The sequence below is a fragment of the Dermochelys coriacea genome, chromosome 3 (assembly GCF_009764565.3).
Source record: "Dermochelys coriacea isolate rDerCor1 chromosome 3, rDerCor1.pri.v4, whole genome shotgun sequence".
NCBI lineage: Eukaryota > Metazoa > Chordata > Testudines > Dermochelyidae > Dermochelys > Dermochelys coriacea.
Window position 1 is genome coordinate 116,212,147 of NC_050070.1, and position 144,179 is coordinate 116,356,325.

At 42.5% G+C, this 144,179-nt stretch overlaps 1 protein-coding gene and 1 long non-coding RNA gene across 4 annotated transcripts; one reads left to right on the forward strand and one right to left on the reverse strand.

The window, feature by feature from the left end:
• The first annotated feature begins 21,127 nt into the window (after positions 1-21,127).
• On the forward strand, positions 21,128-100,433 carry CCDC170 (coiled-coil domain containing 170). 3 transcript variants are annotated; one of them, XM_043511210.1, is made up of 13 exons: positions 21,128-21,264; positions 25,232-25,308; positions 32,472-32,499; positions 38,626-38,754; positions 41,607-41,863; positions 48,768-48,912; positions 51,009-51,194; positions 56,485-56,802; positions 66,971-67,171; positions 74,602-74,775; positions 75,628-75,870; positions 79,677-79,913; positions 92,851-100,433. In XM_043511210.1, the coding sequence occupies exons 1-13, from the start codon at positions 21,247-21,249 to the stop codon at positions 93,049-93,051; spliced, it is 2,214 nt and encodes a 737-aa protein (XP_043367145.1). In that variant the 5' UTR covers positions 21,128-21,246; the 3' UTR covers positions 93,052-100,433. The 3 variants fall into 3 exon arrangements, with proteins under 3 accessions (XP_043367145.1, XP_038253157.2, XP_043367144.1); XM_038397229.2 differs by having other exon boundaries at positions 21,174-21,461; XM_043511209.1 differs by having other exon boundaries at positions 21,174-21,461; positions 48,771-48,912.
• On the reverse strand, positions 41,860-50,119 carry LOC119853775. The gene is made up of 3 exons (XR_005292212.2): positions 49,950-50,119; positions 44,398-44,484; positions 41,860-42,767 (listed from the first exon to the last, which is right to left on the reverse strand). It is a non-coding gene; the product is annotated as an uncharacterized LOC119853775 (long non-coding RNA).
• Positions 100,434-144,179: the final 43,746 nt, after the last annotated feature.

Here is a 144,179-nt window from a genome sequence, read left to right on the forward strand (position 1 = left end):
TCCAAAGAAAATCTTGGCTGCTTCAGGAAGTCATTCAAGACTAAACAACTAACAGCCTGGGATTACGGAGCACTGTGTTTTTGGTGTTAATGTCGCTTGGAAGAGATGCACACAAGAACTCTTAACCAAGTGATTCATGGCCAAGTGATTTTATATTGGCACTTTTCACAAAGGTGAAGTCCAGAGGTCCTAGCCAAATTCAAAATTGCATCACGAGATTCTGTAGCCTAAATTCACTCTGCAGTTCCTGTAAGAGAAATTATACTTAACTTTCCTTGCTAAAATTGCCTACTGTGGCTGATGTAAGGCATCTATCATGTTTCACCCCAGATATTGCTGAATTTTGGTGTGGTGAAACTTATGTATGTATAGATTTAGCCAATTACTTTAGAATTTTTGAGGGTAAAAAGCACCTTAAAAAGTTGTCCTCTGCATGGTAGTGTCTGTTATTAATATTAACCTTGCTGGCTGTCAAGACAAGCTAATAGAGGTAATGATTTTTATCTTACTAGACCAGCAAAAGAGTTCCTGACTCTTAAACTAATCTTAAATATTTTGACTCTGTATGTGTCACCTTTTTTAATATACCATCATATGAAAACCTTAAGGTTTGAGTCTAAAAAAATGAACTCAACACCAAAGAGGCTTTATCCATGAATTAAGATAAGTTTAGAAGAAGTTCTTATCAATTCCAATAAATAATATAGTCTCATTCATGTGTGAAATTTTCTGGGGTCTTTTCTTTCATCACAGCACTTGTGATTGATAAGGATGGAATCATTGTCTTTCTCTGCCACAACATAAACATGAGAGGATGGAAATAAGGCTCCTTTTTGAGGATATGTTTTATACTGTATAGTAAAACGAGGCTTTGACTCATGTTTAAGCCCACCCACACACAAAATCCTCTGATACATGCGAGAACTCTCTCAGAATGCATGCCCGCTGACTTGCCCAGGTTTATGGGTATGAGCCTGCATCCCACTTCAGTGCGTGTCCAACTCTCAGGAATCAGAAGCAAACTTGTGGTTCAAACACAGCTGCTCAGTTTTTAACCCTTTTTGTGTGGACTGTACAATTTGTTAGCACTTTTAAGCGTAGCTTGTTGAAAACCTGAGAAGATGCCCACCCCCCTGTGCGCTGGTAACTGGCCAGAAGAACACACCAAGATTCTGGTCAATATATAGTTTGAGAAGAGCAAAATAGGCCCTGCCTTTAGCAAGAGTATAAGAAACAGGCATATTTACACAGATACATCAAAGAGGTTGGCAGAGCTGCAGATCCACTGGAGCAGCAATGAATGCTGGGAGCAAGTCAAGCACCTCAGAACCATCTACCTCAAAGTGAAGGATGTGAACCGTACTTCAGGATGCTCCATAGCCCCCTGCTATGAGGAATTTGACTGGATGCTGGAAACAATGCCAAGCACAGCGCCCACAATGCTGCATGACAATGTCCTGAGCAGGGACAGCATGAAGCTAACCGTGGAGGCTGAGGCAGCACTGGAAGCAAGCTTGCGGCTGCCGAAGGACACCCCTGAATGGACTGTGTGGCTGTTGCCAGGCCCAGATCAGGCTATGCGGACAGACCAACTATAGGACATCCTGAGCCCTTATTTGGAGGAGCTGTTTGGGGGTGGCCCCCAAATGGCCCACAGATGAAGCAGTAGCACAGCAAGCCCTGGAGCTGGAGCCTGGTAAGTTGCGACTTCCTTTTTTAAAATGTTACTGTTAGTAAGAATGGCATGGGCTAGGCCTCCCCAAACCTCATGCCACCAGTGGGAGGAGTGGGCAGTGCCTGATTACCCCAAGGGGCCCTGCCAATTTGGGGCACTTGGAAAAATCTCCCCCACCACAGCCCTGGGGATGGAGAAGCTCTCACTCCCTGCTGCGGGCCCCCAGGCCGCAGTGGGAGACAGAAGTTTTCCAGTCTCAAGACCACACCGGGGGGTTGCGTAATGGGAAAGGGGCTCTGGGTGGGATCTGATATGGGTTTGAGAACATGGAAAAAAATTAAATTTTTACTGGATACATGCTGATTGTTTGAAAGAGGGATTGGGGTATTAGCCTTAGTTAGCTTTGATTCATATTTCTACATGTATGGCTTTGTTTATGATTCAGCTGTGCCAGAACACCCTCCCTGTATAGCTGAAGTGTCCAAAGATGCCTTGATTATCAGTCTGAATGACAGTGGTGGATCCTGGGCCCTTTCTCATCTGTGCAGGAATGCAAGGTGGTTATGAAGGGATTATAATACATCTCCATCCTACATCAGCATCTGATTGATTTTGCCACAAATTTTCATCCATTCCTGGCAGCTGATGCATGCAGACTTCTCATGGAGTAGAAACAATTAAATTCTGGGACAGGGCATACTTATTATGGCCGCCTCTGACACTCATGACTCCCCTCCATTCTGAGATGTGCTGGCCAGTCACCAGATGCCAAAACAACTTCTTTGTGTAGATGGATGGCACTTCTTCACTGGCCTGGAATAGGAGTTCTCACCTCCAGCCAGGCTCCACTAGCAGATTAATGTCTTCCAAAGCTTGTCTTGCCTGTAAGGATGGTAAAACCAAACCTAGGGTCCTTCATAGGAACAACCATCCTCCCCATGGGAAACAAATTTAATGAGATATACATGATATTATTATGCTAAATTTTCCATAACATGTCTGGGTTTGGACCATGGCTTGACGGAGCTTTTGAACAGGCTGATGAATAAAATAAAACTATATTATAAAAAGTATCAATCTGTGACTTTGCAGTAATGCTGTCCCGCAAAAAGGGTAGAATTCCCCCACCCCCTCAGGGTCAGCCCGTAATGTGCTCTCTCATTTTCATTGGCAGGCCCTTCCACCTCTACGAAGCAGAAGCAAGGAAGCAGGAACCCTGGAGAAGCAGATAACCTGAACCTACATGGAAGAAGAAAGAGAATCCATGATGAAATGCTGCAAGACATTTTGACCAAGGCAGACAAACAGATGGAGTTCCTGAGAGAGAGGGAGGAGACGAGATTGCAGAGGGAGAATGAAGCAACCCATCATGAGGAGAGAATGGCCATGCAGTTCCTGGAGCTTAACCAGAGTTTGAGGGAGGAGGACAGAGTGCAGCAGAAGGAACTTTTTGAGAGGTTGCTTACTCTCTTGGTCACCAGGCATCAGGCCCCACTATCAGCTCCACTGCCAGCTGCAGCCACTGTCCAAGATCCACGCGTTGAGTCCCTTCCATGCTACTACGTCTTGCAGGCTATATAGCCAATGGATAATTCTGAAGTTGGCTGGCTCATAACCCAAGCAATGAACAGCTCATGGAACAATTAAATGTACCCTGTGCAACTGTCCACCACTGTGCAACCAAGACCTACACTGCAAAATGCTCCAGAAGGAAAACAAACACATAGGGGACATACAGTTCCCCCTGCAGTGAGACTGTAATAGTGGCACCATATATAGTTTGGCATTTTTGTTGCTTTGGTTGTTTATTCTGCAGTTTTTTTAGTTTTACTGTCTTTTGCCACTTGCTGTAGGCAGTCTGCCTATAAGATTTTTTAGTTATTATTTAAATGCAAACCAAACACTTTATTTGAAATGTGTAAACAAGAACAAGTCTCAAGGTTACTTGAACAAGTCTATTAAATTCAAAATATCAAACTCCATGTGAGCAGTACATAAGGTTTATATGGAGCTCATGAATGGGTTTTATTAAATTCATAAGCTGCATTGGCCCCAAAATCATGGGATATGTGTGGGATGATTTAAGTGTGGGATAACTATACTACTTCATTCTTCCTCATCCATAGCATCCTGCAGACCCATTATGTGGGTGCACAAGACAGCCCTGGTTTCCCTTGCACATGGGGACTCGAGCCTCATAACGATAGGTGCACTCTCTGGTTGCATGTACCATGGCCTCAATTCACCGGTGTCTTGAATCCACATCTGGCAAAATTATTTTCCTTTCTTCTTGCAGACATTTTGCAATGCATTGGAGGCTATGATAATGAAGACAGCATTGGCAACACTGGCATCCAAAGAGTTCTGAAGGCAGCTCCATCATGACTTCAACCTGCCGAAAGCTCATTCTGCCACTGTCCTACAGCTATTGAGTGCAACTGAACTTTCTTTTATCTCTGAAGACAGGGTATGATTTCATGAGCCATAGCAGAAGGGGATATGTGAGTCCCCTCAGTAACAGTGGAGACAGAGACTCCATTTACAACAATCTCAGTTGGAGGGAATAAGGTTCTTGCTTGTCCATGAAGGTAAAGTCCTGAACTCCAAAAAACCCTGGCATCATGCATCCTGCCAGCTGGTGTCCATGAAACAACCTCTGTGGTCAACCAGGGCCTGCATAGTAGTAGTACCCTTTGTAGATACTGCCACTGATATGTCCACCAGCATCTCATAGAATCTCTGCCTGAATTGGGATATAGGATGAAACGGGGAGTAGGAAATTGTTTTCCATCAGTGCTGGATTCATGGCCTGACTCTGGTGACAATGCGCGTGCAGATCTGAAATGACTTAGCTGGATGTGTTGACTGGCAAAGGCCACTTCTGGTCAAGTGCTGTGGGATGGAGAGACTGGTTCTCCCACAATATACCATGAAGCAAGCCCTAGAGCAGCTACAGCTAGAAAGGGTGCTAAGAACCTTGGGATACGACCCCAGAAGCCATAGTGTCTGACACGTGTGCATACTACAGTATGAATGTGCTGGCACAGGTATCTGGAATGTATAGCACTGTAGTGTGGATGCTCAAAGGTGAGCTTGGAAAGAATGGGTTTGAAAGTGTGGGTCATGTGGTCCTGGGTTTATGTGCAGTGTAGACATACCGTGAAAGTCTTGCAGCTTTAGAATGCTCTCCCCCAAGAGATAGATCACATCAGTGGCCTCTTTCCAGGGAAAACTAAAGCTTTTTCATTTTTTTGAATGTGTATGGATTTGTAGTAACTACTATTGAAGAGGGCACAGGTATTACTGGTAGATTTATTTATTTTTTTCAATTGCTGTTTCAGGTATCTGTTTTGTCTTGGGATGATGGATCCCATTTGACATTGACTTCAGTTGTATATTTACTAAGTGCTTAGAAGTCTTCAGGTTTAAATGCTAGTCAAAAAACATTTTATTCTGAGAATGTCAGCCAAGGGTATGTCTACACTACAAGCGCGACAGTGGTACAGATGCAGCTTTGCAGCTACATCCTATAGAATAGTGTGACAAAGCTCTGTCCTTGCCTCCGTGGGTCCCATGTTTCCTGGTGGATTTCGCTAGCCTCAGAGGCTCACTGTGACCCTCTACGTAACCCTTCTTTCTCTAGAGACAAGGGTCACAGTCTACTGAGCCATTTTCATCATAAGTCAGCGAGGGAGGTGAGGAGAAGTTATCCTTCCTTGCACAGTCTCTGTTGTCTCCCAGTCTCAGTGATTAATCAGGGAGCAAAGGTGGGGTGGGGGGAACCCCGGCCCACCCTCTACTCCGGGCTCCAGCCCAGGGACCCTATTAGTATCAGCTATGGTAGCTGACCTTTTAGAAACATGACATGTACAATTCCCTGGGCTACTTCCCCCACAGCAGCCCTCACTTCCTCAAGCTCCACTTCACCCGTACCTCAGGGCCTCCTTCCTTGTGCCTGATATGGTGTGTACTACTCTCCAACCGCACAACTTCCTCCCACAGCTCCTGACATGCACTCCCATCTGACTAACTGGGAGGCCTTTGACTAGTTTCAGCCAGCCCCTGATTGGCTTCAGGTATCCCAATCAACCTAGCCTTCTCCCTGCTTTCTGGAAAGTTCTTAATTGGCTCCAGGTGTCTTAATTGACCTGGAGCAGCTTCCATTTCACTTATCCTGGTACCAGGGATTTGTTTAGCCTGAAGTTAATATATCTATCTCCCACTATTTTTCTATAGCCATCTGGTCTTGCCCCGTCACAATAGACACTACAGCAACAGAAGGGGGTTTTCTATTGCTGTAGTAAATCCAGTCCCTCAAGTAAATCCATGTCTAAAAGAGGCTGTAGCTTTCTTCCGTCAATCTAGCAATGTCTACACTGGTGCTCAGGTCAGCTTAATAAAGTCTCTGAGTGTGATTTTTTTTTCACACCTCTGAGCAACATATCTCTGGTCTACACTATGGGGTTGGTCGAATTTAGCTGTGTTAGGTCGATTTAAAAATGATTGTGTCCACACAACCAACCCCGTTCCGTTGACCTAAAGGGCTCTTAAAATCGACTTCTGTACTCCTCCCCGACGAGGGGAGTAGCGCTAAGATCGACCTTGCTGGGTTGAATTTAGGGTAGTGCGGACGCAAATCGACAGTATTGGCCTCCAGGAGCTATCCCAGAGTGCTCCATTGTGACTGCTCTGGACAGCACTTTGAACTCCGATGCACTAACCAGCTACACAGGAAAAGCCCTGGGAACTTTTGAATTTCATTTCCTGTTTGGTCAGCGTGGTGAACTCAGCAGCACTCAGCAGCACAGGTGACCATGCAGTCCCTCCAGAATCGCAAATGAGCTCCAGCATGGACCAAAAGGGAGACACTGGATCTGATTGTTGTATGGGGAGAAGCATCTGTGCAGGCCGATCAAAAAGAAGAAATGCAAATATATATGCCAAAATCTCACAGAGCATGTTGGAGAGAGGCTACAACAGGGACACACAGCAGTGCCGCGTGAAAGTTAAGGAGCTCAGGCAAGCCTACCAAAAGACAAGGGAGGCAAACAGTTTCTCCAGGTCAGAGCCCCATACATGCCGCTTCTATGATGAGCTGCATGACATTCTGGGAGGGACCCTATCACTATCCCACCACTGTCCATGGACACCTGCAAGGGGGGATTCTCACACAACAGGGAGGAGGATTTTGTGGATGAGGAAGAGGAGGAGGAGGAGAATACGCAGCAGGCAAGCGGTGAATCCATTCTCCCCAGGAGCCAGGACCTTTATATCACCATGGAGCCAATACCCTCCCAAGGCGGGATCCCTGACCCTGAAGCTGGAGTAGGCACCTCTGGTGAGTGCACATTTGTAACTACAGTACAGAGTTTAAAAACAATAGTGTTTAATGTTTAATTTGCCCTGAAGAATTGGGATGCATTTGCGGTCAGTACAGCTACCAGAAAAGTCTGTTCACATGGCTGGGGATGGAGTGGGAATCTGCCAGGGACATCTCCAGGAAGCTCTCCTGGAGGTACTCTGAAAGCCTTTGCAGAGGGTTTCTGAGGAGGGCTGCCTTATTTCTTCCTCCACAGTAGGACACTTTACCACTCCAAGCCAATAGCAAGTATTCTGGAATCATTACAGCACAAAGCATGGCAGCGAATGGTCCTGGGTTATGGTCGCATTCAAGCAACATTCGGTCTATATCTTTCTGTGTTAGCCTCAGTAGAGTGATATCATTCATTGTCACCTGGTTAAAATAGGGGAATTTTTGTAAGGGAACAGTAAAAGGACCCCATTCATGCTGGGCTGTTTGCACTTGGTTAAAAGGAATCATCTGAGAGAATAGCCACACAGCGGGGTGCGGAGGGGTGAAAGTATCATCCCGGAGAATAGCCACGTGGCAGGGGGAAGGGAGAAGGGATCATCCCAGAGAATAGCCACTCGGAGGGTGGGGGGAAGTGTGTGCTACACATCTACCCGAAAACCACATCCCCGCCTTTTAAATGTAAAACCCAACCCATTGCTTGCTTTGGGAAAGGAGGGTGCTGCAGTTTGAAAACATTCCCACATTTTGTGACGGCATAAGAAGCCAACCCCATGTACCAAAAGGCTTACCATGGCTGCCTGGAAACCGAATTCTGTTGCCCAGCTGTGTGTGTGTAATGTGTCACCATACCGGCAGATGCTCAATATAAAAGGCAAAATGCTACCTTGTACCTAAAGCACATGTGCTATCTGCTGTGAAATGCTTGATTCACTGTGAAAGAGTCTACCTTTTGTTCTCAGAAATGTATCATCTTAAATTTTACTCTCCCTTTTTATCTCCCCCAGGTGCAAATGTTTCTACACTTCCCCCTATCATCTCCGTCCCTGAGGTTATCGCAGATTAGAAGGCGAAAAAAACGCACTTGCGATGACATGTTTGCCAAGCTCATGCAGTCCTCCTGCACTGATAGGGCACAGCTTAATGCATGGAGGCATTCAGTGGCAGAGGCCAGGAAAGAATTAAGTGAGCGCGAAGAGCGGAGGCAGGACGCAATGCTGAGGCTGATGGGGGAGCAAATGGACATAATGAAGTGTCTGTTGCGGGAGCAAACGGAGATGATGAAGCATCTGTTGGAGCTGCAGGAAAGCCAACAAGAGCACAGACCCCCACTGCATCTACTGTATAACCACATGCCCTCCTCCCGAAGTTCCATATCCGCCTCATCCAAATGCCCAAGAACACGTGGGGGGAGGCTACGGATACCCAGCCACTCCACTCCAGAGGATGGCCCAAACAACAGAAGGCTGTCTTTCAAACAGTTTGATTGTTAGTGTGGCTACAATAAATGTGGCCTTGTCCTTCCCTCCTCCCCTACCCCACCCAGGCTACCTTGTTCGTTATCTCATTTTTTTAATTAATAAAGAAAGAATGCATGGTTTCAAAACAATATTTACTTTATTTCAAAGGGGAGAGGGTGGTTGGCTTACAGGGAATTAAAATCAACAAAGGGGGTGGGTTTGCATCAAGGAGAAACACACACACAACTGTCACACTGTAGCCTGGCCAGTCATGAAACTGGTTTTCAAAGCCTCTCTGATGCGCAGCACGCCTAGCTGTGCTCTTCTAATTGCCCTGGTGTCTGGCTGCTCAAAATTGGATGCTAAGCAATTTGCCTCAACTTCCCACCCCACCATAAATGTCTTCCCCCTTACTCTCACAGATATTATGGAGCACCCAGCAAGCAGCAATAACAATGGGAATGTTGATTGCGCTGAGGTCTGACCAGCAAACAGTGCCAGTGAGCTTTTAAACGTCCAAAGGCACATTCTACCACCATTCTGCACTTGCTCAGCCTGTAGCTGAACTGCTCCTTACTACTGTTCAGGCTGCCTGTGTAAGGCTTCATGAGCCATGGGAGCAAGGGGTAGGCTGGGTCCCCAAGGATAACTATTGGTATTTCAACATCCCCAACGGTAATTTTCTGGTCTGGGAATAAGTCCCTTCTTGCAGCAGCTCGAACAGCCTGGAGTTCCTAAATATGCGAGCATCATGAATCTTTCCCGGCTATCCCTCATTGATGTTGGTGAAATGTCCCTTGTGATCCACCAGTGCTTGTAGCACCATTGAGAAGTACCTCTTGCGGTTTATGTACTGGTTGGCAAGGTGGTCTGGTGCTAAGATGGGGATATACGTTCCGTCTATCACCCCACCACAGTTAAGGAACCCCATTGCAGCAAAGCCCTCCACTATGACCTGCACATTTCCCAGAGTCACTACCCTTGAAACAGAACATTAATGATTGCGTTGGCTACTTGGATCACAGCAAACCCCACAGTAAATTTGCCCACTCCAAATTGATTCCCGACTGACTGGTAGCAGTCAGGCATTGCAAGCTTCCACAGGGCTATCTCCACTCGCTTCTCAACTGTCAGGGCAGCTCTCATCTTGGTATTCCTGTGCTTCAGGGTGGAGGAAAGCAACTCACAGAGTTCCAGGAAAGTGGCCTTATGCATGCAAAAGTTTTGCAGCCACCGTGAATCATCCGATACCTGCAACACTATGCGGTCCCATCAGTCTGTGCTTGTTTGCCTGGCCCAGAATCAGTGTTCCACTGTATCAACCAGCCCCACTGCCACCATGATGTCTCAATTGCCACAGCCCGTGCTTTCAGGAACGTCTGTGTCCATGTCCTCATCAAAATCCTCCTCGTGCTGGCGTCTCTTAGCCCGATTCTGCGTATAATCCAGGATAATGCGCGAGGTGTTTACAATGCTCACAACAGCAGCAGTGACGGTGAGCTGAGTGGGCTCCAAGCTTGCCATGGTATGGTGTCTGCACGGGTAACCCAGGAAAAAAGGCTCGAAACGATTGTCCACCGTTGCTTTTATGAAGGGAGGGGCAACTGACAACATGTACCCGAAACCACCCGTGACAATGTTTTTGCCCCATCAGTCATTGGGCGCTTAACCCAGAATTCCAATGGGCAGTGGAGACTGCGGGAACTGTGGGATAGCTACCCACAGTATACCGCTCTGTAAGTCGATGCTAGCCATGGTAGTGAGGACGCACTCTGCCGACTTAATGCGCTTAGTGGGGACATTATGCAATCGACTGTATAAAATTGATTTCTAAAAATTGACTTCTATAAAATTGACCTAATTTCATAGTGTAGACATACCCTTAATAAGTTGATCTAAGTTTTAGGTGTAGAGCAGGCCTCAGCTAGCAGCTTAGTGACCATATTGAAAAGCAAACCAAGTCATCTGGTGAATTTGCTGTGGCCCCTTCTGTTCAAGGGAAGTGTGACCAAACTCAATTAATTGCCAGAGTCAGCCTGTAAATAATGGCATGTTATAGTTGAGGCCAAAAATGTGATAATCTGAAAGATAAAATCTAATGAGATGAATACATTTTTATTGTGTTTCTGGGAAAAATAAATAAGATTTCCATAAACAAGTCTCCATATACATTGCTGGTAGAACTCCAATTTGTAATAAATCCACACTGTCTGAATTTTTAGTAGTCAGCAAAAACTTTTCTAATCTGTTTGTAACATCCTGTCAAAACTTCTGGCAATCAACTTAAAGAAGCAAAAGTGGTACATCGGAGGAACAAAGGTTTTGGACTCTCTCTTTTTATTAGTAAGAATTATAGTTCCCTTTTAGAAGGAAGTTGGCATGCTTTTCAAAGAAGTCCAAATCATGTCTAAAAGAGGTCATGCAAATCCCACACTCCCCCCACCATTATGTAATAATTAAAAAAAAATAATAAAAACAAAAGCCAAACTAATTGCTCATCCAATGGGAGCTGGGACCTTGTCCAAATAGAAAGCTTTCTACATTTCAGAAAAGGGATTATAGGGTTTATTTTAGACTTCAGCAAAGTGTTCTTGATTTGAGAAAGGCTTACCAATCGACTTTTATGAGCTGAAAGTCAATTTCTGGTGAAAATGACCTAGAAGTCTAATTGTCTCAGATGATCTTAGTTAAACCTAATTTTTTCCTCTTGTAGCTTAAGATAGAAGTTGGATTCTTCTCCAATGAGTTCCCTAATATCCTTCATCCATTGCTCCTCTTTTTAAATCCATGGGTTATTTTTTAAAACGGCTAAATAAGGAAAGGGGCTTTCTTTTAAAACATGTTTCTCTGAACTGTTTCATTTGTTCTAAATTTGTTTGAGGTCACAGATATCAGTTTGCTTTGCCTCTAGATGGTATAGACTTCTGAAACAACTGCACAAGTCTGAAAAGAGGTTTTTGTGGGAGATAAATAATAAACATGTACGTGAAATATTTTGAATAAATACATATTTGTTTTCCCTCTTTTGGCTTAGCCAGATAGGACTAACACACTGGTGCCTAATCATACTGAATTTGGTTTTGTTCCTTTATCTAAGAAAGAAAATTGCTGTAGTAGAGGAAAGGGAAGCGAAGCTCTATCAGTTAGAGTTGGTCAGATACACTTTGCAAAAAAAAAAAAGCCTTTATAACTGCATGGACTTTGTCATGGGAGAATTTCCATTTTCTTTTAAGTTTTGTGAGTATTCAATGACTATCTGTAAACCAAACATTTTTCCCAGTTGTTGACAACCACCACTGAAACTATGATGTTTTCCCCTAAAACATAAAAAAATCATGGAAAATTTGACAAAGTTTTCATTTTCCTTGAATTTTTTGCAAGGAATAAAACACGAGCTCTAGTATCAATTTTGTATATATATACATCTTCAATTTAGATTTTGTACCAGTTCAGTGTTTTTAGTATACTTTTATAAGTGAAGACAGGTTTGGCATATATGCTTTCTCTGCTGATAATGGGGTTATCTAGACTATTTTATCACTGTCAAATGAAATATGCTTAAACTCACAAACAACATACATTAGTCCTTTAATGTTACAGAGTGAGTGATCCCAAAAAAAATTTTATTCCAACATAGAGTACAAAAATAAACACCAGCAGAATGCTGGCCCGACTGAGCTTTATGTTTTTAGTCCCTTTAAGCTGTAAGTGTTTTTACTTTCAAAACTTGTATTACTTTCGGGACTCAAATTTTCTGATGGCTGTTCTCACACTCCTCTGTAGTAATAATTATTAACACTCATAACCTGCAGATCTTCTAGCACTTCACGCAGGTGAATCAGTATAACTGTCTGTTTTACAGAAGAGGAAGTTGGGGCACAGAAAGTAAAGTGACCTGAATAATAAATGAATGACTGAGTGTAACATGCCCCACGGTACAATCTGGACTGTTGAACAGCTGTGTCCCTTTAACTTTCTAGCTTGGGGTGCCTTTTCACTGCTTTGCTGTCAGAACAGCCACTCCTGGCCAGCTCATGCACAGTCCCTAGCATGTAAAATCACTCCCAGCTAAATTACATGAATGCTCTGACCAGTCAATCATGAATTACATAAATGATGACACCCACAAATTCCTAGTCCCAGCTTTGGCCCCCCCAGAGATGACCATTTTGTATTGCTCAGTACCCTCATAAACAGTACAAGCTCATAGAAAGTCCATCATTTCATCAAAGGAAAATAATATGCGCAGGCCTTGTTATCCCAAATGGAGTTTCCCACATACTTTAATTCAAACACATTGGTTAAGATAAAACAATAAGATAAGTTTATTAACTACAGAAAGCTAGATTTTTAAGTGATTACAAGTAATGATGCATAAAAGTCAGACTTGATTACAAAGCAAATAAAAAGGAAAAAAGCACAAGCTAATATGTAATTTAACAAGATAAATAAACTGAAAAGCAAAAAGATTTTGTTTCACCATATGCTTACAGCTGTCTGTACTGGCTGAAAAGCCTTCCCACCTGGACCACCCCTCTGACAGTTCAGTGGGGCTTTCTTTGTCTTTTGAGAATTGTAGCTGCCATGAGTAAAGATGTGGGGGGGGGGGGAGGGATGAAGGAGAGAGAGAGGTGATTTGGAGGCGCCTCACTTTCATTCTTATACCCCTCTTCCCAGTTTGAGGATTACCCCCAGCTGGAGTGCAGGTGACAAGCAGTCTCTTGTGAATATGAGGTTTGAACTATCCCTGTGATGAAATGTAAATTTCTTATTTATGCCTTCCCCTGGGGAGAGTGGCTGCTTACATGGATGATAGTCTTTTAACACCAGGCTGGGTGTTGGTCTGTCCTTTGTTTCTGATAAATTAGTTTGGGCTGTCTTTTCTTAAACTTGGATCATGTAACAGCAATGTGATACAGTAGAATCTTATAAATTTACCTATAATGTTGATAACACATATTTTACCAGGACAATAATGTTCAGCAGATTATGAGTTTTCAAATGATATCTCACAAGGCACTCTTTTCACAAAATTGATCATAGTCTTGTAAAAGGAGTGAACATAGTGGCACAGACTGTCACACTGAGCCAGGCTAGAACTCATGTCTTCTGACTCCCAGGCCAGGGCTCTGTCCACTGAACCATACAGTCTCACTGGAATTGTTGGAGAAACTCTGATATGTCTATGATCATTTATGTAGTCTCTTATTTTAGAAAGTACAAATATAAACAGATTTTGAAGGCAGATGCAGTTATCTTCACATCCCCATGCATGAGATTTTGGTTTTTAATATTTTTAATTTCTGATATCCTGTAACTAGTTTTATCTTTTCCCCCACCTTCACCCTCCCAAGTCTATTTTCCTTTGGATAATATTTCATATTTTGATTTTTTGTAATAGAGTACAAAAAATAGTGTAATCCTATTAGAAAAGGAGGACTTGTGGCACCTTAGAGACTAACAAATTTATTTGAGCATAAGCTTTCGTGAGCTACAGCTCACTTCATCGGATGCATTCAACGGAAAATACAGTGGGGAGATTTATATACACACACAGAGAACATGAAACAATGGGTATTACCATACACTCTGTAAGGAGAGTGATCACTTAAGATGAGCTATTACCAGCAGGTAGGGAAGGTGGGGGGGAAGGAAGAAAACCTTTTGTGGTGATAGTCAAGATGGGCCATTTCCAGCAGTTGACAAGAACGTCTGAGGAACAGTGGGGGGGGATGGGGGAAATAACATGGGGAAATAGTTTTACTTTGTGTAATGACCCCTCCACTCCCAGTCTCTATTCAAGCCTAAGTTAATTGTATCCAGTTTGCAAATTAATTCCAATTCAGCAGTCTCTCGTTGGAGTCTGTTTTTGAAATATTTTTATTGAAGAATAGCCACTCTCAGATCTGTAATTGAGTGACCAGAGAGACTGAAGTGTTCCCTGACTGGTTTTTGAATGTTATAATTCTTGATGTCTGATTTGTGTCCATTTATTCTTTTATGTAGAGACTGTCCGGTTTGGCCAATGTACATGGCAGAGGGGCATTGCTGGCACATGATGGCATATATCACATTGGTAGATGTGCAGGTGAACGAGCCTCTGATAGTGTGGCTGATGTGATTAGGCCCTATGATGGTGTCCCTGAATAGATATGTGGACACAATTGGCAATGGGCTTTGTTGCAAGGATAGGTTCCTGGGTTAGTGTTTTTGTTGTGTGGTGCGTGGTTGCTGGTGAGTATTTGCTTCAGGTTGGGGGTTTGTTCAGTGAGTTTATGATTCCAGTTCATATGGTCCAATGGAAAAAGTCTCTCAGTCCCTTTCTTGTAGTTGATGCATGATGTCGTTGCAGCTTACGCCTCCTGGTACTGTCGGTGGCCGGTGATGTGTTCGATGTAGATGTCCCTGGACCATCGGATGGTGTCTGAGACCATGAGGCGCCGCATGAGCCATGCATAGCGTCGACTGATCCCACAGGTCCGCAGCACATGGTTGTTGCAGGGGCCCCAGGCGCCCAGTTCTCTGACGATCAGGGCATCCATCTGTACCTTGTAGTCCTTCGCTCTCAGGGTGTTGGCCATGGGTGCGTACTTTTCCAGCTTATGAGCTTGGGCTTCGGGAAAGGCCGGGGTCCAGTTCTCAAAGGAGACTGTGACGTTGACGAGGTTCATCTTTTTCTGGGCCTCGTCAGTGACGACCATGTCAGGTCGAAGCTGGCTGTCGGTACCGGGGATGGTGCAGTTCATGGTGACCTCCCCCAAGTGCAGTGCGTTGGCTTTCACCAGGCAGTTCTGGATGGCGTTGTGGTGCAGCTGCCAGGCTCTGGAGTGGGGCTTGCAGCTGCATAGGACATGGGGCAGGGTCTCGTTGGAGTAGCCACACTTCCTGCAATGCTTGTCTCGGTTCCCGTGGCAGACGGCTCCATTGAGCGGGACACAAGTGAGCCGGGCACAGTGGATGAACCGCCAGTTGGTGAAACGGGTGAAGCCCCCCCGGCGAGGAAGTGGTTGCTGGCATCCCACTTGTTCGTCAGCTCGAAGGCTTTACCCTGGTTCGGTTTATGCTTCAGGGTTCCCACGTACAGTGAGTGGATGGCTGCCTTCAGGGTCCGCTCCAGCATGCCCCTGGTGCTCGGGGTGATGATGGTGTTGTCGTCTGATCTGATCTGCAGCACCAGATCCTCCTGGCATTCCTCGCACCACTCCCAGTGGCAGCCGATGCGCTTCCCCAGCTGATGCATGGCGTTGCAAGCGTGGGACCACAGTAAAGCGATGTCGTGCCCGTCCTGTCCGAATTTGCCATCCAGGGAGCTGCTCAGGAAGGTGGCGATGTCTTGGTTGGAGGGGGCTCTGTCGATCTGCTTCTTTGTCGCGTCACAGACGGTGTTCGCCACTATGTTCCTTACCGTGGCGTAAATACCAAGGGCGTCAGGTGGGATTGTACTCAGGCAAATAGACTGAGGAGCCGGCTGTGCGTCTGTGGACTCCTGCTATTTTTAGGCACAAGCTTGAGCATAGCTAGCATAGGTAGGTCTATGAAAGCTGGGATGAATCACGCATCCCATCTGAAATGTAGACACACCCTAAGAAGGCTGGAAGGGTAGAGTAGCTGGCAGTCTGCTCCAGAGGAGTGTCTGAAACCTGGGGGACAATGGCTTTTCTGAAACCCTGGGAAGGTGGAGAACTGTGCTAGCGCTAGACCATGGGATGGAGTGAGATAGAGGAGCCTGATAGGGTTGCCAATTTTTGTTGGACGTATTCCTGGAGATTTCATCGCATGACAATCTTTAATTAAAGATTAATTCCTGGAGACTCAAGGATAATCCTTCAGGGCTGGCAACCCTGAGCCTGAGTACCTATGCAAGGATAAAGAAAAGGAGTACTTGTGGCACCTTAGAGACTAACAAATTTATTAGAGCATAAGCTTTCGTGAGCTACAGCTCACTTCATCGGATGCATTTGGTGGAAAAAACAGAGGAGAGATTTATATACACACACAGAGAACATGAAACAATGGGTTTATCATACACACTGTAAGGAGAGTGATCACTTAAGATAAGCCATCACCAGCAGCAGGGGGGGGAAAGGAGGAAAACCTTTCATGGTGACAAGCAAGGTAGGCTAATTCCAGCAGTTAACAAGAATATCAGAGGAACAGTGGGGGGTGGGGTGGGGGGGAGAAATACCATGGGGAAATAGTTTTACTTTGTGTAATGACTCATCCATTCCCAGTCTCTATTCAAGCCTAAGTTAATTGTATCCAGTTTGCAAATTAATTCCAATTCAGCAGTCTCTCGTTGGAGTCTGTTTTTGAAGCTTTTTTGTTGAAGGATAGCCACTCTTAGGTCTGTAATCGAGTGACCAGAGAGATTGAAGTGTTCTCCAACTGGTTTGGTTATATCTACCAATGTGATATATGCCATCATGTGCCAGCAATGCCCCTCTGCCATGTATATTGGTCAAACTGGACAGTCTCTACATAAAAGAATGAATGGACACAAATCAGACGTCAAGAATTATAACATTCAAAAACCAGTTGGAGAACACTTCAATCTCTCTGGTCACTCGATTACAGACCTAAGAGAGGGGTGACCAACTGGACTTTGTTGGGGTTGAAGACTTAGTTGTCTTTATATTTATGTTGGATGTGTTAAGGGACTCTGTGACCCAGAAAGGGGCAGACTCTTGAATTGTCTTGACTGCAGGGTCAGGCCACTTCTACAGTTGAAATAGTCTGAAGAACACAAGAAGGAAACTGACACAGCTGCAACAAAGCCACATCCCGCATGAGGGGGCATGCCGTAGGGAACGCCACTTTGCTATAAAACCACTGTTGGTTTTATTAAGGGCCTTTCATTTTTCTTTTACTTTTTAAGCCCAGGATCTGTCAGGGCTTGTGGTTAAAAAAGGAGAAAGCTTTGGTATTCCCGGTTGCAGTCTAGTGATGCTACCTAGGACTTACCTTCAGGAGTGCTGGCATCATATTATCCAGAAGAAGGGATACCTTCAGTAACTCTTGTTTCCAACTGTATTGCCCGCACAGAGCCATGCTGACGGAGTCCTATTCCTTGATACACAATCAAAGAACCATTTTAAAGATGAAATAGTTTCCTCAGTTCCAACGTTATTGAGATGGAGAGCATAATCAATCCCACACGCACTAACAGTCCCTCAATTTTTTTCTACCTTCAGGAACTCTGTTTCCAGCTGGACTCCAATGCGGAGAATCAGTTGCATAGGGGGCAATGTAGTTGGAGAACAGGAGTTACTTAAGGTCAGGGGTGGGCAAACTTTTTGGCCTGAGGGCCACATCTAGGTATGGAAATTGTATGCCGGGCCATGAATGCTCACAAAATTGGAGGTTGGAGCATGGGCGGTGGGAGTGGGGGGGTTGAGGGCTGGGAATAAGGGGATGGAGGTGCAAGAGGGTGCTCTGGGCTGGGACCGAGAGGTTCAGGGGGTGGGAGAGGGATCAGGGCTGGGGCAGGGGGTTGGTACATGGAAAGGGATCACCGGTGCAGACTCCTGGTGGCGTTTACCTCAAGGAGCTCTTGGAAGCAGCGGCATGTCCCCCATCCGGCTCCTATGCAGAGGTGCGGCCAGACAGCTCTGTGCCCTGCCCCATCTGCAGGTGCTGCCCCTGCAGCTCCCATTGGTCATGGTTCCCAGCCAATAGGAGTTGCAGGGGTGGCGCTTGGGGTGGGGGCAGCGAGCGGAGCCCCTTGACTGCCTCTGCGCATAGGAGCCAGAGTGGGGACATGCCGTTGCTTCCAGGAGCCACACAGAGCGGCGCAAGCCCCAGACCCTGGCAGGAACTTGAGGACCGGATTGAAATGTAGTTTGCCCACCCCTGCTATAGGTAAATAACCACCTTTTCTCCATCCTGACGTTACCTCCACAGTGCCCTACTACAGGACACTAGCTTGTGGTGACTTCACTGAGGAGCCCTGCTTGCTGAACAATAATTGAAGCACTGCTCTCCCAAACTCATGGGTTAATTTTAAGAAAAGACTAGGATGGCACTCTTGCATGGTAACTTTTTTCATGTTGTAGGAGTCACTGCTGCAATATAAAAGTGATAAATGATGGGGACCATAAATTTCACAATGCACTTGCCAATAGGGAAGAAAGTATGTCTGTAGAGGAGCATAATCTTTTTTAAATTTTACCTTAACTGTTGGCATCTATCCTGAATTTTCTGTGCAGCCCTAATTTTATCAGGAGTGTCATATGTCCTGCAAGTCTAACTTAACTTTAAACAACCCCAAATTTTACTTAGGATTAGGAAACCTTGTCTGCATTTATCACAATATACTAAATGTTAAATTCCACAGGGCAAATCTCTGAAATCTGAATCCAATTCCTGTTAAAGTAAATGATTGTCTTTTCTTTCATTTAAATGGGAGTTGATCTGATCCCTAAACAAGGGATGTGGAACCATAGACCACATTAGTGGTCTAATTTACTTGTGCAGCAAAAGGATTTATAGTCTACATCCAGTCAATGTAGATACTGCTAGCAAAACACTACTGTTTACTTTTTCCATGTTCATTGAATGTTCAGATTATATAGGCCTAAAGTATAAATATAATTTGAGTGGCTTCTCAATAGGAATATAAATTGCTATTTTTGTTATGAATCATCTCCTACACACATATTGTTTTAACTTGCTAACCTCAGGAGCTGTCAGGTTCCCTGGTAAAAATAGAGCTTTGCTATTGCTGGCTCTATAGCACTCCAATGTCAGTTCTGTAGCCAGCCAAAACCATGATAAAAAGCAGTTCTTGCCACAGTATAACCTAATTTTCCCTGTTCCACTGTAGACAGAGATGAACTATACAACCATACTATAAACCACTTTTTCCACTTGAGACCCAAAAGACACCCAAACAAAGGAGTGTATGATTTGGATAATGTCAAGACACCAGAGATGGTGGTGGTTGATAGCGCTCAGTTTGAATCACAGGTCAGAGTGGAGTTTAATGCTTGCATCTGGGTATGGTCTTCTCTTCCCTGAGCTATAAACATCCTTTTTCATGTATTTAAATGAAAGCTGGGATTTTCATGAGAGACAAGATGGGTGAGGTAATATCTTTCATTGGGTCAACTTCTTTTGGTAAGAGAGACGAGCTCTCTCACTTACACAGAACTCTTTTTTAGGCTACGAACCTAAAGCTGGGCCTTGTGAATCACCACCATTGCACAGCTCCCAGTACAGAGGAGCTGGCAACACAGTCCTCTTGTATGAGCTGAGACAAGAGGGTTAGCTCAGTGGTTTGAGCATTGGCTTGCTAAACCCAAGGTTGTGAGTTCAATCCTTGAGGGGGCCATTTAGGGATGGGGGAAAAATTGGAGATTGGTCCTGCTTTGAGCAGGGGGTTGGACTAGATGACCTCCTGAGGTCCCTTCCAACCCTGATATGCTATGATTCTATGAAAGCTGTGTTTATGGATCAAGGGCACCTGAGGCCAAAAAAGCAACCATCAGATTGTCCAGTCCTGTGTTTCTCAAATGTGGCCACGAGGGGGCTTTTCTTGGGACCACAGAGGTGATGGGGGGAGGGGACAAGCAGTCATCCCGTCCCCTGGGGCTGCCAGCAGTAGTTGGGTCCTGGCCTCCTCTGGAGATAGAAAAGCTGGAGGAGCAGCCAGCACTGTCTGTTCCCCACCTTCCCAGGGATGGTGGGATTGGACTTCAACGCTGGGGTGCTGCGCGGCAGGCTACACCCACAGGGCTTTGGGCTCCATTCCCTGGCTGTTAGCTGGTGGGCTGTGGCTTTGCCACAATTGCCCCTGGCCCCTGCTGCCTCCCCTAATCCCCTGCTGCTTCTGTAACCACTTCTCCATCCAGGGCTTAATTTGTCCTGGGGCTTGCCAGGACTGAGCAAGTCTGCCGTGAAAAGTGATATTTGTATGCTTGTTAATATCACTTTTCACAGTAGATTTACTAGTTAGCAAGTCTTAAAAAAAACAAACCCAACCCAAACAAAGCAAAACAAACAATAAGAAAAAAGACAAGAACGTACAAAGCACCTTCTCAAAAAGAAAAGGAGGACTTGCGGCACCTTAGAGACTAACACATTTATTTGAGCATAAGATTTCCTGAGCTACAGCTCACTTCATGGGATGCATTACGAAGGAATTAGTAGGAATGCATCCGATGCAGTGAGCTGTAGCTCACGAAAGCTTATGCTCAAATAAATGTGTTAGTCTCTGAGGTGCCACAAGTCCTCCTTTTCTGTTTGCGAATACAGACTAGCACGGCTGCTACTCTGAAAGCACCTTCTGTTTCTATTCTGTTTAGGCCAGTAAAGACTAGAGACAGCTGTGCATTGCTTTTATTCCTGAGTGCAAAGACAGGAACACACTACAATGATCTGACATGTGTACGGGCACATTAATTTGTTTTTCCTAAAGTTAATTAAGTCTTCCAGGAAAACGTGTCAGAGTGGCCACCAAAACACTGGCTGCGAAAACGCCTGGTCCAGCCTGCCCCGCTTCGCATCGCCGGCCAGTGCCCCCCGGCCACAGGGGGGGGGCGCGGCGGAGCTAGGTGGGGCAGGAGCACCCGGCGACCGGCGCCCCCTCGGGCGGCTGCGGTGCGCAGAGCAGCTGGGTGGCGCCTGCTGGGGGAGCTGCAGCGGCCCCGGTGCCCGCCGCCGAGCCCAGCGCGCGGCCAGCACCCGCCTGAGGCCGCGCGGCCCGGGGGCAGCCCCGCCTCGGCCACGCCGACAGGGCAGCGCGATGTGGACACTTCTCGCGGCAGCGGCGGAAGCTCTGCCTCCTCAGTGTACGCGTCGCCATGGCGACCGCGGCCTGGGTAACGTTCGGCGCTGCTGGCCGGGGGCGCGAGGAGGGAGCGGCGGGGCGGGTTCCAATGGAACGGGCCGGAGCAGATCCCCGGGGAACATGAGCCGCGGCAGCTCCAGCAGCGGCGACGGCAGGTCGCGCGCAGGGGCCGCCAGCTCCCGGCTCATTGACGTGACCGGCAACGCGGCGCTGCTGCCCGCCGCGGAGGTACGGAGCCGCGTCCCTGCCCGATTTGCGCTGGCTGCGGGGCAGAGCCGGGCTTGGACGCAGCGTCCCGCCGCCTCCTGTTCCTATCAAGCTGCGCTGCCTGGGGCCAACTCCCTGCTCTTCTCTGCGCTCAGCGTCCCCTTTCTCCGGGATCTCGCTGCTCCGTGGGGTCCTAAGGCTGGCCAGGGGGGCGCTTCCTAGGCAGGCTGCATGTGGGGGGGTCGGGATGGACTGAGCAGCGGAGCTCCCATCTAGTTCCCTGGCCCTAGCCCGCTGCAGAGCCGCGTTGGCAGGCACCCCTCTCGGGAGCTTGGCCGCCTAGTTCCAGGGTGTCCCCCTCCTTGTGCCAGAACGAGGAGTTTATGCACAGTTGTAGAGTCACACTGTGAGTCGGAAGAAACATTCCTAAAGAGCAACAGGAGTGCAGAGAACAAGAGGGGGGAAAGGGCTTTAGGGAGCCATCTCTGGGGCTAGGGAGCTGGGCTTTGACTGCAGGGGCCTGGGGACCTGGAGGTAGCCAAGTGCCCTGCTGCTGATCAGTGCACTCTAGTACCCCAGGCTTGCTCCCAATTGCTGTCTCTCTCCCCCCCTCCCAGGTGTTAGGTGGTGCGGTCCTACCTACAAAAAGAAAAGGAGTACTTGTGGCACCTTAGAGACTAACAAATTTGTTAGTCTCTAAGATGCCACAAGTACTCCTTTTCTTTTTGCGAATACAGACTAACACGGCTGCTACTCTGTTCCTACCTACAGTGACAGAAAAGCTGTGCCTCTGCTACAGGACTGTGCCCATAGCTATGCCAGTAGCGTCTCCATAGTGTAAATGTAATCTGAATCACAGGTGGTGCACCAGAAGAAGCAGCTGCTTCTCATTGGAGGGAGGCACAAATATGGGCTGGGGAGCAGAACCAAAGGCTAGAGCTGAGCAGCAGAACTCCTGGCTGACTCTGGCCTTTGCTGCAGGTCCTCAGCCTCACCGTAGGGTCCCAATGAGCATCCCAACCTCCTCATCCCCATTTTAACTGATCCTTTACTAATCAAGCACCTTTTGTCACAAGATATTTACTTAAAATTTTTAAATAACCCCACAACCCTCCCCAAATTAAAAAAGGCATCAACCTGCATTTCTTTGTAATTTTATGTTCCTTTCAAATATGTTTCTGTACTAGCTGTATGCAGCTGTGACACCTAGGTTTTAACCCTTACTCTAGTAAGGATGAGTATACTCTCTCTCAGTTGAAGACTTGCTACCCCTTTATTGCCTGTGCCATTTCTGAAAACCATTCTCCATCCTGACTCTTATGATGTGTGCTGCCACCTATGCCACATATTTCAAGGAGTGGCTTTTTTTAGTCTCTGGAAGATCTGTGGGTTTAAGAGGTGTAACAGCAAATGCATGCCTAGATGATTTCCTACAGAAAGGAGGTGAGATAGATTGAAGATCTTCTGTACACACTACTAACACTGTACTCCTTGCAGATGATTGACCTTGCCTAGTTTATCTCATGGTAAAACTACAATGTCCTCTCTTCTCTGGGATTTTACAGTGGGGTTGCTAATGCGTATTAATTATCATGTGGCAAAACACACCCTTGTTTAGCAATGAAGACAAAGCCTTAGACAAGAACATGCAATCCAGCTCACCTAAGAGCTGATAGAAACGCTACCTGTTCTAGTGGCTCCCTGATGTAGTGGTTCTCAGACCGTGGTTCCATCGCATAAGAGGATCTGCAAAGACTTTCTACAGATCCTTGGCAGTTCCAAGGTTCATATTTTTGTGTGTAGAATTTCTTTGCCTCTTTTCGAATCCATCCCTGTTTCTAGATACTGCTAAACCAGCATTTCTAGACTGAGTTCACTTTCATCTCCAGTTTTAAAATATACTTTTGAAGAATTATTTCATTTTTTCCCCATTGAAAGCCTCCAGATTGATACACACATCAGGAATAAAAAAAATAAATAAAAAAATCTTGGATGAAGATGCTCCTGAAGTCAGTGACAGAGGATTTACAAACTTGGGAAAAAAGCTAATCCTTGATTTTAACACCAGCAAAATTAGAAGTGAGGAGGGTCTGTGCAGTTTTAATTGCAATTAATGTGTTTGAGATGGGGCATGAATTTTGGAAAAGTTTGGGCATAGTTTCTTCAAGTTCAAGAAATTCTAGTCTAGTGCCTTCATCCTGATGTTTCCAAGACGGAATGGTTAATTTCTAAGTGCCTCAAAGCTGTCCTATTGATCTGTTAGTCAGTTTTCAGACATTTCAGAGGGGAAAAAAGATAGCTTTTTATTTAATTACTTGTTTCTGTGGAGGATTAGTGACATTAATTTTAATACTGCAAAATGCAACTACAAGTTCCCTTTTTGTTTCAGTTTTTAGTTTCACCTCATCATTTTGTCAATTTTAACAGCTGCATTACTTCATATACTACAAAGCAGTAGAGATATTTGGTTCAATGATTTAAATAAAGTCTGACTGATCATTAAAACTTATCTTTACAAATTCAAGGACAAAAATTTTTCTTATTAAATGTTGCAAAAGGGAGTATCTTCAGTGTGCTAGGAATTTACTTGCGTTATCCAAGGCTTTTCTTCATTGCGTTTCTTTATCATTCTTCCAACTCATTCCTTTGAAACTGTGGTATGATGGCTTTGATGTGAAGTTAAAGGTGAGGCTCAAGGATATTACTTGGAAATGAAACCAATTGCCTGCTAAAGGAATAGCAAAAAGTGTAGTTAATATAAAAGTCCATCATTTTAACAATACTTTGTTCAGTAGGAAAAACAGCCATTAATAGGTGATACTCAGCTATTCACTTTGATTTTTGTTAACAGTGGGATGTGATTTTTGTATTGCACTAAATTGTTTTGTTGCTCTGCTTAGAATTTTTGTTTTTTCAACATTCTGAAGTCTGTTGCCATTTTAGTAAATACAGCTTTCAACCTGTTAGAAAACTGTTTTCAGTAGCATGAATTTTTAATATTTTAGAATTGATAGTAAAAAAAATAAATATAAAAAATGATCTTTAATTAGGTGACTTCTAAATGAAGAACATACTTTAAATTACTTTTACAGGTATTGCAAAAGTATATGTAATAATTGTGACTGATCAGAGCTGGTGGAGTAGAGAGAGATGTGGGATTGGACCCTTAAAATTTATACTGTGCGCAAGCCAACTAGATATTCATAAGTATATATCTGTTCAGTGTAATGCAAGACATAGAAGGCATGAGACAAAGAGGATATTAGAATAGAATATTGACATTGTTAGAATGTCCATCACCTTTGCGGTCTTTCCTCCATTTACAAATCTCTCATTAATATTAATTTATTCTACAAAGCCTTATACTGTTGTCCACAACCAATAGATAAAGCAAACAAGTGAAACTGCATGTGAGCAAGCAGTGATTTTCTGCACAGTAATTTGCTTTTGCTTCATTTCATTCCTCTGACTCTTTGTCTGCTGGCAGCAAGATCTGAACTCTGTTTCCATATTTGTTTTTTAAAGCATATAAAACATGTTGATCTCAAAGTAATTACAACTAATAAATTTTTCAGCTTTTCTACAGCATTTATTTTACAAAACTGTTGAAACAAAGCAGCAGGGGGACCCATTTCACCAATTTTTTTCTTTTTACTTCATCCCTTAATTAATCAAGTCTTTACCAGAAGATGTAAGAAGTTGTTATAAAAGCTGAAATACCAATATTTTTATAATTGTCTTGAGATAACTGCTGTTCTTAACAATGGTAAACAGTTATTTATCACATTTAGGTTCAAGATCAACTCACCATAATGAAGAGACAAGTGGAAGAGAGAGTGAATTTAAATGCTATCTGTAGTGTTGGAAGGTAAAAATAACATTTTGGTTGCCATGTGACTTTGTTTTGAGCATATTAAACAACTTTGAATTAGGCTTGTTATTAAATAAACAATGGTGGAGAATGATGTCTAACAACATCTTATAATGACTACAGCAGATTGGGCAGGATTTATCTTCAGAATAGAAACACTGAAAATGCCAGAAGTAATTGATTTTATTCACCTGGACTATTGTTTTTAGGTTATGCTTGTTTCAGAAAAGATACCGTAATGTTAGAAAAAGTCCAGAGAAGCACATGAAAAATAATCAGAGGATTGTCAGGAATTACAAACTAAAAGTTAGGTCTGTTTGGAAAGGAGAAGACTAACTGGGCAGGTGGACTTGATTGTGATGATGAAGGATATAGTGAAAAGTGATCATAGAATATCAGGGTTGAAAGGGACCTCAGGAGGTCATCTAGTCCAAACCCCGCTCAAAGCAGGACCCAATCCCCAACTAAATCATCCCAGCCAGGGCTTTGTCAAGACTGACCTTAAAAACTTCTAAGGAAGGAGATTCCACCACCTCCCTAGGTAACGCATTCCAGTGTTTCACCACCCTCCTAGTGAAAAAGTTTTTCCTAATATCCAACCTAAACCTCCCCCACTGCAACTTGAGACCATTACTCCTTGTTCTGTCATCTGCTACCACTGAGAACAATCTAGATTCATTGTCTTTGGAACCCCCTTTCAGGTAGTTGAAAGCAGCTATTAAATCCCCCCTCATTCTTTTCTTCTGCAGACTAATCAATCCCAGTTCCCTCAGCCTCTCCTTGTAAGTCATGTGTTCCAGTCCCCAATCATTTTTGTTGCCGTCCGCTGGACTCTTTCCAATTTTTCCACATCCTTCTTTTAGTGTGGGGCCCAAAACTGGACACAGTACTCCAGACGAGGCCTCACCAATGTTGAATAGAGGGGAACGATCATGTCCCTCGATCTGCTGGCAATGTCCCTACTTATACAGCCCAAAATGCCATTGGCCTTCTTGGCAACAATGGCACACTAAAGAAAAGGAGTACTTGTGGCACCTTAGAGACTAACAAATTTATTTGAGCATAAGCTTTCGTGAGCTACAGCTCACTTCATTGGATGCACACTGTTGACTCAAAACCAGCTTCTCGTCCACTGCAATCCCTAGGTCCTTTTCTGCAGAACTGCTGCCTAACCAATCAGTCCCTAGTTTGTAGTGGTGCATGGGATTCTTCGGTCCTAAGTGCAGAACTCTTCCCTTGTCCTTGTTGAACCTCATCAGATTTCTTTTGGCCCAATCCTCTAATTTGTCTAGGTCCGTCTGTATCCTATCCCTACCCTCCAGCATATCTACCTCTCCTCCCAGTTTAGGGTAATCTGAAAACTTGCTGATGGTGCAATCCACACCATTCTCCAGATCATTAATGAAGATATTGAACGAAACCGGCCACATGACCGACCCTTGGGGCACTCCACTTGATACCGGCTGCCAACAAGACATGGAGCCATTGATCACTACCCACTGAGCCCGACAATCTAGCCAGCTTTCTATCCACCTTATCATCCATTCATCCAGCCCATACTTCTTTAACTTACTGGCAAGGATACTGTGGGAGACCGTGTCAAAGACTTTGCTAAAGTCAAGGAACAACATGTCCACTGCTTTCCCCTCATCTGCAGAGCCAGTTATCTCGTCATAGAAGGCAATTAGCTTAGTCAGGCATGACTTGCCCTTGGTGAATCCATGCTGACTGTTCCTGATCACTTTCCTCTCCTCTAAGTGCTTCAGAATTGATCCCTTGAGGACCTGCTCCATGATTTTTCCAGGGACTGAGGTGAGGCTGACTGGCCTGTAGTTCCCAGGATCCTCCTCCTTCCCTATTTTAAAGATGGGCACTTACATTAGCCTTTTTCCAGTCATCCAGAACCTCCCCCGATTGCCATGAGTTTTCAAAGATAATGGCCAATGGCTTTGCAATCACATCCACCAACTCCTTTAGCACTCTCGGATGCAGCGCATCTGGCCCATGGACTTGTGCTCGTCCAGCTTTTGTAAATAGTCCTGAACCACTTCTTTCTTCACAGAGGACTGGTCATCTCCTCTCCATGCTGTGCTGCCCAGTGCAGCAGTCTGGGAGCCGAACTTGTTCGTGAAGACAGAGGCAAAAAAAGCATTGAGTACATTAGCTTTTTCCACATCCTCTGCCACTAGGTTGCCTCCCTCATTCAGTAAGAGGCCCACACTTCCCTTGACTTTCTTCTTGTTGCTAACATACCTGAAGAAACCCTTCTTGTTACTCTTAACATCTCTTGCTAACTGCAACTCCAAGTGTGATTTGGCCTTCCTGATTTCACTCCTGCATGCCCGAGCAATATTTTTATACTCCTCCCTGGTTATTTGTCCAATCTTCCACTTCTTGTAAGCTTCTTTTTTGTGTTTAAGATCAGCAAGGATTTCACTGTTAAGGCAAGCTGGTCGCCTGCCATATTTACTATTCTTTCTACACATCGGGATGGTTTGTCCCTGTAACCTCAATAAGGATTCTTTAAAATACAGCCAGCTCTCCTGGACTCCTTTCCCCCTCATGTTATTCTCCCAGAGGATCCTGCCCATCAGTTCTCTGAGGGAGTCAAAATCTGCTTTTCTGAAGTCCAGGGTCCGTATTCTGCTACTCTCCTTTCTTCCCTATGTCAGTATCTTGAACTCGACCATCTCATGGTCACTTCCAGGTTCCCATCCACTTTTGCTTCCCCTACTAATTCTTCCCGGTTTGTGAGCAGCAGGTCAAGAAGAGCTCTGCCTCTAGTTGGTTCCTCCAGCACTTGCACCAGGAAATTGTCCCCTATACTTTCCAATAACTTCCTGGATTGTCTGTGCACCGCTGTATTGCTCTCCCAGCAGATAGCAGGGTGACTGAAGTCTCCCATGAGAACCAGGGCCTGCGATCTAGTAACTTCCGTTAGTTGCTGGAAGAAAGCCTCGTCCACCTCATCTCCCTGATCTGGTGGTCTATAGCAGACTCCCACCACGACATCATCCTTGTTGCTCACGCTTCTAAACTTAATCCAGAGACACTCAGGTTTTTCTGCAGTTTCATACCGGAGCTCTGAGCAGTCATACTACTCTCTTACATACAATGCAACTCCCCCACCTTTTCTGCCCTGCCTGTCCTTCCTGAACAATTTATATCCATCCATGACAGAACTCCAGTCATGTGAGTTATCCCACCAAGTCTCTGTTATTCTAATCACATCATTACTCCTTGACTGTGCCAGGACTTCCAGTTCTCCCTGCTTGTTTCCCAGGCTTCTTGCGTTTGTGTATAGGCACTTAAGAAACAGGCACTTGTTTGTCCTGCTTTCTTAGTATGAGGCAGGAGCCCTCCCCTTTCGTGTTCTCCTGCTTGTGCTTCCTCCCAGTATCCCACGTCCTCACTTACCTCAGGGCTTTGGTCTCCTTCCCCCGGTGAACCTAATTTAAAGCCCTCCTCACTAGGTTAGCCAGTCTGCTTGCGAAGATGCTCTTCCCTGTCTTCGTTAGGTGGAGCCCGTCTCTGCCTAGCACTCCTCCTTCTTGGAACACCATCCCATGGTCAAAGAATCCAAAGCCTTCTCTACGACACCACCTGCGTAACCATTCGTTGACTTCCATGATTTGACAGTCTCTACCCAGGCCTTTTCCTTCTACGGGGAGGATGGACAAAAACACCACTTGCACCTCAGACTCCTTTATCCTTCTTCCTAGAGCCACATAGTCTGCAGTGATCTGCTCAAGGTCATTCTTGGCAGTATCATTGGTGCCCACGTGGAGAAGCAGGAAGGGGTAGCGATCCAAGGGCTTGATGAGTCTCTGCAGTTTCTCCATCACATCGTGAATCCTAGCTCCTGGCAAGCAGCAGACTTCTCGGTTTTCCCGGTCGTTGCACCAGATAGATGACTCAGTCCCCCTGAGGAGAGAGTCTTCAACCACCACCACCCACCTCCTTCTCTTGGGAGGGGTGGTCGTGGAACCCCCAACCCTAGGACAGTGCATCTCATGCCTTCCAATCGGCGGAGTCTCCTTCTGTTCCCTTCCCTCAGATGTTTCATCTAGTCCACTCTCCGCATTAGTACTTATGGGGAGAACATGAAAACGGTTGCTTACCTTTATCTGCGCTGCTGATACATGGACACTCCCCTTTCTTCTTCTGAGGTCATATGCTGCCAAATTTCTTCACCGTCCTCCTGTCCTCACTGCGCAGCCTGCTCTGAATCTTCAGAACGTTGTACCCGTAGAAGGATATCCTGACGTCTGTCCAGGAAATCTTCAGTTTCTCTTATGCAACACAGGGTCGATACTTGTTTTTCCAGACCTTGAACCTTCTCTTCCAATGTGGAGACCAGCTTGCACTTTGTACAGACAAAGTCGCTTCTGTCCTGTGGAAGAAAGACAAACATGGCACATCCAGTGCAGGTCACAACAGCTGAACGCTCCCCATCCATATTACCTTCCTTCTACGAGCTTCCTCAGGAGTTGTAGTAACTACTCAGAGAAGCCGGCAAGATGTAAGCCTCAGTGGGCTCTCCCCGGGCAAACTCCCTCTGTTAGCCTCTCTGCCGTTTGCCACTCAGCTGGTTTGCAGCTGACTGACTTTTTATAACAGTCAGGCCCACTCAAGGCTCCCCTGAAACAAAGCACTCCCAATTCACACTTTTCAAACAAACAACCAATCAAGCACACAGTCAAACTGTCCCCACAACAGACACTCAGATACTCACCAACATAGCCTCCCTAATGCAGCCCTTATCGTACCTCCTCTCAACAGATCCCAGGCAAACGCTCTCTGTTAGCCTCTCTGCTGTTCGCCGAAATCAGACATTGTTTTCACCCTTTTCCATAATATGAAAATAAAGAGGATAAAACTGAAATGCAGTAATTGCAAAATAAACAGAAAATATTTATGTAAACGACATATGGCATATTGCCAACTCCTGCAATTTTATCACTAGTCTTACAATATTTGTCTTTTTTTTCATAGAACCCTAACTTCTGAAGTCAAGTGGTTATATGAAAATCTCAGCTTTATTTTTATAAGTTAAGTTTCTAGACTTAATGGTTGCAGAGAAAAGTTTCAAAATGTGAACCCCTCCCTATACCTGAAAGGCTCAGAAATCAGAAGGCAAAATAACCCCAAATTTATTGGTTTAAAATCATTTATTTGGGATATTTGGGAAAATATTTTATAATTTTTTGAGGCTCATGATTTTTGGATGCCTGGGGTTGTCAAGTCTGTAATGAGTTTATGGAATTGACTATGTAAGAGGAGTTGTTGTAGCTGTGTTGGTCCCAGGATATTAGAAAGACAAGGTGAGAGAGGTAATAATCTTTTATTTGACCAACTGTTGTTGGTGAGAGAGACAAGCATGAAAGATATTGCCTCACCCACCTTGGAATTCCTTCTTCCTCCACCTTAACAAAAGAGGTGCATTCAGCAGTGCAGAAATTGTCAAGAACAGGATTTCTCAAAAGGCAGTATATGCAACCACAGATGACATACCTGCTGCAGTCATGTGATACATGGATTGGTTTATCAGAGTAGAATCCATTATAACTACACTGACTAATATTATAAGGGTGTTACACTAAGTATTTTTGAGTTTTAGATCTCATATGCTAGATTTTAAAGTTTGAGAACTGTGGGTCTAGGTGTAATATTATTTTGCTTTAATATCCAACATTTCTGGGCCCTTTACTCCAGGTAAAATGACCAAAGTTGTGTGAAAGGGCCCTAAAAGGTATGGATTTGGCTCTGGGAGAATTCTGGCACAGGCACTGAGGAAGACAGCTAGTGCAATTAGGGAAGACAGCCATAGGCTGTCCTCTGGGGTACCCTTGCAAGACCTGGTGTACGTGTGTGTGTGTCGGGAGGAGGGGGAGTACTGTGACCCATAGGTTGTCAGGGACAGGCTGCCATGATTTCGACAGATCCTTTTCCCAAAGCAGTCTAGAATCAGGACTGTGCAAGAAGGCTTAAAGCTACATTAACCTCCACTTTCTCTATCTACACTGCAAAAAAGGTGTGTTCTTAACTCAGGTTAGCTAATCAACATTAACCAGCTCTTGTTAAAATATCAGTGAAGACATGGCAATTTAGCTTTTAACTTGAGTTAAGAGCTCAAGATCAACCCCTAACTGTTCTACAGGCTAACTCAAGTTGAAAGCCAAATTGCCATATCTTGGCTGCTATTTTAATCAGTGTTAGCTAATGCAGGGTAGATAGCCATATTAAGAACACACTTTTTTTTTTTTGCAGTGTAGACATACCATCAGAGGTGCAGCCCAGAATCTCACCCCTTCTATTGCCCTAACTTTTCAGAATGAGCCCCTTTTTAATGCACGTGTGTCCATGAATATGAATGTAATTAAAAATAGAAACACTGTCTGCACAACTCTTCTTTATTTTGTTAAATATGAATCTGGTATGACATAGAAGGTGAACCTTTGGGTTTAGCAATACTAGTCAGCTTATCCCCTTTTTATTTGTTTATTTAATTGTGGTAAGACCCAATAGTTCCAATCAGTCTTGAGACCCAGTGTACTAGACATTGTACAAATACATAGGCAGAACCAGTCCCTGCCCCAAGAACTTGCAATCTAAAAAGCCTAAAAACTGATAAATGGTGGCAGAAAGGGATGCAACATACAAATTACAGCTTATGGTTAAGGTTGACCCATGTCATGTTTATTGCATGGATTTTATTTTTTGTTTTGTTTTTATTTATGCCGGAGGGTTTAAGTGGGAAATTGGGTAAAAAAGAAGAGGGGCGAAATTGATGGGGTGGAAAGAGGAATGAAAGAGTAAAGATCAGAGGGGAGAGAGGAAAGGAGATGACTGGTCAAAAGTGGTCATGTAACTGGAGCAGAGATCATTGGCCATGTGAAGAGGTCTATCATGACAGTTGGTAGACAAGGATCTGAAGGCTGCTCTGGCTGCTGTTGGTGGGCTTCTGGTGGCTAGGGCCTTTGATGGACTGCTACAGAAGCTCTCCCTACACCTGCTGTCTCCTGCTTTTATACCCTTATTTTGTTGATGGAAGAACAGGAAATAGGTCAGTAGAACAGATTTATGAGAATTCTCAGATTTGCTGTATTTTGATATCAAGCTTTTTTTTTCAATTCTTTTTCTCCCATTTGTTTTATTAGAAACAAAGGAAGAACAGAGGCACAAAAGGTTAGTGAGTCATTTTTTATTTCTGTTGTACTAGCAACTGAAATGTGCTATTTGCTTTTCAAATACAGAGGAAGATGCCATCCCTGTTCTGAACAGCATGCGGTCAAAACAGACAAAGCATTGCGGAAAGGGATACAATGTACCCACTGGTCAATTAGGATGATGGGTGACACTTGGCTTATGGAGGTTGTTTTTTATTGTTTTGATGTATATTTCTTTATATATTTGTTTCACTAATATTAGGGATTTTGGGAGGGCAGTTGTTGGGGTTGAAGTGAGAGTGAAGAGTGGTGGGGAAGAGGTTGTGGGAATTAAAGAAAGATGGCAAAAACATAATGGGAAGAGACTGATGGAGGGCAGCTAAAGTATTGCAGTGATATAAAAAAAGAAAAGGAGTACTTGTGGCACCTTAGAGACTAACAAATTTATTTGAGCATAAGCTTTCGTGAGCTGTAGCTCACGAAAGCTTATGCTCAAATAAATTTGTTAGTCTCTAAGGTGCCACAAGTATTCCTTTTCTTTTTGCGAATACAGACTAACATGGCTGCTACTCTGAAACCAGTGATATCAAAGGGGAGGGGAGTGTAATAAGGTGATATGGTTCTTCTGGTGATCCACCTTCTTCAGGAGGTGGTGGAGCCCTGCATAAAACTACTGAAGTTCTGCTGACTCACTGTGGCAGGTGCAGCTTGGAGACTCAACCCTTTATATAAGGAAGATGAGAATGGCTCTTCGTAACAGGAAACTGGGGCCTAGGTCAGATAGGTCTCTACAGGGAAACCATAGGAACACCCATAGGCTGAGGTTTACGTTTTTGTTGTGTGATCGGCCAGTAAAGCCAAAACTCCCAAGAAAAGGGGTATGTTCAGATTAAAAAGAGTTTGTAGATTCTGTTCTGGGCATGATGTGTTGTGAGGGGGTGTCCACCTGCTTGCACTTGGGATGAAGCAGTGAAAGGTATTATAGCAAATTAAATAAATATACATCAAGAGTCCAAGTTACAGAGTTGAACGAATGATGATATGTGAAGGCTTCTCCTGGCAGCTACTGCTGCCCATGTAAAGGAGTTGTAGGAGAGGTTTCTGGATCCAATATAATGGGCTTGTTCCCCTGGAACTGGCAGGCAGGGGGAGGTTGGAAGGCGCTGACTTTACCCCTTACCTCTTTGGCTGTAGCTGGTCTTGGAATTTCCATAGTCCACTTGAAATTGCTGCTGCTGCTGTTTCCCATGCGGAAGGGACAGGAGAGGCATCTGTTAAGTGTGTTTTATATGGTTTGGATTGTTTTCATTTAGTTTTAATGACTTGAATTTTATTGATCTGCATTTGAGACACTTCATCTGAACTGAATTATACCATGCAAATCTTGGATGAGTGACCTGTTTATAAAACTCGCTTGTAGTTATTATTTAAAAATGTTATTTCATTTTGTTTGCATCAGCCTGTGGAGAACAGAATGAATGGTAGAGATTAGGCATTATGCAAGTGAGCTTTTCTGTTCTTGTTTGAGGGAGTGCCAGATCTGCTTAATATACTTTTAAAATCTCTCAGTCACTCATGATTAGCTAACTGCTTGGCAGTGGTATGGATCACCAGTCAGGTTTGTGCATACTGAGTAGCAAAATGTAGAAATTAATGTGTTTACTTAATGTGTACACAAATATACATATTCACCCCCCCAAAACCCACATGAATATATATAGAAAATCCATCTGGACATTAATATAGTAGTTCCAACTTTTCCAATCTCTGGTGCCACAGTGATCATTAGGAACAGATTGAGAAAAGTATTTAGGTGGCTAAAGATGCTGACAGATATTTAGGGCTTGGCTACACTTGCGAGTTACAGTGCAATAAAGGTGCCCGGGGCACACTAGCTCACTACCCGTCCACACTGGCAAGGCACATAGAGCGCTCTGTCTCCGCGGCTACAGCGCTGCTGATACTCCACTCGGCGAGTGGAATAACGTTTGCTGCGCCCTTGCTGGAGTGCCATGGCGCCAGTGTGATTGAGGTATTGCTTTACTGCGCTCTGATCAGCCTCCGGAAACATCCCATAATCCCCTTAAATCAGGTGGCCACTCTTGTCATTGTTTAGAATCGGCTGTAGGAATGCGGCAATGCCCTTTGACAACTCTGTTTCTGACAGTCAGCTGCCTATCTGCTCCGAGACAAAGCAACCATTAGTGTGGAGTGCTGTATGTGAGAGAGAGCGGTGTGGGGGGGAAGGAGGGGCCTGCTGCTGTCTGAATTTACAAGACAGCATGCTGACATGCTCTCAGCTCCCCCAAAAACTCACTTTCTCTCCCCCCACATACACACAACACACTCCCTGTCACACCCCATCCCACCCCTATTTGAAAAGCACGTTGCAGCCACTTTCATGATGGGATAGCTGCCCATAATGCACCGCTCCCAATGCTGTTGCAAGTGCTGCAAATGTGGCCACGCCAATGCGCTTGAAGCTGTCAGTGTGGACAGACGGCAGTGCTTTCCCTACTGCGATCTACGAAGGCTGGGTTAACTCAAAGCACTCTACATCTGCAAGTGTAGCCATGCCTTTAGAGGGATTTTCAAAAGTGCCTGAGTTAGGAGCTATCTTCCATTAACTTTAATCTGAGTTAGGTGCCGAACCTACTGAGAGAGTGTTGTAGATCCCTCAGGTGTCCGTCTGCATCTTAGCCACCTAAATACCTTTGTCAATCTGTCCCTAAATGAACAGTGCAGGTTTTAGATCCTCAGGCAGTAAGGCATTTTTGTATTCCTTAGGATCAGAGATCTTCCTCTAGAACAATACTCCCTTATTTTGTGCTGTATTAATCAGTTTGATGAGACCCCTATGTAATGATGTTAGAGAATAAGAGATGGTGATTAAATTTATTCATTTTATGTTTGTTTAGAGGAGAGAAGAGAAATTCACAGTAATATGAAATTCAGCCAGAAGAGATGGTGATATTACTATTTCATTTGTTGGTATGGTGGTAGTGCCTAGAAGCCCAAATCATGGACTAGGGCTCTGTTATACTGACTGTTGTATGCATATGGAAAAAAAAATTAAACCCCCGTCCTAAAAATCTGAACACATGGTGTCAGACAACCCATGGAGTAAAACAGGAGAGAGGATGGTAGCAGATAAGTGATTATACTAAGTAGCAGGCATAGTATGGTAGTAAGTACAGGATTTTGGGAAAACCACTGCCCTATGGAGGTGTAATTTCTAAAGCACACTAATGTGTTGCTGGGTAGGCCTGCTGGCATGCACTAAAGGTTCCCTCTTGTACTTTAACTTAGTGCTCTTTGAACCAGTATGTTAAAGGGCTTAGGGAACATTACAAAGAGATTACTCATTACCAAACTACTGTAATGAGTAATGTAAAATAATATACATTATTCATTCTAGTATATACAGAGAGAGCAAGCCCTGAAAACACCCATTTTTTGGACATTACGTCAAACAAAAATTGCAAAAAGTAAACCTCAAAATACGAAATTAATAAACCAAAAAAACCAGTCAACACAGAAGTCCTGATTATAAGCTATAATGTCAGTATTTACTCTTTCAACACCAGAGTATGTAGTTTTCACTTGTGTATGTGCTTTGATCGTCGAACAAAACTAGTTACTAAGTATATTAGCAGGGTGTTTTTATTCTTTGTATTCACTACAACATCAAAGCAATGAAAACTCTTTACGTTGTCCTTGGAAAGATACAGTGTTGTTATCAGTCTTGTGCTTTTTATAGTTTCCCCAAAACTGTGCCAGGCAGTTGAGTGACAAGAACAAGCCCTTTGTGTGTTAAAAGACTGACATTTGACCAACGAACAAATGTGGCATTATTTCATCTAGATAATTTATTTTGTGACTTTTCCCAAGATACTAATCTTAGCAGGCTGATGTTTTTCTAAACTACTAATTAAAATATGCATAGGAGAAGAACGTGTGTGAATCCATGTGGTGATGACAGTCATGACAAATTCCAGAGCCATGTAATAAATCACATTTATCTTTTACTTTTGGCTGCCTCATGTGTACCTAAATACGTTTGCCTGCATTCTACCCACTACTCTGTCACCCCTAGGGCTGCTAACATTCCTCAACTCTCATCAACTCCAAAGTTTTCTTAAAACAACCACAGACATGGTTCGACCTTTCCCCCTTAAATATGAAATTCACTGTTACTCCCAAAATAATGACTCTCCTCAGAAGTAGGAGGGATAATATTCAGTCTTGCACCAGTGACGGATTTCACTGATCTCTTGTGACCCATTGAGGAAACAAGAGCTTTATATAATTGAAAAGCTCTGCATTCCCTCTTTCTAGTGAGATACATAGCACTTGTTTCTTGCCTTAGTTTAGTGACCTATTATTTGCAATATTATTACCTATAGAAAACCTTTGTAGTAGTTTTTAGAGATTTTTTTAAAATATATTAGTTATAATTTTCCTTTCCCTCTTGGGCTTGTACATTTGGATTTAAATGATAAGGGAGTCAGACTTTACAAGCAGAAGGATACAAAAATCATATCAAAAGAAAATTTAAATATCTCAAAACAGTTGCTTAGGATGTCCTGCATAAATTTAATATCTTCACCACTTGTGACTGATGTGCATAATCCAAAAATCAGGCTCAGAAAATACTCCACTGCATGTATTTTCTCTATTATAGCTGAATTGCAGTGCCAGCTGTCAGGTTTCCTGTGTGTTTCTATTGTGAACTCCCTTTTTCATTTACTCATCACTCTTTCAAGTTAGGAGAGAGACATATGGACACAAAATTCAAGGGTACAATTTGGCATGCAGTGGGTTTGTTGTGGTGCACTGCCTCAATGGGAGCTCCTAGAGGTATAGACATGAGGACTTGTCTGCAGGTGGACTTCTTCAGACATAGTTATTCTGGAATAACTATTCTTGAAGAACAATATGCATGGACATTCTTATTCTGGAATAAAAGTGTCCACATGTTGAGTTAATCAGGAATGACTCTGTGGGTAGACAAGCCCAGAGACACCCTTGAAGAGGAGGGAGTGTGCCCTTTCCAGAGTGAGACCAGCTCTGCAGGCCAGTGTGGATTGTGTCCTATCTCTGTCCCCTCTGGGGTGTCTAGCTCTAACAGCATTGCTGGATGGGAGTCTGTCTTTCTTTTATAATAGTGCAAGGACCACAGTTGTGTTTCATTTTTGCATGGGAGTAGGTGGAGGTAGAGATAGGGGTTTTTTGTATGTCCTCTCCCTACTCCTTTGCATTCCCTGCATGTACTAAACACAGTTCTGCTCTAAGAATGTCAGATTTAATATTGTTTTAATCTATAATAACTACAAAATATGTCCTATCTAATGGGGCTATTGCCCAGACCCTGGATTAGACATAAATTGGAAGGCATGGCTTTGATTTCTCTCTTTTCTAAATTAAATGGACTTGTTTTACTTAAGCTAATTGGGATTCCTGTGATACGTGCTGCAAGGTGTTCTTGGACTCAGAGAATGAAAACAAAACTCAGGATTCAGAGCATCCAGAGTAGAGCATCCAAAAGCTGAACACATGTATACATTGTCAAAATGTGAGATCTGGTCTGCCGCGGAATGGGAAAAGTCTAAAAGCCAAGAGGAACAGCAACCAAAAGAAGGTTGTTGGGAGGTGAATAGTTACATGACTATGTATTGTGTTTTGATGCTTTTTAATCCCTCATACTACTCCCCCTCACTCGCCCCATATAGATATTTTATTTTCTGCAAAACTGTAAATAAGTGTGCAGTGCAGGAACAGAGTTGAAATACTGAAATAGTAGGGACACACAACCTCCCTCTGGCCAAGGACAGTCTGTAAAGCTTTCTTTGTCTTTAATGTTTAATAACTACATAAGTAACTTTGCTGCTGTACTCTAGAATTTTAACAATTTAACACACCGAGGGCCAAATTCACCGCCAGTGTGAGTAGAGGGACTCCATTGATTTGAGTACAATTATGTCTGTTTACACCTTTGGTGGGTATGGCATACCCAATGTTAGTGCACAGCATTTTCAGTGTGTTTTCTTTGAGTTACTGAATGAGAGGACAAATCTGAAGAAAAGTTGTTCAGAAACGTGGTGTCTGATGGTTCTCATTTTGCTTAACTATGATGTCTTCCCAGGGAGCTTATGATCACATTCTTTTGGATATACCCGTCACTCGAGAACAGACAAATCATCGGGCTGTGGCTGAAACTGCCCATAGTGAACTTGCAGCACTTCTGGTAAAGTATGAATGTGCCCAGTCAGAGGTAAGTCTTAAAGAATCACCCTCCCTGCCTTCCCCCCAAAAGAACCCCCTAAAAGTTCTTTTCCTGTTAATATGAGCTGTGCACACATTGCGGAGAAAGTAGATCCACTAATTCTCCTTACGGGGAATGTAAAATGTATCTTTGTTTTATTAATTGTGGGATTTTGTTTTTGTTTTCAGATTACATTTGTTCAGATTTGCCACATGAGTTTTTTTCCTGCTTATATCAGTTGCCAGTCTTTGCGCCATTATCTTGTTCATTAATTGAAGTTGGCACCAGGATGATTTTCATATTGTATTTGTTTGGATGTAAAATACAGTATTTCACAATTCTAACCAAAGTTAATATTTTAACACTGCGTTTATCTCAGTGATTATAACATTTGTTCATTCCAGGATTCCCATATTTTCCCACTTGTTAACATGCTCATTTTTTATTTCCATTACTGAATGACATTTAGTTGATCCAGTCGTGCAGTACAGGTGGTTTTTCTGTGCCAATAGAATTGAATGATAGCATCCTATACTGATAGCACTCTTCATCCAGGTGGCATCTAAAGCATTTAATAAATGTTACAAGAGCATGTTCTCTTTCTCCCCTTCTCTCTCTGTGTAAAATGCTTAGGATCTACCTGTATGATGCATCAAAATCAAAATTCACTATGCCCATGAATGAAATATAGCTAAATTCGTTGTAAAATCAAACAACTTTTAAATAGTTCACAGCAATGATAAGCAACAGTTTAGAACAATAAATTATTAATACTATATCCAAGTGAAACAGGAGTGAATGTAGATCAGTAGAATGTAATTATCTGAGCTGGACTTTGGCCAGTTAACAAAAAGTGCCTACCGATCTTTAATTAATGTATGTGATCAGTAGCTTTGCTTTACATTTCATCAGAAAGAATTAAAGAAGATGAGATTCTTGTTGATCCTTTACTTGACTCCAACTCTTAAATGAAGGGAGTAAATACTTTAATAATCTCTTTACTTACTGTCATGATGACAGACCACTTTATAGAATTTTTTTCACTGCTGTTTTTGGAAAAGGTAGAAAGGGAGTAAAGAAAGCCACCGTCACTTTCATCCAAAATACTCAAATTCTTGTTAAATTCATGTGTTGTTTGTAACATCTACATGTCCCAACTGAGTTCAGAGCCCCCTTGTTCTTGGTGCTGTACAGAGTCATAATAAGAGATACTGAATGGCATACAGTCTAAACTGACAAGAGAGAAAAAGGAAGTGTTGTTGTGCCATTTCTACATGGGGAATTAAAGCACAGAGAGATTAGGTAGCTTGCCTGTGGTCACACAGGATATCTTTGGCAGAGCCAGGAATTAAACTCTGATTTCCTGAGTTCCAGTCCAGTGCCTTAATCACAAGTGCATCCTTCTTGCATTAAAAGAGCACTCACATACCTTGTTTACCTTAGTTTTAGTTTTCATGTGGTGAGAGCTAACTGCCACATTTTGCGTATTTTTCATTATAATGGAGCTGGAAGCAACACCTAAGTGTTGCTTAGCACTTTCTATTGTAAATCCCTGTTTTTAGTTGTTTATAACTTTGACCATTGAGGCTGAAATTTTACTTGTCAGGTCTGCCTCAGGCTGAATGTTTCTGGGAAATTTTCAGCAAAAATGGATCAATTGTTTGTGAGAATGGGGCTAGGGAAAATACATTCTTTTGCCAGTGTTTAAAAAAAAAAGTTAGAACTGTTTGTCGAGAAGCTCTAGCACTTTCATACTTTGGAACAGGGACTTGAAATTAGGCAAGAGATGCCACCAGGGGAGGTGCCTTTTGCTGTTCCTATGGAAATCTACCTAATCTACTTGACTGAATTATAAGCCTCTGAAAATCACTGTTTGCACATGCTCTGTAGAGGTTTGTTAGCAAAATTCTCCAAACATTCTATCTTCACTGAACATTCTGCAGCTCTTTAGAGCTCTGTACCAGCCACAGTGAGCAAGCTTCATTCCCATAGAGCAGGGGTAGTCAATTATTTTTTGTCAAGGTCCAGACTTTGGAGGAAATAATTTTTTTTTAAAAGTATGATAATAAGTAAATAAAAAGATGTTGGGGTCTGTTCAAAAGCATCAGGCAGTCCGGATTTGGCCTGCGGTCCGCCTGTTGATTACCCCTGCCATAGAGCTTATTGAGTACACTCCAGCCCAGGACTGAGCAGGACTTTTCTTGCAATTACTCTTACTATTAGCAAGAGGCCACCGTGACACCAGACACCAGAAGTGAGAGCAGGGAGGCAGAGGTAGTTATGTGATTATATAATTAAAGACGGTATCATTAAGGTTTCACAGGAAACCCTAATTCTGGCATTTCCTAACTTTTGTATGTGTGATTTTTACAACCTTAATGTTGTTTCAACCTAATATAAAACTCCATTTAAAATAATTTAAAAAACAGTGGTTCTTTTTGTTTCCGCTCTGTTTTTTTAAATACCTTTATAGATATTTAAAAATAACATTTTTCTTCTTACTAACTTTGCCCATTTTATTCAGCTAATGCATATTTTTGCTATTGTTTCAAATGGCACTGAAAGTAATGTGGCTATTTTTGTTTACTTCATACTGAAGCTGGAGTTTACTTACTGCTTTCTGTGAGTACTGAAAAAATGGTAGCTATTGTCACTTTTTTTTTTTCACTGAATCCATTGGTAATAGAGTAGAAGAATAAGATACTTTGATTCCAAAAAGTATTTCCTGCCAGATTTTAAAAAAAACAAACAATTTAATAATAATTAAATTAAATAATAATTTGACAGTTCAAATATGTAGTCTGTATTGAATTCTTCTTACAGTTATTTGTTTTTTCTCTCTTCCTCTCCTCTGTCTATAGCTTCTAGATCTCAGATCCAAAATGGTCTCTAAAGAAGTCTCATTGCAAGAGCTGAAGGCTGAAGTGGAAAGCTATAAGGAAAACAATGCTAGACAATCCTCTCTACTCCTCTCTTTGCAAAATCGAGTTCAGGAGATGGAGGAGGAATCGGGTGTGCTTGTCACTTCCAAAAAACAGACAGACCTAACAGCACAGGTTTTGCTCCAGGAGAATTGGGAGCTGAAGGAGAAGATCCATGACCAAGAAGCCAAACTGAAGTAAGAGATTCATTCAAGCTGTGGCATAATTTTGGGTTGAGATGTCACTGTACTATAGTTGCCAACATAAAAAACTACCTTTGTAGGCAAATTTCAGTGCAGAAACAGATTTACAGCTTTGTATTGAGCTGTATAGTATTGCCCCTTTGGCCTGGGCAGTTAGCCAATATTCAAGGCCTTGCAGAGTTGTGCCCTTTAGGAAGAGAACTTGATATGAGTCAGGTATATTTTTTGGTGTAATCTTGTTTACTTACAAATAATGTACACAAAGCCCAGTTTCCCTGAACATAGTAGAAACAAATAGCAGACACAATTTCTTAGCTCAGATGCCCCCAAGTGTACCACTCCAGCGAGCTCTGTGCCTGACAATGTCTTTTTCTGCTTCCTATTAGGGTCACATTCACCATGCTTTCTAAGGCTCTCTCTGCTTCTACCACACACAGGCTGAAAAAACAATCTCTTCGTCCCTGTGTTTTCAATCAGGGAAACCCCTGACCTGCCATGTAGTCTGGGCCATCCTCCATTTTTTATAGCTGTTTGTATTAAATAAAGAGGCTAAATTATTTATTCCATTGAGTCTGAAAGAATGATTGACCCACCTATTGACTGTAACTGGGTCTGTGATTGTTGGAACCAAAGACTTGTCTGATGCCAGCCAGGAGCACCTGTCAGAAAAACAATATGTTTTTACAGAGGTTATAAATAAACTCTGTAGGAGGGATTGTTTACTCCAGTGAAGCATTTAGTCACTTGCAGCTGCAAATCTGTAGGACTTTCCTGTAAATTTCACCAGTGGTCATTGAGTCTATAATCTCCCCAGTCTGAATTTCTAAGGGTTTAGAAGATCCATGAGCTTGCCCAGTGGAGTTTGTGAGTTCTTCCTGCTTAATAGCTTTGATTTTCCCTGAAAGAAAAAGCAGGGAAGTGAAAAAACAAAAATTTGTGTTTAAGATTGAGATTACATATTTAAATGCTCAATAGTCATGAAACCAGAAAGGTAAAGTTTTCATAATATGGAAAATTCAGTTATGCTATATATGCATTGTAATTTCAATTTGTGTATTTGTTTTTAAATACATATATGAATATATTACTTTTTATGTTGAGAATACACTAGAAAATATGCAATTTGTACAACGTGGCTCAACTTACTATGAACATTTTTAAATTTTTCCTTTCCATGTATTTGGGCTTTCATATTTGTAACTAGTAATGTCACATTAATATAACCTTTTGTATTTTTCTGTATTGCATATGCCACTCTGGATAATGCAATATCAAGATACTCAAATACTGTGGTATGTTTGTAGGTATAGTTATGCCAAGAAAGAGGAAGAGAACCATTGCTGGTGATAGCTGTTAGGTTAGGAAGAAAGCTTAAATACAGTATCTACCAGCATATGCAGGTCTGATGTGCCTTTTGTTAGATATTCCAATCCATTGATTTTATTCCCTCCTACTATTCATTGGGCGATGGCTTTTGCCATATACAACTTTACATTGTAAAAGATGCAATGTCCTGTGCTGACTTTATCAATTTAACAATCTTCAGGACCATGTGCATGCCAAACAAAAGTGTATACACTGTTAGATCAGAATACACACACAGGTTAGTTTTGCTAGGCCAGTCTTGTGGCTTCAAACACATCAGAGGTGCAAGTATTTCAGCAGAAATCCACTTGATCAAATGTACTTAAAAAAAAGTAGGTTAATGCTATGTGCTGTTGCTGTAACTTAAAGAAATCTATACTTTCAAGATAATTCCTGGTTGGCGTATCTTCAACTGAGACAGTTGTCATAGAGAACATACTGTACACACATGCTGTACATGGGGCTAACTCACTGTCCTATTGGGGGGGAAAAACTGATGAACAAGACAGGATAAATTTGATGGTATGTCACATAACCAGTCATTTTGGACATGTGTTTTTAGAGAAGTCTCTGAAATAGTTAATGTTGAAGATGTGATGGCATTCCTTCCCATGAGGTTCCCTTGGCTATTTCACCAACGAGCCATAGACACAATAAGACATGGATACTCCATCTGGTTTTCAGCAATGTCTACACTCAACCCCCCTTTCCCAGGATTCTTCTCACAAGGATCTATTATATCAAGAGGTCCTCATGCTCCTTTCTCTCATTGTGATGGAAGAGGTCCTGCCTCAGTACAGGGGAAAAGGTTTTTAGAGCAGCTATTTTCTTATCCTGAAGAAAAAGGGAGGCTGGCAACCCATCCTGGACTTGCAGAACTTCACATTCATTCACAAGTTGAAGTTCAGGATAGTACCCCTCACATTGATAATCCCAAATCTAAAGTCTGGAGACAAGTTCAGATCTCTTATGCTGCAGGATGCATACTTCCACATCTCCATCATTTTGCCTATAAGAAGTACCTAAGATTTACGGTTGGCCAGGACCACTATCAATATTGAATCCTGCCTTTTGAACTCTCCACAGCATTGAAGAGATTTAGCGAGGTGCTTTCAGTAGTGGCAGTTTACTTGAGAAGATGCAACATCAATAAATAATCTTACCTGGATGATTGGTTTATATGGGGGAGCGCTCCTCAACAGGTCTCTGAAGCCATCCAAAATGCACTCAACCTCTTTCAGAGGTCAGGCCTGAAAGTCAACAAATGGAAATAGACAGAAATCCCAGATCAGAGGATTGAATTCATTGGTCTGATCTGATCCACATCCGGGGCCTACATGCCTCAAGACAGATTTGAGAACCTGTCCATTCTAACTCTCAGTTGGAGGGAAATCCATGTACTAAGGGATGGTTGTGCCTTGCCCTTCTAGATCAGATGGCCTCTTGCACCTTTGTGACACTTCATGCCAGACTTCACCTCCACTACTTGCAGGATTAGTAGAAGCTGTTTTACACACTCTCCAGACATTGCCTGGATGCATCTCATTAACTCACCCATGGTCCTGTCTTCACTGAAATGGTGGGGGGGAAAAAAAAAAGAGTGCGTGCAGAGGGGTCTCCTTCTGGATACTCCTGCCATCGAAGACCATAGTCACAGACACATCGTTGCTACAATAGGGTGCCCACATGGACACATTAAAGACACAGGGTTTATGGTCCCCACGGGACAAGAGAATGTACATCGATCTCCTAAAACTCAAAACCATACAAGAGGTCTGTGAGTTCTTTCTCCACCTAATAGAAGAACAGTCCATATAAATCATGACCAACAACACGACCACCATGTTTTATATCAACAAGGTAGAGACAGTCCTTCCCCGCTCTCCCAGGAAGCCATCACGCTCTGGAATTGGTGCATCAAACATACAGTTATTGCTGGTGAAGTACATTTACTTGGACTGCAGAACATGCCTGTGGACAATCTCAGCAGATACTTCCTCCCAGATGGTGAATGGGAGATTCTGGTGGACATCTTCATGGACTGGGGCAATCCCAAAATGGACCTTTTTGCCCCTCAATGGAACAAGTCCCTGAGATTCTGCTCAATGGATAGAATGAGACTGGAATCCATCGCAGATGCCTTTGTGTTACTGGGGTAAGGAGACCTGATATATACTTCCCCCTAGCCCCTCTTATTGTCAGAGTACTTTGCAAACTGAAACTGGTCTCAGCCAAGCTAATTCTTATAGCTCCAGTGTGGCCCTGACAATTCTAGTTCACAGACCTACTGAGCCTTTCTTCTGCTTCCAGACCTGCTGTCTCAGAACAAGTGATAGACCCAACATCTGAATCTTGCATCCTTGCAGCTCACAGCAAGGGTGGCTGCTGTCAATAGAGCAGGCCTGCTCCTCTCTAGTTAGAGAAGTTCTAATAAGCAGCAGAAAAGAATCAACAAGAAAAACCTACCTGCCAAAATGGATGGTGCTTTTCACTGGTGCAACCAAAAATCTGTGGTACCACATCATTCCTTGATTCCACAAATCCTCAACTATTTACCTAAACTAAAATGCAAGAACCTGTCCCTCAGTTCAGTCAGCCATCACCTACTGGCCATCTCAGCTCATCTTCCACCAGTGGAGTACCATACTGTTAGTAATTAGGTTCCTGAAGGCCCTAATTAAGATATTCCCACCAATGAAGGAACCTGGATCCTCATGGAACTTAAAAGTGATACTCTCAGCCTTCAGGGACCTACTCTTCAAACCTATGGCCTCTTCTTTCCTTTTGTACCTTTCTATGAAAATTGAATTTTTAATCACTATAACTTCTGCCAGATCAGCACAGGAGATTCAGGTACTGATGGCTGACCCACCCTATATAGTGCTTCACCCAGACAAGGTGGAGCATACACCTTAAATTTCTTTCCAGAGTATTGACAGATTTCCACTAGAACCAAAAAATACACTTACTGGTATTTTTCCCAAAATTTCATGCATCTAAATCTGGGGTAATGTTGCACATTCTAGACCAGGTTCTTAGCCTTTTTGGGTTCAGCCCCCGTTTGTAAACTTTGAATGCTTGTTGTGACCAGTAAATAGCTTTAGTGCAAAAAAAAAAATCTGGCTTACTATATATAATGTGGGTAAGAAATACAATATACATATTAATGCAGTAAATACTAAATAATTACACCCTCCATTCCATAGTGGCAACTCGTGTGGCTCCTATCCCATGGGACTGGGCGAGCTCAGCTCTTCACTCCAGGCAGTGTGACCTTTGAGGATTTAGCTTGTGGGCTTGCTGGGCCAAATTTGGGAGAATGATGTAGTGACTTTGTGCAGAAGGTCACAGAACCACTCACTCATATTTGGCCTGGAGGAGCAGCTGGGCCAACCCCATGCACCAGGTAGCAACTCCTGGAGCAGGGAGTTGAGCGCAACCAGCCTCGCAGGACCTCTGCAGCGTGAATGCAGGATGGGCTTTGCAACTCCCCCGTCCGTGGCCTTCCATCCGCTGGGGGCAGGACCTGACACTCTCCTCTCTGGGCTTCCTATGTGAACCTGTGCCACATTCTGGCACCCTAGTTTTGGGTCACAACCCATGGGTTGAAAAACCCTGCTCTTCATGTCAGGAGAGTGCTGGCCTACTATTTAAACAGAGCAGAAGTACTTAGAAAATCACTAAGACTTTATGTTAATCTCCATCACAGAGACGTCAAAAGGTTCTGCAAGTTCATCCCAGATACTATAAAACTGAATTTCTGATGGTATTAAAACATGCCACAAAGTGGCCATGGTAGATCCACCAGACATCAGGGCTCACTCCGTGAGAGTGCAAGTTGTACCAGCAGCATCATTGTGAAGTCTACCATTATCAAACACGGTAGAACCTCAGTGTTATGAACATCAGAGTTATGGACTGACTAGTAAACCACACCCCTCATTTGGAACTGGAAGTATACAGGCAGCAGCAGCAGCCACAAATTAAAAAAGCAAATACAGTACAGCTGAGTTAAATGTAAACTACTTAAAAAAAGGGGAGGGGGGGGTTTAAAAAAAACTTGACAAGGTAAGGAACCTGTTTCTGTTCTTGTTTTCATTTGAATTAAGATGGTTAAAGGTAGCATTTTTCTTCTGCATAGTAAAGTTTCAAAGCTATATTAAGTCAATGTAAACTCGAAAGAACGACCAAAATGTGTTTTTCAGAGTTATGAACAACCTCCATTCCCGAGGTGTTCGTAACTCTGAGGTTCTACTTAGCGTGACCAGATAGTAAGTGTGAAAAATTGGGACGGGGTGGGGAGTAATAGGTGCCTATATAAGACAAAGTTCAGAATATTGGGACTGTCCCTATAAAATCAGGACATCTGGTCACCCTAGTTCTACTGCATTTGTAAAGCAGCCACTTAGGCATCAATGTGCATATTCCCAAGACACTACATCCTGACTGAGGCCTCCAGGCCCAAAGAGTAAAGCAGTTCTTCACTCTGTTTAAATAATTACACTTAGTTCCCACCTCCTTAACACAGTCACTACTTGGGAGTTACCAGCTGTGGTATATGGATATGGACAGTCACCTGAAGGAGAATGAGATGTGTTGTCCATATGCACATTCCCACCATTCCATCCCCTCTACCATGAAGTCTCTATTTGGGGGTTCTGCGGTGAAAAGGAACCAAATGGTAGCTGGTGCATGAGGGCTCAGGAGCATGAAGGCTGCAGGGTGCATGTGAGTTGTACGAGTAGTGCTGGCCCAAAAGACTCCAGTCTCAGGTTCATGAGTTATATGTGCACCATCAGTGGAATGTGTTTATGGACCACACATCTTGAAGAAGTCCAGTTTCTGTACCTGAAAAGTAACTTCCCCTTCTGTGCAGAATTCAAAGCGAAAGTCTCTGGCTTTATGTGAATTTTCTGTTCTCTTGGGGCTTTGAGTAAAGGCTGTCCATCAGAAATTTAAAAAAAAAAAAAAAAAAAATCAACCAAAGAGTTAAGTGTCCTCTTAAATATGCATAATTGGTGATGTGGAACCAGTAGTTCATCCAGTGTGTTTAAAAATATAGTAATTGTTTTATTAATTTCAATTTCAAAATGTATGCTATTTATTAAAATACAGAACATGATTTTAATACATGGTATTTTTCCAAGGGTGTATGGTGGGGAATGCTTCTGGAGTTTCCTTCCTTTCCAGCCCATGCTTTACTCCTCAATAGGACAACTACCAAACAAACCACATCATAGTTTCATCTTGCTGCCGTGGACTGAAGAGAGATCTTCAGAGCCAGTCATCAGAGGGGCATCATTTGATAAGGCTGTGAGGTGCTTGCTTTCTTAGGGGCCGAATGTACTGCATCTAACAGCACTCCCTGCCCCTGTTGGCCCATAGTATATATATTAAACAACATTTAACTTTGGTGAAGGTTGTGCTAGAGTAGGTAGCCCCAAGCAATGAGCTTGGGATAATTTTGCCTTTTGCTTGAGAAAATACTGTTTCTAAATATTCGTCCTGATGTGTATTTGTTTTGGCTGATTAGCAAATATTTGAATGAGTGTGAAGAAAGCAAGAATCAAGCTTCTAAGATCAGTTGGAGGCATGGTGAATTCTTAGCACAGCTTTCTGGATTCCTGGACGTCGACATCAGAGGAAAAGAGGAACCACACAAACATTTCATTTCAAAGGTGTTTATGTGCAGTTATTTTTTCCTACATACTGTAGAGACTTGTTAAATATTTAGCTGCATTGTATTGCTCTAATAGATATTAATATAGAAGGGTGCACTGTCTTTGAAATATTTGGTTTGATGTAGAAAATTTAATACAGCAATTTTCTTTTATAATAGAAAAAAACTTGTTTAAACAACTTAAATGTTAAAGATCAGAATTTTGTTGTCAAATAAGGATATACCGAGCATATTGCCGTATAAAATAGTGTTTACAAATATTGGCCTGATTTTCAGAGGTGCTGATTTCCCACAGCTCTCATTGAACTCAGAGAGGCCTTACATATGTTCCTATAATATTAACTTACAATTATGATTGCAAAGTACAACTCAAGAAAATACATACAATTGAATGCTTGTCTAAAAATATTAAAAACGATAAAATTCCAATATGACAGTTCTGGCACCACTCTTAACACTCATTTAATGCAGTCATGCCATTAAACAGAAACATTCTCAGTGACGCACACTAAAACAAACTTAATACTGAACCTGTACGAAAACACTCACAATTACTACAAGGTACAATTGAATCTTATTCATTCATTACACACAGTTCTGAGAGAATGCTATACAAAATCTTTAATACCTTTCTCCTCCATGATTTCCCAAAATGTTGAAAGCTGAGCTCCCATTCAGGAAAATGAAATCAATGGCACCCTCTACCCACCTTTAATACATCTTTTGCACTCTCTGGCTAGTCTTTCACCTCTACTTCTCTTCTAAGGGCACACTGAAAGCAGTGTTTATTAGAACAGAGTATTTGTTCTGGATTCCCCCCACCCCTTATCTATGTCTCTTTTCTCTCAGCAATGACTAGAGTTAAAGACAGAATAGGAGCACCTTCACCTTTAGTCATCATTCAGGTAGGATTCAAGGGGACGTATAATCCTGTATTTTTCTGCTCGTTTTGAAGTGTCATGAGATATTCCCCACCCCAGATTTGTAGGATCCCAGCAAGGGTGGTCAGGGCCAAGGGACAGAGCAGTGACAAACCTGAGGCTGGGAGGAGCAGAGAAGTTTGTAGTCTGGTCTAGGCCAGTGTCCATATCAAGGGTCAGAGTCTAAGTCAGGTTTCAAGGTTCAAGTCAGGTGGCAAAGTTCAAATCAAGCTGAGATCAAGCAGGAAAGATCATGTCAGCTATAGAGGAGCCAGTTGCCTGGATGCTTCCTGGAATGCTCCTTGGGCTTATATAAGGCAGTGAGCCAATCAGGAGCTATGGGGCTGCTGTCTGTCAGACTCTTGAGGTGGAACTTCCCATGGTCTGTGTCCACAGTGGGTCATGGGAAATGGAGTTCAAGTTGGTTATAGCTGCTGCTGTAACCTGGTAGTTTTGCAGGCTTGGGTTCTAGACCTGTGGGGCTTTATACTCCTTGGAGTTGCTGCAGCATTACCTCAACTGATCAAGAACATGCTTGGAGCTTGTCTTCCCCTGAATTCTGGCTGCTGCTCAAAAGAGCTCCCCAGATTCTTTTTGTTAGGAGATAGCCTTTCCCTCTCATAAGGTCAAGAGGAGTCTGTTGCCAAATCACATGGCTCCCTATGACTCAGAATATTTCAAATGTAAAATCACTTCTCAATGTCCTGTGCTGGTTTCCCATTCCAAAGGCTTGCTAGCTATAAATCTTATGGAAAAGCTGTCTGCTTCCCACATGTAGATAGTTGTATAATCTATTTTTATTTTCTGCCCTGCCTTATCACCAGTGTGGACATGCAGAAATGACAACAGCCCTCCAGATGATAATGTTTTATCTAGTGCTGAGAATTTGTATGTGGATAACTAAACCAAATTAACATTTGCTGTGCTAAGGCATACTTTTCTCATGGTATATTATGGCCTCCAGTTTCCTCTTCTCTTTCTACTTTGTTTATAAGGAAACACTGGAAATGAATAGCAGAACGTAGTCATAGATCTGACCCTAAAGGTTTTACAAACAACATTTTTTATGGTGATGAGGAACAGAAAATGCATTTAAATGAGTGAAGATAATTGTTAACAGGAAACAGTGTAAGAATTTTACTAATATGTACTATTGAATTTTATGTTTGTCTAGGTCAATCAGATGCATAAAGAAAATACAATGCTAAAAGGGCAGATTGCCACTCTTGCAGAGGCTATCAATGTTCATGAGATAGAATCAAAGGCTAGCAGAGAAACCATCATGAGGCTTGTTTCAGAAGTCAGCAAAGAGCAGAAAAGGGCCGTAGCCGACTCCCAAGACATGGACAAGCTTAACAAGGTAAATTATTTTCTAGTGTGCATGTCTGTGTGGTTTAGAGATCTATTTCTAGGAATGAAAAATGCATTTTTCAGTAGAACAACATGGTGTGAAATGTAAATGATGGTAAGATTTCAACACATGCTATTACCAACAAAAGTTAGTTTGGAAAACTCTTATCAGGTAGGGTGTTGGTTGGAGATTTTTTTTTTAATGCTTAGTTTTAAAAAAGTATTTTTCTGTTATCACCTTCAAGTTCATGAAGTCTCAAGAATATTAGGAGATTAAAATGCTTTTGTTAGAGAGCTCTGCTTTAGTGTTGATGTTTTGTCTCTCATTCAACAACTGTACCCCTGGTTATTGCCTTCTCAAAGTGGTAGATGGGCAGAAGTTGTGTAAGTCAGCATGAAGATACAGAACTATTGATTTTACTCTGAGGTAGGAGACTGATAGATGAGTTGAAATGTATGCTAAGAAATCCATATTTTATTCCTTGAAGTAAGCTTGAGGGAGTTTTACAAGTATTCTTCCATAGAGAATCAGGAGTAGCTGGAGATGCAATTGGAGCCAGATTTTTTTTTTAGAATTGCTGTAAAATTTGTTCTTCAGAAATAGAGAGAAATTCATTGAATAGTATTTAGCAAAATGTTATCCTAAAGATTCCTTTTAAAGAACTGGTAGTAAAGTATCTTGTCTGTCAGACACCAGATTATTTGTATGGTATAATAAACTCATACTTCGTAATCATAAATAGTCATTTGACTTGCACACTGAGAAATCCTGGCTAGCAGCATAACTCCACAATCCATGACTCAAAATCCACTGAAGGCAGTTGGAGTTTTTCATTTAATTCAGTGGGCTTTGGATCCGTTGAATATGTACAATGTTTTATGAATACACAGAATTTCTGAGAGATTGGCATTTTCTTATCTGCAGTTCTAACATTTGCTATGATTGGCAAGACCATCCTAAATATTATAATTAAAAATATGTTAAATACATATGTTGACCTGATAAACTATATCTATGAAGCTGTTCAGCATTTAATTTTAACATAGAATTTTACTAAACTTTTCAACTTGCATTTGTTTATTTTTTAAGATTTATGCATCAGCTGACTTGTAAATATGATTCTTAAAAAGAAAGTTTTTAAAAAAAATAAATGGTTTGCTATAACCCATGACACTTAAAATGAGAAAGAGGCATAATAATTGTGTTCCCTTTGAATTATTTTATCCAATTTGTCATTTCAGTACCATGGCCTTTTGAAGCAACTGTATTTGTTTGCAAATTTTAAAAAAATAAACTGAGATCATAACTGGTTATTGCTCACGCTTATGTTGACTAGCTACTATTGTGCCACACCTGTGAAGGAAATCTACAGACTGATGAAGTAATATAATTGGAATAGACCTCCCTTCATTCTTTGCTATAATAGCCATAATTTGATTCTTGGCATTGGCATAATTTCTCTGTTAAGAGGACCTCTTTAGAGTTGAAGAAGGGAAATAAAATGGAACCATGCCAAGATTTGGTTGGCAGTTAGTTCTAAAATTAGTTTAGTAAGGAGTAATGACAGTATTTACCTAATTAATATGGTTTTGTTTCTTTGTTTATTCTTAAATGTATTTAATATAGAGATTATCACATTGCAACAAATCTGACCAATTAAGTCTGGTATCCTGCTTCCCACAGCATTTGAAACCTGATGCTTCTGGAGAAGGCAAATGATTCCCTGTAAATGTACCAACCTGGTCGTGTAAAGTTGTACCTTGTGGGAAGGGAAATTCCTTCCCATTCTTAGTTGTTAATCAAACAGTGCCCTGAAGTGTGAAGGATTAAATTCCTTGCTACATTGTGATCCCTGCTAGTTTGACTGCAGAGCTTATTCTTATTCACATAAATCTCTAATCCTTTTAAAAATCTTATTAAACTGTTTGTCTCATTAGTATCCTGGGGCAAAGAGTTTCACAGGCTGATTAAATGAAGCAGAACCATGTTTTTGGTTTTGTCTGTTTTAAAATATTTTCTCTTCCATTGAATGGCTTCTTGTTCTTATTTCACAGCACAGGATATGCAGCATTATTCATTCATTATTTTATATACCCCTGACATATCTACCGCCTCTATCTCTTTCTCAAACTGATGACTGGATCATCACAGAGAAGAGGAAATTTACTTGGCAAGTACTGTGAGTTTACACAAGAGGAGGCAAAGGTCATGGCTCTACAACAGTGAGATCCAATGAGATGCATGAGAATATTCCCAGGATCTTGGGGTATTCACAGAGTAGCAGCCCCTATGCATTATTTCCCAGGCTCCAGTATCTCATGGCAACATAGCCCCTTTGGGACCTTTGTTATCATTGTCTGTGTATTCCTGCTGTGTACCCACCCTTTAAGTGACATAGAAGGACTATTCAAGAATTAACTTCCTCAGGAATTTCTAAAGATGTTTCTACAGGGATGCTAGATAGGGCTGCTGTCCTGCCTCACCTACCCTGCCATGTCCCCTAAACTTGCAGAGTCCAGACTCATTGGCATATGTGCAGTATGCCCAGCCATTTAATGGTGTCCTTATCAGCCAGGTGGAGAGCTGGTAGCCTGTTGTCGAAATAAGTCAGTGGGCTCTCGACAATATGTGACATAGTCTGAAATTGACCATAGCTGCATCACTGGAAAAACCACATTTAAAGAGATTGGCCTCACAGTGTCCTGTCCTGTTTGAAACCAGGTCAGAGATGAACACAGGCACATCGGCAGATCAAAACTGATGAGAGAGTGACTAATGACTGTCGTCACTGACCACTCGTTGCGCCAAGCAGATTCCGCTGTCCTGTCCTGTGGTGCTATAAATGAGCATAAAGAGCATTGTGACAGGCTGGACTAGGCCTAGAGGCCCCCAGTTGGATGCCTCAGAATCCTTCCGCACCTCATCCCAGAGAGGAACAGAAGAGAGGTTCTTCAAGTGGCCTAGAGTGTCTGTAGGGGAAACAACCAATCAGAGGGCCTGCAGGACCAGCCAATCAGGTGCCAGGAGGGCCATATAAAAAGGAGCAGCAGAGACAGTTGTTTGTCAGTTGCTGCCTGGAGCTGGAAGAGAGAGAACTGTGTTCCTAGCTGGCTGGCTGAAAGATGTGGGACCATGGAAATCTCAGTGCGGGCAGGGACCTGGGGAGCTAAGAAGGAGCTCCTGGCTGGCTGAGGTGACTGAGCAAGAACTCAGCCCAGGGAGGGCTTCAGGAAGACAATGTCTTAAGGGAGGAAGCCCTGGAGGTATGGCTCCATGCCAGGCCTGGGAGAAGGTAAAGACTGTGTATATCAGAAGGGGTTTGTTCTGGTCCACCTACAGACAGTGTGTGAGATTTGGCTGGATGGCTGAGTCACTGAAGACTTGCAGAAGAAACTGTTTACTATGGTGGGTCTCATGAAAGGTGGGTGCTGACCCCATTGCAGGTGTCTAGAAGACAGGTGAGCTGGTGGGTGGTCAAAGAGGTCTGAGTACAATGGCAGGTCGCTTTTCTCATGGATCCTAGCCAGCAGCCTGACAGAGACCTTTTCATGGCAAATATGGGGTGGTGCTATCTTAAGTATTGGTAGCCATGGCAACAGAGTCCTGCTAACAATATGCATAGCTTTGTTAAGCTCTACATCGATCAACCTCATGTGAGATGAGCGACACCAGACAGGAGCACAGTACTCTGCTGTTGAATAGCAGAGGGAAAGGGCTGATCTATGTTTCTGGGCGCTTGCATTCCAAGTTGAACTGGCCAATTTTCTGAGCAGGTTGTTCTGACTGCTGACTTTGACTGCCATCTTCCTCAATGATTGTGGTACATTAATGATCTATCCAATGTCACACTGAGGTAAACTGGTTTTGGATCATGCCGCAGGCATTGGCCACTGAGGAAAATGTTTAACTCCTGGCTTGCATTTGCATTATTCAAATGGAATACACTAGAAACAGTCTTAGAAATGCTCGGCAGTAGGTGCCATTGACTACAGTACTCTGCCATGAGCTTCACATCTTAATTCAAGACCTTCTCAATTTCTGAGAAGGACAGGTTGGTAGCTACAGCAGATGATGTCGGCATAGATGAACTTTTGCGAGAGCATAGCTAGCAGGTCATTGATGTACACATTGAACAGTATTGGTGAAAGAACTGAGCCTTGAGGGAGGTCATTGATTTGACGCTTCCTGTGTTGGAGAAAGGGAGCTCTATTACTTCAAACACCCAGTGCAGGCAACTTGAGAGAGTTTAAACAAAAGGCCTCTGTGCCAAATTGTGTCATAGGTGGCAGTCAAATCCAAGAAGATGGCTCCTGTCTTTAGATTTTGTTGAAAACCGTTTTTGATAAAGGTGGTCAAGGCCAGGACTTGATTACAGGTGCTGTGTCCTTTCCCAGACTGAGCAATATTCACACACCTGGGGCAGCTGTAGGCTCAAGGGGACAGGTGGCTAGTTTGATATTGACATTCCTCACCTCCTTTTGACAACTTTGGCCCCATGGTGGTAGGAATTTTGCTACTTTCACCAGGGCATGATGTGGCCCTTCATAGTTCCAGTTTTTAAATTTCTCCTTCTTTGAAAGTCTCCCCATCATGCTTCTAATGTGATTTAGTCTTAATCTCTCCACCTCCCTCTTTCATCTACACCCTCTTTGAGATGAGGCAGCCAATCAATATTTGAATATTTGCACTTTCCTTATACTATTATAACTTTTTCTCATTTAGCCACTCCCCTGTTTTGTGTGGAAATAATCCTGGTACGCTTGTCACTTTTTTTTTAAACTCCCGTGGGCCTATTATTCAGATATCTTCATGCAGTGTGCTGAGATGTTGCCTTGATTTTTTCCTGTATCACTAATTTAGACCCCATCAGTATATGCAAGTAGTTTTAAATTTTTACACCATTTTCTTCTAGTATGTATTACCAGCACTTGTCTATGTTAAATTTCATCCACCACTGAGTCTCTCAGTCACCTTTTTTTCTTAATGAAAGTCATCACAATCTAGCAATGTATTTATAGATCTAAGTAATTTTGTGTAATCTTCAAATCTTACTTCCCCATTCACTACACCATGAAGATAATTGATACTAAATGCATGTGGGAGTCCTGTTTACCTCAATAGAGATTCTGTCTGTGAAGGACTTGCAAGATTGGGCCCATAATGAACAACTTTGGTCCTAATGCTACTCATTCCTGCACCTCTCTGCTAGTCATCTCTCCATGCTGAAAATTAGCCATTTAGTCCCCATTCCTTATTTTTGACCTGTATTAAGCCTTGTTTTATGTTTTTTGAATTTTAGGATCTGGACAGTGCTCTAACAGCCAAACAGAGTCTAGAGAAGGAGATCAGAAGCCTCCAAGATAGGCTGGCTGCTAGCCAGAGAGCTTGGGAAGCCTCAAAGCAGGAACTGCACCACCTGAAGAGATGTTCCAATGAGATGGATGGGAGTCTGAAAAGCAGCATTGATGAGGCCAGGACTGCTCAAAGCCTGCTGAGTGCTTTTAAAGAGCAAGTTGCTACCCTTCTCAGCAACAGTTCTGTAACAGTTAAACCTTCTGAGGAGGCCATAATGGAAAGAATTCGAGAACTGGGCCACAGGGAAGAGAGCAAAAAGATAGTAAGTGGATTGCTTCTGTGTCAGTTCAATCTGCTTGATTTTTGTATGGCTCCTTTTCCATATTAGCTATAATTCCATACTCTGCATGTATGTGTTGCATTTATGATAGAATCTAAAATAATGTGGTCCGATAATATTTTTTCCACAGGACTCCTGCCTCATTCAGTATGCACATTGGACAGGCCTGAGCTCAGAACAACTTTGGATCATTCACTGAAGTTGTAGAGTTTGTTATGAAGCTGATGTAGTCAGGAAGTAAGACAGGCATCCTCAGGGAGGGGAAAGGATGCTCTTGTCTTTAAGACACTGAACTGGGTCTCACTTTGATGTGACTTTGGGTAAATTACTTGATCACTCTGTTCCTCAGTTCCCCCATTTGTAAAATGGAGTGCTCACAGGGTTATTCTGAAAGTAAATTCAGTAACGTTAGGTGATCAGATGTGCCTGTGCACAGCATCATAGGAAAGTCAATGAATGAAGGAAAAATTCCTCTCTGAGCAGAGTTTTGATGTTGTGCAGTGTATGAGGCACAGGACCATACACTAAACAATGAAGAAAAAAAACTGCCTCCTTCACTGATCAGTCCATTGTGCACAGTGAATAAGTCATGGGTTCTGTGAGAGGAAAAAATAAGAAGTGATCATATAAGTAAAGACTGAAGTCCAGATCATAGCCCCCTTGTGGCACTTGTACACCACTCTGACAGCCCTTGCAACACCCTGGTGAGGGGGTGGCTGTTATGGTCATCATGACAGCTGTTTTGAACCAAGAAACACTTCATTGGGAGCTATGGGGAGGCTGTTGTGAGAGCAGTCTTAAGGTCGGCACCAGCTCCTGGAGCGGGCAGAATTGAGGAGGCACCAAGGTAGCTTTAGAGCTCCTCCTCCAGGAATGCTCCTGAGAGGTGCAGTAAAAAATCTAGTCCTAATAATAGCCCTAATTTTGGCATTTCCTAACATTTGATTGCTTCACTTTGTAGCCTTAATATTCATTTAATGCAGCTGTTTTGTATAGAACTTCCTAGCTTTTTTCAAAAAAAGGAAGAAGGAATTGACAGAAATGAATTCAATCATAGAATATCAGGGTTGGAAGGGACCTCAGGAGGTCATCTAGTCCAACCCCCTGCTCAAAGCAGGACCAATCCCCAACTAAATCATCTCAGCCAGGGCTTTGTCAAGCCTGACCTTAAAAACCTCAAAGGAAGGAGATTCCACCACCTCCCTAGGTAATGCATTCCAGTGCTTCACCACCCTCCTAGTGAAAAGATTTTTCCTAATATCCAACCTAAACCTCCCCCAATGCAACTTAATACCATTACTCCTCGTTCTGTCATTGGCTACCACTGAGAACAGTCTAGAGCCATCTTCTTTGGAACCCCCTTTCAGGTAGTTGAAAGCACCTATCAAATCCCCCCTCATTCTTCTCTTCCGCAGACTAAACAATCCCAGTTCCCTCAGCCTCTCCTCATAAGTCATGCGTTCTAGTCCCCTAATCATTGTTGTTGCCCTCCGCTGGACACTTTCCAATTTTTTCACATCCTTGTAGTGTGGGGCCCAAAACTGGACACAGTACTCCAGATGAGGCCTCACCAATGTCAAATAGAGGGGAACAATCACATCCCTCGATCTGCTGGCAATGCCCCTACTTATACAGCCCAAAATGCCATTAGCCTTCTTGGCAACAAGAGCGCACTATTGAGTCGTATCCAGCTTCTCGTCCACTGTAACCCCTGCGTTCTTTCCTGCAGAACTGCTGCCTAGCCATTCGGTCCCTACTCTGTAGCAGTGCATGGGATTCTTCCATCCTAAGTGCAGGACTCTGCACTTGTCTTTGTTGAACCTCATCAAATTTTTTTTGGCCCAACCCTCTAATTTGTCTAGCTGTTTCTGTATCCTATCCCTATCCTCCAGTGTATCTACTTCTCCTCCCAGTTTAGTGTCATCTGCAAACTTGCTGAGGGTGCAGTCCACGCCATCCTCCAGATCATTAATGAAAATATTTGCTGTATTCTAGTAGAACATTGTGGACTGCACAACATGTGCAAGGAATGAGACAGCAACCTTTGTGTTCTTACTTATGCATCGTAATCTATCATTTGGAAGAGGCTCTAGCCTTCTTCAGAATCCTGTCTTCTCTTCTATCTGCATCTTTATTATTTGAGCCCTAATTCTTTATGCAATACCATATGCCACAAAGCATCTATATATTTAAAACTGAAATCCCACTCAGTTTTCTAACACATGCATATACACAGATCAGGTGGAATAATCTATTCCATGGAAATTATTAATCCATTGATGTGGACGTTGTGCTATAACCATCTCTCAGCAGAGACTGGTGCCACACTGGAGCTATGAGAATTAGCTTGGCCGAGACCTGTTTCAGTATGCAATATGTCCACATCTTTCCTGAAATGTGGCGCCGAGAACTGGACACAATACTCCAGTTGAGGCCTAATCAGCGCGGAGTAGAGAGGAAGAATTACTACTTGTGTGTTGCTTACAATACTCGTGCTAAGACATTCCAGAATGTTTTTTCTTTTTTCGCAACAGCGTTACACTGTTGACTCATATTTAGCTTGTGATCCATTATGACCCCCAGATCCCTTTCCGCAGTCGTCCTTCATAGGCAGTCATTTCCCATTTTGTACGTGTGCAATGATAAAAAGATTTAGAAAAGCTGACCTGTGAGGAAGGGTTAAAAAATTGGGCATGGTTTAATTAGTGAGAAAAGACTGAAGGGGGACCTGATAAGCCTTCAAACATGTGAAGGGCTGTTGTAAAGAGGAGTGTGATCAATTGTTCTCCATGTCCACTGAAGCTAGGACAAGAAGTAATGGGCTTAATCTGCAGCAAGGGAGAGTTCGGTTAGTTATTAAGAAAAACTTTCTAACTGTAAGGGTTGTTAAGGTTTGTGTGGGGCGCAGGGGCTCCCTGGATCCCACCTCCCCCCGTCAGGTCCCACTCTCACATTTACTCTCTCTTCCCCCAGTTGGCAGCACTTGGGGGAGCTCTTGGAGGGAAACAAACACCGGCAAAAGATTCTCATCCTCCTCTCCTCTCCCCGCAAGAGAAGAGGATCTGGCTGAAAAGATAGCCGACTCTCAGGCAATCTCTTGGGATTTAGCCCTATGGGCCTCGTCTGTCAGAGTCTATTGCCCCTTCGTGGGGTTTACCTTTTGCCTCTCCTCCTGGGGCATACTGCTTTGCTGCCAGACAGGCCAGCTTCATGAGCGGTATGTCCTGTGGCTGTCCCCTCCTTGGCTGGACCACCTATCTTACCAGCAGTCTCTGGGACAGAGCAGCCTTCTTCCTATTCACTGTCCCTTCCTGCTGTAAGTTTTCTTCCCCCTCCAGGCTGAACAGACCTTGCAAGTGTGCCTTGTTAGCTCTAAAGAGGCCAGGAAGAGTCTGTTTAGTCTCCTCTGTACCAGAATGAGGGTGTGTCCCGTCACACTCTGGAATAAGCTTAATGACCATGACTGGAGATTTTAAAGAACAAGTTGGACAAACCCCTGTCAGGGATGGTCTAGGTTTACTTAGTTCTGCCTCAGCGCAGGGGGCTGGACATGATGACTTCTTGAGACCCCTTCCAGCCCTATATTTCTAGGATTCTGTGTTCAGAAATCGGCACCTTAAAGTAAAGGTTCTTGCTCTTTAGAAGTGCTGAGCACTCAGCAACTCCTGTTGAAAATCAGGCCAGAATTTAATAGGAATTCTTGGGTGTGCATACCTCTAAAAATTAGGCCTCTTATTAGGCCATTTATTTAGATCCAGGAGCCTTAATTTATGCTATGATTTTTAAAAAATCTTGTCTGTATATTTAATCTTGCTAGCATCCATTTAACCACACCCATACCAGTAAAATATGTATTGTGCTTTCTGGTTTGAACAGCTGATGGTTGTAACAGAGCAGTTAATGTGCAAATGCTTGCTTTTACTGACTTGCTTGTATAATCAGATTGTGCATCAAATGGGAGTAATTTCAAATCTAACAAAAGATAATATAATCTTCCAGTAGAAAATTATTTAATGTGAGGCTAAATCCCTTTGATGCAAAAGCTTCCATAGAGAAGAAGGAAAACTTTCCTTCAGAAATTCATGACCTGGGTCCTATGTGTGCTATGTCAGCTCCTCTCTGAGAAGCTTGACATAGCACAAAAAATGCAGAGAGCAGTGTTTGCATTGTCTGTGTAGATGTGGACTAGAGATCCACAGGAAGCTGCAGAACAAATTCACGGATCCCTGACTGGACACTGGTGTAGGAGTTCCTCCATGCTCTATTTAGGCACTCTCCCTTTATGGCCGCATGGATAGTTCACATACCATAATGAATTTGCTTCCCTGACTTGTTCTTAAAAGATCAATGTGTTGAATTTCTTTTGAGGATTTGAGAGTTAGGTTTTAATTGAACCTTAAGGGTAAAGTTTTTTCATTTAATATTGTTACATGAATCTGTCTGACACCAAAATGTATCCGGTGTCTCTTATCTGAATTAATCTTATTTCTGCAGTGTGACTTTGCAGCCCTGACCAGATAGGAACTTTCCCAAAACATTCCTTCTGTTTGGATTGTTAGCAAGATAAACAAAAAACTGTATGACAGTGGAGGTGTGGGTACTTAAAGATACTGAGTCTGCCTCTGATCTTGTTTGTACCCACATAACTCAGGTGACTTGGACTTTACAGTACATCTGTTTTTATACCAGTTTAAGTGAAGTCCGAATCAGACCCACTATTGCTTAAATGTTCATATGTATTGGGGAAACAAAGTGGCATTGTTTATTTAGCATAAGCTGGCATCTGAAAATGAATATTTGATTTTATTGGAAAACAAGGTTAAAAGTTAATTACTGTTCTGGGGAGGTGAGGAAATGGTGCATGCTAATGACCTAAGCAAAAGACCATAAAATGAAGGTATACACCCACACCCATAGTCCCACCTCCACCCCTACCCCTACCTTGCTGAACATGTAAGTGAACGAGCTTTCTTCTAGACAGCTGAAATGGACAGCTGTAGGTTGAGGGAGAGCAAGAAGTTTTTCTGCTGTGCTGTATAGATAATATTTCAGTACTTTGTACACTGAGCTTTGTTCTCACTAAGCATTGTTTTTTGTAGTTTCTTATTCAATGAGTTTATTTCCACATAAGTTTTATTTTATGATGTTCTTTCCATTTTCTAATGTGACAATAAAATCAACTTAAATTCAAAGTAACCTGAACTGGGTCTTGGATACTGTTTGGGACAATCACTTGTGGCTACCTAGAAGAGCAACTAACTCTGACATTGAAAACCAGAATCTTAAGGATGAGACAGTCCAAGTACAAAGTAAACATTGCTGCAAGAAGGCAGGCTTGGCCAGTTTGGGTATTGGGAGAACCAAACAGCCTGAAGGGTATACATACAGTGGTATTTGAGGTTCATGATGGAAAACTATGGCTCTACACACTGAAAAAGTGACCCACAGTTAGATTGTCCAAAGCTTCAGGTAAAGGTTATTGGGAGGACTATTTTTAAGGAAGAGTAGTTTTCAATATAAACTACCAGTATGGTTGCTTAACAGTTGCTTTGTTTTGATAGCCATGGCAAAAGAGAATGGTTTCTCCATTGCAGTATATTGGTTTTTCAAAGGTACCAGAGAAGGCAGTCATTTAAGATCTTTTAAAGATAAGAACTGTAGTATCACATGTTCGTGTGTGTGTATATTTTCCAACAGAAAATCTGTGTTCAAATGAAGTTACTTTTGGAAGTACATATGAGATGTTTAGGGTAAAACCATTATAGGGGCATAATTATCCCCAAAATAAGTGGTATAAACCCAGGAAATTCATAGTGAAAGTTGAATGTAAGAAATCCAAACATGAAGGTATGGAGATGCACTTTTCCTTAACCAAACTTAACTCTGCCCTATAGTTGTAACTAGACAATTGTAATTAATGCATAATAATTGTTGAAGTTGCATGTTAGATTAAACTGTTTTTTAAAGACACATTAGATTTTTTTTTTAAATCCCCCCAGCTAGATTACACACTACATGAAAAGATGTGTTTTAACTTGGATTAGCCAACCTACATTAGCTAACTTGGGTTCAAATAACAGTGAAGATGCAATATCTTGGTTTTTTACCTGGGTTAGCTGCTCAAGTTGAAGCCTCTAGGGCAGCTCAGGGTTGTACTTGAGCTGCTGAACCAAGTTAAAAGCTGTGTTGCCATGCTGTTTCAACCCAAATTCCTCCAGCAGGGTTAGCTAATCTGAATTAACACCACACCTTGTTACAGAGGCAACACGCAAATGTTGATAGTGTAGGTGGGCACAGTTTAAAGGTTCAGGAGGGAGGGTGTTTGACCGCCCCACGTGTCGCCTCTCAGTGTAGACATACCCTTAGTGTCACTACAGGGCAGAATGAAGGTTGTTTGGGTGCCACAACTGGGCATCCCTGCTTTAAATGCAAAACTCACGTCGGCCTTAACTATGGAGCTAGAACCTGTGCCTCCATAGTATTTTTATTTCATCTTTAAAATAATAAAGGGGAGAGAAGAGCAAATCTTCCCTTTTCCTTTCTTTGCCTTCTGCCCCTGTAAATTTGTTACTTTTTTTTATCATTTTCCAAATAAAAAAAAACGTGGGGAGGATTTTTAGCTATATATAAATTACCACTGAACTCAGTAAATACAAAGATATATAAAAAAAAAAGTTGAACGTGCAAGCTGAAGAAACTTTATAATTTGGCAACTGTGTGTCACAGGTATGGGGGATAAGGAGTTATTCTGTCTGCTTTGTCCCAAAGTGAAGCACTCTAATAAAGAAGTATGGACTGCTTCTCTCAGAGCTTCTTTATGAAGGTCAGACCTTGAAATAACTATGTGAGAAAGGACTTGAGCATGCTGTGAAAGGAATCATTCCCAAGAGAGTGTAGGCTGTTCTGTGTTTTTAGTCTAGCTTTGCTTGCACTCACTCATGAATGTAGAAAGTGTAATTGTTTTTCAAATCTTAATGTAAGGCTCCAATCCTACAAAATTATATGCTTGTGCTAACCTTTTAGCCTGGGCAGGGTCCCACTGGAACTCTGTACCAACCAGTCCCTTTCTAGGATTTGAATAAAAAAGTTTAAGATGGAGTGTATATACTTTGCACCCAGATGGTCAGTGAAGGGATTAAATGCCTTCAATTAGGTGACAAAAAAGAGGCCATTTTTAGAGGCTTTAATTGCCTACACATTAGCCTATCCTATTACCTGGATGACTTCTCAGCATTCCAGTCATTTTATAATAGATAATGAATGTGTCTGGCTAAAAATTGCTACAAACCTTTCTGCAAGTGGGTATTTAACCTGGTGAAATGGACAAATGCCTGGCAGTAATTGAATCTGTTACAAGTGTAATTAAATCTGTAGAAAGCCCAGAGGTATGCCCTTTATTTAAAAAATAATCAACACAAAATGACAAGTGCCCAGTAATATAAAGTCTGTTGTGGGAAAGAGATGTTGCTATTAATTATCCTACAGCAGTTAAAATTTAAAATCACAATCATTTTAAAGCTACTAGATCAGGTCTTGAGCAATCTGTGTCGGCAGAATTCAGATATTTTTACTTAATCTGGACCACACCTATAGTCATATTACTGGCAAAAGTACTATTAAACTTCACAGTTCTTTCCCCAGTGTAATGACTGAAGAATCTAATGCTGGTCTAAATTTAAAAATTAGATCAACCCAGCTGTGTAGCTCAGGGATGTGAAAAATTCTTTCATCAACCTAGCTACCACCTCTCAGAGGGGGATTAACTACATCCGTGGAAAAACCCCTTCATCTACCTAGGAAGCATCTACCCAGGGCACTATAGTGGCATAGTTGCAGTGCTGTAGCTGTGCTGCTATAGCAGCCATAGTGTAGACAGGCCCTAAGAATAAATGGGTAGTCATCTTCAAACACAGTACATGCTTTTGCAATTATGGGACTGATCTGATCCGAAGCCAGGGAATGTCTATTGATTTAATGGGTTTTGAATCAAGCCCTAATGCTTTTCCCATTGAAATAAATGGCAACATTTGAGTGGCAGCATCACTAGATGCATATTTCACTCATGGAGGCCTGATCTACACTAAAAAGTTAGGTCAACCTAGCCACATTGCTCAGGGGTGTGTAAAATCCACACCCATGAGTGATGTAGTGAAGCTGAGCTAACCCTCTGTGTAGACTAGGTCAAAGGAAGAAGAGGGTTACCTACACCAACGGGAGAACCCTTCCCATCAGTGTAGGTAGTGTCTACACTGAAGCATTATAGCAGTGCCACTAAAGCGTTTCCAGTGTAGACAAGCCCTCAGGTGAATCCACACCTCTTACTCTGCCACCCCAAAAGATCTCTGTTCTGCAGAATTAGTGTAGCTTTATTGTGCATGGGAGTGTGTTGCAGAACTCCCCTGTGTGCAAGCAGCCTCCTGGATGTTATTGTGCAGGAGAAAAAGAGGATGGGGCTGTGTGCATTTCTTCTGTCCTCTTTCAAAGATGAACCAGGTAAAGCAGCTGGAGTTTCTGTAGCTGATGGAGGACTCCTCCTCCTCCCCTGTCACCAGTTTCTCCTCCGATCTAATGAGGGCTAGAGTTGCCCCTTAGTGACATACAATAGAAAATAATGTGTTTATTGGTTGTTTTTTGTTTTTTTTTTTCTCTTTAGGTTGTATTTTGTTGTTGTTGGGTCATTCTTCTCAGTGTGCAATCAATATTTCCCTAAAGCCTTTTTGGTCCTGGTTCAATTGTGACATTTTATTTAACACTAACCCAAGGCTACAGCCCTTACGTTTTGATAAGTCACTGAAATTAATGGCAGTTTTATGTGGGTAAATCAGGAATCAGGCCCGTTTGTAAACATGAGGCCAACAGATGCTAGAAATGAAGGGACTGTTGGATGAGTATTTGAAGGTGGAATTAAAAATGAACCTGCAATGCAAACCAAATAGCTACAGGAAAATGAGGGGGGAAAAAACCCAACCTTTTGAATATGGCCAAGTAATTTAACATTTGGCAGCATTGTAATTAGCCATCTTGTTGCTATTTCCAGTTATTAAACAATTCATTTTTTAATTCCATTCCATTGAGTTATTTAACTTAACAACACTTATGTGATTCGCTAATAGAGAACAGCTAAATGATTTTTGGTTTATATTGTGAGTTTTAGTTCTGATCCGCTTTAGAAGAAAATGTGTTTAGCAAACACATTTTAATTAAGTGGTGCTTAACAGCACAGTAACAGAGTGGAGATATCTTTAAAAAAAATTCAGTTGTCCCTGGTGAACCCTAAGCTCTAATGTTGACCAGGACAAGCAAACACATTTTAATTTTTTTTAACACTGTCTACACTAGGGGGGTAACATGTTTGTAAAACCCACTTAATTAAAACATATTAGTCAATCTTTCTAAAATGTTCCATTTTTCCAGATTATATGCGGACTGGAATTTGTGGCCCTATTTTAATTGTAATTGATTACCAATTAACTCAAGTTAGCTAACATCTTTGTAAATGTTAATCTAAACACTCCACATTTTAGGACAGAAAAGTTTTTGTTTTATACCCTAGGATGAAATTTAGGGTAAATTGTGAATGGATGTTCTGGAATGATCACGGAGTGTCTGGATTAACTTTTACAAAAGAACGAGGAGTCCTTGTCACACCTGTGACTCCTTGTTGTTTTGGGGAGAACAGAGTAACATGGCTACCACTCTGAAACCATTTACAAAAGACTTAGCTACTTCAAATTAATTGGCAGGTAGGCATAGATAATCAGGTCTTTGTGGTGTTCTCCATTTCTGATTCAGTGGCTCACTGCAGAATTTTTTCCCCAGCAGCTATCATTTTTTCTGAAGAAGAGCTCGGTAAGCTCGAAAGCTTGTCTCTCTCTATCACCAAGATAAGTTGGTCCAATAAAAGTTTACTTCACCCCCCTTGTCTCTCTAATTTCCTGGGACCAACACAGCTACAAGAACACTGCATACAACATTTTTTTTCTGATTGTTACCCCACATTTTGTTTCCTTCCTGTAAAAAAACATTATTTATTTATAAGTGGGAAATCTTCCACTGTTTGGTAGCTTGGGGAATGAGTCTTTCTTGTGCCTCTACCACGTACATGTCAAGTTAACTCAGTCTCTGCCTTGTTGGTTTTCTTGTTTCCCAGATGGTGTTCCAGCTTGAAGCCCAAATCATTAAACTGACTGAGCAGCTGGAGAATCAGACCAGATTGCACCAGGAGGCTCTGCAAAAGGCCAGGAAAGCAGAAAAACAAACTGAGACACTCCAGGATCAATTGATGCATCTGGATGGGGAGTTGGTGTTTGGAGATGTGATGCGAGATGATTTGAATCTTAAGAAACAAAAAGTAACAACATAGGTTATTTCCACTTGTGGGAATGTTTTTCACAATCCCGAGATATAGCTGAGTGTCTTTATTGTATTTTAGTGCAGCAGTTCTCAATCAGGGGTCCACGGTCCCCTGGGGGTCCGCAAGCCCTTTCAAGGGGGCTGCGCGGCCCTGTGACTGAAGCTCCTGTCCCTGCCCCCTAATACTTCCCGAGGAGCTGAAGCTGGGAGGTATGGGGCTGAAGCCCTGATCCCTGGCGTCCCCCCACAGGGGCTGAAGCCAGGAGGTGTGGGGCTGAATCTCTGAGCCCCAAGCTCTGGTGCTTCCTGTGGGGCAGAAGCCCTGAGCCCATGGGCAGAGTTGGGGATATGGAGGGCATTGCCCCTCTCCACCAATTGCAGCAAAAGATCCCGACAGTCCCGGGGAGGCAGCTCCATACCCCCCACCCCATTTCCTCTCCCCACCGCCTCCCCAGGTTGGAGGTGGGAAGCTGGAGCCGGGCAGCGTGGGCTAGCTGCTGCTCTGGCTGGTGTCATGGAGCAAGCAGCGGCAGCATTGCCTTGTCTCCTGCTGGTGCCCCAGGTTGAAGCTGTTCCTCAGCTCCCAGCCCCCTTTGCTCCCACAGAGGCAGCTGATTAGGAGACCTGGCTCCATGGCTGGCAGACCCCTCCAGGAACAGACTGCAGGGGAGCCCTCCCAGCACACAGCCCCTAATACCCCTTTCCCTACACTCTGAGCTACCCCACTGCCTGCACGCAGCCCCTAGCCACCCCCTCTCTGTACCCTAAGCTATTTTCAAACTCTTTGAGCTAAGCCCCCCACCTTTGTTATAATTTTTGGTTGCGTGGCCCCTCTCCCAACCCAGACAGTCTGGGTGGCCTGCTGAGGTGAGGTGGCACTCCCTCCCTGGACCCTGCCATGCAGAGGTGGCTTGAGCCCCACTGGCCCCTGCCCCCCCAAATAGAAGTCAAACTATGCCTATGCCCAAGGCCCCTGCCCTGAAGCTCCCCTCCCCTGCTGGGCCCTGGAGTCTTTATAGCCTGTCGAGAGGGGCGTCAGAGAGAAAAAGGTTAAGAATCCCTGTTTTAATAAGTACTCAAACTGTAAGTTCACATGCTGGTGTTTTGGGACATATAAAACTTTTAAATATGGACTTGAAATATTAACTGATACTTAAATGACTAAACTAACTAGCCAGAGAGGTAGAGAAGAAAGATAAAGGTAGGTGTCCAGGTCATCAGTCCAGGACCAATGCTTTGGTGAGAAGCCAGTGACTGTTTTGAGCTGTCTACCAGACTGCTGTTTCTGCATCTTTTGTATCAGTGTCTTGCTAATACAGTAAATTTTGGTAAATTTTAACCTCCACCTCTAGCTACAGGAAGGGAGATGGAGCTTTCTGTTTGTTCCTCCCACTTCCCCCATAAAGGAAGAGGCTTTTCATTTTTTTACTTGTCTCCAGATGTCTGCTGCAAGGAGGTGGTGTGAGGAAGAGGCCTTTCTTCGCTACTTTGCCACCCATCAGCAGTTTCTATATTTTAGGTTCTGCTCCTCAATGCATCTGCTGACATTCGTATGCTCCATATTCCCAACCAGCAGCAGCATTAATCAGAAAAGATTCTTGACAGTTCCACACTCCTGGATGCCAAGGGCAGCCATGAAATTGAACAAGATCTTTTTAATTTACTTCTGTTGCTGTTTTGCAAAAAATGAGTAGCAGCAGAGGGGTTAGTGCTCTTTGTCTGCAAAGAGTTTTGTCATTGCCTTCTGAAAAGGGTAAGGGAAAATAATAGAAAAAAAACAACTAAAATTCACCCGAATGCATAGAAAACCTTCCAGTTGTTCCCAGATTCCTGGTTTATTTGAAAAATCATACCTTAAAAATGTTGCTACCGTTCTTTTGCTACACCCAGTGAGGCTTCCCCTGCTTGTACCTCCATGGCAAGCTAATTTTTGCTGGGTTGTTAATAACTAATGCAAGCTATGAAGAGATATCATGTAGTTCTTTTCCATGGAACCAAATCAAATAGTATTGTTTCAAATTATCTTTCCTGGCCAATGTTAATTTTTCCAATGTGTTGGATAAATAATTTAAGCAATCAGAGCGACTGAGGTTTCAGATTTCCATTTCTTAAGTGTTTATTAGCCTAACTTTGAATAGAACTTTTAGGGGTCCCACAAAATGTATTCAGCAATAAGAGCAGGGACCAGTAACTTGGAGAGACAGTCCATGCAGGATAACATACTGGACCCAATACTGCAAGAAGCTAAAAGCTCTTAGCAGTGCTTAGGATTGGATTCAATATTTATACAAAGATGTTTGCATATCATTGCCCCCTTTGGCCAGAGCGATTAGCCAATAGTAGGGGCATTGCAGTGTTTCCATTGGGAGGAGAAATGAATGAGTCAGACTCTGGTGCAATCTAGTTTAGTTTATTTCCAAACATGTAAACAATGCCCTGTTTCCTTGAACGCAGTAGAAACAAACAGGCAGTTTTCTTGCTCATGATTTCCAAGTCTACCCCTCCGGTCAGTTCTGTGCCCAAGGAACTCTGTTTTTCTGCTCCCTCTCAGGGTCACCACTGTTTCTCTCACTGTCCACTGGCTTTTTTAAAATAAGCAGACATGCACAAACACAAACACCCCATGCCAAACATCCCCTAGCCACTGCATTTGCAGCCTGTCCCAAGGAAATCCCTCAAACCATATGGCTTAGCTTCTGATCAGGACTCAACATGCGGCATGTTGCCTTAGGTGTGGCTTCTGTTGTCTCGAGCTATCTCACTACATCAAAGAGTTTAATTGCTCCTTCCACTTAGCCTGAAAGAAGAGTGCTTTGCACACACCTGTCATCATTAACCAAGTTTGTGATTGTCTGTAGATCAAAGACCTGCTTGATGGTAGCCATTAACACTGCCTAACCATGCTTTTCTTTTCAATCTGATTTCTTACAGAGAAGTTACTAACACCAGACATGTTCAACAAAATACTCTTTTTAAGTCATTTGCACTAAGCCTTATTTTTTTTTTTCAGGGCCCTAGTGACTAGGGCCAGGTCTACACTCCAGACCTATATCAATATAACTGTCACTCAGGGGTAGTTACATTGATTTAACCCACTGTGTAGACAGCGTGATGCTGATGGGAGAGCTTCTTCTGCCAACCTAACTACGGCCTTTTGGAGAGGTGGATTAACTACACTAATGGGAGAAGCTCTCCCATTGGTGTAGTAGCATCTTCACTAAATCACAACAACGCGCTGTAGTGCTGTACGTAAAGACAAGCCCTAGGAGAGAGAGAGGCTGGCAGGACCCTCAGCCAAGCAGTAGGTCCAGAAGCTAATCTTCTTACATGAGCAAGATTACTGATTCCTTGTGCCTCTTGCCTCCCCATAGTCTGATTCATCATCATCATCACTCCCATAACCACATTGGTCATTGGGACACCATCACTGATAAGCAATCAACCAATTGTCTCCACCCAGGATGATTGTGAATCAGTGCTTGAGTCTCCACGAAGTCCATTCCTGTCCACTCTTTTATGTTGTCAGTCCATTTCTTCTGTCTACCTCTTCTTCTCTTCCCCTGTACTGTTGCTTGGAGGGTGATCTTGGATAGGCCAGATCTTATTACATGGCCGTACCACTTCGGCTTGCGCTTCTTCACAGTCTTCAGGAGGCCTTCATATGACCCAGCGCATTGGGTGATGATGTTCCAGACCTCTTCATTAGTGATGTGGTCGAAGTAGGAGATGCCCAGGATTTTATGGAAGCATCTCATCTCTACTACCTGTATTTTCTTTTCAAGTATTGCCGCAAGGGTCCATGTATCACACACATACAGAAAAATGGAGATGACCAGTGCGTGCAGCAGTTTCAGTTTGGATTCCAGAGAAATGTTCTTGTTCCTCCAAATTGGCTTTAACTTTGCCACTGTTGCTGTTTGCGCAGTTCTTACCAGAATTTCTGCCTTTGATCCTTCATCAGTGATGATTGCCCCCAAATACTTGAACTGTTCCACTGTCTCCAGTTCTTGTCCACTGACAGTGATATCTGAGCTGATCCCATCACGTTTGTTTGTCATCAGCTTGGTTTTCTCTGCACTGATTTCCAAACCGTATTTTGCGGAGGTTTCATCCACTCGTTTCAGAAGGTTGGCAAGTTCATCTTCGCTGCCTGCCAGGCCATCAATGTCATCAGCGAAACGAAGATTTGGGATTGTTCACCCCCCAATGCTGACAGGGCATGTGTGATCTTCCACTGCATCAGTCATTGTGCGTGCCAAGTAGATGTTGAACAGTGTGGGTGAAAAAAAGGCAGCCTTGCTGGACTCCCAACAGTGGTACAAAACCCCCCTCCTCCTGTTGTGCCATTGACAAGAACGGCACTGCTGGCCTTGGCCTACAGTTGTTTAATGGTAAGAATAAGCTTATGACCGACACTGTGCCTCTTCTGGTTGCCCAGAGAGCTTCATGCCATACTCTGTCAAATGCCTTACTGAAGTCAACAAAAACGTGGTAGATATCCTGCTGGTGGTGTAAGTACTTCTCACACAGAACGCAAAGATTAAAAATCTGTTCTCTGGTACGTCTTCCAGCAGGAAAGCCAGCCTGTTCTTCAGTGATTATATCTGCTTTTTGCTTCAATCTGTTCAATATGACTTTCAGCATCACTTTGCTCAGATGGCTAATTAATCTTATAGTTCGGTAACTTTGACACAATTGCAGGTTGCCTGTCTTTGGCAGAGCGATGATTAGTGACTGTGTCCATGTGGAGGGTCACTGACCGGTCTGCCAGATCTTGTTGCAGATCTTGGTGAGTACATCTTACTATTTTTCCTCCAAATTTCATCAGTTCAGCTGGGATGTTGTCAATATCTGTAGTCTTTCTGTTGAGTGATTTCACAACTGTCTCCACTTCTTCATGCAGTATTGGAAAGTCATCCTCCTCTGTTGAATCTGGGCTGTCTAGGACATCTCCATTTGTCTGGTGATTCTATAGATCAAAGCAGTAATTTGTCCACCTATTCCTTTTTCTTCTGTAAGATTGTTCCTTTCTTTTTCTTGAATTGGTTAGCTTTGGTCCATCTTTTCTTCGTCAAATCTTTTACAATCTGGAAGGCTCATTTGCTATTTGTTTTCTTGATCCATATCTTCTTGGCCACCTTCATTCCTTTCTTGATCTTTTTGCCAATCGCTCTGTATTTATCAGTGCTGTTCTTGTCTCTCGAGTTCTCTTCTAATGTCACACATTTGTAGTATTTAATTTGTGACCCAAGGTTTTATCTTATTACAGTGGTTCCCAAGAATGTCCATTGCTGCCTCATTCATTACAGCATTGAAATTGTTGGTCATTGTTTCTACATTTTCCTCTAGTACAAGCAACAGAACAAATTTTCCACTGATTGTTGCTTGGAATGACTCTGCAATGCTTCAGTCTCTAAGTCTTTCTAAGTCAAACTTGATTCTGGTGAACTTTGGCCTAACGATTTTCCTTAGCCACAGCCAAAAGTTTAACATCACAAGGTTGTGATCACTTCCAACATTAGCACATGGGAAGCTCCTTGTTTTAGCTCTGTTGATCCCAGAACGAAATTGATTTTGCACCATGATGTAGTTGATCTCTCTGTGGTGTAAACCATCAGGTGCATGCCATGTTGATTGTCTGGATGCTTTAAGTAATGTGTTTGCAAGAACCAGATTGTTATAGCTGGCAAACTCCAAAAGTCTCAGGCCTCTATCATTACAGAAAGGGCCACAATAATATCACCAATCTGCTTGTACATCAGTACCCACTTTAGCATTCCAATCTCCTTCTACAATCAGGATATCTTTCTTGTGTACCTTATCAATGATGTCTTGGAGTGATTATAAAAATCTTCAATTTGCTCATCGTCATAGTCTGTTGTAGGGATGTAGACTTGTACCACTGTGATATTGAATGGTACTGCCTCTAGACAGATGGAAATAAGCCTGCTGGGTATTGGGTGGCATCCTAATACTGAATTCTTGATATCCTTCTGGACAAGAAATCCTATGCTGTTGACATGTTTGTCCTCTCCACTGTAATAGAGTACATGGCCTTCTTCCATTCGTGCCTCTCCAAAGTTCTTCCATCTGACTTCAGAGATTCCTAGGAGGTGCCAGGTATATTGTTCTTATTCTGTCCCCTGTGGGTTCAGGAACAGAATAGGCCCACTGCTTCTCCTGCATGTCATAAGAGGTAACTGAAAGTGCCCTGCCTGGAGAGGGATGGGCTCCGCCAGGTTAGAAATTTCCCCAAGACACACCATTTGATGAGCAAGTCAACCATATCCATACCAGATTGGTCGCAGCCTGGGTAGTCTGATTAGGAAGAGAATATTCAATGCAGTGAGTTCTCTGAACCTGGGGATGACCTCCAGCTCTGTCTCTTTACACCTTAACTGCAGGCGATCCTGGAAGGAGTCACACAGAGAAAGGGATAGAAGATTAGGAAGATCCAATAGTTGAATCAGTAGATCTCTTCCGCCTACTGTTTGTGCTGCTCCTCAGTCCACCATCACATCCTCTGTGTACTCTCTCCTAACACCTGACCTCAGATCTGCTGTCTCTGGTTTTGTTCTTATACAGTTATCTCAGGAAGTATTCATGTTGTTTCAAACCTCATCATAGATGAAGTATAAGATAGGGGCAAAATCTAATTGTATTTAAAATGTCATTTCTCATGCCAGAACAATTAAACAAAATATTACACATCAATGTCGTGTGACAGTATAATATAAATTTGACTTGTAGTCTACCTATTAGATCAGTTGTGCTTGGCATGGTAGGTTATCACCAAGGATCTGAGTTTGCCATGATAACCCACCCCCCCAAATTCTCTAATTAAAAAGAAACAAAAAAATCTGTTTTTCCGCAATTTAAATGAAATGCTGAACTTTAGTGTCCCTAGCCACAATATAGATAGGTATTGATTGAACACAATGTTTTATTGATTATATTTACAATTTTTAAGCTGACAGCCCAAGTCCCGCTGCCTTGAGCTGAGAGTCCAAGCCCCACCCATTCTCCTGATTATCCAATCTGGTCCTGGTCCCAATTAGATTGGATAATTGGGGTTCCACTGTATATATTTTTATTTTTTCACAAAATGTAAAAACTAAAGATTCTCTGTAAAAACACAAATTCCATGATTTTCTGTGGCAAACATTTCTAGGATCCCTGGTGTCACTAAACTATTAAATATTATAGGTTTAACTCTTTTCTAGCAAATACCTATGAAGAGAGATCAGTTTGAGAAATATCTGAGTTGTATTAACTGTAAGAGGATACTAAGTGTGCGCTTCATGTTTTTGAAATGGTGACGGTTGGCTGTACTTCGATGGCTGCCAGCATAGAGGAAAATGATTTGGATTCTTTAAGGGCTCTAAATGACTCCTTTTTCTCTTCCCACTTACCCATTTCTTTTTTCAGTATCTTAAATTTCTAGAACAACTTTCAGATAAAATGAAGCTGGACAGCATTGCAGCTGAAATTGGGCTCAATGTGACTCTGGATGTGATTCTGGCCCGTGCAGAGCAGTTGGTCAAACTGGAAAGTGATGCAGTGATTGAAAACAAGACTAATGCAAACAACCTACAAAGGAAGGTAGGTAAAAGAGGGCTGAGTTCATCTCCTATCTCTTATAAAGAAGAGCATTATTATTACTATATTTCATTAAAGTAGCTGCCAGAAAGACCCCAATCAAAATCGAAGCTCCACTTTGTACAAACACATACAAAGATACAGTCTGTCATCCAAAGAGGAGATAATAAACATGTTTGCAACCCAAAGCAAATTACTGCATAGTAAAACAATAAAAAAGTAGGTCAATTGAACATCTTCTAACAACAATACTACTGTTATAGCATACCAAAAATATTTAAATGTAGAAGTAGCCTTTTGTTGGCACAGATTGCAAATCACATTCACTAAAGTTAATAAAACTGAACTAGTACTTTAGTAAATACTTGATCTTTTTGGTGTATTAAACTTCCAGACACAGCTATGATGTCATTGATTGAAATCTGTTACATGTGTTTGGTTTGACTCAAACCAAATCAGCCATCCTGCTGTGGTTGAGCTCTTCAACTGTTAGGCTAACCTGCAGGATTACATATGTTTGATAATTGTAAAAAAGCAAGCTTAGGTGTTATGCATGATGCTTAAGTATAGGATAGGGTCGTGTTCGACATGTAAGCAGTAAAATAGAAGGAACGGTGGAGGTGGCCCAGGGAAGTAGTAAGAGGTGAGGTGTAGGGTGATTAGATAGAGATGAACTACCTATGTAGGCCAGAGCAGAGTTGTACGGAGCTCTGCAGGAAACTATGAGAAGATCAGACTTAGAGAAATGTGCTTCAGAAGGACCAAACTTACAATGACAATCCATTCACGTAATTGCTGCTAAAGTTGGGTGTATGTTTTTGTTTTTTTGAAATCCCCTTGTTCTCTTTAAACTAGTTGAAAATTCAGAAAGAAAAGCTTGAGAGCAAAGAGCTGCATATGAACCTTCTGAGGCAGAAAATATCCCAGCTGGAAGAGGAGAAGCAAGTGCACGCAGCCCTGGCTGTGGAGAGAGATGAGGCAAACCTAACCATCAGAAAGTTACATAAGAAGGTGGAGAGGTTACAGAAGGAGCTGGGCCTGGCAAGAGACTCTAACACTGACCTCAAAGCCAAACTGTCTGACACCAATGAACTGAAAGTGGGTAACTTGGTTACATTTTACCGTTTCTGTTTACCAGTGGAGGGAAAAGGCTGAATATAATTGGAGCTCATTTTATATTATGAATAGTGTTCTGCGTTTTCAGGTTTTTTTGGTAAGAAATAATTTCAGGAATTTGTTGGTGTTTTCCAAACATTAAAACCAGGATGAAACGGGGTTAAAAATAATTAAAAAACAGGGAAAAAAGAAAACAAAAGTTCATAATATACACATTTTACTACAGTATAATTAAAACTTTTTTTTTAATGTACAAAGGTATTTTTTGTCTCTGAGCTAACATTTTTTCAAGAAATCCTGGTTTACATACACTCACATAGTTTTCTTCAAAGTATCCTCACTCATGCTGAGCCTCTTGCTGTCTTGCAGGTAGTCCAACTTTGAAAATAAGCGCTCTGTATTAATAGACCCCAGGGCTTGCTGTGCCACTTTGTTGAAGTTGGGAAGTGTGTCTTGATGACTGTTCCAAAAAGCCAGCAAATCCACTTTATATTGTCAGAGTTAGGCATGTTCATATAGGTAGTAAATTCCCTTTTCAGGTTTGAAATTTCATCTTTAGTGGCTCTCAAAGCTGAATCCCCATTCTGTCACTCCGAGTGCAGAAAGTGGGGGCCCACAAGGATTCTAAAAATTAATACTTGCCACTCCAGGCTTGTATTAAACTCCCAAGGTTACAGCTTTTCTTTGACCTAGGCTTGGTAAACGCTGCCACCACCAAATTGCCAAAAAAAAAAACCCCTTGAACCCAGGAAGGAGCACTTGTGAATTCTTCCCTGTGGGGTACCCTCAAGCCCTTTCACTCCCACCTCCGGGGAAGAGCTGAGAAAGAAAACAAAGGAAATTAGCTGTTGTCCTCAGCTAATCAAACAGCATATGCACAAACCTCTTAGGAAACCAAAAATCCAATCCTGTTCTTCAAAAGGTAAACTTTAAAATTTAACAAAGAAAGAAAATACATCTGGAACTTAGGCTTTTGCTAAATTTAAAAAAAATCCAAAACTTAAGCACTCAAAATAGCTTCTTGGGGGTTCAGCTTAAAGGTTGCAAGCAAACAAAAGCATCTGGGGTTAGCATAGAGGAGATCCACAAGCCAAAATAAAGAAGTAACCTGATTGTGTCTACCTAAACATTCCCTATCCCAATGAGTCCTGCTAGGTATGGAAAATTTTTCATATCTGGTTCAAACCTTACACAGCATTTTTGCTTATAGCATAGCTGCACCGGGTTCCTGTAGCCCAGAGAGAGCAACCACAGACAAAGGGAAATTTTATTTTCCCATTTTAAAAAGTTCTAACCTTCCCATTGGCTCTCTTGGTCAGGTGCCCACTTTTTTTCCTTTTACCCGGGGGACTTTTTAACCCTTTGCAAGTAAAGCAAGTAAAGAACAGCTACCAAGAGGGATTTTATAGTAGCTGTCTGGCTGGGTGTCCATCAAAGGGAGCTACCTCCCCCTGACTTTATTTATCACAGTAACAAATCATTGAAACACTAGCATAACAGTCATACACCTTGAGAGGAAGGGGTACAACACCTGGATGACATTTCAAACAGAATCTTCAGCACCAAACACTTTGGGGTTCAGATTATGGGTCATGGTCATCTCCCATTTGTCGCTGAGCACGGTGTTGAAGGTTTGGAACGCTTTTTTGGTTTTCTCATGTTGTGGGGTTGGAAGGATTTCCAGAAGCAGCTGGGTTTTCTCGCTGTATGTTTCTCCTGCTACTTTTATGCTTAATTCAGATGAGATTTTGGTTGTCAGGATCTGGTAATTGTCTGTTTTGGCAATCATGTTGGCAGTAGTCAGAGAAAAAAACAGTGTTTTGTGTTTGTCATCCAATGATTCCAAGTTTTCAGCAATGAACATTACCTTGATGAGCAGAATCTGGCAGTAATTTTGGTTATTTGCCAGTCTCTTCAGAGTTTCTGCTTTAGAACCAACAAACTCAGTATGATCTATTCCACACATTAGCACAGTCCACACATTATTTACATAACAGGCAATGAAGTACAAGCTCATCACTGATATGGCATAATGGGTAGGTAATTGGCAGTTGGCTCTGCATTCACCTTGCACTGTGTAAAACAAAGCCTTCAACTTGTTTGCATGCTTGAAATAACCCCGAATCCAATGATGTAAGATTTCACCTCTTTAATTTCTTCTATAGCAATAGCTGCTGACATCACAATGTTAATCAGGTTAGCAGGACAGGTAATAGGTAGCATCTCTGGTTACTGGTTGAGTTTAATTTCCCGTGCAAACTTAGCCATGTAGGAATCAGAATCTGTGTTAGTTGTGGCCACGTTTTCCCAAGTTAGTTGGTACATCTCAAACATGTCAGTTATTGCTGCCTCAACAAAATGGGTGTCAGCTAATGTCACATTAGCACTAAACAATGCAAGTTTATTCACTTTGAAATCAAAAAACAAAAACAAAAGGCTAAAAATTGGACAGCCCAAGGTATGAGGAGACTCCAAAAATCAGCCTAGACACCACATTTCCATTAATTTATTCCATCAGTTTAGATTCTAAAGCATTGTCATTTTCTTTCAAATATTTACGAGTGAGGTTGTTTGCATTAGGAATGTTTTTTTGCTGCTGGACAGTATTATTGCACAAAGTCACCAATAGGCACCTTAGCAATTAACAGTGACTGTCTGGTGAAACAAAGCATGCACAAATTAATTGGCACAATCATGCTGTGCCCTCTCACTGGGGTGTTAATGAAAGAAAGCTCCTGATATTGACTGTTTACCCAAAAGCTCACTTTCTTCTTTAAGCTTCTTATGTCATTTGTTTTCAACATACTCCTTTATTCTGTTAGCTTGAGCACTAACCTCAATGCTGCAGTACTCTCAGCCCAAGGCATCCTCTTCACTCCCGTCTTTGATTTTCTTGAAGATTTCTAAGCACTGATTTTCTTGTTGGTATTCAGGCATAGATTTGCATTTTCACCCCAGGTTTACCTTTTTACCTTATCTTTATCTGTGGAGGATTGGTTGTTTAAATATCAGTGCTGCACTAAGCACACACAAAGAAATAGGTGGGCAGCATCTCCTTGTGAGCCAATCATAGCACAATACTAACATTGTTTAATTTTTCCAACCGCCACTGTGAGTGTATTCTGTGTTTTACACTGCAGAACTGCTTCAGTCTCAGAAATGCAGGACACAACAATCGCCTAAAGCGTTAGTGTTTAACAAAAATAAGTAAAGTGTGTGTGTGTGTGTGTGTGTGTGTGTAGAGGGAGAGAGAGGGTGAATTGATAAACAGGTGTAAATCAGTAAAAACTGAAAACACGAAACACTAACTCTGAAGTATAATAACATATATGTTAATGGCGAACTACTGAAATCTGTCTGTGTGGCAAAGAAAGCAGTGTAATAAAGTCAAGAAATCTGTGATATTTTGGAATCTGTCATTGACCTCTAAGTATGTACTACATAGCATCTGTAAATACAGTCCAGAACACTTGGAGTTAATGTTATGGAATGTGGAATACCCAACATGGCTACAGTTGAACACATTCCAATGTGTGTTGCTTTAGTTGTCCTCAGAAAATCTATTCTATCAAACCTGGGAGAAAAAGTTTTGAACTTAAATGCAACACAGTTTTAGCTTTTCACTAGTTCTGAATTTCTTGCGAAAATGTTTGTGGCTTTACAGTAGCAAAAAGCTATCGTCAGCTCAGCAGAAAAAAAATGCATTCTAGAATAGCCATCTTCACTATTGGGTTCTCATAAATGGCAATGTGAAGAACTTAATAATCCTCTAATCATTGATCTTGTAGGTCAAAACTCTGGAGCAGACTAGAATCATTGAGGAACTAAACAAGTCTCAAGGCAAGCTAGAAAAGATGAAGGAGAAGGCTGAGAAGCAGCTGATCTGTGTCAAATCCGAATTACAGTTTACAGAGCATGAAGCTAAGGAGGATAAAGAAAGGGCCAGGAGTATGCTAGAAGCAGTTACCAGTGAACTGAAGGCGCTTAAAACAATCCTGGCAGAGGTATCAAAAAGAGAAAGGCAGGTAGGTATAAATATGATAGACAATTGGTAGATGCCATTTGGAAAGTGAGAACTTGGTATCTGGACGAATTATACTGCCATTCTGAAAACGTGTGTGTGTTAGTGTTAAGGTTTTACTGACATGAGTTTGGGATGGCTGCATTATTGAAGAGTGGCAAAGTCATCAGAGTTATGCAACTCATCCCAAGAGTGCCAAATAAGACTTTTTGTGTCACTGTATGCCACTAAGTGTTCAGTTTATACCACGTTTTGGAGAAGTTAGATTAAAAAATACTTTAGAACTCCAACTTCTTTGTTTCAATTTTTCATATTTATCAGCCAGTAAAACCTAATTACTTTGCCATTCATGGACAATTCAAAAATATTTTTAAAATATATCAAAGGTAACTTTTTTTAACAAACCAGGTGTCAGGACCGAGACATGGGTGGTCTGATCTAGTGGTTAGAGCATGAGCAATGCTTGGTGGTTAATGCCAGGGATAGAGTTGGTAGCCAGCGCCCTGGGCCAAAGCTGAAGTCAGAACCAAGAATCAGTCCAAGAACTAGAGCCAGAGCCAAGAGTCAGTAATCTGAGTCAGAGGTCAGAGCCGGAGCCAGAAACCAGGAAGGAGAGTAGGGCTGGGGGCAGACTGAGGCAGGATCAGAACAGGGCAAGAGTAGATTGGAGCAGGACCGGAGCAAGGCCAGAGCCAAGACTGGATATAAGGCAGGAGCAAGGCTGGGAACAAGGCAGGAAAAGGAGAGAGAGCAGTTGTGGGTGTAAGCACTGAACAGCCAGCAAACTGCTGCTTCTGCTGAGCTTAAATGCAGACCTTTTTGTCTCCTTTTAGCCCATTAGGTGGGCTGGCCAATCAGGCAATTCTGCTGCAGCCCAGCTGGGCTCATTAATCTTCCTGAATGCTGAGCTGGCTAGCACTAGGCTCTGTCAAGGGAACTCAATGCCAGGGTTCCTGACAGTAGCCCCCTGTCAGGAGCACCTTCTGGGGCCCTTCACCTGGACTTCTTTCCGCTGGACCCAATGAAAATCGCATACCAATCTTGACTCATGAACGTTCTCTGCTGGCTGCCTGACTGGTCATCAGGACCATAGTCCTCCTAGTACACCAAGCAATTAAACAAGAATCTGTCAGACAAGGTATTCTTCTTGTCTAGGGACTTATGGGCAGCAGCGGTGGGTTGGATTGACCAAAGAAGGGGTTATGTAGGTAAGGTTTTAGGAGAGAGACTTGAAACACTGGATGGGTCTTCACTGACTCTGGTCATTGAAGCTTGAGTGTCACAGGTTGATCTGCTCAAGGATATCAAATGGACCTAAGCATTGGTGAGCCAACTTAACTGATGGTTGGGTTAGTTTCAGATTCTGAGATGATATAAAGACCCTGTCCCTGACACTAAAGTATGGTGCATCCTGGAAGCTGCTATTGTCATAATGCTTCTAGGTTACTTTGGTGGCTTCCAGATGTTCAATAAGTTCTTGTTGCAGGTGATGCAGATGGGTGACCAGGGAGCCTGTGGTCAATGCTGTGTGAAAGCAGGGATGGAAGCTGCAATTGGCATAGAATGGTCTCTGTCAGGGGAAGGCATGGATCGAACTGTTGTAGGCCAACTCTGCACAAGGCAGCAGGGAGACCCTATTATGCTGGTCATAATTCAGGAAGCATTAGAGGTACTGCTCTAAGATCTGGTTTGGTCCGTCCATTGGTGTGATCTGTGGGTGGTATGCTGATGAGGTAAGGAGCTCTACACCTGGGAATTTAAAACCTTGTGCCAGAAGCAGATGACAAATTGTGGGCCTTGATCTGACACAGTGCTAGTCTGTGGTCCATAGAGCCAGAAGACGTGCTCTAGATAGAGGCAGGAAGTTCTGGGGTGGTAGGGACTGTGTGCGAATGGACAAAGTGTGCCACCATAGTGAAGAACTGTGACTAACACCACTGTACAACTGTGGGAGCAGTGTAAATCTACAGTGAAGTCCAGGGACATGATGGATCAGCACTGAGATGGGTGGGCAGTGGCTGGAGGAGACAGTGACTTCCAGCAAGGGTTCTTGGCCAGTGTAATGATTTGTGCTCATTGCTCATGGTGCCTCCTTGGTTGCTATGGGAATTAGCTCTGTCCATCAGGGGGGCACCCTCCTCTTGTGGTGTGTCTCTCTCTCTCTCTCTCTGTCACTGCTTCTCCACCATCTCTGCTGTCTGTGGGGACCCACATCGCTCCTGGACCACGGTGTCCTCTTCAGGGCACAGCCCTCTGGCTGTGCCCCAACTCCGTTGTCTCCCCCATTCCAGGGGAACCAACAGTCCTTTGGCTGGCCTCTCTCCACAGTGGCGAACTGCAGCCCCTAGTCCAGTCCCTCACTCAGGGGCAAACTGCAGTCCTTTGGCTGGCCACTTCCCTCGGCAGCCTCTGCAATTTTATTCTTACAAAGTTTGTTATTTTAGTTTTTTGACTGGTCTACGCATTTCATAATTTTTATTTCTCTCTTACGCTTAAATTTAATTCTTTGAGGAGTGAGTTCTAAAATGCCTAACCTGTTCCGGCAGGAGAAATTATCCCTATGCTAACTTAAAAAAAAATTATCTAGAGTTTTTTGTTTCTACTGGTGCTGCACATCTGTACATTAGCTTGATATTAGTGCGCATAACAATTCATTCCACACATGGATGGAAAAAATTAGAGGGAACATTGCCAGTGAGTGAGTTGTGACATAATTTCAGAACTTCAAGCTTAGGCTGGCCATCTGGGACATAAATAAGTTCCCCGTCATAGAGGATGCCATTGCATAGTCAGAAACCTAAAGGGTTGTGAGTTCTAAGGGCGCAGTATCATGCATGATAGGACCTGATGAGAGGAGTGATCTGTCAATGGATTCTCTTAGATCAGCTAAGGCCTTACAAGTTGGGATCCACTGCATTCGAATGAAGTCCAAGTCCATAAAACTACTGGAGATGCCAGATCAATCAGTGCTTTCAAGCTGGCTTCAGATGTGACAGAGCAGAAGCTGAGTCAGGCTCTGATTAGGTATGATGGACAGACATGGGGACCGAGACTTGGCATTTCCTGATGAAGATGGGGAACAGGCTTTTGTGGCACAAGTCAAGGCGAAGTGCCCAGATTCCTCACATAGAGACAGAGACCTGATGCCTAATGTCAGGCCTTCTCCACTTTAGAGTGGGTCTGGGCCACATCAACCTGCATGAGTTCAGGCTATAGGGTGGGTGCTGGATGTTGGCTAGCTGGAGCTGTTAAGTTGGGCGATCCTTCTTTTTTGGTGGCGTTCTGATAAGCGATTGATAGTCTCAATGGACAGGTCGATAAATGAGCCCAGACAAGCTGGGGGTTCTAGCCACACCAGCTCATCCTTGATTTCATCCTTTTAGACCAAGCCAGAAATGGTAGCGCCTTGTTCCATTCTGTGTCACCAGGCACTGAACATCTTCAGCATAGTTAGCAACTGGCCAGCATCCCTGCATGAGAATCTGGAACTTGGATTCTGCTATGTGCTTGTGATTCAGATGGTTGAAGATCACCGTCATGGCTTGGGCAAACTCCTTGAACTGTCTCAATTAGGGGACTGGATTTCTCAGGCAGTGGGGAAGCCCAGACCAATGGTTCCCTGGACAGGAGGCTAAAAAGTCCCATCCTGGTTCAGGTGGTGGAAAACAACACTAGGCATAGCAGGAACAAGAGGTGGCACTGATTTAAAAACTGATGGAATTTTCTGTGGTCACCATCAAGCTTGTCAGGCATTGGAAACTTTGGTTCTTGATGGGTCTGAATCACTGCATTGGCTTTGGGGGGGGGGGTATCCCAAAAGCTGAACAAAGCCCTTTTTTTTTTTTTTTTTTTTTTTTTGGGTGGGGGTTGCTGAAACTGTCAGGACCAGGACCTGGGTAGTCTGACCTAGTAGTTAGAGCTGGAGACAGGAGTCACAGGCCAAAGCTGGAGTTAGGAACCAGGAATCAAGCCAAAGATCATCACCAGAGCCAGGAGTCACAGCCAGAGTCAGAAGCCAGGCAAAAAAGTAGGACTGGGGCTGACTGGAGAGGACAGAAACAAGGCTGGAAACGAGGCAGGCCCAGGCATGATCACAGCTGCGGGTGTAAGTGTTGAGCAAACAGCGATCTGCTGCTGAGCGTGAATGCAGACCTGTTTGTTCCTTTCAGCCAATTGGTCCAGCCAGCCAATCAGATAATTCTTCCACAGCCCTGCTTGGCTCATTTAAGCTATCATCTGAAGGCTGAAGCAGCTAGACCAGGCTCACCTGAGGGAACTCAGCTGCATGAGTCCTGGTATCAGGCTCTTGTGACATTAAGATCTGATACTTCATGAACCTCCAAGGTTTAGATATAAATAAATGCTTTATACTGTTATCCTGGAATCCAAAATGAGTGTAGAGGTCATTGGAAGGTGCAAAATTAAAGCCACTGACTAGATTTTTGCATATCACATGTGCATTTATTGCTACTACATATTGCCTGTGTTTGATTATTACAGGTGGGGGCAATTATTGAGGTTTCCCAACACTTCCCATTATAAGACCATTTTGAGTTGCCTATTACATTGCCAAACTTTAACCATTTGGGCTGAAATTTATGGGAAAACTTCAGCTAAAACAGTTCACCCATTTCCAGGAACAAAGCTAGGTAAAATGATTGTTTTGCTCATGTTTTAAAAAAAGAACTCTGGCAACTTTGAAAAGCTGTAATGCCGCCATGCTTTGAAACAGGGGCTTGAAATATAGCAAGGAGTTATCCTTTATGTTAAGGAACAAGTCTTTTGCTGTCTCTGCCAAATCTGGGCAGTTTTTCATGAAGGGCTAAATGTTTGAAAAAAATCTCAGTTCACACATGCTCAGTAGAGAATTCTTAGATTTTAGCAACTAAGAATCACTGAAGATTCCATCCGCACTGAGCACGTTGGAGCCTCTCATGGCTGCCACTGTGACTGGACTGCACATGCACCATCCCCACAGAGTGACTGAGCATGCTCCAGCCCAGACTGGACTTTTCCTGTAATAGCTGCTCTCAGTTGCTCTGGGCCAGGCACTGGAACTTTGAGCCTGTCTCTCCTGTGCTCCCAGTGACCCTCCTCCTACTGCTGGGCCACTCATACAGTGTGAAGGACGAAGCCAGCTGATTTGAATACAGAGGGGACAAACATCAGACTTGGGGGGAGGGGAAAAAGAGTAGATTGCGACAAGGAGCCTGGTTGGACTGGAGGGGGAGGAGAGAAACTGGGTCTGATGTTGGCTGGACAAAGAAACTGGGAGCTTATGGGGAGGGGAGCCTGGGACTAGATCCAGTGAGGGAAATGGCTAGGTGACTGGGAGCCAGTTGGCTGGGGGTAGGGAACACTGAGGGTGGACAAGGAGCTAGGGCTGGGGAGGGGCAAAGAGGAGACTGAGACTGGTTGGACAAGGAGACTGGGCTTAGGAACCAGTGTGGAGGGAACAGAGGCTGCAGCATAGTTAGGGCAAACATATATCTGAAGACTGAAAACTGAGGCCAAAGCTTGAGGGTGTGGGAGAGTGCTGAGATAATATTATGTGTAATAAGGCTGCGTGTCTGTCACGGATTCTGTGACCTCCATGACTTCTGCAGTGGCCAGCAGCAGTCCGTGTGTGTGGGAGGGGGCTGGGGCAGGAGGGTGGTGCTTACCTCAGGGTGGGGGGCTCCCCAGCTCCCATCAGCAAGACCGTGCAACTCCCAGGCAGAGGGGCCAAGGGGGCTCCATGCGCTGTGCGCACCCACAGGCACCACCCCCACAGCTCTTATTGGCTACAGTCCTGGCCATTGGGAGCTTCAGAGCTGGCTTTTGTGGCGGGAACAGCACGCGGCTGCTGGCCATCCCTCCCCATAGGAGCTTCAGGGACACATGGAACTGGGTAGGGAGTCTGCCAACTCCCAAGCACCAGAGGGGGTCTCGAGCCATGCGTTGCTGCCCACCCTCCCCATCCCCCCAGCACCTGTAATCTCTTAAAGCTCTGTATTTGCACTATGAAAAGAAAAACATATCAATTTTAGCTGTCATTGCTATGTATTCAGAATAATACTTGCATTTTATTAAATCTAATATAATCATCTTAATAAGATCAGTCTAAAGAGCATTCAAAGCAATTGTTGAGATCCCTATATGGCCTTTATACACAATCCACCACAAAGAAAATCCCAAATATATTTTATTTTGACACTTATTCAGCTCAAGCACTGAAATGCAATATTTAATATTTGATAGGAATGTAAATGTCACAGTACTTGGTTCAATTTTTGCTGTGTGTGCAGTAAGATTCCTTTGGCTCTCTCTCTTACCCATGGTTGAATAAGACCCTTGTCAACTTTCTTCTTGGGATGAGGGTAAAGAAAATGTAACGTGAATTTGTTTATTTCTGCATCAGAAATAGTGAATATAGAGATTATTATTCTCTAATTAGTGAAAATCATTACTGGCTGAAGTGAAATTTAGGAGTGTGCATATATGTAATAAGTTTGAAATAATAGAATCATATAATCATAGGGTTAGAAGGGACCACAAGGGTCATCTAGTCTAAATCCCTGCCAAGATGCAGGGTTTATTGTGTCTAAAGAATTTGTTGTGTCTGAAGAAAGCCTTACATGAAAGTTCAGACCATGTGTAATACTAGTCTCAGTTTGTGATATTTCAGCAGAACAGTCTTGCTTTTATTTTCCATGTTGTGGTGTTTTCAAAGGAGGATGCCGGAAAGATGCAGATGTTCTTATAGCAGCAGCTGCTGCCATGTTTCAGGCCCTTGAGTTTCCTCTCTAGGGCATAATGACATCAAGCTTGCTTCAAAATGGCAAATCAGTAGAACCAGTGTAAAGGGGTCAGCACCCACCTCTCGCGAGTGCCCCTTCTGATGGGCATGTCTGCATTATTTAGGTCTAGAGACCCCTTTCAGTGGTTCTCAGCAGGGTTTTCAGTGACTTGGCCGAGTGACTGTCTATACATTAGCCAGCACAAACCCCTTCTGGGGTATACAGTCCACAGGGCTCAGTACCCCTCTGATGGTGTCTCTCTCTAGCCCTCTTTCAGCTTTAGTCTTTAAGTGTTCCAAGCCTGGTATGAGTCTTTATCCCCAGGGCTTCCTCCCTGGAGATGCTATCTTTCTGAGCCCCAGGCTCAGTCCTTACTTAGTCCCTAGCAGCCAGCCAGGAGCCTCTTGCTCCCCCAGTCCCTACCAGCTGACCTAGCTATCCATAGTCCTGTGCTCTTCCAGGCAGCCAGGCCTGCTATCCGTTCTTCTCCTCCTTCATGCAGCAACTAACTACTGCTCTGTTCTGCAGCTCCTTTTATATGGCCCTCCTGGGCCTTGATTGGGTATTTCCCCTGTAGCTACTCTAGCCTGCTTGGAGGACCTCTTCACTGCTCCTTTCCTGGGATGGGTGTGGCTGAACCCTGAGGCCTCCAGCAGGGGGTCTTTGGGCCTAGTCCATCCCATCACAACCAGTTATACCAAGTTTCTTATATAAAAGTGATATGTGGGCACTGAAGAAAGCTGAAGAACACCAGATTGATGTTTTTGATTCTTGTGATTTCCACCTGCTGTTCCCTATAAAGTGGTAGGGCAAAATCAGAAATCAGGATATTCAAAGCCAAATCCAGCAATCCTTCCATCAGCACCAGTTCAGTTTTGGCAGCTTTCTTGGTATGGAATATAAGAATGGAAAACCAATGAATTCTGAAGTGTGTACCAAGGAATATGGCTACATGGCCAGAGATCAGTGGTCACCAAAAGCTCTGGTGACACAACAGGATTGCCAGTGATGGAAATACACAGTGATGAATATACTGCCAGACCACTCAAACTCCTTGCCAGAGATAAACCCAGGTGGTGCTTGATTTGCAACAAGGCCATGTTCTTTGGAGATTTGTCATGATGATGATGATTGTTTGCAAAGTTGAAGCAGAATTTTCATTTTTTTTCCTAGTCACTAATATTTTAGTATGAAATTTTAATAAATGTTCATGAAACACATACAGCAGTGCATCAAATTAGGAGCAGAAATGTGTAGTTCTGCTCCAGGCAAGACATCCTATAGCATTAAGGAAATATTTCAGTATATATTTGCACTTCTCCTTATGTTGCTTTTGTTTGACCTGTCACTTTATTAAAATAGTCTGAATAAAAATCAATATCTCTTGTTCAGCACCTTTGCAAGGGAAGCAATGTTGCTCTTTGATCAGCTTGTTATAATGTATTTTGCTCTGCAGGGCAGTCAGCTCTCTTTTCACCTCTTTCATGAACAAATAGATTTTCCTGTTTTTCTTGCTACAATTCATTAACAGGAAAGCTGATTTTCTTAGTGTTTATCTATTGACCTTAGACAAGGTGGATGAGGTAATATCTTTGATTGGGCCAACTTCAATCAAAGATATTACTTCATCCACCTTGTGTGTCTAATATCCTGCGACGGACACAGCTATAGTTGCACTGAATATCTATTGACTTGTCAGAGGCAAACATCAAGGCTGCACTGCTGAAGATGGCATCCAGAAAAGCAACGTGTTCAGACAAAGTCATGGCAGAGATGATCAAAGACTTGAGAGAAATTGGTGTATGCTGGCTCAGATGAGTTCTGCGCTTAGTTTAGAAAGAGAAGAAAATGCCAACAGAATGGAGAATGTACTGGTACTGATATACAAACAAAAGGTGAGATACGCAGCTGTTTGAAGTACCAAGGAATTGAGTTGTCCCATTGCATGAAATTAAGAGAATTATAGATAGCAGCATTTGCCGAATCACAGAATATCAGGGTTGGAAGGGACCTCAGGAGGTCATCTAGTCCAACCCTCTGCTCAAAGCAGGACCAATCCCCAACTAAATCAATAGTGGAACCCGTTTTAGGAAAGGGTTAATTTTGGTTTTAGAAAAGGAACAACAGGTGGTATGTGCATTGCTAAACAAATAGTGGAAAAGAAGTTGGAAGGAAACTTTGAGTACACTTGGTAGTTCCTTGATTTGGAAAAAGCATTCAACATACTACCTAGGTGACTTCTGGGACTTCTGCTGTGAGTCTCTGGGATAACAGAGGATAGTGTCCAGATGGTGATGGGTTTGTGTAATGGTACCATGATAAAGAGCAGATGCCCTTTGGGTAATGGAGGGTTTCAAGGGAAGGTATTGTGACAGACTTCATAGGAGAGCAAAGGTACCATCTGTGCTGATGATATTGCACTAATGGTTGATAGTGAGGAATATTTGATCCAGACAATCAATGCTTGGAACAGGGAACTAGCAAAGTATGGCCTCAAAATGAGTAAAATAAAGACTGAAGTCATGTAGTTGACTTGCACAGAACCAAGACAGATGAATATTAACATTGAGGACCAGTGCCTAAATCAGGTTTCTGGTTAAGTACCTTCATGATTTGTTAGCAGCAAATGGAGAAATTGACAGACGAAAGCAAGGCTGCTGAGTGCAGGGGAAGTCTGGAGCAAGATAAGTGGGTGTGATTTATGATAAACAGTTACTCAGGTTATTTAATGGACAACTATACAAACCATAGTAAGTCCAACTTTTCTGTATGGATCAGACATGGGTGACCAAAGAGAGGCACTTGAGAAAACTTAAAACCATTGTAATGATATATTTGAGGGCAGTGAGGGGGTGATCTTTTGGGGACACATGTGGAATGATGTCATCAGGAGTGAGATCAAAGTGTATGATATCAGAGAAGCTGTAAGGAGGAGGCTGAGATGATCTGAGCATGTACGAAGTTTGCAGGCGAAGAATGAGAGGATGGCCAAGAAAATGATGGATATACTGTGCACAGAAGGGTGGATTAGATATGAAGTATGTGAGTACTCCAAATTCCTAAAATGTTTACAGTTCCTCAAATGTAGCCATTTATGCCAGTAACTTTCCTCTATGACAAGAAAGAGAGTGAGATTTCCATATATCCTTTAATGTGTATCTTCCACTGGCTGAAATCAAGCAGTTTATTGGACTAAGGGTATATTCATGCTACAATAAAATACTTATGGCTGACCTGCATCAGAAATTCTGTGGTTTGCAGGGCAGTGTAGACATACCTTGAGAGTTTGTGGCTTCCCTTCATTTTGGCATTTAGCAATGCTAAACCATGCATACTCGCATGTTCCTTAACTGGCTTATAACTCTGGAATTGCCTCCCAAAAAACGAAGGCAAGATTTGAAAAATAAAGGAAAAGGATGAAAAACAGACTTCAGCTACGATACAGAGAACAACAAACACGCACCAAGCTGAGTCTTGAGCATGTTTTGTTTGTCAGCAGGGACTGGAAGTGCTGTTGAGGCATCGTATTTATACCATGGGAGAAGAGAGTTTCCCATGTAGCTCTTGAGTGAATCCTCTTGGCCAAAGCTTGATGCTAGAGGAGCCTCTTCTAGTTTTCTTCTACAGGAAGGAAATCTGATCAGGAGCTTTGTGGATGTTAATAGGGGAATGAAAGGAGGAACATGAAGAGCTACTCTTGCTGGATGCTCCCTGGCCAACTGGCTCATGGATCCAAGAGCTAGAGGACTACATGGGAGCTCCAGATTTTTTTTTTAAATGTGTTTGAGGTCCTGGTTGACAAATGCCAGCTTACCGGCCTGTTGGAGCCAACCTTGACTGAGTCCTTTAAAAAAATCCAGCTAACACTTCACTATGCTGCTCCAGCATTCCGCCACAGCTTCTGAGTTATAGCCTCCAGGCTTGTCTCTGAAGTCACTGGGAAGAGCACTTTGAAACAGGAGGCCCCTCCAGTGCTGCATTGTTTAGCCTATCCTTATAGCCTTTCTTTCACAGCTTTTGGACCTAATTTAGGACAGATATTACCAGGCTGAATCCTTAAGATCCCTTAGTACTTTATGATTATTTGATTTATTTATTTTTCTGAACTTAGCTGTAAATACTGAAGGTCTGTACTCGCTTTTCACTTGGTCTGTTGTCACAAAAAGAAAAGGAGTACTTGTGGCATCTTAGAGACTAACAAATTTATTAATAAATTTGTTAGTCTCTAAGGTGCCACAAGTACTCCTTTTCTTTTTGCGAATACAGACTAACACGGCTGCTACTCTGAAATCTGTTGTCACACAAACTGTTGCTGACTTCAGTGAGACTTTGCCTGACTAAAGGCTTCAGGATCTGGCCTTTGCATTTGTTTTTTCTTAACTTGAATTTGGTTTAGGTATGCTACAATAACCTTAATGTTCTGGATTCCATTCGGGGGGCGGGAGTAACCAGGGTATTTTGGGAGTGTATTTGTTTTCGTTTCCACTCTATTTTACAACTTAATTGTCAGTGAGTTAAGGGGGTTTAGATTGTGAGGGCCTGAGTATAGCTTATTCTGTGTTTGTACCCTTTCTAGCACAATGGGGCCTTGGTCTTGGTTGGGACCTCTATGTACTGCTGGTAATATAAATAAATAAATAAACCAGTTAGAAATTGTGGAGAGGAAGGCTTTCTCTCTTTACTCTCTTTTAATTGTCTTGTGGTAGGTTATCGCATTTGCCCATGATGACAGAAATTCATCTAGTATCCCAACAGCAAAATCACCTAGCTCACTATTCAAAGACTGATATGGGTGACGTAACAGGAGGTTCTGTCCCCTTTAAGAAGTAGTGAGGACTAAGGCCAGCCAAACCCTGACCCTTGACATGCCCCTTTAAGGTTCCAGAAGTTCTGGAGCAGATGAGGGCCTAGTAAATGGCAGAGGCAGATGCTGGGGGAAAGAAAATGGTCTCAGGGTAAAATTCAGTGTCCGGGGAAAAACCCAGATTATTGTTTCCTTAAGGGTCTGGGACCATGACATATTAGTGTAGGGTGGAAGTAGGATCCTCTCCTCGCCAATCAGGACAAGTTCTGGGAAGGAGGGCAATATATACTCTGGCTCTTCCATCATAATGTGGAGATCTTAGAGGAGAAGGATTGTTTAGTTTCTGGCCTCTTCTGGCACAGGAGAGAAAGGAGTGAGGTGGGTTGACCTGTCCTGCAAGTGGTAGAGGAAGATTTGAAGAATGTAAAAGCAGAGATGCCTGGGTGGAAAGGACAATAAGAATGGCCATACTGGATCGGACCAAAGGTCCATCCAGCCCAGTATCCTGTCTGTGGACAGTGGCCAATGCCAGGTGCCCCAGATAGTGAACCTAACAGGTAATGATCAAATGATCTCTCTCCTGCCATCCATCTCACCCTCTGACAAACAGAGGCTAGGGACACCATTCCTTACTTCTCATAAAGATGTTGTTTTTAGTTCTACTTTGTTTGAAATACTTTTGCTGCCAGCCAGCTGGAGCTGGATGAAGGTAATTTAAAGGGAACTAGCTGGGAGAGGCTGGCTAAGGGCTGCAGCCTGCCACAGGAAATATGGAAGTTAGAAGCTGCAAGTTTAGACACATCTGCTGATGTTTCTCCTTCCCCTTAGTGCTAAACTATCTTGGTTAGAAAATCTAATCAGGGAGAGAAGATGTCTAAATGTTGCCGCATAGCTTTTATTAAAGTGTGATTTAAACTCTGAAAAGTGACTATGTAGATCTGGGCCATTTTTAGTCATTAGATGTCTCACCTGTGTGCATACAGTGTCATAGCTGCTGATGTCCTAATTTTCCTGCTCTGACTGCCAACAATATTGATGGTTACTTTTCATATGGACACTTGTCCACTTGGAACTGGACCAAGAACACCTGCCTTTAAACACAGGCTGCCCAACAGACTTTGTATGATTTTTTTCTGCCATTAAACCTAGAGGTTAAAACTCTATGTCCAGTCTCCAGTCACCCCAGCCATCCAGTCCACCAAAATCTCTAATCATGCGGAAGAAGAACAATGCCAAACTTTCAGGTTGTAAGGAGCAATTATATAATCTTTGAATCCCTGATACAAGTTGTGTGTGTATGTAAAAATGTTTTTGCAGCCTTCCCCTTGTCTGAATGATTGATTTGTTTGCTCTTGCAGCTGGCAGAGTTCCGTGAGGTGGTCTCGCATATGTTGGGCCTTAATGTTACCAGTCTTGCACTCCCTGAATATGAAATCATCACACGTCTCGAGGGGTTGATCCATTCTCATCAGCATCATTTTGTTCCCTGTGTCTGCCTCAAAGATGTGGCAGTGAGGCAAGATGGACACTCGCAAAGCCACTTACAGCTTCTTCACTGAACAGTGCCTCTTTGAGAGACAGGCGGACAGAACTCGGCTGGCTCTTACTGTTGAAAATGAACAGCAGCATGAGTCCTGATTGTGGGTGATTTGAGCAAATATTCCTATAACCATCTCTCTCCAAATGGAGTGAAATCATGGCCCCACTGAAGTCAAGAGGAGGTTAGCAATTGCCTTCAGTAGAGCTAGGATTTCACCCACTGTACTGGCAGCGAAACAAAATACAGAAAAGGATCCAACCTAAATTTAAATTTCTTGCATTCTAGACACTGAAGTATTTTTAATAAGCAATATTTTTAATACAGCTAACAGATGTCTGTTTCCCTGTCCAGGATCAAACGTATCTAATTCCTCCTACTGTTAATGGCAGTTATCTGTACAAATTCACAAATCTTGATAAGAGACAAGCCATATCACCCCCATTATAAAGCTTGTAAGTAATCATAGACAGTATGTGCGGTATAGACCCACCTCTGCTGCATGGCTCATAGAACAGCCAGATTGTGAAAGTTCTGTTGGGTAGTTGGGCAGATAAAAGAGGTAGCTATTCAGTTACCTCCCCCAACCAACACATGCTTTGCTCTCATCATTGCTAGTCCCTCTGCGCCCACTGTAGTTGAGCTTTAGAAGCTTGATTGGGTGGTGGAAAGGCAAAGGGTATGAAGTAAGGAAGCAGCATGCTCTCACCTCAACAGAGTAAGTTGTGATGCAACACACATTGTAATTGCAACAAGTTCCCTTTTGCATAATTAACATACTATAGATGAGTTAGGAGCATGTGGCATCTCAACAGACATTACTCCAGTCATTGAAATTATTAATCTATATTTTAAGGAAAATGAATTATAATCTTTACAATCTTTTTTTAGAAAAATGATTTTAGCACAGGATTAGGAGGGATTACATAAGCAATGCACAACTGGCTACATGCAGTGTAGTCTTTTTTTATTTTGCTTTTCTCTGAAACATCAGTTATTGACTATTTTTGAATGAGGAATACCAAACTTGGCAGGCCAGTGGTATGATCAGGTATGGTAAATCATATGTTCCTATAATTATTTAGATTAACACTAATTTACTTTCTTATTTTCTACTGTAAAATGATTTGTTCACATACAAGTTAACAAATATTCACAAATAAAAAGGAAAAACCCTAATATTCACAAATATAAAATAATACTTGAGATATAGGGACTTCTTTCATTGAAAATAACAGATTACAGATTAACATTTTATCGGTCAAACTGAACTGATTGGGGGTGTTTAGGTAGGAAGAGGATGTACAGATATACTAATACTCAGATAAGGTTGATAGTAGTTTCAGTCTGTGCTTTTGTTTGTTCCATAATTACATTGGTGGACAGAGTCTTTGCCAGCTAGTGTAAAGCCCTGTCAGCTGTTGTTTCTTACATACACACTTTTAAAATACTGAAACATGCTTTATAAACCATAAATTGAACAAACTAAAGTAAGAAATTAGTGTCTGATCATACTAGGTGTTGAATGTACTCCCAGTAGGAGTTGTGTGCATTTGACAACTTTCAGAACTAGTCCCTCAAAACACCCCTAAGAGATATGTATTTTTAGTTCTCTTTTACAGATGGGGAAACTGAGGCACAATAATGACTTGCTAAAGGCCACAAAAGGATTCAGTGTCTGTTAAGATTAGAGCATGGAAGTTCCTGGGAGCTCAAACCAAGAGACCAAGGATGAAATTCTGGCCCCTTTGAAGTCAGAAGCAAAACCCTGCTGATGTTAGTAGAGGCAGGATTTCACCTCAGGTCCAAAGAAAGGTTTAGTCTAGTCTCTTGTGTTTTGAGCCCAAGAGTAGCAGAATCAGGAACTTCTGAGTTCTAATTTTGTCTCTGACTTTGTTGCCTCAATAAGACGTATCATGTACAATTTTTAAATTGTTCTAAATGTAGACATAGTACATCAATGAATATATCCCTTATTCTAAATATTTGCTTTTCTTTTGGAAGAGTTACTGGCATCTTTGCTCATTTAGCTAAAGCAAATAAAAAATAAATAAAGCAGTAGTTTGACATGAACAAAGTTCAGAGTGATTTTTTTAACCATGCAATTTAATTAATCCCAAACTGACTTGTAATCTTCTATTCGGCTTTGTTTCATGTAACATTGAGAACTTCAGACTCATTATTTTTCACAAGGAAAATTGATTTAGGTAAAATTCTCTTTGAATCTTTCATTTTCAAACCAGGATGCAGCAACCTAAATCCAAATTAATTAAAACCTTCCCCAAAATATGTTTTAAGATTGAAAAGGCTTGGAATACCATGCACTAACCATTATTCATATGAGAAGAGTGTTGTTTTCACTGGGCTTGCTTCTGTGAGTAAGAATTAAGAGTAAGTGTTTGTTTGCAGAATCAGCCATTATTTCTTTATAAGGATTACCTTTTCACTACAGTAGAGGATTATATTGGGTACAAAATATATATAAAAAAATTGAAATGCATTTGCTCATAATACGCATAAAGCTATAGAATGTTTGTTTTCAATTAAAGGCCAAAAATTTGCTCTCTGTTACAGTGGTAAATCTGGAGTAATTCCACTGAAGGCAGTGGTGTTACTCCAGATTTGCAAGGGTAAACAGAGCAGAATTTGGCTCCACTTGTTTACAATTTTCAAGGTAACCACTGAAATTAAATAAATAAGTTGCCTGTAACTTGTTGAATTTAATCTTTTTCTCTCTGCCTATCTTTCTTTGAACAAATTGTCTCTTACAGTATTTGTACTGGATAAAATACAATATTGTATCATGTGTGCCACAAAAATTCTGATAAAGCATTGTTTTTAAAAAAGGATGTGATTTTGAGTTAATTTTTGTACTTCATAACAAACTTGTCACTACTATGTTTTGAAAACAGAGAAATTATGCAATAAGGCCTTGATTCAGCTAAGCACTTAAGCAAGCTGAAATGCTTTACTGAGTTTGAGTCTAGAAGACGAGATCCCCATGAATAAGTGCTCTACATGGTGGAGACGTTTTTTTAACTTTGAGAACATAAGCCATTGACATTTCTTCAAAAACCGGGGGACCAATGGTACTCATGTGAACTGGTCAGTTATTTTATAATTTTGAAGAAAAAACAAATGAGGGGACCCAAAGCTTATAAAATGTTGACAACGAAAATCTTGAGTATACTTCCAGAATGATAGAGAATTTCTGGAGCAAAGCTACTGTAAATGCCTTTTTCACCAAAACTCTTTGATAGTAAAATGTTTTCTGTGCTAGAAATGGTAGAATAGACTATCAAAGGAAGAGAAAGAGACTCCTTGAAGAGGAGAAAGTATCATGAAGTTAAAGAAAAAGATTATGTACTGGTAGGACTGGAACACACAAAACCAAATGAAAGAACAGGTTTAGAAACTGGCTTGGGAGGAGAGGGAGATATGACCCTGAACCCCATATTCTTCACAGTAATATTATTATGATATGATTATGACAGAATTATAATGTATTTTATGCCAGGTACATCATGTGAGGTGTCATTGGAAAAGTTATGATTTGCTGAATATGATTATCCTATTGTATGCATGTATCATTTTTGTATCAGAAGTTATGAATATTGACTATGTATCTGTATTTCAAATGTAGTTACACCTGGGTAACACCTGCTAGACAAGATGCTTTCAGTCTAAATAGTGGGTTGGGAAGGGTCTATTGAGGGCAATGGGCCATTAGGAAAAAAACAATAGGCTTTCTGAGAACCTTACCTCCCACCTGGGGAGCCTTCTTGAGAACACTATAGACAGTTGCCACATAATAGCTGCTATGAATCTACAAGGACATGTGATCAGACCACATGATGCTGGACTCCATCTTGAGATGTCAGTATTTTTCCATGGACTGGTCTGGGAACCAAGCTTTGAAAGAAAGTGTTCCTGCCATATGCAAAACCTATATAAGGCAGGGAGTGACATCATCCGGTGTTCTTCACATGCCACCCAAGAAGACTCCTGGAAACACCTGAGGAACAAAGACTGAACTGGGGGATGTGTTGGACCCAGGCTAAAGGGATTTTTATGAATGAACACCTGTGGATTCCAAGCTATAAGCAAGTGCAGCTTCCCCTTAAGCTGTAGCCTGCTTGTATCATTTCTTAGGGTTAGAATCTGCTAATTCATATCCAATCTTTTTAGTATATTAAGCTTGGTGAGCATTTTTTGTTTATTTGCTAGGTAATCTGCTTTGATCTGTTGTCACTTATAGTCACTTAAAACCTATCTTGTAGTTAATAAGCTTGTTTTTGCTTTATCAAAACCAATGAGTTGGAGTGAAGTGTATGGGAATCATAGCTCGGGCAAAGGCCATTGCATATTCCTCTCCACATTGCAGGAGGGGGTGAATTTTATGAGCTTGCACTGTATAGTTTTCTGTGCAGCACAAGATGGTATAATTTTGGGTTATACTCCATTGGGGGGGTGTGAGTTTGGAAAGCTAGGAAATTCTCTGCTGTCTGCTGCATGTCTTTGAGTGGCTTGGGTGCAGCTGCTCTTGCAGGTAGCTCACTTTCCATGTGTGGCGCCATCTGCTGTTGTGTTTGGTGATAACAGGCTCTGGATTAGGCTGGCTGTGTCCCCAAGCAGTGTGAGCAGAGCCAACCCAACTGAGTGGTTAGAGGGGTCCAGCGGTTCCCACAGCTGCCAGACTGCACCCCAGGGATGACAGCCCATCACAGGAGGGATGGAAGAATTGGGGGTTAACAGAAAGGACTGGTAAGGTTGCTCATTCTTCATAATTTTCAAGCAGCAGTTTTCAATTTGTTTTGGTTCTCTTGCCACAAGAAGTGATAATCCTGCATAGATTAAATTGTCTGAAATTTTTTTGGCAGGAGAGGGTTGATCTTAGATGGTTCTACACATATAAATGTTGTTCAGCAATAACCTTGAAATTACATAAAATGAAAGGACAATAAAACAAAAAAAAACCCCAACTTGCCTGACAAAACTGTCAAATTTCTCTGGCAGCTTTAAAGGTCAGCTGATGACTCATGGAAACAATGAAGAACATTCCTGTTATAAATTGATGAAAAAAATCAGATATTTTCTGTGGGTTTTTCTTCTTCTTATTGAAGGCAATATATCATATATGAAAACAAGGTGCTTTTCTTTCCTAGGAGTTCATAGGCTTCTGTGGCTTATGTAATAAAATTACGTTTGTCAACACGATCTCCACAACAGCTGTGATATCTCAGACCCCACAATCGGTGCCCTTATTGATAGACTAAATAAAGTAATTATGGAGTGAATTGGCAAAGAGATTGAAGCATCCTCTTAGCCTTCCCTATCATTCCTCCAATAGGTAACAGGTATAGTAATAGGGCAGTGGAGGTAAGCTTGCACTGCTGTCTCTCGTGCTGTACCTAGTCAATGGATCCCAATAGGATTCATTCTGTAAGTCAGCTTGGCACCTTTCACAGACACAAAATTTATATTAATAAACCTCTGGCCTCTTGAACTTTTTCTCACCTAGGCAAACTTATTGGTAGTCAATCACATTCTCAGGTTCCCAAATGTTGTTTAGGCCTGTAAAGTGCTGAATGTGTCTGGAGCGGTACTGAGCACATTTAACTTCAGTCAGAGTTTGGCATACACAGAACTTGCAGGATCAGGTCCTGCATCCTACAGACATTCTTGTTACTGGTAATACATATATCTCTAACTGTAGAAACAGACCCTATGTGCATTTCATTTTAAGTATTGTTACCACAGTTTTCAAAGTTACTTCTAGAAGAAGTCTGGTCTATTACTAAATAGTATAGAATTGAAAAAACCTGAAAAATAATTTGTCCATATCACTTTCTGTTTGCAGGTAGATTGCTGATAACTTTTGTGTTATGGATGTGAGGTATATACATTGAAACTGTGGTCATGCTTGGTACCATAACTACTATGGTATCATCGCTTATGCTTGGGACAGGAGTGAAAAGAAAAATAACTTAAAGTAGTTATGGTTGCATTTCAGTCTAAAAGTAAGAAGATTAACTTTCTGAGCTTCATTACTATACTCTAAGGAGAGATAAGGTGGGTCAGGTAATATCTTTTATTAGACTGAAGATGAGCTCTGTGTAAGCACCAAAGCTTGTCTCTCTCACCAACAGAAGTTGGTCCAAAAGAAGATATTACCTCACCCACTTTGTCTCTCTAATATCCTGAGACTGACACAACTACAACAACACTGCATACATGTACTCTGAGTTATTTAAATAATTAATCTATCTGTTCGTAAGTGATTGCTATTTAAATTAAACAAGGTTCTGCTCATTATTATGCTCTATTAGAAATAATTAACAGATTACATTGAGGAATAATATAATTCATCTCAAAAGATCTGAAAGTGCTTTACAAATGTAAACCCCTAGACGGTTTTATATCTCACCCAAGAGGGAGCTGTTTAAGTTTACTGCCAATAGTCATAGGAAGTGGTAGGTTTAGATTTTATGTCACTGTTTACTTTGGGTAACATATTTCTGTGTTTTAAAAATAGTTAACCTAAGTACTGAGTTGCTACAATGCTAAACACTAGAGAAATCAATGAACAAGTGAAGAACAAATACTCTGTCCATCTCTGGGTAATATGGGGCATTTAGCATTACTCGACTCCCCTGGACACAGGAAATGAAGCATATTTTATTAGTTGAAACTTCAATTGAATAATGTACCAATTGAAACTGAATGTAGGTAGACAGAATATAATTTGGGTTGGTGTTTGGCAAGTTACATGAGACTTAGCATTGATTCAGAGTGCCAAATACTGAATCATCAGTATTATTTCATGTGGGGATTGTGTTTCCATTAGAACAGTGCTACTCAAAGTGGTGGTCCGCAGACCGGTGCTCGTCCACGAGCCATCGGCTGCCTGTCTGCGCACACATTGGAAAAAAAAATTGCCAGTCCCTCACATCAGATAGCTTGAGAAGCACTGCCCAAGAAGACTGCTGTTTTGAGTAGGAATCCAGCAGTGTTTCTGAGATCTGAGGGAATCAAAGGAAACATATTTCCAGTTTATTATTGTTACTGATTTTTGCAATGAAACTTTGTTTCAGATTTTTTAAGTTTCTTGTTTCAGTGACCATTTTGATTTACAATTTTTTGTAAAGAAGCTGTTAAAATTTCATACATAATCTGGACAAGAATCTCTGTACAAAATCATCCTGCTGTCCCCATATAACTAAGCATGATGATGCTCTCTTCTGATTACAATATTATGTAGTAACCATCAAACACAAATTTAAATACATGTGTAAAATGGGTAAAAAGACACTTTAAAGCATCTTTAGTCCTATCCAAGCTGTATTCACAATATTTTTTTGTTTTATAAAATGGAGGAAGGCAGTAAATCATCCACCTTTTCCCAATTATTAATGTTTGTGTTTTCATTATATGTTTAACAATTTTAACAAAATCTATTTGTTTGGACAGTAATTCTTCAACCTGATCAGCAAATTTCAGAAAAGGGAGGTAACTTTCCTCTTGATAACATTCATCATATGTTAGTTAGCCTTAGCTAACAGTCATCCTCTAGAAGAAGGTTGCACACAACTTGACCTTGCTGAGAAGTGCTGCACTGTGACTTCCTCTGGAGATCATCAGTGCTTCTCTTAACATTGAAGAGAGAATGGTCATTTTGAGTTTGAACTTGTACGTACATGGTAAAGCTCCCATTGACTTCAAAGGGGCAGGATCAGGCACTTTCTCCCTGTGAAGCAATTGCAGAACCTGCTAGCGATGGTGAGCTCAAAACTGAAATTAAGACCTCATAGATCTATGAGAAACTGAGATGGAATCGGAGACTAGACCTAAAGAATTTTAAACTGCAGACAAAGACTATAGAAGGTAAAAGATAAAATATAAAGGGATCAAAACACCAGGAGCATGCTCTGTGTTTTGTTACTGTAGACAGAAGGGTTATGTCAGCGTATAAATGAATCTCTGTGACTTGTCAAAATTGGCTCAGGGATCCTAATGAACCTAATTAACTTTGTCCAAATTAAATATTTGGTGAATAGATTGTATTTTGGTAGTTTGTTAAACCTGAAAGATCGGAGGAGTTGCAATGTTGGCTACCAGCAGCATTTTTTATCTTCCGAGTATGAAATATAGTCTCTAATTTCTAAAGGAAGTAAGGGATTTTATTTTGTTTTTTAATCTGTATACATGCATAGTTTCTCTGACAAAGACTCTATTCTACAGTATACATTAAAGAATTTAAAGAGAGATGTTTATAGCTGAAAACAAGATTTAATTATTCACAGATGACCAGATTCCTTTAAACTAGCTAAATAAGCATAAATAATATTGCTAATTAATTAAATAGTTACTATTTGTACAGCTCTTCTGAAAAAAGGAAAATTCCATGAAAATTTAAGGAAAGAGATTCTGTACATTTGTCATATATTTTGTAATAAATATATGGCATTGATCAACACTTGTGATAATTTATCAGAATATTTCACATAAATTTTGCATATTGTCACACACTGTATTCTGCTACATGGTTATGCAGTGCACATCATGAAACCTTGAAAATATATTTACAATAGATTATTTTCCAGAGGAGGAAACAGCCTCCTATGCTGGAGGAAAATGTAACTCTGAATATGGACCAAGACCCAAATTCAGCACAGTGCTTAAATTCATACCTCAGTACTTTGGTGAATCAGGGCCTGAATCTTGATGATTGCACTTTCTCTGTAAAATGGAGATAATACCCACCCACATTTGTAAGACGCTTTGATATCTCCAGTTGAAAGTGCTAAGTACTATAATTAGTGTTTGTTATTATTCACATACAACTCCCATTGACTTCAATTGGTATTTTTCCTGTGTAAACACTAGAGGATATGACCCTATGCTATTTCCTTTGGTATGCATGTCACTGACAGCAAAATAGCAGAGACATTTAGCTCTAGGATATATCAGAATTTTATTTTTGTTTTGAGAACTCTCAAGGATTGAATTTTTTTTATTTAAATATAATCAGAGTTTGAATTACGCTGCAAAGTCTGTTGCAGCACAATGCTTACTCACTGTTGGCAAAAATGGTCTATTTTGGAGAAATAAAATTATCCACTCCTTCTGCTGCTGCTTCTTATATGCAGACATCAGAGCTCAATGTCCAGGTTCTGTAAGCAGAGGATGGCCCCTGCATCAAGGGGAGGATAGGCTTTCCAGGTGTCAAGTTGGGTACTTTGCCACCACTACAGTTATTGTCTGCAATACTACCCCACAGTCACAGTGCGGAGAGGAGACCAGGCCAAACTGTCACAGAGTTGCAGCAACTCTAGGCAAGCCATGGAGTAGCTGTGAGCCCGCTCCTGGGTCTACGCTCAAGTGGAGAAGGAGGCAGGTGCAGAGATGGATTCCTGAATTGACTTTGTATATAGACTCTCTTTCCCACCATTGCTTCCGCTCTATAAGAATGTAGTTTTCAGCTCCCTGGTTATGCTGATCATCCATGCATGATAAAAGGCCAGCAGCGCTCTTGTCAGGAGTGCATGAGGAAAGGGGTGTCAAGAGATCAGCTGTGGTGTCATACACCAGTCCAGAGGAGTGGGATTCCTCCCTTGAACCTGAGCAGACCTTCAAATTGGTGCTGCCTGTTTCCTTTTTGAAAGAGGAGCATCAGTCAACTGGGGGTGTAATAGATTGGTCTCATCTGTCACAGCTCTCCAGACAGACTTAACACTAATGGCATCTCATCGAAGGTCTGGCAGAGCTACATGTGCAAACTGGAGGTTGGCATATAATTAAAACAGCCACTAATGATAAGACTTCAGCTCTATATTAATGAGCTGAGTGTGGCAGCTGTACTCCCAAGAATGCAGAGCATTCAGCTGGAGCAACTATTGGGTTTCTTGCAACAGTCACAAGGTTTGAAGCCCAGGGATTGGGGCATGTCCCATCCCTAGGCTAAGTCCCATTCGGGACTAACAAACTATCACTAACTAGATGCTAAGGGAACTATAAAAATATCAAAGTTTTTAACAGCTATATACAGAAAGTTCATAACTAGGCCCAGTTGAGAGGAGTAAGCTTGCAAGGAAAGTAGACATTCCAGCACTGTCACTGGAGGTAAGAAGGAACTGAGGGTGAGGGGAGCTGGCGGTGCCCTTTATACCAGTGCATACACATGCCACTCTAGAGGGCGCCAGAGTTTACCACTAAAAAACTTCCAGCACCGGTGCATGGAGCGAGCACACATACCTACAGTGGAATGGACATGAGCAACACATCTCGAAGAATAACAGTTATGAAAAAGTAACTGTCTTCTTATATATAATGGATTACTTTGTATATAGGTCATTTAAATGTCTTTCCAAATACAAATAATTTTCCATTGAAGCTTTATTATTATTTTTATTGCTTCATAATAAAAAACATTCACAGTACACTCATTAGAGTCATCATTGCAATTAACACTGAAAAGCCTTTAAATAAAGCTGAAATAATTCACAGTGTTTTACAAAAGCACATAGGAAATGCTACACATCAGCAATCCACATGCAATACCTCAGTGCTTCCAATAGCTGTATCCCAACACAACACGCACAGGCTAGCATGTTCAGCCATGAGACTCAAAATACAAACAATAGGCATCTCTTACAGCATTTCCCTGGCTGCTTGTGTTCTCAGTGGGATGCCTTGCTGGCTGCTTGAACCTCTGAGCAAGTGTCAGCACTTGAGCCTCCCACCCAGCCATAAGGCTTTCCCCCTTGCTCTCACAGTTGTTGTGCAAAACAATACATGCAGTTATAATGGTTGGATCATTTTTTCCCCTGAAGCTTCCAATCTATTCCATAAACAGTGCCATCTGTCTTCCAAATGGCTAAATGCCCACTGGACAACCATTCTGCTACTGTTAAGGCGATAGCTAAGATGTTCCTGTCTTCTGTTCAAGTAGCCTATATATGGCTTCATTAGCCAGGGCATAAGGTGATAGGCTGGGTCTCCCAGAATAACTGGACCACCCTCCACACCATTAATTTCCACAGTAGACCTGGGAGCCAACAGTCCTTTCTCCATTAATTTAAATAGTACCAAGTGTCAAAAGATCCTAACATTGTGGACTGTCCCAGATAACCCTGCATTTATGTCTGTAAGCCTGCCGTGGTGCTCCATCAGTCCTTGCAGCACCCTGAAGAAATACCCTTTTCTGTTTATAAATTCTGCATCTGACAGGGATCATGGTGGTAGAATGAGGCACATGGGTTCCATCAGTAGCACCTGTACAGTTTGGGAACCCCATGCATGCAAAGCCATCAGTGATCTTCTGAGAATTACCCAGGTTCATGACCTGGTTAGACAATACCTTATCAATGCCACAACAGATCTGCAGGAGAATGACCCCAACGGTCGATCTCCCCACTTGGAATTTGTTGGCTACTGACCGATAACATTCTGGGGTGGCTCGCTTCTTCATGAGTATGTTGGTGTAACCCTTCTGCTCATCAGAGTTAGCAGCAACAAGAGCCAGGTTCAGTATCTAGGGGTTCCATTCCAACAACACAATGCAAAACCAGCTTGAGCCCCCACCCAGTGACCTGGGACAAATATATACCACCCCTGCTGGGCGCCTCTAAGCAGCAATACTTCCCCTTTTGCAAGCACAGAGTCTGAGTGTAGCAAAAGCCTTTTAATAACAGAGAGAAACAATGTGGCATTATGTTGGGGAAAAACCACCAACAGGATTCATAACACAACCCATGAGCAAGACGCATCCCAAGGAAATTGGGCCATGTTCTTTCCCTTTGGTTCTTGAGTCCAGCAACCCAAAAGTCACCCAAAGTCCCAAAAGTCCAACAAACCCAAAAGTCTCTGTCAGTACAGAGTTAAAAAGTTTATCTGCAGAGTTTTACCTCCCAACCTGGGTGGAAATGGGAGGGTTAAGGGTCACCTTACGTGGTCCAAAGCCGATTGCCCCACCTCTCCGTGGGGCTCCGCTCCGCTCTACCAGCTGTCCCACGAATCGCTCTGCTCTGCCAGCCACCGTGAGCTGCTCCAGCCGTCCCGCAAACTGCTCTGCTCCACCAGCCGCCCCGCCAGCCATCCCATGAGCCACTCCAGCCGTCCCGCAAACTGCTGTGCTCCACCAGCCGCTCCAGCTGTCCCATGAACTGCTCCACAATATATCTTCAGGCCCCCCCACTACTTAACAATCAGTGATTTCAGCTCTGTCATGATTTCAGCTTGTAGTAGGGGAGCCTCAGTGCTGGTGCACCATTGGCCCAAAGTGAATTCCGCTCAGCAGCCTGTAACTAGACTTCTAATAGAATCAATATTAGCTCTGATATTCTACAGTGGAGAGAGGAGCAGCAGCAACTGGCATGTAGGACCCTCACCGGGGCCCATACCACCAGATATTAATACCTATCCCCAGCCTCTCTCTTCATTCACTGAGTTTTGGAACCCATATCCCTTGCCTAGCAAGTGCTACTTAGTTGATGGCGAGTCCCTCCATCATAACAAAAGGCCAAGTACAGTTCCAGTGTCCTTGATTCACATAATCAGGATAATAACAATTTATTCTTCCTGCCCCAATAACAGAGCAACTGGGGATCCCACAGCAGCCAAAGTGACCATTTGGGCAGCTATGGGCTCATGCTAGGCGGAGTGGGTGTGCCTCTGCAAATGAGATCAGCCCCTGAAGTTCTTTTCCACAATTTGCCACAACTCACCACCAGATGTCAGGGTGGAGCTCATCCTGACTCTGCTTACATTGGTATGCTGTCACTGATGCTCTGAGGCCTGTTCTGCACAGATCTTCAAAAAGGTAACCCAGAAGTTCTCTTGCCACAGTTGGTTGTCCTAGCTGTGCAGAATGATCCTCTCCCACCAACCCATGCTAGCTTCCCAGACCTAGAAATGGCTTTGAATTCTGTGTACATAAGAACATTAGAACATAAGAATGGCAATACTAGGTCAGACCAAAGGTCCATCCAGCCCAGTATCCTGTCTACCAACAGTGGCCAATACCAGGTGTCCCAGAGGGAGTGAATCTAATAGGTAATGATCTAGTGATCTCTCTCCTACCCTCCATCTCCACTCTCTGACAAACAGAGGCTAGGGACACCATTCCTTACCCACCCTAGCTAATAGCCATTAATGGACTTAACCTCCATGAATTTATCCAGTTCTCTTTTAGACCCTGTTATAGTTCTAGCCTTCACAACCTCCTCAGGCAAGGAGTTTGATAGGTTGACAGTGCACTGAGTGAAGAAGAACTTCCTTTTATTTGTTTTAAACCTGCTACCCATTCATTTCATTTGATGGCCCCTAGTTCTTATATTATGGGAACAAGTAAATAACTTTTCCTTATTCTCTTTCTCCACACCATTCATAATTTTATATACCTCTATCATATCCCCCCCGGTCTCCTTTTTTCCAAGCTGAAAAGCCCTAGCCTCTTTAATCTCTCCTCATATGGGACTCGTTCCAAACCCCTAATCATTTTATTGTCTTTTTCTGAACTTTTTCTAATGCCAGTATATCTTTTTTGAGATGAGGGGACCACATCTGTATGCAGTATTTAAGATGTGGGCGTACCATGGATTTATATAAGGGCAATAAGATATTCTCCGTTTTATTCTCTATTCCTTTTTAAATGATTCCTAACATCCTGTTTGCTTTTTTGCCTGCCACTGCACACTGTGTGGATGTCTTCAGAGAACTATCCACGATGACGCCAAGATCTTTCTCCTGATTAGTTGTAGCTAAATTAGCCCCCCATCATATTGTATGTATATTTGGGGTTATTTTTTCAAATGTGAATTACTTTACATTTATCCACATTAAATTTCATTTGGCATTTTGTTGTCCATTCACTTAGTTTTGTGAGATCTTTTTGAAGTTCTTCACAGTCTGCTTTGGTCTTAACTATCTTGAACAGTTTAGTATCATCTGCAAACTTTGACACCTCACTGTTTACCCCTTTCTCCAGATCATTTATGAATAAGTTTTAATAGGATTGGTCCTAGGACTGACCCTTGGGGAACACCACTGGTTACCCCCCTCCATTCTGAAAATTTACCTTTATTTCTACCCTTTGTTCCCTGTCTTTTAATTGGTTCTCAATCCATGAAAGGATCTTCCCTCTTATCCCATGACAACTTAATTTACATAAGAGCCTTTGGTGAGGGACCCTTTCTGGAAATCTAAGTACACTATGTCCATTGGATCCCCCTTGTCAACATGTTTGTTGACCACCTCAAAGAACTCTAATGGATTAATAAGACATGATCTCCCTTTACAGAAACCATGTTGACTTTTGCGCAAAAATTTATATTCTTCTATGTGTCTGACAATTTTATTCTTTACTATTGTCTCAACTAATTTGTCCGGTATTGACGTTAGACTTACTGGTCTGTAATTGCCAGGATCACCTCTAGACCCCTTCTTAAATATTGCTGTTACATTAGCTATCTTCCAGTCATTGGATACAGAATAGCAGCCATGTTAGTCTGTATTCGCAAAAAGAAAAGGAGTACTTGTGGCACCTTAGAGACTAATAAATTTAAATTTGTTAGTCTCTAAGGTGCCACAAGTATTCCTTTTCTTTTTCCATTGGGTACAGTAGCTGATTTAAAGGACAGGTTACAAACCATAGTTAATAGTTCCGCAGTTTCACATTTGAGTTCTTTCAGAACTCTTGGGTGAATGCCATCTGGTTCTGGTGACTTGTTACTGTTAAATTTCTCAATTAATTCCAAAACCTCCTCTAGTGACACTTCAATCTGTGACAATTCCTCAGATTTGTCACCTACAAAAGACGGCTCAGGTTTGGGAATCTCTCTAACATCCTCAGCCGTGAAGACTGAAGCAAAGAATTCATTTAGTTTCTCTGCGATGACTTTGTCGTCTTTAAGTGCTCCTTTTGTATCTCGATTGTCCAGGGGCCCCACTGGTTGTTTAGCAGGCTTCCTGCTTCTGATGTACTTAAAAAACATTTTGTTATTACCTTTTGAGTTTTTTGTTAGCTGTTCTTCAAACTCCTTTTTGGCTTTTCTTATTACATTTTTACATTTAATTTGGCAGTGTTTATGCTCCTTTCTATTTACCTCACCAGGATTTGACTTTCACTTTTTAAAAGATGCCTTTTTATCTCTCACTGCTTCTTTTACATGGTTGTTAAGCCACAGTGGCTCTTTTTTAGTTCTTTTACTGTGTTTTTTAATTTGGGGTATACATTTAAGTTGAGCTTCTACTCTGATGTCTTTGAAAAGTGTCCAAGCAGCAATTTCACTCTAGTCACTGTACCTTTTAATTTCTGTTTAACTAACCTCCTCATTTTTGCATAGTTCCCCTTTCTGAAATTGAATGCTACAGTGTTGGGCTGCTAAGGTGTTCTTCCCACCACAGGAATGTTAAATGTTATTATATTATGGTCACTATTTCCAAGTGGTCCTGTTATAATTACCTCTTGGACCAGATCCTGCGCTCCACTCAGGACTAGATTGAGAGTTGCTTCTCCCCTTGTGGGTTCCTGAACCAGCTTTTCCAAGAAGCAGTCACTTAAAGTATCGAGAAATTTTGTCTCTGCATTTCATCCTGAGGTGACATGTACCCAGTCAATATGAGATAATTGAAATCCCCCACTATTATTGAGTTTTTTATTTTGATAGCCTCTCTAATCTCCCTTAGCATTTCATCGTCACTATCACTGTCCTGGTCAGGTGTTCTATAATAGATCCCTACTGTTATATTTTTATTAGAGCATGGAATTACTATCCATAGAGATTCTATGGAACATGTGGATTTATTTAAGATTTTTATTTCATTTGAGTCTACATTTTCTTTCACATATAGTTGCACTCCCCTCCCCCCACATGACCTGTTCTGTCCTTCCAATATATTTTGTACCCCGGAATGATTGTGTCCCATTGATTGTCCTCACTCCACCAGGTTTCTGTGATGCCTATTATATCAATATCCTCCTTTAACACAAGGCACTGTAGTTCACCCATCTTATTATTTAGACTTCTAGCATTTGTGTACAAGCACTTTAAAAACTTGTCACTGTTTATTTGTCTGCCCTTTTCTGATGTGTGATCCAGAAGGTCCTTTTGTTCCAACAGCTAGGTGTCCTCCTGTTCTTCCACCTCCTCCTAGTGCCACTGATGCAGAGCATCCCATAGAGTAGTCTTCTGTGCCTTCATTAACTGCTCAGTGGTGTGACGGTGGCGTCCAATGCCAGATTCAACTGGCTCTGAGTAGGGTCATACAGCCCAAGCAGATGGTATGTATTCACGCTTGTCACCATAGTGATGTGGAGCATTGTCGGGTCCATGCTGGCTGACGGTAATTTGAAAATGGCGTGAGCCAGTCCAGAAAGGAAGCATGGGATGAAGACAGTGGAATCATGGGTTTTTTTTTATTTAAAGCCACCTGGCTTCCTACAATTCACAGCAAAAACAATCCCATATGCATGCTGCTCAGAGGTGAAGCAAAGGACCATGGGATACCTCCAGAGAACCTTATGCCTTCAGTTTGCAACAGCCTGCTGCCTGGTGGTCACATGATGTGAATTGAAAACAGAACAGGCATTTCATGGGCATGCTATTAGGGCATCTCCCGGCCTGTGAGTTACCTGACACACACCAAAAAGCTGTGGATTAAATCCCCTGTGCGAATACACCCTAAGAATTAGTCCCCATTGCTGGTAGTAAGTGGTCAAAGTATCCATGGCCTGACTGAGATTCCCTTGAATCCTATGGAAGCCATTTTCAGTGTCACTAATACAGATGTCATCAGTATACACATGATTCTTGGCCTGCAACCTTCAGGAAGGTTTAAGTACATATATTGAACAAAAGGGGAGCCAGCACTGATCCTGATGGAAGACCATTGGAGAGATGTTTAAGGAGACTGATTTTTTCCCCCCAGCTGGCAGGGTGAAGCTTTGGTTACTGATAATTTCCTGGATGATATTTGCTCTGCTCCACACATTCGGGATGCTACAATCCTGGGCACAATGACTGAGAGACCAGAATAGGCATCTTTTGGTCACGGGCCCAAAGGGAGAGATGAACTCATTGTGGATGGTATCCATACCAGCTTTGGTCTAGATCAACTTCTGAGCAGAGTACATTTTTAAACATATCTCCCTAAATGACATTATATTTGTCTGAAAGTGTAGTAGCAGTCAGAACTCTAACACCTTCTTTGGTTCTCCTAGGACAGTTCCTTAACCTTTTCTGGGTGATGATCTCCTAATTGGAAACATTTTCACAACACCCTTACCTTTGCTATAAAGGAGTAAAATATAAATGGTAACCCCGTAACATTTATTATTGTGTGTTTCAAGAGGTAGACAGAGAACACTTGACTTGGAAGGGTAAAGGTGTGTCTGGAGAAGAGGAACAAGATTTAATTTGCTTTAGATTATAATACATTTTTCAATTTCTTGCAACCTTCTTTGACTGCCTTTTGTGAACCCCTGGAGTGGGTGAAGCGGTAATCTATCAGCTGAGAAACAATGTGCAAGTGCATCTTATTTTATCTGTGCCTGGCCTTTAGATTTAAACCATCTCAGCCAAGGGACCTTACATATTTCTTGTAAATCAGCAAGATCTTATAAATAAAAATAATGTAAGAGAACATTTCAGGGTATCTAAAAGTTTGATGGGCAGGTACTGAAATAACCACTGTGCTGCTCAAAGATTGCCCCAGATCATAGAAATGATCATAGAAATTCAGGTCTGGAAGGGACCTTGAGAAGTCATCTCATCCAGCCCCCTGCATAGAAGCAAGACCAATGGATGATTCAGGGATATGTCTAAGTCAACATTTTATTACATCTTTCTTGCTAGTGATGTTTCACCTAGAATTAGGGCTTTTTGGGCATCAATTCAGTTGTATATCCTGGAGTGAAATAATTGAAAATAGCATTGACCCTGCTTCACAGGCAGATTGCTAATTTACAGTAATTGCAGGGACCACACATATCTGGATTTACTAAAACAAGATGCATTGTCTGATGAAGCCTCACAAAATCAATTCAAATTGGCCTGGATATGAATGTCATGTAGATTGAAAACTGGCTGAAGGACCATATCTAAAGGAAGAGGTGTTTGTGGTTTTACAGAGTCAGTTTTAGTCTAATTTAACATTTGCATTAATTAATCCAGGAACAGTATATTCATAAAATTTGAAAATAATCCTAAATTGAGAGGTGTCATAAACACCCTTGATGACTGTGAAAAGGGACCCATGGGATTTAGAAACCTGAGCAAGAAACAACAATATAAGCTCCAACTTGGAAAAATATTTTCTTTATACATCTGGGGGAATAATCTGAAACAGAGGATTTTGAGCTGAATGCATAGTGGCATTACTTCACAGAGCAGGGAACTGAAGACCAGCTCATAAGGAAAGATTAAAAGAGTTTAATACCTATTGTTTAGCTGAATAACACATCTAAGACGTTGTCTATACTTGCCTACACCTGTGGCAGCATGTCAGTTACATATAGTTACACACCTCAGTTAAAAGCAGGCTGTGTCCACATTCACTGCAGTGTGTAGCTAAATGCAGCAGTGAAAGGCTCCAGCAGGCGTTGGGTGTGGGGAGCGCAGTGGGGAAAGACTCCAGCAGCAGGGAAGCAGCTAAAAATATCAGTGTAGATGGGGGGAGGGGCATTGCTTGGTCCTGTAGAGTGCTGTGTATGGTTCAGGGGTGTAGATCACTCTACCTTGCCTAGGCAGTGACTCACCATCTAAACTGCTATTTTATACCTGTGCTAGCTAGGCATGCAGCACCTGTACGCCACACACTACCATAAATGTAGATCTACCCTAAGAGGTGACAGGGTTATCACCTGCAAGTGTTTAAACTAAGATTAGCATCAGGAGACACCTTCTGACAAGGAGAGTTCTTAAGCTAGTCTCCTAAGGGAGTAGTGGAACCCCCTCACTGTTTGGACCACTCAAAGCAGAGTGGTTAAAGTATTTGCAAACATATTGCAAGGAACATTTTTGCATTGTATTCTTAGGTTCACAAAATTTAGAAGTTTAGGTAACCAGTGAAGTATTTTCCTTCTAATTTTGATGATTCTGTAACTGCAATTCAGAATAACTGAAATGTTAATATTTCAGATCTTCAGAACAATTTAAGAACAAGTTTGCTTTTTTTCCAAGAAACTTCCTGTAGTTTGTCTTCTTCTGTTTTTCTAAAGAGAGACTGTGGTTTGCATAATTCTGCTCAGAAAGAAATTGCATAACAAGATACAGCACTAGTATACTCTCAAAAAGTTTGAAAGTGCACTTATAAAAAAAGAAAAGACAAAGTTCCTGCAATTATTATTTATGATTTTTTTTTGTATTTTAGCAGCAGCTAGGAGCCCCAGCTATAGACCAGAATCCCATGAAGAGTTACAATCTCATTTAAACATGGATGTGGAAAACAGTTTTACAAGCCAAGAAGTGACTCCTCAATGGTGAGAAGGGAAGTATAAGCAGGCTTCTTGTCACTTCTCCATGAGGCTGTTGCTGGTGGAGATAGAACATTGCGTAAGGGAGGTGGGAGGCTGGTTGAAGTGCAGGTTGGGGGTGGAAGAAGGTACAAAACTGAGAAGGTCACAAAATAGATAAATTCATGCTAGGGCACAGGACTCACACAAAGCCCTTCAAACCATATAAACCCTTACAGTGGGGCTTTGTAGGGTGTATATTGAATCTGACCCAACACCCATTGAAGGCAATGGGTATAATATTTCTATTGACCTCAAATGGTATTGGATTAGGCCAGTTATGCGGGTGAATTATCCAAAAAGAAGCTTTAAAGGGAGTATAGGCTGAGTAAAGGCAGTAGTTTTATGTCCACTGTATGTTCTTGAAAATAAACCCACCATTACATATTGGCTTGAATTTCTTCCCCTTTTTAAAGAACGTGATAATTATCATTTGTGTTTTAATATGGAATGATTCTCAACCATTCAATTCATGCTTTGTTTTTGTCAAACAGGGTAGTATAGTGTTTTCCAGCTATAGCAACAATACCAGTCTAGTTCCAGTCAAATAATTTTACATTTGAATTATGTATTGGCTTTGTTACTCTTAAAACCCATGGCACATGCAATGAAGCTTGATGTACTCAATCTTTTTTCAGCAGGTTATGCAGCTTGAAAAATATTTTTTCATTTATATGCTACATTTAGGTTTAGCCAATGCTTTCATTTTTAAAATGAAATAATTACTCCTATGTAGCATTTATTGATCGTGAGAAAGCTTATGACTTGGTTCTGCAGGAGCTGGTGTTTGGAATATTGAGATGGATGGGAGGAGGACTTCAAGAAGTGAGATGACAGAGGAGCTGTACTGAGGGTCAAGAGCTAAGGTGGTAACAATACATGGAATTTTGGTGAGCTTTGAGATGGTGGGGTTTAGAAAAGGCACTGCTGAGTCCCTTTATCTTCATCCTAGTTATGGAGTTTATTAGTAGGAGAACCAGACCTACGGAGACACAGAAAACTAATGAATGCTGACATTCTGGCCCTTTTGGCTGGCAGAAAAGAGGTATTGGTAAATATCACAGGTGTGGGCATCTGTGTTTGAAGACCATGGTTTGAAGGCAAACACAAAGAAAACTGAGGTTATTATGCAAGTAGGGAAGGTGGAAGAAGAGCTGTTGTTTGAAGTTTCAGGAGAGAAGCTAAAGCAGAAGAAAGAATGTGTGCTTGGGAAGTACATCAGTGCTGTTGGCGAGAGATCTGGAGAAATGAAAAGAAGAACCCAATGTTCATGGATGGCAGTGAAAAAGATGGCAGGACTACTATGGGATCGGCAATTAAGTAACAAACGGAAAGGAAAAATATATGCTGCATGTGTTTGCCCCTGCCTGCTCTATGGTTTAATGGTGGGTTTTATGCTGATGGAAGAAGAGAAAATGCAGGTAGTAGTAAAGTACCACCACCTGCCTCAAAGGGTGGGGGGACTTGATGGGGTTGATGGTGAGATAGGACAGTTCCATCAGTGAGGGAATGCACTGCTCCTTTTGTCCTGCCCCCCTAACCTTCCTGCTTTGGTGGGGAGGGGCTCTTGGGGCTTTGGCCAAGGGTTCATCCACTTGCCCTGTGGGTCCTGCTCCAGAAGCTGCTTTGGGGTAACTAAGCAGAAGATCTGGTCCCTTTCCTCCCTCCTTTGGGGCAGAGAAGCAGGGGTCAGGGTGTAGGTAGTAGGAGGCCCTTCCAGAGGCTTTGGCGGAACTTAGCCTTGCCTTACTGGAGCAACTGAGAGAGGTGGCCTTAGAGGTGGGTGAAGGTTCATTTGGGCAGCTTTGCAGGGGAGTTGTGGGATCTGGGATCACTGCCCTGTGGGGAAGAATGTGCTCAGCTTTCACAGGAGCAGAGATTGGGTGAGGACTAATGGCCTGCAAATGATGTGGAAGGGGAGTCACAGGATTAGGAGAGCAGCTGAGCAGGAGCCAGGACCCCAGCTGGGACAGTCAGTTTTCAGATGGTGGGGTGTCAGAGGAGTGCACTTCTCCAAGAGGGGATCCTGAACCCTTCATACAGGAGGTCCATGGAAGGGATTTGAGGTCTGAAATTGAGGATAGCGAGGGTCTGAGCCTCATTGAGGTGGACAAGGATGATGAGCGGGAGAGTGTCCTGAGGACCACACTCACCAAGAATCCTACAGGCCTCCTCAGGATATGTCAGTAGAGTTTGCCAGCAGCCCACAGATATTGAAGAAGGAATTGTGAGCCCCAGGGCAAAGGCAGCTGCCAGGTAGCTCCTCCTTTTGACACTCCCCTCAAAGGATGTGGGGTGACCTGGCAAAATCATTGGCATTGATTGCCATAGGCTGGGCAGCCTGCCAGAGAAGAGTGGGTCCTCTCAGATGAGGGGGTAAACCTGTCACGTGTTTGGGTGGGACTGACAGGGAGCAATCAGGGAGGGTTCCCCCTCCCCCACATTGCCAGGCAGCAGCATTCTTAATGGGACAGAGACGGGATCTATGGTGGCTAACGATCCTGGATTTTATGCAGAATCCACTTGACTGTTCAGGAATCATCTGTCTAACAGCTAAGGGTGAGATTTAAAAGGAGGAGTTTGTGGATTTATTTACTTGCTGTTTAGGAAAGACAGAGGAAGTGTGGAAAAAGGATAAAAAAAGACATTGAAAAACCCCACAGAGCTAACGTGCCTCAAACACTTGAGAAGTGGTCACTGACCTTTTGCATTTATGCAAGTATAGTTTGTGTGAGGAGCCTCAAGAAATGTATTTGTTTGTTCAAGTACAAGGATTTAATAGCAGGGTTTATGCCACATGTAGTTGGGTAGCATGGTTAAGGTATGGCAGAGAATTTAGAGAGAGCAGCAGAGCAGCCTGAATTACGCTGACAAAAAATAGACCAGGAACTTTGGCTGGAGTGTATGATTACTTATTGCCCCATTCAGCTGGCATTCACAGACAGCGGGTCGCCAGTGCCAAAACCTCCTTCTCAAAATGCAGAAATGTGTGCTTTGCATTTAACTATCAAAATGTTTTTGCTCCCAAAGCGAGTACAAACATTGTTGACGGTGGTGCAGGGGTCAGCATAGAGCCCTGTCCTGTCATTAGGGGTGTGACACACAGAGGCCCATTTGTGGTTCACTGTTTTGTGTCAGCAGTTCTCGTCAGGCCTGATATACTCACTGCATCTAACTCACTGTGGTTCTAATCTGTATCTGAAAGGTGTCATGTAACATGTCACTAGAAAACTAATAACTCATTGATAATTAATATTCTTGTGTGATGTAGTATGAGGTGTATACTAAAAGTTATAGATATATGCTGGTTTCAGAGTAGCAGCCGTGTTAGTCTGTATTCGCAAAAAGAAAAGGAGTACTTGTGGCACCTTAGAAACTAACAAATTTATTTGAGCGTAAGCTTTCGTGAGCTACAGCTCACTTCATCGGATGCATTTATATATATATACATATATATATATAATATGTATAATATATGCATATATACATATATATGCATACATACATATATGCTGGAATTCTGATTATGTGATGTGCTTATGTGTCTTTCAAGGAGAAAATGAACCTTATTATCTCCTGCATGGTTCAGGAGAGGGCTGGACATTGCAGAGCACAAATTTTTGAGAAATGAGGCACTCGGAGTATGTTGGAGTCACCCTGCAAGGCTGGTAGGGACCAGGGAGTGTGAGTGGTGTGTTGCTGGCAGGCTGCTGGAGTCAAAGTTGCTGGACCAGGACTGCGTTTATACACAGACACTCATTGTATGGAAGCCAGTCTGGAGTTGTGCTGTAGGCAGGCTGCTGGAGTCAGAGTTTCTGATCCAGGGATGCACAGCGCACAGATGTGCATGCTAATCTGCTGGTGTTCAGACTAAAGAACTGCAGCCTCAGAGCATTTAAGGCACCGAGGGTTACATGCCAGGCGGAGACACAATGTCTCACTGGTCTGGACTGCAGACTGGTCTGCTAAATGGCAGTTCCAACAGGGTGGTAGGAAAGGAAGTCAGCAAGGACAGAGGGAGACCGTAACCAAGGGAAAGGCTCCTTCTCCAGTTAAGATACAGGTAATATGGAATTTGTTATTGGACTACCCCCAGAAAAAGTCACAGCTTATTTATGGAATGGATTTTCAGATGGTTTTCAAATCCCAGTGTGGGAGTGAGGTGCCACTCCTGGGCAGGGAACTTGAAGTCCATTAAAGGCTTTGAACATATAATGAGGGCTAAGATCACCTTGGAAGGGGCAGCAGGGCAAGTGGCAGGCCTCTTTCCACGTCGTCCAGCGCTGGAATTTCACACACTTCCCCTGGGTATGCTACCAAAGAAGGTGAAGGGTGAATACAGGCTTATCCATCACCTGTCCTACCCCCAGGGCTCATCGCTAAATGGCTATGTTGACCCCCAGCTGTGTTCGGTGAGATCCTCCTCATTTGATGCTGTGAAGGAGTGTGGCTTTGCGGGTGGCATTAGCTAAATGCAACATCAAGTCTGCATTCCAGTGTGTCCCAGTGCATCCCAGGGACTTCAACTTGCTTGGGTTTCGGTTTGAAAGCCACTACTATTTTGATAAAGCCATGCCCAGGGGGTGCTCGGTGGCATGTGCTGCTTTTGAAAGATTCAGCTCTGTGTTGGAGTGGGTGATTGTGCACAGTGCACGATCTCCCTGACTTCTTATTTGCATGCAGATTAGGGACAGGAAATTGTGAGTACTTGCTTCAGGCATTCCAGAACCTAGCCAAGTCCCTGAGGGAACCCTCACCACAGAGAAAACAGGAGGCCTTGCCAAAATTTAATGTACCTGGGCATTGAACTGGGCAGAGTTTGGGTTGTTTTTCCAGCAAAGAAGTTGGAATTGGTCAGGGAACTGATATGGGCTCTCAAAGGGACAAAGAAAATCACACCGAGGGAAGTACAGGTGTTCATGGGGCACCCAAACTTTGTGTGCCAGGTGGTGGCTCTTCTGTACCTATCTGACATCAACCTATTTAGAAGTGTGGGAAAGATTTCTGGAGGTGTTTAATGATGCTTCAATATGGCATTCAGACTGATTGCTCAGGACTGAGCTGCAGGTGCAATCCAATGCCTCAGGAGGCCTAGGTTTTGGGTTTACTTTCAAAAGGATGTCATCTTCTTTGACTTTTCTTATAATGGTGGCAGGCACTATTTGAGGAGAGAACTTTCAGAACAGAAAATTATGTTGCTGGTGCAACAACAAATCTATGGTCCATATTGTAAACAGGCCGTCAGTTAAGTTTGCTCGGGTAATGAGGCTGGTGAGGGCCTTTGTTATACGCTGCCTGTAGTTTAACATCCTTTTTTCATACAGTGCATGTCCCAGGAGTGGGTAAGTGTTGCTGATGCTCTATCTCAGGGGTGGGCAAATGTTTTGGGCCGAGGGCCACATCTGGGTATGGAAATTGTATGGCGGGACATGAATGCTCATGAAATTGGGGGTTGGGGTGCGGCCGGGGTGAGGGCTCCGGCTGGGTGTGCAGGCTCTGGGTTGGGGTTGGGGATGCAGGAGGGTGCTCTGGGATGGGACCAAGGGGATGGCTGCTCCTATGTGTAGGAGCTGGAGTGGGGACATGCCTCTGCTTCCAGGAGCCACACAGAGCCGGGAAGCCCCAAACCCTGCTCCCCACCAGGAGTGCCGGAGCGGGGCAAGCCCTGGACACCGGGTCTGTCCTACTGGAGTAGGCTGGTGGGTTTCCCAGACTCACATGGACATTTTGTAGTATGGAAGCTCTTAGAAGGGTGACCCAGGAGGGGTGGGCACCGGTGGGATGACAGGTTACCCGTAACAGTGGAAACCCTGACAGTGTTATTAAAGGCTCTACCCTGGGTCTTCAGGTCATTTTAATTAGGGCAGCATTCATTGTTGCCCTCTTCGGCACTTTTGGAGTGAGCTGGTGCCTTTGGCAGCTGCAGACAGGTTCCAGCATTCATTGAAATTAATGGACTCTATCTACAGGAGCAATGTTCCTGTACTTAAGGTACTCAAAAACAAACTAGAAGAGCAGTGGGGCTTAAGTGGTGTTGAAGGAATGTGCAGACAAATGATTATGCCCCATAAAGGCAGTAAAATACTTACTAAAAATACAGAGGCAGCAGCTGGGTGCATTGTTCACACAGGGCGATGGCAGCTTCCTGACAAGGTACGAATTCACTGCTGTACCAAGAAAAAACGTAAGCTACTGCAGCCTTGCCCTGGGTAAATTTGGTACTCATTCTTTCAGGGCGGCAATGTCAGCAGCCGCAGGGAGGTTTGGTCCATGGATGGTATAAGCAATAGGGCCCTGGAAATCAAGGTGTTACATGACTTATGTCCACACCAAGGAAAAGATAACAGGGAATGGTAAAATGGAACTAACTCAATGCACCTTTTGTTTCAGACGGTGTCCAGAGCATACTCAGTATTTGGATTTGCAGGTATTCTATAGTGCATTGGGCACACAAGAGAGTGACCATGACAGCAAGTGGATTTCTATTGGGCTTCACGCCCGAAGCTGTTCTCATCCAGTGGTTCGGCAGAAAATATATGCGGTGGGAGAAGCTTGTGCCTCTTCTGCACCACTGATGAACAACATGGAATCACCTCAGTCCTGGTTATTCACCTCAGGTAGAACAATCTCAGGGACTGTACAGGACTCAAAGTAAGGGACAGAATCCAGAGGGATGTTAGCTTGCTTAGGCAATCATGGCCAGAGGTGAGGTTGCTCTGGTCAGAAATGCTTGCAAGGAAGGTTTGGCAGGGAGCCACAGATCCAGCCTACAGGAACAAGGCTGGGAAGAAAGTGGATAGGAAGATCACTAGGCTATCCCTGGATAGCGGGGATTCCGTAATATTGCATAGGAACATCTGTTACAGTCAGCCTGAATTTTCAGGGATGATGGCATACGCTTGTCAGATGGAGGTGCTGACACTGGGATACGGAATCTGAGGGAATGGACTGGGCAGGAGTTGTGATACCAGGCAGCGTGATTGTGAGAGGGTGGTGGTGGGGAACCAGGCTAGTCGCTGACATCCCCAGTGGTCTGTGCCCAATGTGTTTAAAATGATAAAATGAATGGTTACCAGAGGTAAGAGACCTGGGATTTGGTGATGGGGCTTGGGTTCATGGGATGGGGTGGGATATTGTGGCCTTCATGGGCTCAGGTCAGACCTTGTGGGCAGAGGTCCCTGCCCTGCTGCACCCTCTGTCTCCCTTGCAGGGGGAGGGTGGTAGGACTCCGAGTAAGCTGAGTCCTGAGGGCTAGGCTGATGAGAGCTTAGCCCAAGTTATGGGTTATATGGTAGGATCCCTGTAACCCATGGACTAGAACCAATTAAATGCCTGGTATAAGAAAGTATGTGTGAAGGGTGAGTAGCACCCTCCTCTATATTAAAGTTTAATAAAAGTTGTGGCCTGCTACTTAAAATCCATGTGTCTATCCTCATTTTGCCACTGTGTGCACATAAGAACATAAAAGCGGCTATACTGGGTCAGATCAAAGATCCATCTATCCCAGTGTCCTGTGTTCCGACAGTGGCCAATGCCAGGTGCCCCAGAGGGAATGAACAGAACAGGTAATCATCAAGTGATCCATCCCCTGTCACCCATTTCCAGCTAATAGCCATTGATGGACCTATCCCATCAATAATATTCTGAGGAAATGGCAGGCAAGCGGAGGATAGACAGAATGTGCATGGAACAAATTAGGGGGAAGATGAAGTTGGGACTCCCACTGACATATAGACTGGAGAGCACAGGTTTGAGGTGGGCTGGATATGTGATAAGAATGGGAGAAGAATTACCAGAAAAGAAAGCATGGGAGGAAGAAGACAGTAAGAAACGATGTGCAAGACCGAGGATATAATGGAAAGACTTTGTCAAGAGAAGTTTGAAGAGAAAAGGATTGGAACTCCAAGACACAGTGTGCCATACACCGGAAGGAGTGGCGAAGAATTGTGGGCACTTCTGACTGTGTGTAAACAGGAATAGGAGTTGAGAAGTGAAATGAAGTGTTGTAATCACTGCCTGTAAATAGTTTGCAAAGAGAATGTTGTTAGAGCAGTAATCAATATACAGAAAAGGAGGAGTTTCTTCAGCAAAAAGGTCATTAGTTTGTGGAAAAAATCTGTCACAAGAACTAGCGGTGGTTGCTGGTATAATAAGAGTTAAGATTAAACAGGACAGTCATTGGGACATACCTGTGCATGTCTGCAGAGAAGCTGGTGTTCCTGTCACAATTTAGAAGTTGGATTAGGTGGGCCTAAGGTTCTTTCCACCCAGAAATGTCTATTTCTACGGTACTGTAGACTCATGTAAGGTTGGTAATATTTACAATAATCTCTAAATATATAAATAACTAGTAAATAAATAGCTATTACCAATTTTTTTATCTTTATCTTTACAGTAAAAAGTAAAAATGTGTCTTGTATTAGAAGGTGGGTTATTTTTAAGCATAATAATTGGCTGCAACAGAATTCTTGTTTAAAGGCATTTTATTCTTTATAGAAAGTTTCAGGGGTTGTGTTGTTTTAAAGTTTACGGGATGGCAAGCTACAATTGTACAATAAACCAGGTGAGTTAGAAAGATACATTCAAAATGGAGGTTTTCTGGTTGATAATCTAGGAAGAAGTTAATATTTTGGCTACTGGAGGAGGAGATTTTTTGCACTGCTTGAGAGCTCTTCCTTCTTCTAAGAAATCCAGCCTTTACAAAAAAAAGTGAGATGCAATATCATTGAGCTTTTAAGAAGCCATTTACTTAGTATATTGTTTTATATTTGTATTTATTATTTTTAGTCTATTACAAAATATTAATATGAGTTTATTGTTGGTCTCTCATGTTGTACTGATTCTGTAGACTTGTATAATGAAGTGCTGTTGTGTTACAAGGAAATACATTCTATTATCATGATAATATAGAAAAATAAAATCAGAAATCCAAATCAGTGCTTGCAGCACAGTTGTGAGTGGCCCTTTTATTCTGAATAAGGTTTCCCAAGAGACAAATGTATCTGTATATGTTTGACACATATGGGATGTGGGAATTCTCATGTGAAATCCCAATCAAATCATGTTAGAGGCACGATAACGTCTGTTCAGTTCACTGAACACTAAGATATTCCTTCTGGAAGTAGGAGCTGCTTGTCGCTTACACTGGTCTTAAAATCAAGATGACTGACTGGGGAATACCGAATAAACTCTATTAGCACAAGAGAACAGCAGAACTGAATGGCAAAATGCTGCGGACACTTTTATGGTCACCGTATGAATCTTATGAGGTTATTACATAATTCTGTTCTGCAAATACATTCAGGTATTTTCATTTGTTATGTTAAAAGGCTGCCCTTCTAATGGAATCAGTTGGTTATAGTGTTGTGCAACTCTAAGGGTTAGTACTTTATTTATGGTACCTGTATAATCCGTTGCCTTTTGTTTTATATTTTCTATCTCATGATTCAGGCTGTATTGTTAATATCGATGTAGACTCCAGTGTAAAACATTCCCTACATCAGGAAATTCTGGAAAATGTGGTATTCTGCTCACTAATGAGAATTTAATATTTTGGTAGAGTGCTTTGCATTTTTACCCCTCATTGTCAAGAGTACATAAAACTGACTTCCATTTATAGTTCCAATTTAAATTGTTCCATAAACTTATCAATGAAAATTGATTTATATCAAGTTGGCCATTCACATCTGGTAACTTAGCTAAACAACATGTATAAAGGAATTCCATCATGAATATATGTGGATATTGAGCATTGATAAGAACTGAACCAGTGATAACTAATAAACATTTTTCTTTGGGCAGCAAAGTACACATATTTATCTTTAACAGAGTGACCCACCAAAGCATTGTCAGACAGCCAATCAGATAAAGGTCAACTATTGAGCACCTGAGTGACTTGGGCAGTTATACCTTTTTTTTAAATGGGGTATTTATATTTGCAGAGTACATTTTTAAACATAGTTAAATAAAGAAATGAAAATTCTCTGCAATAAATGTAATGTTTAAATCCTTCTCATTTTTGCGGTTTAGTAGCTCAAAGGAGATTGTGAATACTGAAAGCAAAAATAACAGAGTTAAAATATGTTACATTTTACTCTTTTTAATTTCCTTGCACTTTTCATTTAGCCAGACTAACTCTCCCCCACACTGATTAAAATTGGAAGGAAAGACCAGCTTAAAAAAATCAAGTGATTAAGGAGGAAGATATATGATTTTTCTTCAAATTGTTTTTGTTCAGTAGTATAGTGGTTTAAGTTTCACACTGTAATTCAACACCTTGAGTGTCTTATTCCTCCATAATTTTTTAATATGTGGTTAATTTAATCATTGAGTTCAATGTTTCAATGTACATTAAAAAGGGATGCAACTAGAAAATGTATATTTGATTCTATGCAAGGTGTCCAATATTTGTCCTATTCAAAAAGCACTTTTGTACGTTTATTAACAGATCAGTTTCTTGATTTATCATGTATAATACACTAAGGTCAGTTTCAGTTTGAGGATATATCTACACTGTAGGCTTGCTGCTTGTTGTTGTTCAACCCCTACCCCTACCACCCACACTCAAAATCCTTGAAAACATATATAAGCGCGTGTTGACCTCATGCTGGCATGCTAGGCTGGGGATATGGGGCAAAGTGCGTTTTGAGCTCTGAGCGGTGTCCCTACTTTGCAGTATGGAGTGTGCTCTTGTTTAGGTTGTCCTCCAATTCCATACCCATAATTCCCTGTATCTTCCAGCCTTTCTATCTGCTCACTTCCCTCTTTCCACCTCTGCAATGGAAGCTACCTGCTGGTTTATGTACACTTGCTTGGTGTTTAACCCTTCATTTCCATTTGGCCTACTCCAGTTCCTGCCCAGCTATGCCAAACAGTAAGATGTCCATCCCTTGTGTGCTGCTAGCTGGCCAGAGGAGCACTCCAGGGTTGTGGTTAATGGGGTGTGAATATAGCTAGGATCATGATTTTGCGAAAAGCACCTGAAATATCCACTTTTATGAGACCATCTAGACGACACTGTTGGAGGTGGGCATCAGCTGGACTGGTGTTCAGTGCAGGGCATGCATCAAGCACCTAAAGACCTTCTACTGCAAGGCTAAGGATGGCAACAGCAGGTCCAGCCATCCGTCTATATGCATCTTCTGTGAGTTTGATTGGGTGATTGACACCACCACAAGCACAGAGCCCACCATCTCTATGACATAGTTCTGAACACAGACAGTCTGACGTTTAGGTTGGCGAAAGAGGTTATGGGAACAACACCGAAGGAGACTGCAAGTGGAGCAAGGAGCAAAGTTGCAGGAACAGACTACAGAACTGGAAGCACAGGATCAGCTCACACAACCAGATGGGCTAGTAGGTGTCCTGGATGAATTTTCTGAGGACAGTTGAGGGATGGTCCTGGGGAATAGTCTGGCGAGGGAGTGACACAGAAGTAGGAACTGGATCCGCAGCTGGGTAAGTGGCACCTGCTATCTTTATTATCACAGGGAAAACTATATCATAAGAGGCAGGGATTTTGGATTATGACCAATAAAATTATTGTTCTGGAGGATATTGCATGCAATGAGATAGGTCTAGAATTTGCTCAGGGCAGTTGTACTTCCCCATTCTCCCACCACTAAGTGTGATTCATATTTATTAAGACTTACAGTCTTAGCAACCATGAGTGCACATCTCTGCAAATAGTGCTCTCTTTTGTAACTCAGTCACACTGGTGGAATGATATAGCTTTCTACTATAACTAGCATTAAAACATTATCCCAGACATTACGGATTATAAATTGCAGTGTCTGTATTAAGTGGTAAAAGTCCCTGTTGGATCTCAGTGCTTGGCCTTCTGGTTCTGTCTGTTTACAGCATGCTGTCCAGTCTGGGGAAGGAGAGGAGGAAGAGGAGTGAATAAGCTCAGCTGTTAGCAAGCCGCTGCGTCCTAGATCAACATCTTGTTAATATACATTTCGGCAAAATTATCTGGACAAATAGTTTAGTCACCAGAAAAAACAGGTTTGGTTGACCCATACTGTGAATCTAGCTCACCATTTCTTTTGGTTGTATATCAAAAATTGCCCAGAAACTAAAACAAAATGAAAAATTTCATTCAACCGGAAACAAAATGTTTGTTTACTTTTTCGATTTGCTGAATTTTTTTGACATTTTTGGATTGTGTTTGACACAAACAATTTTTTTTTCTGTTTTTCAGAGAGCCTGCACACTGTAAAAATAGTAATTCACCCAGCTTTATATTGATGTTCTCTCAAATTTTTCCTCGTGCCTGGCTGGTGGTGCTTGAGAATTTTTCATACAGGAGAAAGTCAAGATAGTTTTTGAGATTCCTGGGTAAGGCAAACTTCCAACAGCTGTCTCTGTGACTAACTAGCCCTCTCCATTCCTTGATATGCTGTTCAGTCACTATGCAATAAGAAATCTCCTTTGCATGGATAGATGGAATTCCACCTGTAATCTGGAAAATTTGTCCCTTCTTCTAGTCCACAATCTCCAAAATAGTAATATCCTCTAAGGTTTCTCTGGCCTGAAATAATGTTGAAACCAATACTGTTAACAAGGCCCTGGTCTCATTGCTCTAGCCCCCTGCTCCAAACCAGATCCTAAAACTTTATTTGTTTGTATGTTTAGTTAATTAATTACATAAATCTGAAGTTCTTATCATGGTTTTATCTTTGGTCTGGATATGTTGCTAGAAGGAGCTTCTGAATAGCCAAGTGTATGAAAGATGAAATAAAAACATACTAGGTTGCTAAAAGTTTCAAACCATGCCCTTGTCTTGATGCACTGTGTAAAGTGGAGGTATTCTTTCCTTTTTTTCCAATGAAAAAATAGATTATGCTCTTGGCAGGCACTTCCACCTTGGCTGCACCATCACTTGCACCCAGGACTTGTGGGGACAAGACCCTGACCCAGTGTGGGAAAAGGAAGAGGGTCAGAAAGGAGATGTTCAGTGATGTGAGGTGCGAGATGGAGACCACTGGGAGTATCAAGAAGCAAAGGAGGAGCATGAGGAAAGAAAGGTCATCCAATTCACCAAAGATGACCAGAGGAACAGGGATCAGGACTAATTGTTGTTGGAGCAACTGTTCACCATCATGGCTAACAAGGTTCAGCTGCCAGTTTCAACTCCAGTTTTAGCTCTAGGACCAGCTCCACAGCTGCCTCCAGTGTCAGCTTCACTGCCAGCCATCATCAGTGCCCATAGACTTTTCTCTCTGCAGGATCACACTCTTCAGCCAGTGCACCCACTGGAAAACTCTAGAGTTGATTGGACAATGAGCAACTCTATGTAATGGAATGGGCAGATGTACCCTCTGCATTCCAACCCACACAACCATACAGCCATGTGCAATACTGTCAGTGCACTAGGCCAAGAGGAAAGAAAACAGAAAGAACACTTCTGAGATCCAGCTTCATTACTGGTGAGACTGACCATGGAACTTGGACATCAGTTAACTGTACTGTTCTGCACTGTTTTTCACTGTTTTGTACACATTAGCATTCATTTCACTTTGCACATTTGTAAATAGTTACTTGTGAACAGGCAGCCACTGTGCCTGCAGTGGCTTTATTAATATTATTTTTTTTCTTTTCATACTTTTGGCTTTGTTAATACATTGATTTGGTTGCACAATCTGTTAGTGTGTGAGAACCTGGAAAAGAACAAAGAGTCTTTTGAGGAAGTTGTATCTAAAGCTTTTAATAAAATATCAAACCTGCAGCAGTCTAGGGTAGCCAGCTTCCAGATGCCAATTGCAGCTTGCTTCTGGATAGGTATGGTCTCCCTCAACCAAGTGTTCTGGAGCTCGATGATTGGGGCAAGCTCCTTACATAGCTCCGCGATGGTGGCCTTCCTCATGTGGAAGTTCTGGAGCTGTTGTTTGTCATCCCAGGGCTTTATGACGATGTGATCCAACCACACTGTGCAAGTTGTCCTCTACTAGAAGTGCTGCTCTACAGATGGGGACTCCACAGTGATTACTGCAAGCATCAGGTCTCTCCAGTCTGACATGGAAGAAACCCCTGTGTAGTCCTGCCACCTCCTTCCATGGTTCAGAAACTGCTGCTGAAATGTCATCCAGAGTCTCACGGATGAACGTCTACCCTGATATATAAACACTTCAGCACAAGCAGGAGCAGCTCGTCCAATGGATCCATGCCTTGGTACCAGATGGAAAGAACAGAAATGAGGAAAGTGTAGAGCCAGAAGTGCTTCAGCTAAGTGTATTGGCAGGCTAAAACCACTTCCACACAGTGGTCTAGGAAGGACAAATGAGTTCTCCCACAATACACTGCAAGCCAATTCCTGGAGTAGCTCCATTTGGCAAGATGCTAGAAATCCCAGTGCGAAACAAATGTAACTGCAATGCCATTGTGGACGTGGGTACATTGCTATTGGGCACATGTGACTCTTCAGGGTGGTTGCTCAGAAGTGGGCTTGGCTAACACATGCACAATCTGTGTAGAGATATCCTAGAACATAACATAACACTTCCTATGTCACAATACCACAGAGGTCAGAAAACCAGTAGCATCTACTTCCCGCTGTTTAAAGGGCCTACTCCCTGCTGATGGGAGTAGTCAAGACAAGAGAGGACCAATATACTGATGAAGGGGATTAGCTGAATTTTGTCCATATGTTGTTTTTATGAGGGTTAGCAGTGGGAATGGAGAGGAAAGGGTAGATTTTGGATATGTTATATGTTTGGATTTCGTGACTGCCCAAACATGGGGGTAATCTTAAGAGAATAAAATCAAAAGGAAAGAGATAAAAAGGGGATATAACAATTACTATATAACCCTGAAAAGAAAAGGAGTACTTGTGGCACTTTAGAGACTAACAAATTTATTAGAGCATAAGCTTTCGTGAGCTACAGCTCACTTCATCGGATGCATTTGGTGGAAAATACAGAGGGGAGACTGATATACACACACAGAGAACATGAAACAATGGGTTTTATCATACACACTGTAAGGAGAAAAGGAGTACTTGTGGCACCTTAGAGACTAACGAATTTATTAGAGCATAAGCTTTCGTGAGCTACAGCATCCGATGAAGTGAGCTGTAGCTCACAAAAGCTTATGCTCTAATAAATTTGTTAGTCTCTAAGGTGCCACAAGTACTCCTTTTCTTTTTGCGAATACAGACTAACACGGCTGCTACTCTGAAAACTGTAAGGAGAGTGATCACTTAAGATAAGCCATCACCAGCAGCAGGGGGGGGGAAAGGAGGAAAACCTTTCATGGTGACAAGCAAGGTAGGCTATTTCCAGCAGTTAACAAGAATAACTGAGGAACAATGGGGGGTGGGGTGGGGGTGGGAGAGAAATAACATGGGGAAATAGTTTTACTTTGTGTAATGACTCATCCATTCCCAGTCTCTATTCAAGCCTAAGTTAATTGTATCCAGTTTGCAAATTAATTCCAATTCAGCAGTCTCTCGTTGGAGTCTGTTTTTGAAGCTTTTTTGTTGAAGGATAGCCACTCTTAGGTCTGTAATCGAGTGACCAGAGAGATTGAAGTGTTCTCCAACTGGTTTTTGAATGTTATAATTCTTGACGTCTGATTTGTGTCCATTCATTCTTTTACGTAGAGACTGTCCAGTTTGACCAATGTACATGGCAGAGGGGCACTGCTGGCACATGATGGCATATATCACATTGGTAGATGCGCAGATGAACAAGCCTCTGATAGTGTGGCTGATGTGATTAGGCCCTATGATGGTGTCCCCTGAATAGATATGTGGACAGAGTTGGCAACGGGCTTTGTTGCAAGGATAGGTTTCTGGGTTAGTGGTTCTGTTGTGTGGTGTGTGGTTGCTGGTGAGTATTTGCTTCAGATTGGGGGGCTGTCTGTAAGCAAGGACTGGCCTGTCTCCCAAGATCTGTGAGAGTGATGGGTCATCCTTCAGGATAGGTTGCAGATCCTCGATGATGCGTTGGAGAGGTTTTAGTTGGGGGCTGAAGGTGATGGCTAGTGGCGTTCTGTTATTTTCTTTGTTGGGCCTGTCCTGTAGTAGGTGACTTCTGGGTACTCTTCTGGCTCTGTCAATCTGTTTCTTCACTTCAGCAGATGGGTATTGTAGTTGTAGGAATGCATGATAGAGATCTTGTAGGTGTTTGTCTCTGTCTGAGGGGTTGGAGCAAATGCGGTTATATCGTAGAGCTTGGCTGTAGACGATGGATTGAGTGGTATGATCTGGATGAAAGCTAGAGGCATGTAGGTAGGAATAGCGGTCAGTAGGTTTCCGATATAGGGGGGTGTTTATGTGACCATTGCTTATTAGCACCGTAGTGTCCAGGAAGTGGATCTCTTGTGTGGACTGGTCCAGGCTGAGGTTGATGGTGGGATGGAAATTGTTGAAATCCTGGTGGAATTCCTCAAGGGCTTCTTTTCCATGGGTCCAGATGATGAAGATGTCATCAGTGTAGCGCAAGTAGAGTAGGGGCATTAGGAGACGAGAGCTGAGGAAGCGTTGTTCTAAGTCAGCCATAAAAATGTTGGCATACTGTGGGGCCATGCGGGTACCCATCGCAGTGCCGCTGATTTGAAGGTATACATTGTCCCCAAATGTGAAATAGTTATGGGTGAGGACAAAGTCACAAAGTTCAGCCACCAGATTAGCCGTGACATTATCGGGGATACTGTTCCTGACGGCTTGTAGTCCATCTTTGTGTGGAATGTTGGTGTAGAGGGCTTCTACATCCATAGTGGCTAGGATGGTGTTTTTAGGAAGATCACCAATGGATTGTAATTTCCTCAGGAAGTCAGTGGTGTCTCGAAGATAGCTGGGAGTGCTGGTACCGTAGGGCCTGAGGAGGGAGTCCACATAGCCAGACAAACCTGCTGTCAGGGTGCCAATGCCTGAGATGATGGGGCGTCCAGGATTTCCAGGTTTATGGATCTTGGGTAACAGATAGAATACCCCAGGTCGGGGTCCTAGGGGTGTGTCTGTGCGGATTTGTTCTTGTGCTTTTCAGGGAGTTTCTTGAGCAAATGCTGTAGTTTCTTTTGGTAACTCTCAGTGGGATCAGAGGGTAATGGCTTGTAGAAAGTGGTGTTGGAGAGCTGCCTAGTAGCCTCTTGTTCATATTCCGACCTATTCATGATGACGACAGCACCTCCATTGGCAGCCTTTTTGATTATGATGTCAGAGTTGTTTCTGAGACTGTGGATGGCATTGTGTTCTGCATGGCTGAGGTTATGGGGCAAGTGATGCTGCTTTTCCACAATTTCAGCTCGTGCACGTCGGCGGAAGCACTCTATGTAGAAGTCCAGGCTGCTGTTTCGACCTTCAGGAGGAGTCCACCCAGAATCTTCTTTTTGTAGTGTTGGTAGGAAGGTCTCTGTGGGTTAATATGTTGGTCAGAGGTGTGTTGGAAATATTCCTTGAGTCAGAGACCTTGAAAATAGGATTCTAGGTCACCACAGAACTGTATCATGTTCATGGGGGTGGAGGGGCAAAAGGAGAGGCCCCGAGATAGGACAGATTCTTCCGCTGGGCTAAGAGTATAGTTGGATAGATTAACAATATTGCTGGGTGGGTTACGGGAACCACTGTTGTGGCTCCTTGTGGCAAGTAGTAGTCTAGATAGCTTAGTGTCCTTTTTCTTTTGTAGAGAAGCAAAGTGTGTGTTTTTGTAAAGTCCAGCCACGAGGAAGTTTGTGTGGAAGGTTGGTTCTTTATGAGAGTATCCAGTTTTGAGAGCTCATTCTTAATCTTTCCCTGTTTGCTGTAGAGGATGTTGATCAGGTGGTTCCGCAGTTTCTTTGAGAGTGTGTGGCACAAGCTGTCAGCATAGTCTGTATGGTATGTAGATTGTAATGGATTTTTTACCTTCAGTCCTTTTGGTATGACAATTAACTTAGGCTTGAATAGAGACTGGGAATGGATGAGTCATTACACAAAGTAAAACTATTTCCCCATGTTATTTCTCCCCCCCACCCCACCCCCCACTGTTCCTCAGATATTCTTGTTAACTGCTGGAAATAGCCTACCTTGCTTGTCACCATGAAAGGTTTTCCTCCTTTCCCCCCCCTGCTGCTGGTGATGGCTTATCTTAAGTGATCACTCTCCTTACAGTGTGTATGATAAAACCCATTGTTTCATGTTCTCTATGTGTGTATATCAATCTCCCCTCTGTATTTTCCACCAAATGCATCCGATGAAGTGAGCTGTAGCTCACCAAAGCTTATGCTCTAATAAATTTGTTAGTTTCTAAGGTGCCACAAGTACTCCTTTTCTTTTTGCGAATACAGACTAACATGGCTGCTACTCTGAAACCTATATAACTCTGCTATATGTTGGATGAAGGATCATTCAAATCTGTTAGTTGCTTAATCTCTCTCTTTTTTTAATCAGGTCAAATTCTGCCCTTGTATACACATTCAAAAGCCATGATAAGGTCAGTGGGAGTTGCACATGTGCTGGCCAAATTTTGACCTTAGTTTTATGCATGAGAAATATGTCAGCAGTTTGCTTTTGCTTCTATTCTCTTGTTTTTCTGAGAATCTCACATAGGTCATATCCCTACCAATTTGTCTAGTCCTCTAGATATAAGAATATAAGAAAATGGGATTTGCCATACTGGATCATATACTGCCTGAAGTTCAATATCCTATATCAGGCAGTGGACAATGTAGAATACTTGAGAGGGAAGGTACAAAAAACTGTAGTGGACAGCTATGGATTAACCTGTCCACATGGAGAGTTTCTTTCTAACCCCCATCAGTTAGTGGTTGGCTTGTACCCTGAAGCATGAGAGTTTATATCCCTTCTAAATGAATAACAATAATAATGTACACTACCTACTGTAACTTTGGATGATCTCACTATACAGATAATTGTCTATTTATCTATGTGAAGTCAGGTAACTGTTTACATCACCATCTTTTGTTTTCTATGTGGCTGTTATTGCACATCTCATAGCAGTGAACAAATATCTTCCATGATGCAAATAGTTGAGCACCCTCAACTCCAAGTAAAGTCAGTGTGAACATCAAGCCGAACATGTTACTACATGGGTAGAGACCGTCGAATAGTGGAAGTCAACGAATGGCTATGCAGGTGGTGTCGGAGAGAAGGCTTTGGATTCTTTGACCATGGGATGGTGTTCCAAGAAGGAGAAGTGCTAGGCAGAGACAGCTCCACATAAAAAAGAGAGGGAAGAGCATCTTCGCAAGCAGGCTGGCTAACCTAGTGAGGAGGGCTTTAAACTAGGTTCACCGGGGAAGGAGACCAAAGCCCTGAGGTAAGTGGGGAAGTGGGATACCAGGAGGAAGTACGAGCAGGAGAGCACGAGAGGGGAGGGCTCCTGCCTCATACTGAAAAAGAGGGACGATCAGCGAGTTATCACAAGTGCCTTTACACAAATGCAAGAAGCCTGGGAAAGAAGCAGGGAGAACTGGAAGTCCTGGCTCAGTCAAGGAATTATGATGTGATTGGAATAACAGAGACTTGGTGGGATAACTCACATGACTGGAGTACTGTCATGGATGGATATAAACTGTTCAGGAAGGACAGGCAGGGCAGAAAAGGTGGGGGAGTTGCATTGTATGTAAGAGAGCAGTATGACTGCTCAGAGCTCTGGTATGAAACTGCAGAAAAACCTGAGAGTCTCTGGATTAAGTTTAGAAGTATGAGCAACAAGGGTGATGTCGTGGTGGGAGTCTGCTATAGTGCACTGGACTAGGGGGATGAGGTGGACGAGGCTTTCTTCCAGCAACTAATGGAAGTTACTAGATTGCAGGCTCTGGTTCTCATGGGAGACTTCAATCACCCTGATATCTGCTGGGACAGCAATACAGTGGTGCACAGACAATCCAGGAAGTTTTTGGAAAGTGTAGGGGACAATTTCCTGGTGCAAGTGCTGGAGGAACCAACTAGGGGCAGAGCTCTTCTTGACCTGCTGCTCACAAACCGGGAAGAATTAGTAAGAGAAGCAAAAGTGGATGGGAACCTGGAAGGCAGTGACCATGAGATGGTTGAGTTCAGGATCCTGACAAAAGGAAGAAAGGAGAGCAGCAGAATACGGACCCTGGACTTCAGAAAAGCAGACTTTGACTCCCTCAGGGAACTGATGGGCAGGATCCTCTGGGAGAATAACATGAGGGGGAAAGGAGTCCAGGAGAGCTGGCTGTATTTTAAAGAATCCTTATTGAGGTTACAGGGACAAACCATCCCGATGTGTAGAAAGAATAGTAAATATGGCAGGCGACCAGCTTGCCTTAACAGTGAAATCCTTGCTGATCTTAAACACAAAAAAGAAGCTTACAAGAAGTGAAGGATTGGACAAATGACCAGGGAGGAGTATAAAAATATTGCTCAGGCATGCAGGAGTGAAATCAGGAAGGTCAAATCACACTTGGAGTTGCAGCTAGCAAGAGATGTTAAGAGTAACGAGAAGGGTTTCTTCACGAATGTTAGCAACAAGAAGAAAGTCAAGGAAAGTGTGGCCCCTTACTGAATGAGGGAGGCAACCTAGTGACAGAGGATGTGGAAAAAGCTAATGTACTCAATGTTTTTTTTTGCCTCTGTGTTCAAGAACAATGTCAGCTCCCAGACTACTGCACTGGGCAGCACAGCATGGGAAGGAGGTGACCAGCCCCCTGTGGAGAAAGAAGTGGTTCGGGATTATTTAGAAAAGCTGGACGAGCACAAGTCCATGGGGCCGGATGCGTTGCATCCGAGAGTGCTAAAGGAGTTGATGGATGTCACTGCAGAGCCATTGGCCATTATCTTTGAAAACTCATCGGGGGAGGTCCCAGACGACTGGAAAAAGGCTAATGTAGTGCCCATTTTTAAAAAAGGGAAAACGGAGCATCCAGGGAACTACAGGCCAGTCAGCCTCACCTCAATCCCTGGAAAAATCATGGAGCAGGTCCTCAAGGGATCAATTCTGAAGCACTTAGAGGAGAGGAAAATGATCAGGAACAGTCAGCATGGATTCACCAAGGGCAAGTTATGCCTGACTAATCTAATTGCCTTCTATGATGAGAAAACTGGCTCTGTGGATGAGGGGAAAGCAGTGGACGTGTTATTCCTTGACTGTAGCAAAGCTTTTGACACAGTCTCCCACAGTATTCTTGCCAGCAAGTTAAAGAAGTATGGGCTGGATGAATGGATGATAAGGTGGATAGAAAGCTGGCTAGATTGTCGGGCTCTATGGGTCACTATCAATGGCTCCATGTCTAGTTGGCAGCCGGTATCAAGCGGAGTGCCCCAAGGGTCAGTCCTGGGAACGGTTTTGTTCAATATCTTCATTAATGACCTGGAGGATGGCGTGGATTGCACCCTCAGCAAATTTGCAGATGACATTAAACTGGGAGGAGAAGTAGATACACTGGAGGATAGGGATAGGATACAGAAACAGCTAGACAAATTAGAGGGTTGGGCCAAAGGAAATCTGATGAGGTTCCACAAGGACAAGTGCAGAGTCCTGCACTTAGGACAGAAGAATCCAATGCACCGCTACAGACTAGGGACCGAATGGCTAGGCAGCAGTTCTGCAGAAAAGGAGCAAGGGGTTACATGCTAGTGGATGAGAAGCTGGTTATGAGTCAACAGTGTGCCCTTGTTGCCAAGAAGACCAATGGCATTTTGGACTGTATAGGTGGGGGCATTGCCAGCAGATTGAGGGACGTGATCGTTCCCCTCTATTCGACATTGGTGAGGCCTCATCTGGAGTACTGTGACCAGTTTTGGGCCCCACACTACAAGAAGGATGTGAAAAAATTGGAAAGCGTCCAGCGGACGGCAACAAAAATTATTAGGGGACTGGAACACATGACTTATGAGGAGAGGCTGAGTGACCTAGAATACTGTGTGCAGTTCTGGTCTCCCATGTTTAAAAAGGATGAATTCAAACTGGAGCAGGTACAGAGAAGGGCTACTAGGATGATCCGAGGAATGGAAAACTTGTCTTATGAAAGGAGACTTAAGGAGCTTGGCTTGTTTAGCCTAACTAAAAGAAGGTTGAGGGGAGATATGATTGCTCTCTATAAATATATCAGAGGGATAAATACAGGAGAGGGAGAGGAATTATTTCAGCTCAGCACCAATGTGGACACAAGAACAAATGGGTATAAACTGGCCACCAGGAAGTTTAGACTTGAAATCAGACGAAGGTTTTTAACCATCAGAGGAGTGAAGTTTTGGAATAGCCTTCCAAGGGAGGCAGTGGGGGCAAAAGATCTATCTGGCTTTAAGATTCTACTCGATAAGTTTATGGAGGAGATGGTATGATGGGATAATGGGATTTTGGTAAGTAATTGATCTTTAAATATTCAGGGTAAATAGGCCAAATCCCCTGAGATGGGATATTAGATGGATGGGATCTGAGTTACTATAGAAAATTCTTTCCTGGGTATCTGGCTGGTGAATCTTGCCCATATGCTCAGGGTTTAGCTGATTGCCATATTTGGGGTTGGGAAGGAATTTTCCTCCAGGGCAGATTGGAGAGGCCCTGGAGGTTTTTCGCCTTCCTCTGTAGCATGGGGCATGGTTGAGTTGAGGGAGGCTTCTCTGCTCCTTGAAGTCTTTGAACCATGATTTAAGGACTTCAATAGCTCAGACATGGGTGAGGTTTTTCATAGGAGTGGGTGGGTGAGATTCTGTGGCCTGCGCTGTGCAGGAGGTCGGACTAGATGATCAGAATGGTTCCTTCTGACCTTAGTATCTATGAATCTATGAATCTATAAACTGGGATTGTTTAGTCTGAGGAAGAGAAGAATGAGGGGGGATTTGATAGCTGCTTTCAACTACCTGAAAGGGGCTTCCAAAGAGGATGAATCTAGACTGTTCTCAGTGGTAGCAGACGAAAGAACAAGGAGTAATGATCTCAAGTTGCAGTGGGGGAGGTTTAGGTTGGATATTAGGAAAAACTTTTCCACTAGGAGCGTGGTGAAGCACTGGAATGCATTACCTAGGGAGGTGGTGGAATCTCCTTCCTTTGAAGTTTTTAAAGTCAGGCTTGACAAAACCCTGTCTGGGATGATTTAGTTGGGGATTGGTCCTGCTTTGAGCAGGGAGTTGGATGACCTCCTGAGGTCCCTTCTAACCCTGATAGTCTATGATTCTATGATATATTAATCCTTTATTATTGGATTTTCCCTTTTAATATTCATATTCCCTTTACAAATATTTCATCCAAGGTAACAGAAACATACATCATTTATCTGAAACACCTTGAAGTGATGTTATGGTCTGTGAAGCACATGTAGGGTCATTTAGTTTCTTCTTGGAATGTGCACGTAAATTCTATTATAATAAACGGAAGTTATGCAAAGAGAAGGAACCGGAATGGAGTATTCTCCGCTTAAAACAAATGCAAACTTCTCCTCTTCCCCCAAACCCTCTGTTTTCTGTAAGGTTATAACTCAGAGGCTTACTCTACCGCTGGTCAATACACATTACTCCCTGTAATTGGAATTACATGTGTGCATCAACAGTAGAATAGACTAAAGAAACCCAGAGAGTCTATAGAAATAGACTAAAGAAATATTAGTCTAAAGAAATCTAGAGTGATATGATGGAAAAAATAGAGTCCAAAGAAACTCAGTGGTACAGTAATCACTTAAAGCAAGAGTATATGGTAAATAAAAAGACTACTGTAAATAATTACAGGTTTCAGAGTAGCAGCCATGTTACTCTGTATTCGCAAAAAGAAAAGGAGTACTTGTGGCACCTTAGAGACTAACAAACTTATTTGAGCATAAGCTTTCGTGAGCTACAGCTCACTTCATTGTATTTTCACCGAATGCATCCGATGAAGTGAGCTGTAGGTCACGAAAGCTTATGCTCAGATAAATTTGTTAGTCTCTAAGGTGCCACATTACTAATTGTACAATTACAGACACAGTGCCGGTTAGAGTAACTTGATCATGGAGATTCTTTTTCACTTGGTAAATGTTGCTTTTTTGTTTGTTTCGATTTCTAACTGTGCTACTTATGAAATTGGAAATGAGTATGGATTTTTTTTGTTTATGTTCTTGTTTGTGCAGCAGCATCCCCAGCAATTGTCAGGATTATTTTAGGAAAAGATTTAACTGTTTCTAGGGTGTCAGCCAAAGGAACACAAGCTGGTATAAACTGACAGTATTTTCCTTTTTGTGTTTAATGTGTACTGATATTTTTCTGTGGTGCTAGAAGAATAATGTGCCTGGAACTGGCATCCATTGCAGAAAAATAGATTTTTCTCTTTAAAGTGCTTTGAAAGGCTCCACTCTGGCAACACTGGAAGTCTCTTGTTTAGTCACCACCTGCTTTTTATCTCTGCTCCCTGCTGCCTTCCTGCAGGATGAGTCAGGAGTTAATATAGTCCTGCCCTCTCTTTCCTCATCTCCCACCTTCTCCCTAAAAGTCCAAGTCAGCAAAAGGAAGGATATTCATGTTGGCTTCTCTTTCCCTTAACATGGGCAGCTCTTGCTGTGCCTTATGAATTCTGGGACTCCAGCACTAGGGCAGAGAGAGTTGAGCGCTATGCACCCAGTTATGTTTCAGGCAAAACTAAATTATCGTAGGAGGTGACCGTAGGGACATTAATTTTTCTATTGACCTATACCAGTATTGCCAGGCTCAGAAGTTCAAAAATCATCGATCAGACCCCCCCAAAAATCAGGAAACTGTTTTCTTTTAAAGATTACATTATGCTTTTTGGGCTGTCTTTGGATTTTTGAACTCTCCCTGCCCATCCACAGTGTGTGTGTGTGTTTGCCAAATTTATAGTCAGGTGATGTGACTCCTGCCACAGGAGCTCTTGCTGGCTGCTTGAGGGTGTGGACCCCAAACCTCAAAATTATAATTAATTAATTATGCACATCCCAGCTCCACATCTGCCACTCCAGAGCCCTGCAATTAATTCTGCCTGCCAGCCCCAGATCTGTCCCTGCCTCAGAGCTGCACCTCTACTCCTCCTGCCATTCCAGGGATTATTTATTCACTCTCTCCCTTCCCAGGCCTGGTGTTGCCTGACTGGGAAGGTGTAGAGGTTGAGGAGCCACAGTTGCCCTGAGCGGCTGGGCTCATTCCTTCTTCCCTTGCCCCTCCTGGGAGAATGGTGCCAGCTCCTGAGGAGAGGAGGCTTTGCCTGCTTCCTACAGCAGTTCTGACTGGCTTCTCTTCTCCAGGAAGCAGGTAAGTGGGGAAAGCAGCCAATCAGAGAGGGGTTTCCCGCAGTAGGCGGGGTTGAAATTTGTATGAGGGCAGGAGCTTCTCCCATCATGGCCAGATTGGCTCCATCAGGGGGCTAGAATTACTTTCCTTGCCATCCCTGTTAGTTGCTTCCCAGATACCAAAGAGAGGAGAAAGCACCTGAGATCTTACGGATGGGTCTGCCAAAAGCCATCCAATCTTGTTCAGCATTAGAAGCCCTGAGTCCTAGGGAAAGAGGGTCAGAAAATGGGAGGTCCAAGGCCAGGAACCCTACAGAAGGTTCAAAACCAAGCACTAGTTAATAGTAGTACCCTGAGAACCTAGACAAATCAGGAGCATTTGGACCATCCAAGCCCCCTGAAGTGTCACTGGAATCAAATGAGGTGCAATTGTTGGCTCAGGGTGCAGACTCTGTAGGGCTAGTAGCAGAAGGAGCTGAGACATAAGCTGTGGGAAGAGTCACTTCACTCCCCACTGTGGGGATGGCAAATGGACTCAGCTCGGAAATGATCTGTTTCAATTCTGATGAAAAACCCATAAATCAGAAGGGTGTTTCTGTTGTGCCTGCAGAACCAGGAAGAGAGAGAATTATTCTGGGAATATAGTTTTACAGTTTGTGGAGTGCTAGCCAAAAACACGATTCATACCAACAATATTGTTCTTTTCTATGTTTAATGCACAGTGATATTTTACAGGAGCACTGAAAGAATAGAATCTATGTCTACTGGAGGAAAATGTATTTTTTCATTTAAAGTGATTTGAAAGATGCCAGATTAACAATACTAGAAAGAGAAGCCTCTGCTTTGTTCACCACCAGCTTCTGTCTCTTCTCGCCTGCTGCCCTCCTGCAGGAGGAGTGGGATGTTAATTTGGGATAAGCTCTAAACCCCAACAAAGTTGGGTGGATGGCCCAGCAAGCTGGAGGCTCTCTCTAGAGAACAGTAAGCTAAAGCACAAGCTCGCTCTAAACCATGCAGCTATGTGAGGGAGGGAGAATTTTGGAGGGACTGGAATCTACCTCTTACCATGCCCTTCCACAGGGCCCAGTGGAAGGCTCTTTGCTGCATGTTTGTCCAGAGGCTCTGCTGCTTATCAGGCTTGTACAGGCGGAGAGAAGAGGGCTGGACTGAGGGCTCTAACTTCCACTGCCCCCCTCAGCTGAGGGAAAAGGGCTTCAGGTTGGTGTGCAGGCTCCATCTTACACACTGCAGCCTCCTGCAGGGCTCATCCAGAGGCTGGAGAAACATATCTGGCTGGTCTACATGGCTCCTCCTCTTTCACCATGGCACCCAGCACAACCCAGCCTATGAAGGCTGCATGGGTACTAGCTGGTCCAACTCATTCTGGCTCCACTTACTCATTGCAATACTCCACATGATACAAATTAGGCAAGAGAAGGGCTGTTGCTTGGTCCAAATGGCAGGCATGCTGCCTTTCAAGTCAACATTGCAGGACTATGTTTCTCCCTGTTCTAAGGAGGATTGATTCAGGACAGAGCCAGAAGCCAGATTCTTAGAGGGAAGGCAATAATATGCAGACCCCTGACTCACAGATCTTCCCCATCTCTGAGCAGAGAATTAAACTTGTTGCCTTCCTCTGCCTTAATATAATTCACTATTCAGTTCTCCCTATCCTCATATCCCTGTCTGGGTTGGCAATGGAATAGGAAGATGAGAGGACTGAGGCATGAAGAGTATTTTAAGAGGGGTCCTGTGCACTTTATTCTGACTCTTAGCTCTCTTCATCTCTTGTCCCTTCCGCGGTAGATGAATTCATAACAGTCTGTTAGGACTGGTTTTCTTCTACAAGGTGGGAAAGTAGTAGTATTTGGAAAGTGGGGCCTAGTGAAATTAAAAAAAAGAAACATGAACAAAATATGCATTATGGCACCAAAAAGGTCAATTCAAATGTGTGCTGTATGAGAGGGGGGTAATAAATCCTTTCTAGACATGGAGCCACACCTGAAATGTATTGCACTGAGTTTTGGGCAGAGAAATGCTGATAAAAATGATGAAGGGACTAGAGAGATTAGGGAAAGTTTAAGAGTTCACACATGCATAGCTGAGTCAGCATAGCGCCGGCGAGGACGTGAATTTGTGTAAATAGCTGAAGAATGTGGTCTGAGTGTATTCTGAAAGCCACAAATCCCAAGGAGGAAAAATCAATGTTTAGTGCATAGAACTAGAAGTAATAGGATAGGATGAAAAATAGAAAATATAGGCTAAATTTCAGGACAAAGCTCTGGACATTGAGATCTATTAGAATGTGGAATAATCTCCCAAGGCAAATAGTGGAAACTCTGTTTTTTAGGAACTTTTAAATTGGCACTGGAGAAAGCACTAGTAAATATACAATAGGCAGCAGTCTGGCAGTAGTAGAGAGATAGATTAGATGAGCCAATGGCATTGTGTGCCATTTCTAACACTTCTGAGTCTGAAACCATAAACGTTGGCTAAAAGGTTAGAAATGTTAGGAGCTGGAAAAGGCCATCCAGCCCAAAGTGCCTGTCTTTGTAAAAATTTGGACTCTCCTTTTCTTCTTTTTCATCATGTTTACATCTACTGTGTATTATCTGTTTATGCTTTTCTAATGTGGCCATCAACATAGGACCAAGCTCAGTCTTCCCATTCCATAATCAAAATCTGGTGAAAGTAATGAATGTTTTCAACACCTCTATATTATGGGTTTTTTGCAGGGAGGACAGGGCCTGGTAAGGAAATTACAAATTCATTTTTAATAACACTATAAAATAGATTTTGTTAGGTAATTTAGGCCCCCATACTAGGTTTTGGTTACAAAAACTTTGAACAAGACATAAGCTCAATAGAAATGCTTTCATGGATTAAAAAAAAAATCATTTAGAGGGTTTTATGCATTTAAACATTCCTCTGCAGTTTTTGCAGCCTAACAGTTGCAGTACTGTTGGATTTCATGAGAACCAGAAAACAAAGTTGATTTGAAATTGGCTATAAACAAATGTTAAAGTGACTGGTTTGTTGTTTTTCATTCCCCAAGCTGAGTGAAATGCAGTAAGTTAGCAAACAGCATAGATTGCCAAAAGTTAGATTTTAACAAACTATTTAAATGCTGAAGGTCTTAAGTCACAGTTTGTAACACAAGATATCAAATTTATTTTTTAACAAATCTTATTTTTAACTGGAGAGTGTCCCTTTAAATTGCTTAGTTATATTTTTAGCTCATTTTCTACCTCAGAGGCAGAGGCAAACTTAAATTGCTCCAGGAAACACCAAGCAGAAATGGAAAGATCATGTGACAGAGGTGAAGGGCTTAAGAGTCGGTGGGAAACTAATCCCTTCCAGGGCCACTTCAAACAAGTACACAACTACTTAGTGGTAAAAGGGCGGAGGGCAATGAATGGGCAATAAAAAACCTGTTCCTAAACGGGGCACATGAATCTCCTGTTCCGTTTCTGCACATATTTACCAGCATTTTGCATATGTTTCTTTTCCAACGTATGCTTATCCCCGTGTATTTTATTATTTTTTTGTCCAACTAATGTATTTCTAAGAAACCCAGCTCAAAATGGTTTAAAACAGCTCCAAGATTTATAGCACAGGGAGAGAAAATCATCTGGACTCCATTAAGATTTTCCTGGCAAATTAATAATGCTGACAATGTATCTTCATCAAACATCTCCAATAACAGCAATGGTAAGTAAGTTAAAATCATGCTTACAGTATAGAGACATGATCCAAAGGGGCCTTTAAGGTTTATGATAGTTTTTCCATCCCTAGGCGAATGGTGGTGCTAGTACTTTATTTTTCAGTCACTGAGTTTCCTCATTTCATGGTCATATCAGCCTCCTGGTTACTGCCAGTAAACGGATCTTGTCACAGCTGAAAATACAGGCACACATGCACAGAAGCCATTCAATGGGCATGAAATTGTAATATTTCATCCGCTTCATTTTTGCTTTAAAATAAGAAGACGGATTGCAAGTCATACACTCCTGTGAAAGTAGGTAATCTTATTTGTTTCTTGGTCATTTATGTCTTGATTTATGTTTATGGTAACTTTAGCCCATGCGTTTGTGTATACATACAATGGCTAGGTGTATATTCTTCCATGTTAGTACATGCATCCGCTGCGCATTTTACAATGTGGGTTTATGAGAGCTGATCTAAGGGATTCTGACTAAACCGGCTGCAGTGGAAACTGACATCTGAAACGGTAATGAGCTGAGCTGTAGTGTGAAAAGGGTGTCCTTTTTGCAGAGCAGTGATGACAGCCTGTCCTCTGCACTTTAGGAAATATATATTGCACCCAGCTTCCTGCGTATGAAGTGCCACAATGTAGGAATACCTGTGAGCATCACACAGGTCTTAGTTCAGTTTATTATGCATGGGCTTGAAGGAGAACATTTGAGCTAAAGATGATCCTGTACCCTATTAAATTAGTATATGGATTCACAGTGTACATATTGAATACATTCATGTGAGTTCAAGTAAATATTTGTCAGCTACAAAGTAAATACAGTTGCCTTTAGGTTTAGAGAGATGTCTTTCAGAAAATGTTTGTTGACTTAGAAAATTTTGTGCAGCAGCAAGCAGATTACCACCGTAGCTTCGCCCATCCAAGCTCACAAACTTTAGCTTGGAATGTTGTGGCACTTAGTTACTGGGCCGCCAAAATTCAAATGGCTTCAGATGTGGGAGTTACTGGATTTGCAGGATAACTCTGGGAAGGAGGTTACTTAACAGAGGATCCCATGAAGACTGGTGTTTTCTTATGGTTGTATACAGTGTATAACTGCCAGACAGAATGACAGAGATGCAGGGATAGACCACTCCTTTTAAAATGTATTATCCTGCTTTTCAGTAAGAGAAGGGAGGTTTTGGATGGTAAGCACAGGATCAGCATTAAACTAAAGGACTTTTAAATGAGAACTTTTCCCCCTAGAGGTGGGATGTCTGGATACAGTTTTATTTTGTTTTCTAACATCTGTTTGAGGGAGTAAACATTTTTGGGTGTCTAAACAACTGGTTCTAAGTATTTACCTAAACCTTTATTCATATATTCTGCATACTGTACCTCACCCTAAACCTTATACATACAGTTACATTGACACACATCATTTGTTCATAGGTTTGTCATTTAGAATGAAGTAGGAGGACTGCAGGAGTGGTGATGGTGAACCTCACTCTGTAGTCTCCAGTAAGAATGCTAGCTCACTATAACATCCTAAGACTCTCTCGGCTTCATCTTTGCATGCTGGCCAGGTGCCATGTAGGGGCTGTTTCAAACAGTTGCAGCAATCATGGCAAAGAGGACTGAATACTTCATTGCAATACTTTGGCTTTGCTGCGGGTACTAGAAAAAGGCAAACACATTTAAGCCACTCTAACAGGAGTTCACTTTGCTTCATCAGAAACTACCTTGCCACTGCAATATTTCCATGCAGTTTTCTTTTCCAGTGTTCTAAAGTGAAGTTGCATCTCCCCTAGGCAACATGCACAAACCACAGGTTGGAAACACTAGGGCTCCTTTTCCATGTCAAACACAAGGAAACAGAAAAAGACCACTGAAGAGACAAAAATGCAGATAGTACTCTGAATACACTCTTGTGGGTGGAAATTGTAACATTTAAAATTTTATCCATGCAAGTACAAGCTGAACAGGAATTTCATGAAAGGCAAGTGGATAGATCTCCCCGTTCTCGCTACTTCAAAATGAATACTTAAATATGGCTTTTCTATACAGGGTTTGCAGAGTTTTCCTTTCTCCCTGGCTGATCTCTCACACCGAATGTAAATTATAATGTATTGGTAGCTTTCTGGCTTGTTTTCCATGCTGAGTCTGCTGGATGAAGGTAGTGAATTTGGGTAGTTTTTCAGTTAGCCTAGAGACCGAACTGTACTGAGGCTGAGTAACCATTCTAGTTTGCTTCTACCAATGTCTTCTCCTCATTTCTTGAGCACAGAATGAGAGGTAGACATGTCCCAAATGGGAAAACTTCAATTTCCACTTCACAAACTACCACACTTCAGCATTTTTTGTGTCACTGCTGTTTTTACTATGACAGGGCCAGGAAGAAACACCTCTGGGGAGCCAAATGCTTTGTCAAAATTTAAATCTTTGATGGACAGTTTGTGTCAGCTGAGGCTAGAAATTTCTACCATTGCTCACCCAGGCAGAACAAAAGCCACACAGAGGAGAGAAGTTCTAACAAATAGTATCGTTTTATCTTAGGTTTACAGCTTGGACACAAAGTGAAAGATAATCTCACTCATCATAAAATCCACCAGTTTGCAACAGAGATGTAGTCCACACCTGTCATAGTTAAAGCCCTACCATAGGTTTTGCCTCCATAAGAGACAACAGTTGTTGTTTATTTTTTCCTGCTTGCACAATTAATGTAAATCCTGAAATGAGAGCACTGAAAGTGTATGATTTGGGGAGGAAGGGGAATTGTTATTATTTTGGAAGCACACTCAACAGCCGTTGTTCCACCACACCA

What these genes read in the sequence shown, in the direction of transcription:
- CCDC170 (XM_038397229.2), top strand. Translation starts at nt 21,189, where the DNA reads ATGTGGACACTTCTCGCGGCAGCGGCGGAAGCTCTGCCTCCTCAGTGT. An exon ending in CGCTGCTGCCCGCCGCGGAG is followed by an intron (nt 21,462 to 25,231) that starts GTACGGAGCCGC and finishes TATCACATTTAG; the next exon opens with GTTCAAGATCAACTCACCAT. An exon ending in TGAATCTTAAGAAACAAAAA is followed by an intron (nt 67,172 to 74,601) that starts GTAACAACATAG and finishes TTCTTTTTTCAG; the next exon opens with TATCTTAAATTTCTAGAACA.